Source organism: Pholcus phalangioides, unplaced genomic scaffold (assembly GCF_987345545.1).
Source record: "Pholcus phalangioides strain wild (caught in Gottingen) unplaced genomic scaffold, Ppha-v1.0 ptg000008l_1, whole genome shotgun sequence".
Classification (NCBI taxonomy): Eukaryota; Metazoa; Arthropoda; class Arachnida; order Araneae; family Pholcidae; genus Pholcus; species Pholcus phalangioides.
This window is the reverse complement of record NW_028301601.1, coordinates 14,023,939-14,168,117: the sequence shown is the minus strand read 5'-3', so window position 1 is coordinate 14,168,117 and position 144,179 is coordinate 14,023,939. Positions and strand designations below refer to the sequence as shown.

Below are 144,179 nucleotides of genomic sequence, written 5' to 3'. Positions count from 1 at the left end.
GTTACGTTCTACAGGTCCAGTGACATGACGGACTTGCATCGCGATGATCCGGGTTCGAACCCCACCGTCACCGCAGTGGTGGTCGGCTGTGTGAAGTTGGTTTTCTGTGGTTCTCAACTTCGAGGCGCAAATGCGAGCGGATCTCCCCATTAAAAAGTCGCTACACCGACAGCAACAGGCCTACAACGATCAATTATTCAATCATTACACTTCACTCACAGTTAGAAAAACTGGTGCCAGGTGGCAGCACTACACATAACAAGCATTACACAGAAAAAAAACTTCACGTCAGGTTTCACTACACGTGCACGCACATTCCCGCATGTACCAATTCGTTAGAGGTTCCGCAGAGGAATATGGACGAGATGCAATGTGTGGTTTAGTAAATACTAAGGTCCAGTGACATATTTGATCACCGGGAAGCGATATGCATTGGGGGTTATTGAAGTATTACGTCAGCATCGGGGGGGGGGGTTCGGATTTTCTGACTTTTGATGACAGGGGGGGGGGAGGGGGTTTGAAGGTTGCTTACGTCTTCAACCACCCTTTTTTGAAGATATGAAATATTTTAAGCTGCTGACGAAATTTTGCTGATTGGGGGGGGGGGGTTGAAAATGGCTGAAAATCTGCTTACGTAATACTTGAATGGCCCCATTGCTGTTACAGAATGAAATTGTTCAGGCTCTGCAAGCACGTCGTTGCCTTGCAGACACAATCTTTATGGAAGACGGAGCTCCTCCACACATTCCAGCATGTGTTGAGAATGTTCTTAAAACACATTTTACAGAAGAACGTATCATCAGCCGGCACTTCCCTAATCTATGCCCCCCCCCCCCCCGATCCCCGGACCTTAATCCATGCGAGTTTTGACTTTGGGGCTATCTGAAACGTCTGGTAAGTCGTCATGAATGAATGAATGATGGTAAGTCGTCACAATCCAAGAACTTTACCTGACCTTAAAGGCAGCATTTCACGCCACGTGCTGAACATTTCCCCGCACACACTTCGGTCAGTTGTGGAACATGCCATATTGCGATTTCACATGTTTTCTGAAAACTATGGCCATCATGTGGAACATGTTTTGTTGCAGTAACAATTGTAAATTGTTTAACAATTCTTAAAATTGTAAACATTTGTGCCTAAATGTGTCATTTCTAAATAAAACGTCCCTTTGAGCGACACGTGCAACTAATTTCCACCCCCCCCCCTAAAGAAATCCCCATCACTTCATGAAGGCCTCCACAAAACTTCCACAATTTTCTGATGACTAGTTTCGCCTGTAGGCCACTTTAAAATAGGGCCTTTTTAATTATGGGCGGCCTGTACTTTATTAAATAATGAGGTATAGATTTCAAAGTGATTTCTGATCTTGGTGTATTGAGTTGCAAACATAAAGATAAATTTCTCCTGAATCAGAGCGCTGATATGGTTCATTATACGCTCTTTCAAAAACTGGCAAAATGAACAAGTTTCTGGTAAAGTTGACCCATTGTAGCTAGAAGAGTGTTCGAGAAATTGGCGATTAAAATTTTTGGTGACAATCCAATTTTGAACTTCGCCAACATTTCAGCGGTTATCACTCGCCATCAAATCCAGATATTCTCATGACAATGATGTCACTGAATATCCAATTGCTTTGAAAAGTAGTCTTGCCAATTATTAGCTTGCTATTAATTATAGTTTATTAATTTTGTTCGTTAATTTTTCCATAAAAGATATATATATAATAAAATTAGAAAAAATTCTACTTTTTAACGAATAATCAACGAGTAACACGAGATTAAAGGGGGAAAAGAAATCAACCTGCAATTATTGCAATTTATGTCTTGTGCACGGAAACCTGAAGTAACAGTAAAATACGTGGACCACAAGCACCAAAAAATACAAAAACTAAAAATTTCGGAATTGGGATACCTCGCTCAGTTTTCGCCTTACGCTGATGGAGCTCATTTTGTTTTTGTTATTATTTCAAGGAGTAGCTGCTTCTAAATTTGTTTACAGGGCCTGGAAAACGTATAAAAAAATTATGTCATTTTAAATAAATTAATTGGTTTTTTTTTCCCCTCTCTATGATCAACGGTTGAGAAGAAAAAAAGGCCCGAGTATAACGACTTTTATAATAATCCTTATTAGTAGCGATCGATATCTGAGTATATGTCCTTAATTAAACCGATTTTCAAATAAGAGAAAGTTTGCATCATTACCGATGTATTAAAATACCCAGGAAATATGTGTTCGCGTGCATATAACTATCTGACGAGAGAGAGAGAGAAATGAAGTTGTTATGAAAGAGCTCCCTTGAAAAGGCTGATTCCACTGGTTAATTTCAATGCAAATCCATCGGATCTAATATTCTCTATCACATGGGAGAAAAGGCAACGAAAACCTTTAATTAATCAGCAGCCGTTAAGCGATGTTGTTTTCTCGGTTCATTATACGCGATTACCGCTCGGTATAACACCATACGTACCCATCTTTAACTAAAACAATAACAACAATATAACGTTGTAGGAGAAGCGAATTATAAAGGGTTCGTCTCTTTTCCCCACGAACTCGAGAAATTACGCGAATCTTAATTAAAAGAGGTCATGATATTTTCTCCGTGAAGTTGATCCTGTTTTCATCTGCTCATCTTTTATTCATCCAGGAGCATCTAAATAGCAACCGTGGCCCCCTCCCGTTAAAAAAATGTTTTCATCTACTGGGATGAGTCGTAATGATTAGTCGTGTGTGAGCGGTAGTTCATATAATTGGAAAAGATCTTTCTTCTGTCGCAATGATCCAATTCTTGTTTTTCTGTACTAATTATAAGTTATAATACACTGAAGAGCCAAAAAAACTGGTTAACCTGCCTAATATCGTGTAGCCCCCCCCCCCCCCGAAGCCGCAGAAGTGCCGCAACACGACGTGGCATGGACTCGACTAATGTCTGAAGTAGTGCTGGAGGTAATTGACACCACGAATCCTGCAGGGATGTCCATAAATCCGTAGGAGTAAGAGGGGGTGGAGATCTCTTCTGAACAGCACGTTGCAAGGCATCCCAGATACGTTCAATAATGTTCATGTCTGGGGATTTAGGTGGCCAGCGGAAGTGCCTAAAGTCAGAAGAGTGTTCCTGGAGCCACTTTGGTAGCAATTCTGGACGTGTGGGGTGTCGCATTGTCCTGCTGAAACTGTCCAAGTCCGTCGGAATTCACAATGGACATGAATGGGTGCAGGTGATCAGACTAGATGCTTACGTACCTGTCAGAGTAGTATCTAGACGTATCAGGGGTCCCATATCACGCCAACTGCACACTCCCCATACCATCACAGAGCCTCCATCAGCTTGAACAGTCCCCTGTTGACACGTAGGGTCCATGGATTCATGAGGTTGTCTCCATACCCGTACACGTCCATCAGCTCGAAGCAATTGGAACCGAGACTCGTCAGACCAGGCAACGTGTTTCCAGTCCTCAGCAGTCCAATGTCGTTGTTGTCGGGCCCAGGCGTAAAGCTTTGTGTCGTGCAGTCATCAAGGGTACACGAGTGGGCCTTCGGCTCCGAAAGCCCATATCGATGATGTTTCGTTGAATGGCCCCGCATTGAAATCTGCAGCAATTTGCGGAAGGGTTGCACGTCTGTCACGTTTAATGATTCTCGTCAGTCGTCGTTGGTGTTGAAGGTGTTATTAATGTGCCATCATTATTATTATAACTAGTCGCGGAATGGCAACAGTATGGTTTTCGAATGTCGTTTCGGTGGTTATGGCAACATATGTCTAGGCCGGATGTTTATTATTAAAGTATCAGTTATGTTCTCGTTCGTAATCGATGTAGTCGCATCACTAAACATGGTGGCAGCGGTGTTGTAACTCCATTTCAGAGCAAGGAAGAAACCGAATTGCCGCTCTGAGATTCATCAAGTACCCCCAGAAAACTTCTTCATGGGGGGTCCCCGGAACTCAATTCGCTGAATTTTAGTGGAACACCACACTGGATATATCTTGGGCTACCGATGTGTTGCAAATTTTACAATGTTAAACAACAAAAATGCATCCAGGGGCGCCGAATTAGAACCTGTCAACATTTCCATGGAGCCCTGACCTGGAAGCTTGTCGGACACCACCACCCCCCCCCCCGTGAGGGGCCACGAAAATTTTTCATTTTTATCAATTTTACAACGAATAAAATCCAGGGGCTCCACATCCAGTAGCGGGAACACAATACGCAGATTTTTAGTGGGGCCCCAGACTGGCTTTATCTCGGGCTTCCGCTGTTGCAAATTCTACAACAGAAAAGAATGAGATTCATCCAGGGCCCCCAAAATGAAACCTGTAAACATGGGGCCCCGACTTGAAAAAGCCCCTTTTTCATCCCCCGGTGCGAGTGGTATGAAACATTTTCATTTGTATTCGTTTCGCCAACGAATAAAATCCAGGTCCACCCACGCAACTACCCGTGACCGAATTCCCAAATTTTATGGGGTTCCCAGACTGGATATATCTTTTGCTTCCGCTATCACAAATTTTTCAATGTTAAAGCAGCAAGAAAACAATGAGATCCATCAAGGGCCCCTGGAAATGAAAACTTTTTACTTATACGTGCAATCCCCCCCCCGGGTACCCCGACCCTGTGTGTTGGGAGCACTGCTGTTGTATGTATATTATACATACCTCTCTACATGACCCCCCCCCCAATTGCAGGGGCCACAACGATTCTTATCACTTTTTGATTTTTCACGCTATAAATTAACCACAGAGGGGGCCCCTGAAAAGCTGGTTTGGGTGCTCGCCATCTAAATTCCAGCCTAAAGACTCTGCTGTAGGATGTAGGAGCCTCTCGGTACATGCACGTAACATTGTCCCGATGGGTGAAATGGGTCCCGATATGTGCTACAGTTAAATGAATATTTGACCAAAACCGTAACCGATTTCCGTCACTCAAAAACGTAACATAAAATCGTCACTAATTTCGGTTGCTTAGAAACAGGCCCTTTTCGAGTTTGTGATTTTATATTATAGAGTAGATAATGGTTTGCCACTTTGTCAATCCTCCCAGTAATGAGGCTTTTTGAACATACATCATAATCATCATCAGCATCGCTTTGAGGATCAGGAAAAAGGGGGATCCCCATAGAAATCAGTGTTAAAATTGCCGATTTTGCTGTAGAAATGCGGAAATTTGGTGGGGTTTTGTGCCACATCAATAATTTAAAAAATTTTATTGAATTCTCAAGTTTTGAAGTATTGAGTTCGCTTAGAGATATACGAAGCCCAGGAGATTAAATATGAAGTAATCATTAGCCGGAAATACTCTTGAGTTGGATATCCATGCAATAACATTGATTTCAACTTCTTATTTATATCTTCTCAAGCATGAAAATTAATGTCTCCGTATTGTCTTTTAATATTCAACTGCATAAATTCATTAAGGTTGACATATTTTAAAACGAATTATGGGCCCGTAAAAAAGTACATCGAAAAAATTCCACAGCTTTAATTAAGCATTTTTGGAAGCTGAAACAGGCAGAGATGGATAACTTGAAGTTCAAGTGGGGGGGGGGGGGAAATCGAAATACTTAGCACACCCCCTGTAAAAAAAGAAAAAATATATATTTATTTTTACGTTTCTTTAAATCTAAATTTGTTTCTTTCATGAGTCGCGCAGGAAGTCGCCATATTGGTGAACTTAGACACGGTTTGCATGTCCCTCAAAGAAAGAGGGAGATATCACGTGATCCAAAAAAGCCTCATTGAAGAAAACCCGGGCAACAGCGGGTATTATAGCTAGTATTCAATAAAGGTAAAAATTCGACGCATACATTAGTTGCTGCAGACTATATTGGGATGTTTGGAGTATGCATTATCTCAAAAACTAAAGTGAATTCTTCAAAATCAACACCATCCAGCGACCCCAATATACCTCAAAACCATTAAAATTTCTTTGGAAACGTGAAAAACAACATTTTGCTGAGCAGCGCAATTTAATATGTTAGAAGTTTTGATCAGTTACGAATTATTAAAAAGAAATAAAACATTGATAAATTTGTAACTTCCCAAAAATCCTGCGATAGTTGGTTCTAATGGTAAAAGAGAGAGAGAGAAAAAGAATGTACCTTTACAGCGATTCGTTTTTAAAAAATAGTTTTTAATTAAACCAAACGTTTTGGTGTAAACGATGGCTCGTGAAGACAGAAAGGCAAAATGTCTAAACGGCATTTTTCGCGCCACCTGTTGCGCGTTCATTAATCATGTGCATTACAAGTTAAGAAAGACTTCTTTACCAGAGCAAAAATTATTTCTCCTCCAAGAGACTTCTAATTTTGAGCTGATGTTTTTGAGGATATGACTTTCAATCTCTTCTGATGCTGCTTAAATTTAATCATGAAATTTATATACAACTAAACTATACGGATGATAAACGGGTGATTTTCCGAGAGATATAAATGACCCTAAGGGCCCTTTCACACGGAGCGGATGCGGGTCCGGAAGAAGTTTTAACAATTGGAATATACTGCGCCTTTCAGACGAGCCGAAAAATCTCCGCACCTAGGAAATGTTCATGCGGGTCCGGACGTCGTCCGCATGTGTCAAAACCTAAGTGCGGGCTCCGCATCCGCACATAGAAGTTTTGACAATAGGTTTATTCGGAGCTATTCAGACGATGCGGATGCGGAGCGAATTCGTCCGCATCTTTGGCTATTTTTTGAAGGTGATTTTGCACGGAATTTTTTTAATTATTTGCCATAAATACCCTTAAAAACACCATGTGAGGGTCCCTGTTCATCAAATACGATGTACCCACATACGTGTATCCCTTCGTTTCCTTCTGAGATGGAGATATAGCAACTTTAACTGCCTTTTGTCCATATTTCACAATTTTATACAATAAAACCTGCCAACAAGGGCCACTGACGGGACCAAAATTATAAGCCGTTCTGTTCATTACGAATATTTAATTGACTACATACTTTAATAACTTTTAAATTTAATTTAAAAATATTAATTTTTTTCTTTTTAAATTTTTAAAATTATTTAAAAAATTATAAATATTTGAAATATTATTTTAAATATTTGTTATTTTTTTAAATATTTATTATTTTTTTAAATTTTCAATCTTTTAATTTTTTCAAACTTAAAAAAAAAATACTTTTATTAAACAACGTTGTCCACGTACGGTGTTCACTCAGGGCCGGATTAAGACGTTTGAAGACCCTAGCACTTGAATATTTTTGGTGGTTCCCCCGATACCTACAAGTTTACTTTACTCGATATTCAGTCTATAAACTTAAAAAATGAAATTTTATATTTCAGAAATGACTAATCTAAGGATGGGATTTCACTATAAAAGGTTTATGAAAGTTATTTTATAAAACTTGAAAAAAGCAACTAATAAATTTATCGGTTGCATTTGCTCTAATGCAACCGATAAATTTATTAGTTGCTTTTTTTTAAATAATTGTTATAAAATTTTTATAGTGTAATCCGGCCGGGATTATACTATAAAGTTTTATAAAAGTTGAAAAATTCAACCAATAGGCGCATCGGTTGCATTCAAGAAAATGCAACCGGTGCACACACACATTTTGTATTCAAAAAATTCAACTAATAAGATAATATTGGTTGAATTTTTCACGTTTTATCAAAGAGCTTTTACAAAACTTTTATAGTGTAATCCCGGCCTAAGGCTGGTATTACACTATAAAACTTGAAAAATGTAACCAATAAACATATCTGTTACATTCGAGCGAACTTAACTGATCGGCCTATCGGTTGCATTTTTCAAGTTTTATAAACTAACTTTTATAAAACTTTTATACTGTAATCCCGGCCTAAGACAGAATTGTGATGTGAATATTTCTAAGCACAGACATTTTGAACGTTCCCACCCCTCCCCTTTTTTTGTACTTGCAAATTCTTTGATATCTCCTGAATTTTTTTTTTAGGAACATATTAGTTTTGGATGTTTTTGGAATTTTTCTTTCATATTTTTCCGGAAAGACGGATTTTTTTTTTCAAAATGTTTTGAAAATATTTGAAGACATTTTCTCCCATCGACTACTTGTGAGGATCGGAATTAAGACATCTTTATTCCCATATTCTATGTGGCTCTAGACTAAACCACCAAAGAATGCCTCTAGGCTGCCTATGGCCACTGAATCAGGGGTGAAGGAGAAAAATAATTACAAAAATTGCGAAAAAATAGTTTTTATGCACGAATTTCAACCTAAAGATGCGGGCGAAACACCCGCATCTTCAGTGCTCGTGTGAAAGGGTATGCGGACCCGCTTCCGCATCCGCTCCGTGTGAAAGGGGCCTAAAGTGAATTAGGGCCGACATTGATGTTTTTCTGTCCTGTGACGAAATGAAACCGTTTTACTTTTCTATTTGTTTGTTTTATATTGCTACTTCTTATAGTTTTTTACTGTTTCTACCGTTACGTTTTTCTACTTGTTTCCGTTTTTGTTTGTTTGTTTTCCGATCTCACTTGGTTCTATTTGTATACAATTTTTAGTTTACTTTTCTATTATTTTTACTACTTTTTTCTGTTTTCTTTGTGGTTTTACTTCTTGTTCATACATTTTATCGGTTTAACTACTACTTGGTTCTACTTTTCGTTTGTTTCACTACTACTTGAGGTCCAAAACAACGGAAGGAGTGGGAGCAGCTTACAGCATATTCAGCGACAACGAAGAGATGGATTACTGGATCTCAAAACTTCACGATCGGAATACAGTATTCCAAGCTGAAATGCTGGCCATCAAGAAAGCTGTAGAAGTGGCAACAATATTTTCGGATAATACCATAATAAAAACAGACAGCCTGTCCCCTTTGAAAGCTCTCAAAGACCCACTCACAACAAATCCAATGGCCCGTGAAGTCCGTAAGCTACTTATTCAAAACAACAAAATACATTTGTGCTGGATTAAAGCTCATAACGAAGATCCAGGAAATGAGAGGGCTGACTTCCTCGCAAAGCTGGCCGCCAAGGAAGGAATCCCCTATACCCTACCGATCTCTCGATCAGTATACAAAAGAAAGTGGATGCAAGAATCATTGCGTCACTGGCAAGAAAGATGAGACACTGAATGTACAGGGCGTAAGATTCATGAAATTCTACCCAAAGTCAGTATACACCACTTGCCATGGCCCAGAAACATCATCTTTTCACCGAACACGGGCCGTTCCCGGCCTATCTGGCAAGATTCAAAATAGTAGCCTCTGCGAAAAAGAGGGAAACAATTTTCATTTCATCTCAGAGTGTCCCAAGACCAAACAATTCCATTTTAAATTACCAGGCCGAGACAAGCTGACACTCTAGAAACGACGCATTATCAAAAGTCCGATGAATCCGAATCGCATAATAAAACTTGTGAAACATCTTGAAACATGCAAAACTGAATTCAGACGTCCAATTAACCGGACTGACGATTCCGACGACTCCGAATATACTGTTTCAGAACCAAGACGAAAAATTCCTAGCCAGCATCCCATGATCACAAGACTCAGGAGTAAAGAAACATCAATCCAGGCAGCCCTTCCTCCCTCGAAGATGCCCTCTACATCCCAATTACAGCATTCAGATGTGAATGTGCGTGGTCGATCAGTGTAAATTAGCGTGTGCTTAATCTTTTTTCTTTGGTATATGTATTTTATTTATATTTTTTTCATTTTTCTCTTTTGTAAATCCTGATTGTATCGTTCTCAATGTTCCCTGATTTATTGTTTCCATAGAATGTATATAATAGTGCATAACTATTATATACATTATATAGTATAATATAAACATTATATACACTGCTCAAAACAATTAGGGGAGCACATGGTTTTAACAAAATTACGCAAAGATGTATACCGATACGTAACATAAAATGAATCATCCATAATTTAAAGCCTAGCAGGAAACGGAAGAAATCAAAGTTCATGACGTCAAAAAGTAGATAAGGGCAGAAATCGGGATGTTGCAGAAACGTCTGTTTTACTGCCGTAACTGTGAAATTCGATTGCGCAGTATTTTTTTTTTTTTTGACACAAGGTGACTTGAGGATGTCTCAACAACGTGATTTACCGGAATCCATGGCATGGCGTGTTATATTCAGACTGGAATCCGGGCAAACACAATGTAGTGTCGCGGACGCTGTTGGAGTCGCCAGAAGTGTTGCAAGGCTGTGGAATCGATTCCAAGAAACAGGAAATGTTAGACGTCGACCAGGGCAAGGTCGGCCACGCGCCACTACAGCAACTGATGACCGGTATATACGGTTAACAGCCCGTCGAAACAGAACAGAGAATGCTACGCAGCTGCAAAGACGGTTGCTCTTGGCAACAGGACGAAGGGTGTCCAGCCAAACAGTACGTAATCGGCTTCATAAGGGAGGGCTCTATGCACGTAGGCCAATGGTCTGCATTCCGTTGACCCCACGCCACCGTGTGGCCCGGAGAAGATGGGCTGCTGAACATCGAGATTGGGAGCAACATGATTGGAGCCAAGTGCTGTTTACAGACGAGTCCCGATTCAGTCTGGAGTTGACACCTGACGTGTTCTGGTATGGAGGGACAGGGGCACTCGAAATAACCCCGCATTCGTTCGTGAAAGGTCGTTCGGAATGGCACTTTGACGGCCATAAGGTATGCAGACGAGATGCTGCGACCTCATGTCATCCCTTACGCTGGAGCCATTGGAGATTCCTTTGTTTTCCAGGATGATAATGCCCGACCGCATAGAGCTCGTCTGGTGGAGAACATGCTTGAAGCTGAAACAATACAGCGTATGGAATGGCCAGCGTGTTCTCCTGACCTGAATCCAATCAAGCATGGGACGACGCATTGCTGCGCGACCAAGGCCGCCTGTTACTGTCCGAGACTTGCAGATTGCACTTCTTGAGGAGTGGAACAGTATTCCCCAAATTCTGATCGATAACCTCATCGCATCCATGGCAAACAGGTGTGCAGCAGTCTTAGCTGTTCGAGGAGACCACACGCCCTATTAAAACTCATGCATCATGTCTAAACAGTACTTTTTTTTTTTTTACCGTTTACATGTAACCAAATTGTTGCCCTAAATCATCTTTTCATGTTTTTTCCATATTTTCAAAGAATTAAAGCTTAATTCCAAATTTTTTTTACGTCTTTTTTCTGTATTGCGGATTGATACGCATTGTATGCCAATACGTGGCTGTCTCGCACGGTTTTCTTCAGTTTTTTGCTTGCTCCCCTAATTGTTTTGAGCAGTGTAGTATAATATAAACATTTACTACACATAATAAAGTAAAGCGGGATTATAACAAACGTGCGTACGGTATGACGGCCAAATAGCAACTGACAAATAGTCCACATTACCGCATGAGGGTGCTGAGAGCAATACGGAAATTGCATTCCATAGCATCAACAGAATGCCCCGTATTTTTAGTAATATTGCCGTGTTTTCGGTCGTTCTCACTTTTTTTTAATATACTTTTCCAGTTCTATTTTTTTTTTAACGAAGCATAATTGAATTCGCAATCTCTACTGAAATTATAAATGGAGATAATTTTTATCACTTGTAAATTATATTACGATAATTACGTATAAATATAAATATTCATAAACAATATTTGTTGTGTTCTAAGTTTTTTTTCCTCCCGTGGACTACATTGCGATTTCCAGTAAATTCTTCATTACCCTCTAATTAATAATTTACGAGCAATAAGTGGTAATTCCGCCGTCTTTCGACCAAGTTTTTGGTGAAAATTGCCGATATTCCGTATTTCACTATATTTAAGCTCCAAATTTCCTGTATTTTTCTGAATGAAATGTGTGTTGGGTGTATAATTAAATATACGCCCAAGTCATGTTGAAATATATTCTATTAAAATTATTTAAATGCGATTTGTAGCAGCTCTACTTCTCTGTCCTTCGGGAATTTCAGCAATAATTAATAAATTCGTCGTAAATTGCAGTTTTATTATTACAATTATGCCTTGCATTACTGATCGCGATTTCCCGAATTTTTCTCGTTGACATATGTTTACCCTTATAACGAAAATGTCTAATTTCCCATTTTTAAATCATAAGCGGGCATTACTGTACTCTTATATCGATTACAATAATTTTAGTTTTTCGGTCCGTTAGAGTTAAGTTACCATATCTGCCTGTGGACCACCTGTGCAATAGGTTGAGAAACGTTGCTCTATAGAAGGGGCCATTCAAGTATTACGTCATCATGGATGGGGCGGTTGGATGATGCTTACGTCATCAACCACCCTTTATGAAAATATGAAATATTTTTAATGGCATCTTACTCGGTGCGCCAATAACGTAAAAAACCTTTTCATAGTTTGTGGGCACTAGAAGTAACATTCTCCTTTCCCCCCCCCTATTGATAAGTGTCCTACTTTAGTGATCTCTAAATGTTTCGGGGATCCAAGTGATCTGGAAATCCGGGCTACTTAAGTGCTCTGGAACTGTGCCACGCATCACTCAAGTGATCCGTAAACGGAATTATATTCCGCGTATCACTTAAATAATCTGAGAATGTGCCGGGGATAACTTGAGTGACGTAGAACCGCACTGGGGGGGGGGGGCCACTTAAGTGCTCTAAAACTGCGTCACATGTCACTCAAGGGATCTCTGAATGTGTCACGGATCCCTTAAGTGTTCTGGAACTGCGTCCAGGGTCATTTAAGTGATCTGAAAATGTGCCACGGGTCGCTTAAATGCTCTGGAATTGTACAACGGGACACTTAAGCGATCTGTAAATTTATCGTAGTTCATTTTTACAAAATCAGATTTGAGGAGGGCAGGCCGCATCGGATAACCCCTCGGGCCCATATTTGGTCCGCGGGCCTTTATGCGATTCATCATTATATGGCTTAGAGAGTGGGTCGCAATGAATTTATTAAAGATAAATTTTGCGTTCATAGTCTTCAAATGGCATTGAAATTGATTATAACAACATATAAAGGTATTTTTCTCCCGAAATTTAAATTAAGCAATATATTTTTGCATTAAAAAATAAATTTTTGATCGTCGGGGGAGAGGCACCAGCCCTCCTATGCCCCCGAGATAATTTTGGAATTATCTCATCGATGCTGATATTATTTCTTTCATTTATGCTATAAGGAAATAACGGGGGATTGTGTGTGTTTTAACCGAGTCACGTGAGCAGGGAATTTTTTTTTTCCCTGAATATATTCTGAGGGAAAATGGACTACTTCCTGACGTCCTAGAAGGTGCTGTATAAGCCTGATGATTAGGATACATAGGCGATAAATATTGTAGCCTTGTTCCCACGTTAAAATAAAGAAAGGAAGAAAAAATATATATATATAAATACGCCACTACCAATGAGGTGGCTGACTAAAGAACATCATGGAACCAAACCCCCCTGCGGGAATGTGCGTGTGGACTATCTGTTGCTCTCTGTGGTGAGACTTTTTAACGGGGAGATCGGCTCGCATTTGCGCCTTAAAGTTGGGAACCACAGAAAACCAACTTCAGCCGACCACCACTGTGGGGTTCGAACCCGGATCCTCGCATCGCGAGTCCGTCACTATAACCACCACAGCGGCAGTAAAGTAATTATAATATAAAGGATAGGACGGAAAACAGCACTGACAGCCACAAGTACGAAAGATTACCCAAAAAAAAAAAGGGGGCAATGGATGCTGCCATCTCTTGGGCTCGAAAGAAAGACACGTTTCTCTTCCGTCCGTTTCTGGTCTCACAGATGGCAGCATCACCATCGGAAGATAATCTGTCGTATTGTCGTACCACGGTTTTTTTTTTTTATACGTGTTTTACCAGTCTCTTTCGCGTCGGTACAACTTGTGGGAAAAATTGGCCCACATGAGAAATAAAAATTTGTGTTGAAAAATATATTAATATATATGCAAAACAATGTTTTTCTTGTATAAAATACTTGCCTACATATTTCCACCTTCAGATGACAGCACAATTTCGGAAGGTGTGGGAAAAAATTTAGACAAAAGGGAAATTTTGTTTTACGCGGTTAAATGTTTGAATGAATACATGAGTGATCGAGTGAATTGAAAATTTATCCCCGGGCATTTCACCTGCCCTGACCATATGAGTTACTCAGGGAGTAATCAAGTGAATCGGAAATTGACTCCTGTCATTTTGCCTACCTTGACCGTACACGTGACCGTATGAATGATAAGTGTGAGTGACCACACCGGTGCTAGTCGTAAATTTGGGAAAAATATTTTATGCTTAAACTGAAAATTCTAAATTTTTAGAATCCATTAAAGTGTGAGTCACTTGGTCACTCAGTGCTACGTAACCCCTTATAAAAAGGGAGGGGATGAGGGGGGATCATCTTTGCCAATCACTCAATTGCTCACTTTATCAATCTTTCGGTCACTTATGCAGTCACTCACTTGGTCACACATTCACTTATGTGTTCCATCACTCAGTAACTCCCTTGTTCAATCACTTCAACACTCGTACCGTCACTCACTCGGTCTCTTCCTTGATCACTCATATGCTCAATCACTCACAAATTTATTCAAGCATTCACTCGTAAACTTACACCAGTATTTAATTAGCCACTCACTTATTCACTCAAACGTTCCATCGGTCAATCCCACTATCACTCACTTGATCACTTATACAGTTAATCACTTGGTGGCTCATGCAGCCATTCCGTCAGTCACGTGGTCACTCAGTCAATTGCACACTAGTTGATACAGTCACTCACGTGACGAGTCATTCTGCCACTCGCTCAGTCATTTGTACGGTCACTAACGCACTCCTACAATTCATTTCACACACACTTGGTCACTCATACGTTCAGGGCAGGTGAAATGTCAGGTGCGAATTTTTCGGGGGCCAAATATAATGGGGACGAAAGTTCCTGATCCCATTACGAGTGGGCTACGTAGACAAGTACTCATTTAAGAATAGCTATATTGCCGAAGATGAGAGATTGGTCCTATGATTCCGCAGGAAATGAAGTCGGAAGAAATTCAGAGTTTTTGGAGATTTATGACGATGTTCCAGATGGCATCTATTCAAATAGTCATATCAACTACTTACGTTGTGTTTTTATGGGAAAATAATCCCCATCTCTGGTACATTTTTAAGAGCAAAAAATTAGCTTAGCGTGATTTTTCAGGGTGTTTTTAATACAAGCCCTAGTGCATATTTTGGGGCAAACATTAATGTAAGACGGGGTCTTATTTTCGTTGAAACAGTGGTTTGAAAGGTAGTGAAAATATGGTCCAGATGCATATCTTTCTCAAGGGGGCGGCAAGATGAAAAATGAGCGTGTCAAAATAACCCCGTCAAGGGTTAATGTCATTTTGAACACGATATCATTGTTTTTGTGAGGCAAAAATTTATCATGGCAAACTAATTTCGAAATACTAGAGATTCGAGGCCCCTGAAAAATTTCAATATAGTTTTATTAATTCCGGGAAAATGCATGTGGAACAGTTATGAAGCTATGTGTGTCACGTCTTAAGTTAGGCAATCGTCTACCGCAACAGTTCTCAACCGGTGCGTAGTAAAGCGCAATACGCACGTGTGCAAATTCCACAAATCCGCCCAATAAGAAATAAAGTGCAGACACAATAGTTCTACAATACCCACGCACTATGCGTTACAATACCTAATAAAGCGCATTTCAACAAATTCCACAATATCGCCCAACACACGATACAATTCAGAATACTTAATAAAGAGCAACACCCACCACCCCTCCTCAACACATACCAGTTACAATACGTAATAAACCATATTTATTACGTAGAAAAAAATTCCACAATACCGCCCAAAAATGTCTTACAATAAATAGCATAGAGCAATATGCAAGCACGCGCTGCACAAAACGTTCCTCAATAAGAGTTACAATAAGTTACAAAAAGCTCCATACGCGATGCACAAATTTCACGATATCACCCAACACTCGATAAGAGTTAAAATACATAATATAGCACATTCCCCACCACCACCCAATACAAGTTATAATAAGTAATAAAGCGCAATACGCGATGCCCAACAAATGAAACATAACATCTCACAATAAGCGATGCACAGAAATTCCACAATATCGCCTAATATGTAATAAAGCGCAATACGCAATGCACAACACACGATACCAGTTATACGCAATAAAGTAACGCACAAAAGATTCCACAATACCGCCCAACACGCTCGATACGAGTCACTATTCGTAATATATAAACCATAGTAATTACGTACAAAAAAATTAAACAATGCAGCCTAATACGCGATGCACACAACAAATTCCTCAATATAAGTTACAGTATAAGTAATAAACATTTCACAATATTAATAATACAAGAGCGCGGTAGCCCAGGTCAACAAGATGCTCGCCTCAAGTATCAAAGGATATTTAGAGGTGTCGTGAGTTCGATACTCAGTTCGTCATTGTCAGAAAACTTTCCTGACACAGGGGTACAACAAAAACCGCAGAAAAATTGCTACCGCAGGTAAGTTTCCCCATAGAGGGGTGGGAAGTGACCAAGTCCATTTCGGAGCAGTTTTGAAACACCGAATTCAGGATTTAGAGCAGCGAAATTCGCAAGCATATTTTCGTTAAACCTCACCCCTATAGTTGCAAAACGGGAGAATTTCAGACCAATACGAAATTCAGCGCATTACACAACCAATTCCTCAATATTGCCCAACACTCGATACACAATGAGCCATAACACATATCTCACAATATGTAATAAACCATATGTTTATTACGTACAAAAAATAACAGTACCGTTAAATACGTAAAACATCGCAATGCACAATAATTCCACAATATCACCCAATGTGACTTACCCTAAGTAGTAAAGCACAATATGCATGCACGTAAATTCCACAAAACCACCCAGTAACAATAAGTAATAAAGTGCAGATTCCACAATATCGCCAAACATGCGTTACAATACATAATAAATTGCAATAAGCGATGTATAGAAGTTCAATATCACCCAATACCAGTTACAATACATGAATAGCGCAATATGCGACGCACAGAAATTTCCACAATTCTGTTAAAATGTCTTACGATACAAGTAATAAAACGGGATGCAAAACAAATTCCACAATATCGCCCAACACACTATACAAGTTACAATACATAATAAAGCGCGAGGCACAAAAATTCCACAATACTGCCCAATACAAGTTACAATAAGTAATAAAATGCATTACGCAAAAAAATTCCACACTACCACGTAATAAAGCACACAATATACATTGCACAACCAATTCCTAACAAAGCGCAATAAGTGATACTCAATAGATCCGCAATACTGCCCATTACGTAATAGACTGCAATGCTTGATGCACAACCAATTCCCCAATATCGCAGAAAATTCAATATGGATTACAATATACGTAGTGAACCATAACACCTCACAATACCAAATAAAACATAATGAGCGTTGTATTGGGTCATATTGTGGAATTTCTATTACGCATGTGCCGAAATTCCACAATACCACCCAATAAGTAATTAAGTGCAGACACAATACCCACCCAATATGTAATAAAAGCTCAATACGCGATGAACAACAGATTCTGCAATACTACCCAACACGTTACGAATTACAATATATAATGCACCAAGACTTTGTACAATACGCTATGCACAAAAAAACTTAATACAGCGCACTATATGCGATGCACAACCCAATACGATTTACAATACATTGTAATAAAGCTTATTATGCGATGCACAAAAAGTTCCACAATACAGCCAAATCTGACTCATTATAATAAAGCACATTACGCACGCACACGATGCACAAAACGTCCCACAATACTTACACAGTTGACGGCGTCAAGAAATACAAACACACCCAAAGGAAGGGTACTGTATTGTTCGATCACAAATTTATCCAGTGGTGATAACTGAAATAACGCAATCACACAATGTTCCAAACACAGGGAAGAAAATATGAATTAGATAACAGACACAAAACAGTACCAGTTTAGATCCAAAAAGCAGTTCCCAGAGATGTGACGATCCTCAAAAAATATTCTGTACCCAAGTCTGCGAACAAAAGGTGAGGGTGATGTTTTGTCTTGTCCAACCAGCTCCTGTTCAAGAAATAAAATAAGAAACTATTAATCTACTATAATCAGGGTGATCATATGTCCTGGATTGAACACACAGGAGTCCCCACATACGAGAAAACATACATTTCCAACAGGCTCTCCTCCTCGAAGGGGAGGGGTAAATTTCCACCTGTGCCCTTCTACCAATGCCAACAATTTTTTCACTGGATGAAGAGGCGGGCACAATCGCTCCATTTTCCCCTTCCACCATTTCCGCCTATGCTGTCCCAAAAATTCATAGTAAACAATTCTATATGAGTAAGTCAGCTGATGAGTAATTGAGTAGTAGGCAAGTAAGTGAGCAAATGAGTGGCTGAACGAATAAAGGAGTCATTGAGTGAGCAAATGAGTTTTATTCATTCACTAGGTCATTCAATCATTCACTTGCTCACCCACTAGATTACTCAATCTCTAGGTGGCTCATTCACTCACTTGGTTGTTCACTTGGTCACCCACTCAATGTATCACTTGTATTGAGTGGGCGATAGGGTGATCGCATCCCCCTGTATTCACCCATGCTTCCTATCCATCTTTATTGGAGATAGGCAAGCATTTCAAGGTGTTTGAAAGAATTCTGCATATTTCTAGGGCAGTGGTTCTCAGAGTGTGCGTCACGGCTCCAAGGGGCATCACCAATCTTTAAGAGCATTGTGACAAACTAGCAATATTGATGCTTTAAAATGGTTCTTAGTTAGGCCCCTTTCACACGGAGCGGACGCCGCATACCTTTTCAAACGAGCGCTGAAGATGCGGACGAATCGCCCACATCTTTAGTTCGAAATTCGTGCATAAAAACTTTTTTCGCAATTTTTGTAATTATTTTTCTCCTTCACCCCTGATTCAGTGGCCATAGGCAGTCTAGAGGCATTCTTTGGTGGTTTAATCTAGAGCCACATAGAATATGGGAATAAAGATGTCTTAATTCCGATCCTCACAAGTAGTCGACGGGAGAAAATGTCTTCAAATATTTCCAAAATATTTTGAAAAAAAAAATCCGTCTTTTCGGAAAAATATGGAAGAAAAATTCCAAAAACATCCAATGTTCGAAAAATCAAATCCAAAAACATCCAAAACTTTCGATGTTCCAAAAAAAAGAAAAAAAAAATTCAGGAGATATCAAAGAATTCGCAAGTAGTAAAAAAGTGGAGAGGTAGAGACTTTCAAAATGCCTGTGCTTAGAAATTGTAGAGCCTCAATATATATTCTTATATGTATTATTATTATTATTACTTTACTTTGTACATTGGCTCTCTCTTAACAAGCACGCTCTGGTCACGTGAAAGAATCTCAGTACATTCTGTACTGAAACACGAGATGATCACGTGACCGGATGCCCCTTCAGAGGGTCCGAAGGGCCATGTGTGTGTAAACATCAGTTCAGCTCCAGCTCACACGAGATGCACCAACGTAGTCTTTCTCTCTCTTAATACATGTACCATGTAAATAATATCTTCCATATAGCATCATAATTAAAGATAATGTATCTACAACTACGTCTCATTCATATAGAGTCAGATGCAATTACGCTACCGTCACCACCTAGCATTTAGCATTTCAGCATTGGTGACCACAGACGTTTAAACGCAAATAATGATGCCTTCTGAATATTCTTCAAAAGACGCCATTACGGTGAGAGCAGCAGCAGAGGATTTTTCTCCCAGCAACAGTGGACCACGGAGCATCCTCCCTCGTAAGGTCACTTCCGCTTGACCTCTTGGCTCTCTTCTCTCTCAAGCAACAGGATGATGGCAGCAGAAGGGGACAATACCGTTCCCCAAGTTTCCAGTGTCGCTCTCCGCCTTCCCCCATTTTGGAAGACAAACGTTTCTCTCTGGGTGAAGCAATGCAAGCAAGCTTTCCTCCTCAGCCGCATTACAAGTGATGATACCAAATTCGCCGCTCTCGTCGCTAATATCGACTCAGAAACACTACATGCGGTTGCTGATATTGTCGTCAATCCTCCTGAGACCGGGAAATTCCAGGCTCTTTCGGACCGGCTGATACAGGAGTTTGCCGAAACTGAATCTGCTAAAATCAAGAAGTTGCTCACAGAAATTCAATTCGGAGATGATAAACCATCACAGCTGCTACGAAAAATGCGCCAACTCTCGGGATCTCGACTAACCGATGATTTCTTAAAGACATTGTGGCTGCAACGTCTTCCCACTCAAATCCAAACTGTCCTCTCAATATCGAGTGATGGACTGGATAAACTCGCGGAACTGGCTGACAAAATCGCGGAAATAAGCCAAAATACATCCATTTGTGCTGTTTCTCCACCGCCGGATCAAGATGACTTGCGTGCACAAATCGCAATGCTCACCAAAAAACTGCATGAACTTTCCTCTCAACAACGCGGACGTTCACCACATCACGGGCGAAACAACTTCAAGAGGCATTCGAGTTCCAGAAACAGGAAAAATTCCTCCGAAATGTGCTACTACCATCATCGTTTCGGTAAAAATGCTCGGCGCTGTACTACACCGTGCAACTTCAGCGCACCAAAAAACGAAGGAGCTCCGTCATAGCTGGCATGGCGAACATGAGCTCAGAGACCAGCAGGTTGTTCATCCATGATCGTAAAACGTCTCGTTGACACGGGCAGTGAAATTAGTGTCGTTCCGCCGTCAGCGATTGCTTCCACCACTCCCTGCTCTACATTTCGTCTCAACGCAGCAAACCAGACGTCAATACCGGCCTACGGTACCAAAAATATTGTCCTAGATCTGGGTTTGCGACAAAATTTTCCATGGACATTCGTCGTCGCCAAGGTTTCGTGCCCTATCATCGGAGCAGATTTTCTGCGCAATTACAATCTCATGGTAGATTTGAAAAAGCGTCGTCTCATAAGCTCTAGCACATCACTTCATTCCCTGGGATCAGTGCATCAAACGGCTCATGTCTCAATTTCCACAGTGGGCCCATCTCAGTACGAGAAAATTCTTTCTGAATTCCCAGACATCACAAATCCGTGCTTAATAGGCGAACCTGCTTCGCACGACACAGTTCACCACATAGTGACTAAAGGTCCTCCAATATGTTCTCGACCGAGACGGCTCCACCCTCAACACTTTGAGAAGGTGAAGACGGAATTCAATTTTTTGTTACAACAAGGAATAATTCGTCCTTCAAAAAGTTCATGGTCTTCACCATTGCATATTGTTCCGAAGTCGGAAACATCTATACGACCAGTGGGAGATTATCGAAAATTAAATTCTGTCACAGAATTCGATTCCTATCCCATCCCATACCTAAGTGATTTCAGCAATGCCCTTCATGGTAAGTCAATTTTTTCAAAATTAGATATTTTCAAAGCGTATCATCAGATCCCTATTTTTGAACCTGATATTCCTAAAACAGCGGTGACAACACCATGGGGTCTGTTCGAATATACTAGGCTTTGTTTTGGTTTGGTAAATGCGCCTCAAACATTTATGCGTTTCATGCACGAGGTGTTACGAGTTTTATCTTTCTGTTATGCATATTTAGATGATATCCTCGTATATTCATCATCTGTTGAAGAGCACGAAAATCACCTGAGACAAATATTTGAGCGTTTACACAAGTATGGTTTGAAACTTAATATTTCTAAATGTGTATTAGGTGTAGATAATTTGGAATTTTTAGGTCATTTAATCACTCCTCTTGGCATTAAACCATTACCTAGCAAAGTGCAAGTAATATTATATTTCAAGAGGCCTGACACAATTTCTCAGTTGAGAAAATTTCTTGGTCTCAAATTTTTATAGAAGGTTCATAAAACACGCTGCTGAGTGGCAAATACTCTTACACGATTTTCTAAAGGGCTCACGCCGTAAAAAAGATAATCGTAAAATTGAATGCACTCACAGCATTCAATCAATGCAAAGAGCAGCTAGCTAATGTCACTCTATTAGCTCATCCTTCCACATCTGCAAAACTTGCACTTCATGTTGATGCATCTGATTTTTCAATTGGTGGTGCATTACACCAGGTAGTGGACAATTCTTTGCAACCGCTAGGATTTTTCTCTCGCAGACTCACTCTAGCGGAAACACGCTATAGCGCATATGACAGAGAACTATTGGCTGCATATTCTTCTATCAAATATTTTCGACACATGCTCGAAGCACGTCAGTTCACTCTATTTACAGATCAAAAACCTTTGGTCTATGCTTTTCGGCAGAAGCATGACAAATGCTCGCCTCGCCAAACCAGACATTTGGATTTCATTTCCCAATTCACGAGTGATATTTGTCATATTCCTGGCTCAGAAAACATAGCAGCCGATATAATGTCCCGCATATGTGCTATTTCAATGCCAAGCCCAATTAATTACAATGAAATCGCTGAAGCTCAAGCAACAGATGATGAATTATTAAAATTGATGGGTGATTCAAATTTTGGCTTACAATTGAAAAAAATTAAACTTCCCGAATCTGACATAGATTTAATTTGTGATATCTCTGTCACGGTGGGAAAAGTAGGAGACTTTCCCCCCCTTTGACAAAGAAGCCTGACATATTTTCAACCCAGAATTGTCATGTCAAATAAGTGAAATTTGCTAAATGTAAATATAATTGTGTTTGTCGTGTGGAAAATATTTGAGCTTCTGTCTTTATATTATTGTGGAAAGCTGAACCGAATCTCGTGGTTGTCTAGTTCCTTTCCTCTTGTGTTATCATTCCGTCTGATATTCATAAAATGCCCAAGATCTGAACCACAGATCGTTTGTATAGAGTGGACACACACTCTTTATGCATCACACTGTATGTGTTTGTTGGGAAATCCTAAATATTAAATGCTTTGCTTTGACATCTCAATCTTTTGAACTCAACAACAAATTCCTTGAATTTTTCTGATTCTTCCTGTAAAATTTTGAGAAATTCCGAGTTAAATTGAACAAGAAAATGTGTGTTCTTTTGAATAATATATTCTTTCTTTTGTGAGAGAGACACCTAATGATCCACTGATAATCAAAGATATTATCGCCATCTTGATGAGTCAGTTTTTCTTGTTCCCACACGAACGCGTTCGGTACGTGTAAAAGGAAGATTCCTTTTTCTTTTTTTTTTCTCTCTCACTTGTTCGTAATCCGTTGTATATTTTTTTTTATACTTGAAAAGCCGATTTTTCGCTTTTTGCATATTCTGAGTCGATGTTTTTTTTTAAATAAGGGAAACAAACATTTTTGTTAATCCAGAGTTAAATAATTTTGAGACCGTGTGAGTATTTCAATTTTAAAAATTTATATTTTTTTCCCCTTTTTTTCTCTCTACTGTTTCCGATGCTTTAGAGAGAAAAAAAAAAATTGTGTTGTAAAATATTGTGAGGAAGAGAAACTTTTGAAATAATGTTATATATGCTTGAAATTATTCTCTGTCATCGAGAAAGTGTTGAATTTGAATTTTTTAAAGAATTTCCTTTGTTTGGATTTAAATTTTTCGGCATGTCGCGAAACAAGAATATTTATATATGATGTCGCATATCGTTGGAAAGCTAATTTTTTTCCCCACACAATGATGTTAATGTTTTTTCATTTTGATGAATATTTGTGCATTTAATCCGGAAATCTTATATTGAAAATTATTGTTGTCATTATAAACTTTGCTGAAAGCCGTTCATTTTCTTAAATCGATCCCGTATTGAGAGAAGATGTTTTTCTTTTGGTTTCATGTTTGTGTTCGCGCCTCGTGTTACAATTGGATAAAATTTTGGATGACGCAGTTTGCGCGACGAATTAGAGGGTGCGCTTTCTCAAGCCCCGCCCATCACTCAATTTACATATTATCACTGAAAAACTTTGGAGGCGTGCAGTTCATCGGGACCAGTTGCACGAGAAAGAACGGTCCCGCCGTTGAAGAATCCCCCCCCCCCCCACGTAACTTGAAGATCTCCCGAAACTCATAAGTCCCAAGTCACTCAAACCCTATTTAATTTGGAACTGCCAAAAAGTCGTAACATTGAAGATGTAAGCTCAAGAAAAACGGTATGAAGCATTGTCTCGTCATATCAGTTGCTCCCAACTGATCCAGGAAGGAAGGTTTGCTGTCATGCCAGAAAGATGAAGCCCAGCAGCTGTCTCTTGCAGTCCAGTCCAAGGATGGTACTTCGACCACACTACCCCGAGTGGTAGTACAGATGGAGAACTTTGATGCCCCAACATCGTAAAGCATGTGCACGGACCGTTGCTTCAGCAGATACAGAGGACATTAATCGTTCAAGTGGCCAAGCAGATTCGCCCGTCCAAGGATGACATGAAATAACGAACTGTCTGTACTGAGTGTTCAAGTTAAAGGGAACTGTTCATCGAAATCCGGTTGTCAAGAATGAAGTGACCTTAATATGGGAGATAGTGAGTAAATTTTCTCTTTCAAATTTTGTTGAGTGGTCAGGAAAAACCAAACTGCAGCGATATTTAGTTTTTTGTGTTTTGCACCAAAATAATTTTTAAATTTTCGATAAGTAAAGTAAGGTTTTCAGCATCGTTGTTTTTTTTTTTTTTTGGTATTTTGTTTTTGGCTATATGAATTAAGAATTAAAGAACCTAATGTGCATTTAGACCTCTGTGTGTTGACATTTTTTTTTTTCTTTGTGACTTAATTGTTTCGGTTAAAATGCTCTAGTACATATTTATTCAGGAGAATTACTCACCGACACACAAAGGGTTGTTGCGAACACGGTAACAACTCAAAAATGGTACCCCACTAATATGATCACCAGGCCAAAAGTTTTCTTTCTTGGAGTACTGTCAACTTAAATAGTACTCAACAAATTTTGCACCACAACATCTCCACTGGAAGTGCGCGTCCTTACATTCCTGTGCAGTATAGGAAAACTGTGTTTGATCACGTTCATAACTTAGCGCACCCAGGCATCAGAAGAACGATCCACCAAATCCGTTCTCGCTTTTGTTTGGCCTGGTATCAATAAGGAAATAACAAAATGGGCAAAAACTTGCATGGCTTGTCAAAAAAGTAAAATTCACAGACATGTCAAATCTCCTTTGAAAGAATTTCCTATGCCATCTGCAAGATTTGACCACATTCATCTGGACATAACTCCATCAAATGGTTATTCTTACTGTTTGACCATGATCGATCGTTTTTCCCGCTGGCCAGAAGCACAACCGATAAAAGACATCACAGCTCCAACTGTAGCGGAAGCCTTTTATAACTGTTGGGTATCCCGTTATGGTGCTCCATCAGTTATAACAACTGATTAAGGTCGACAATTTGAGTCCCACCTTTTCCGCTCTCTCCTACAACTTCTAGGCACCGAACGAGCTAGAACTACCGCTTTCCATCCTCAAGCGAATGGTTTGATTGAGGAATTTCATCGACCACTAAAAACGGCCATTAAATGCCATAACACCGAACGTTGGACCGAAGTATTACCAACTATACTTCTGGGCTACCGAGCCGCTCTAAAAGCCGACCTGCAGTGTACGCCAGCCGAACTCGTGTTTGGTGCACCCTTGCGTCTTCCCGGCCAATTTTTCGACTCAACGAATGTCAACATTGACCCTTGTGACTACGTAAATAAGTTACAGGGCCACATGCAGCAGCTCCGTCCAACGCCAACAAAACATCATGGAAAACGTGCTACATTTGTGTATCCAGAACTGATGAATGCTACTCGCGTATTACTACGTCGTGATAGTGTCCGAAGACCCCTCCAGAGACCATATGATGGTCCCTTTCTTGTCATTAACAAAAATGAAAAAATGTTCAAACTTGACATCAATGGCAAAACAGTTTCGGTTTCCATCGACCGCTTAAAACCAGCATTCTCCCTCTCGGAAGATACAACGCAGCTGGTGGCGAAAACTCAAACTAACGACTCTACGTCAGAGAACTCGACCACGAAATCGAAACCACCAGTGACCACACGATCTGGACGTCGAGTCCGGTTCACGGATTTTTATCGTGTCCAACATTGACACTGGGGAGGGGGTACTGTAGAGCCTCAATATATATTCTTATATGTATTATTATTACTTTACTTTGTACATTGGCTCTCTCTTAACAAGCACGCTCTGGTCACGTGAAAGAATCTCAGTACATTCTGTACTGAAACACGAGATGATCACGTGACCGGATGCTCCTTCGGAGGGTCCGAAGGGCCATGTGTGTGTGAACATCAGTTCAGCTCCAGCTCTCACACGAGATGCACCAACGTCATCTTTCTCTCTCTTAATACATGTACCATGTAAATAATATCTTCTATATAGCATCATAATTAAAGATAATGTATCTACAACTACGTCTCATTCATATGGAGTCAGATGCAATTACGCTACCGTCACCACCTAGCATTTAGCATTTCAGCAAAATATTCACATCACAATTCTGTCTTAGGCCGGGATTACACTATAAAAGTTCGTTTATAAAACTTGAAAAATGCAACCAATGGGCGGATCAGTTAAGTTCTCTCGAATGTAACAGATGTGTTTATTGGTTACATTTTTCAAGTTTTATAAAATAACTTTCATAAACCTTTTGTAGTGAAATCCCATCCTTAGATTAGTCTCACTTCTGAAATATAAAATTTCATTTTTTTAAGTTTATAGACTGAATATCGAGTAAATTATACTTGTAGGTATCGGGGAACCACCAAAAATATTGAAGTGCTAGGGTCTTCAAACGTCTTAATCCGGCCCTGAGTGAACACCGCACGTGGACAACGTTGTTTAATAAAAGTATTTAAGTTAAAGAGTATTAAAGTATTACTGAGCTAAGTATTAAAGTTTTAAATAAAAGTATATAAAGTACTTCTATGTGCGGATGCGGAGCCCGCACTTAGGTTTTGACACATGCGGACGACGTCCGGACCCGCATGAACATTTCCTAAGTGCGGAGATTTTTCGGCTCGTCTGAAAGGCGCAGTATATTCCAATTGTTAAAACTTTTTCCGGACCCGCATCCGCTCCGTGTGAAAGGGCCCTTAGACTATTCGGGGAAGCACGGATCATTGTTAACTAGGGCAAGTGACCCGCTGGGTCACAAAACGTTTGAAAACCACTGCTCTGGAGGGGAACAGGTGTTCACTCGCATCAAACACACGTCAATATACTTGGACTGTTTTCCTCCTTTTTTCCCCCTCTATGCACGTGCGGGAACCGGTTGTTACGACGCTATATGCAAATCGGCGGCGGCGTGTTCTCTCCCTCGGGAGCACGGATATATATAGACTGGTTTTTTTCTCTATATGTGAGATGTCTGTTTTCTTCATGTATGTATGTCGGGATTTGATTAGTCTCTCCCTTTTTGATTGCCGGCCGTATTTTCTGATGAACGTAAATGATTTTTTTTTTGCAACTTTTATATAATAAAAGTTAGAGTTCAAAATGAACTTCCGATCGTTGTTTTTCTTTCTTCAGCTCAGTCGACACGCTCTGCCCCCAACAAGGGTTATGGGCCCAGAACCCGTTTTGGACTGAGTTGTTGAAATTAGGGACTTGAAAAATTTTGAAAATGACGTCGGATGGTAGCATCTTTGCTTATTCGAAGTTGAATAAGGACAATTATCGTCATTGGAAATTCAACACAAAGATGTTGCTGATGAACCAAGGACTTTTTGGTTTTGTGGATGGTTCTGCACCCGAGCCTTCATCGGAAGCTACACGGAAAGAAATATTGCAATTCAACGCAAAGAGGGATAAAGCGCTCTCAGTCATATGCCTGAGCATAGAGGATGAATTGAAAAACCTCTTATTAGAAACCACAGATCCGAGAAAGGTTTGGAAAGATATAGAGTAAGCCTATGAACCGAAAACACGAGCAAGAGTGACAGCACTTCGAAGCGAATTCATGGGAATAAAATTCATGCCGTCTGAAACGATGTCTATGTATGTCGGCAGAATTTTCAGAGCTGTCAATGATTTGGAACTAGCCGGACAAAAGGTGCCCGATGATGAAGTGGCGTTTCAACTTCTAGCCCATTTATCGCAGGCGTATGACAACGTGGTGATGCAGTTGTATCAACTTTCAGATGGAGAGTTTACATCAGCGAAAGTACGCGAAGTGCTTTTGTCGGAGTACGATAGAGTTCAACATCGTGAAGATGAGATGACCTCTGAAGATACAGCGTTTGGTTCGACGGAATGTCGAAAATCATCCGAGAAAGTGAAATCAAGATTCAAGGACTCGAGAATGTGCTACAAATGTGGAGTCATCGGATATATCGTGAGAAACTGTAAAGAACGGAAAACTGTTTTTCTTCATTTTGCTGCTAATCAATCTTCAGTGTGTGGACAATCAATCTTCAGTGAAAGTGGTGCATTATATGCGTCCACGATGATATCAACATCAAAAGGTGTGCAGTGGCTAATTGATACAGCCGCGACTGAACATTTTTTGCAACGACAGAACCTTTTTCTCAAATTTCAAGAAATCCCAGATGGCGAAGCCATCGTTGCAAAAGGAACGACAAAGATTCTTGGATCCGGTGATGTTAAAATTAAGATACGTCGGACAAAAGGTAATGTAGAACTTTTTTTGAAAAATGTTTTGTATGCTCCAGGTATGTGCCGAAATTTAATTAGTGGGAGACTAATGGATATTGCGGGTTACAGAGCTTGCCTAGGTGATCGAAAAATTGATGTTTTCAAAGCAAATGGAAAATTATTTTTCAGTGCCCCTTTATCTGGAAAACTTTATGTTAATACAGAGGTAATTAACATGAATACTAAACATGAAGCTCATTTGCTTGATAGAAACGACATGATGTTATGGCACACCAGATTCGGACATTTAAATGCTAAAGCATTAAGTCAATTTTCAAAAAGTGGCTTAGTATACGAGCTTGATAAACTACGCGGGAGAATTGAAAATTGTGATATATGTATGATGTCTAAAGCAAAACGCGCATCATTTGAAGGAGTCGATGAAGTGCAAACTACCGATATATTAGAATTATGTCACATGGACTTATGGGGACCGGCGCCAGTATTATCAAAAGGAGCGTATTTCTATACTACGAGTATATAATTGACGATTTTTCCCGGTATGCAATTGTATATATATTGAAACACAAAAATGAAGTTTTTAACTGTTTCAAATCCTATCACGCTAAAATCGAACGGCAAACGGGGAAAGAAATCAACGGATTAGATCCGATAATGGGTTAGTTTTGTGCTAAATATTTCGAGACATGTTTGAGACAGAATGGAATAAAAAGCGAAAGAACGAATATCTACTCTCCAGAAATGAACGGTATCGCGGAACGATATAATCGAACCCTCATGGAAGGAGTCAGGTCCTTGTTGCTTCAAGGAAAATTACCGAAAGACATGTGGGCTGAACTAGTAAATACACAGAACTATTTACGAAATAGATTCCCACATAAAACTTTGAAAAGGGAAAGCACCCTTGAACGTTTTCAGGGGCAGAAAATTTTCCGTCATAGGAAGTTTGTGTCTATCTTTTAGGAATGAAGATGTAAGCCAAACTAGATACCAAAGCGGAACAGGGAGTGTTGGTTGGCTATGCAATAAAAACAAAAGGATATAGAGTTCGGATTTTGAAAACCAACAAGGTTATTGAGACGAAGCATATAAAATTCAATGAATTTACTATGGGTACAGAAATTCAAAGAGTCTCAAAAATGTCGTGAAAATCCTTTGATTAACTTTTATAATAAATCAGATGTAGAAATGGGAGATTCTGAAGAGGACATAGAAAATCAGAAAATGCAATATGACGAAAAAGTGAAATGGAAAAGGGTTGTAAAAACAAGAAAAAAGGGTGATACAGCGGGCAGAAAAGATGTCTTACTATCCTGAAGAAAATATCCGACTCAGAAGTAAAAACGATGAACAAAAATATTGTGAACGAAAAGGGATCAGCATAAACTTAGACGATTTTGATTTCAAAGGGGATACAAAGCGAGAAAATGACGTTTATGATGACGCATCGAATGAATCGGATACGAACATCGAAGCTCACTGTGTCAACATAAAAATTCCTAATTCTTACTTTGAAGCAAGAAATTCATCACAGAAGGACGAGTGTTAAAACGCGATGAAAGATGAGATCGAAGCACTAAAATCGCGGGATGTATACGGTATAGTCCCAAAACCTGACGATCGAAACATTTTGGGAAACAAATGGGTGTACACAATCAAAAAGGTCGAATTCAGTAACATGAAACGTTATAAAGCATGACTAGTGGCACAAGGTTTTCGACAAGTCGAAGGCGTCGATTATTTCGATGTTTATTCACCGGTAGTCAAGGGCGTAGAGAGGGGGGGGACTAGGGGGTCTGGTCCCCCCCCCCCGAAATGTGAGAAAATGACCGAAAAAAGGGAAAAAGATGGCCAAATCCATTGTTCTGTCACTTTGGTTCCCCCCCCCCCCCGAACGAAATTTCTGGCTACGCTCCTGCCGGTAGTGAATTTCACATTAGTTAGATTATTCATGATCATTTCAATTATTTTGAAGGGTTGGATTCATCGACATTTAGACATAAAAAATGCATATTTGTACGGTAAACACGACAATGTTGTATATATGAATCAACACAGGGTTTTCACAGGGTTTTGTTCACAGGGTTTTGAAATTTCAGGTTTTGAAGATCGTGTTTTGAGACTGAAAAGGGCATTATACGGTCTACATCAGGCCGGAAGACAATGGTTTTTGAGTTGGACAAAACATTTTTAGAACTAGGTTTTGAAAAATTGTTAAATGGAAATTTTATATATGTATATAATTGGAATGTTATTATATTAGTATATGTTGATGACATGGCGGTATTTGCCAAAAATGAGGAAAATATGAATATTGTAATAAGTTTGTTAGAATCAAAGTTTGAAATGAAAAATTTGGGTTCAATTTCATGTTTTTTAGGAGTGCAATTCGAAAATGTGGGAAATAAGTTAATTATGAATCAAAAAGGTTATATTGAGAGAATGCAACGAATTTACAAAAATATTCCCAAATGTAAATCTAATATTCCATTAAGTACAGGTATTACAATTCAGGGGTGTCAAAAAAGTGATTCCGTAATCACTGATGTTCCATATCGGAATTTAATCGGGAGCTTATTTTTTTAGCAAACAGGACGAGACCCGATATAATGTATCCAGTTACTCTATTAACACAATATTGTGAAAAACCATCTGTTATTCATTGGAAATTATTATGTCAAGTATTTAATTATGTTGTTAATACAGCTCATTATTGTATCAATTTAGATCATAGTAAGAATATGGACTTGATTGCATATTCAGATGCAAGTTGGGCGTCTGATAGAGATGATCGTCGTTCCATGAACGGATGTTATTTTACTAAGGGGTGTTCAGATTTCGTGGAAATCATCGAAACAAAAATCTGTAGCGATTTCAACTATGGAAGCAGAGTTTGTAGCATTATCAGGGACAGTCAAAGAAGTTATTTGGTTGTACCGAATTTTGAAAAATCGAATTTACCGTTGCATATTCCTACTATTTATTGTGACAATCAGAGTGAGATACATTTTTCAAAGAACTGTGTTGAAAATCGGCGAAGCCAACACATTGATATTAGATTTTTCTTCGTAAAAGATTTGGTAGAGAAAAATGAATTTGTATTATCACATATATGTGGAAAAAAAATGTCGCCGATATGTTAACGAAACCTATGGGTAATGAAAAATTACGTTTTTATTGCAAATATTTATTTTCAATGTAAAAAAAAAAGGAAAAAGGGGCGTTTTGTTGGACTGTTTCCTCCTTTTTTTCCCCCTCTATGCACGTGCGGAAACCGGTTGTTCCGACGCTATATGCAAATCGGCGGCGGCGTGTTCTCACCCTTGGGAGCACGGATATATAGACTGGTTTTTTCTCTATATGTGAGATGTCTGTTTTCTTCATGTATGTATGTCGGGATTTGATTTGTCACTCTCTTTTTGATTGCCGGCCGTATTTTCTGATGAACGTAAATGATCTTTTTTTTTTTTTGCAACTTTCATAGAATAAAAGTTAAGAGTTCAAAATGAACTTCCGATCATTGTTTTTCTTTCTTCAGCTCAGTCGACACGCTCTGCCCCCAACAATACTGTATGTAACGAGTGCCACTTAAAACATTTCCATGTATGCTTATTCGGTTTCCTTGCAAGGAAATGAGTAAATACACCCAAAACACGCTGGTCTTCTATGCTCCTCTTTTCCACCCACACAAAAACTAGCTGGGATGACAACAAAACAAAAACCATTCAGCTGTAAAAAAATTCAAGAGGCTTAACGCAAGTCTCTCTAATGTACCGACCGTTGCCATTTCCCCTCGAGTATGACTTTCACTGCTCGTATCGCAAGTCATGCAAACTGCCATCCTATTCTAATCAGAGGCAGGGCTGTAGCGTGTTTTCTCCGGGCAGACTTTTTGGGACACCACTGCAAGGAATATTATGTAAAGGAAGTGTAAATTTTCCAGTGCAGCTCCCCCCCCCCTCCCCCATTTTTTGACTGAGACCTAGTGCAGTGTCCCAGCCTTGTTAGACCTGATCTGAGGTGAATTAACAGTTTTACTGCCTGTGTGCTACACAAATTTTGCTGTTTTCTTTTATTCTCGTCTGATTTCCTTGACCACTCATTTCTCGAATTATTACAGACCACCATAGGTTTATAGACCACTAGACCCCACTCCTGGCTTGTGTACTCTCGTAATTTTTTACAATTCCTCTATCGTATCTAGGAATGTAAACTTTGTTTCTACACTCTGCGAGTAGAAAAAGTATAATTCTAAATGCAGAGTCAATCCTGTTTTAAGAAAATCTTGTAATGAGAGCTTTTCTAATCCTCAAATAAAAATTTACATAAGAAAAATATATTAGAAAATTTCCATATTCCTTCCGTTTCAAAATAAGTGATCTTGAAAAGAAACAGTTTTTGATTAAAGAAAAACTTCAGAAATGATCTTAAGTTTATGCTGGAGTAAATAAAAACAATGCAACATTAAAATACTGCATATCTACTCTTCCAAAATTTTTTGAAAAATCACATCTAGTTAAAATTTCAAATTCAAACAGCAGTTATAGGATACCAAGACTAGACTTTCAAATTTTCAAGATGCTGATGTAAACTGTCATTACAGGGAGACATTCCTTCAAGACATTTTCCAGAAACATACATGGCTTCAGTACATTTCATTCCAAAATGTACCGGCTACCAGCGCACTCATATGAGTATAGACTGGGATTTGCATGTGCTTTTAACCGCTTCGCTCACAAGTGGTAGGCGAGAAATTTTGATCTCTGTTTAACGAATCGGCGATAAATATAATACAAGTTTTGATAACCTTGTTCTAAGGTAATGGCATGTTAGAAAAAGGGGGAAAAAACAGATAAAAGGAAAACAGTATATTACAGTCGAATCCCATTATAACCAACTCCAAGAGACTGAATGAGGAGGAAATTTCTCCAAAGATGAAAAGAACTTTTTTTTAAAGGGTTGCAACAAAGTTGTATGGTGATGAGGAAAGAAAACAGATTTCTTTGAATTTAATATGTACAGCCCTCCTCACCCATAAATTCAAAAAATAGTTTATAAATTTAAAAAATTAAAGGAGTTGGTATATTTAAATGTGGTTTGCAAAAAGGTTATCACGAAAGTGTTTTTTTGTTTTGGTACAGAGCAAAAATTAATTCAAATTTTTGTAGATAGATTGTGCTGCTCGAATTCAAATCCCAGAATTCTGGACCTGAACCTTTCTTCAATCTCTTCTGCTCCGAGACATTTGTATAGCTTCAGGTGGCTGAGATAAAACAACTTCATCTATAGTATTTTATTCCCCAATGGTCAATATCACAATTAAAATGCAAACCTCATGCAGGGGCCAGTAATGAGGAAATTCAGAAATGAGCTGTTATAGTGCACCTTACATTTTATAGGACTCAGATTTGTATATTTCCAGTAATTTTCTTTTGTGCAACACCCTTTAAATGAAAATTATTTTGCAAATCCCATGCAAATTACCAAATCCTTCAAATTAAAGAATTTTTTATACCATTTATGAAATGCCCTGTACATGACGTTTTGCAAAAAATTGGGCATTTTGTTTATTTAAAAAAAAGTATGGTACGGACAAGACTAAAAATACGAATACCAAGTGATTCTGAAAATAGATGTCCTACTCAATAATATGCAAAAACTGAAGACTGCTACAATTAGAATTTCAGAATCGTATGGAATATTGTGTTCACTACTTGAAACAGATTGAGGAACACTGGCTCATAACTAGTCTGAATTATATGCACTAAAAAGTTGCAAAATATGTTCTAAATATATGCACTTAAAATAAATACCAAAATACACACTAGAAAATCTTGAAAAAGTTAAAAATTCCGAAATATGTACAAAAAAAAAAAATATGAATAAATGAAAATAAGAGTTAAAAAAAAAAAACACACACACACACACACAATGCAAAAAAAAACGTTTTCAAATAAATTTCTTGGAAAACATTTATCTAAAAAATATATCCCCACATATGCAAATATCATTTCTTATTTAGGCACTCTTAATTTCTAGTTGGTTAAAATATTTCTGCACTATTTCTAAAAACAAAAATTAAACACTTGAGGGTATCTAGTTCTGGCCCTGCTAAAAAGGCCAAAATATTTTCTAAAGGAGGGGTGGGAGCTGCCCCAGGCAGCAAAACTTAGTGGGGGTGGCAATTTTTGGTGGAAACAAAGAATAAAATTCAATTCTATGATTGGTTAAGTTAGGGGGGGGAAGGGAGGAAATCATGTTTACCCGGAGCAGCAAAATTTCTAGTTACGGCCCTGCTTTATAACATGATTGCACATAAATGAATAAAATCAAAAAGAATTTTCAAAATGAGTGCATATTTTTGAAGCTCAATCACACAATTTTTTTATAAACTTTTCAAAATAATATTGCTCATATTTTCATAACATTGTTTCCCCCGCAAAGAGATTTAGTGAATCAATAGATATTTTTACAATATTTTGCAAATAACCATTTTGATCCCACCTGCGGCTGCCGATGTTAAGGAAATATTATGAGCAATATTATTTTGAAAAATTAAAAAAAACTGATTGAGCTTCAATAAACCTTCAAAAATATACACTTATTCTGAAAATTCTTCAATTTCATGCATTTATGTACATTAATGCTAAAAAAAAAATATACAAATACATATAATCCAGGCTTTTCTCATAACTAAGAAAAAGAATCCACAGAATTTCTAGACATTTAAAACTGCAAAGAGCCAGAAAGAGGGGGAGGGGAAAGATTAAACAATGTTATTCAAAAATTTAATTATGATATTAGATTCCACAGACACTTACCCAGTCATTGCAAATATCCTAATAATTGACAAAAGGTGTAGAACCATAGTGATGAAATTAGAATGATATGCTTCCACTTTGTGATCATCAATATTTTCAACTCTCATGAATGACAGATGAGAACTTTCATACCAAAATTTTTCATCGGCAACTCCATAGTATTTGACAAATGGAAAGGAAAAAAAAAAAAAACAATGAGATATGTAACCAGCAAAAAAAACAAAAAGATGAGAAGAAAGCTTCACACAACAAGAGACAACACAAAAATCGCAAGACAAGGACAACACACGCATCCATCCCTTTCATACAACACAAGACATCACAACACAAATCACAAGACAAGGACAACACACGCATCCATCCCTTTCATACAACACAAGACATCACAACACAAATCACAAGACAAGGACAACACACGCATCCATCCCTTTCATACAACACAAGACATCACAACACGACACAAAAACACAAATCACAAGACAAGGACAACACACGCATCCATCCCTTTCATACAACACAAGACATCACAACACAACACAAAAAACACAAATCACAAGACAAGGACAACACACGCATCCATCCCTTTCATACAACACAAGACATCACAACACAACACAAATCACAAGAACAACACACGCATCCATCCCTTTCATACAACACAAGACATCACAACACAACACAAATCACAAGACAAGGACAACACACGCATCCATCCCTTTCATACAACACAAGACATCACAACACAACACAAATCACAAGACAAGGACAACACACGCATCCATCCCTTTCATACAACACAAGACATCACAACACAACACAAAAAAACAAATCACAAGACAAGGACAACACACGCATCCATCCCTTTCATACAACACAAGACATCACAACACAACACAAAAAAACAAATCACAAGACAAGGACAACACACGCATCCATCCCTTTCATACAACACAAGACATCACAACACAACACAAAAAACACAAATCACAAGACAAGGACAACACATGCATCCATCTCTTTCACACATTAACTGCAAAAAAACAACACAAATCACAATTACAAAAAGACCATGCATACATCTATTCTTTTCACGAAACACAAGATCATAAATTCAGTATATAGCACATACATAATTGTAATGAAATATGATCTCTCATCTTTTGGATGACAATTCACAGCTGGTTTGTGGATTTGAAAAACCTGAAAATAAAATATTTATGTTACAGCAAATAACTAAATACACATGCAGTCACATCTCAGTTATGGTCATTTGATACATAGAACAAATAACTATATTGGTCACTATGGTATACAACTGATTTTCTTTGCAGTTCATCTCTTTCCATAACTCGGTTCTAGATTTTGTCAGTAAAGACGCTTCAAAGGATTGAAAAAATTATCAAGCTCATTACACTTCTGACAATCCTTTGTCATAATAGATGAGTGTCTTCTTGGCTAGCCCTCCTGAATGCATGAGTATTGTTTGTTTCAAAAAGAATTTGAAATAATTTCTCTTGAAGTTAATGAGCCCTAGCTCTATTGTTTAGTGCTGTTTCTATATGCAGACTTTTTCTGGATATGCAATATATACTGTATTTTCTTTGGGCCTTATACCAAATGTAGAGGTTAAAAGCAGGGTTGGGTTTTTGATATGAACATGACAAGGTCAAAAACAGGTTTAAACTACCAAAAACCGAAATGAATGCTCTTTGATAATGTTTGGAACAATAGGTATATAACATTATGAAAAACTTTTTTTTTGCATATTATGTTTTATTTTTTCACATTATTACAATAATTAAAACAAAGTATTAATTTACAATTTTTAATTTTTCAACATAAGAGTCTAGAACAGTGTTTCCCAAAGTGGGCGATGGAATGGTCCAGGGGGGAGATAGAACCTACCGATTTAACATAGGATCCTATGGGTTTACTTCAGTTGGGGGGCGATGAGAGGAAAAAATTTCTGATGAAGGGGGCGATGGAACAAAAAGTTTGGGAGACTATGGTCTAGAACATATAAAATATAGTTTTGTGGTTCATTTTATCTAAGCTACTGATTACCTGTGTTCAATTTGCTAAGTGGAATAGAGTTGCTTTCAAAATATGCACGATAGGGGGTTATAAATCTGTATTAAAACAGTAAAAAACTTATTGTCAATGTTACCAAATAGTTTTTTAACCTGATAGATATGCTAAATAAAAAAAACTTTTATGTAGTTTAAAATGTTTTACATTCGAATTATAATTACTGAGAATCTATTTTGATATTTTAAATTTTTTGATCTGCCCAAAATTTTATTCCATGTAAAAATTCTCACACAGAATCCGTTAATACACTAATTAAACTAATTTATTTTCATCTAAAAATTTTAGATGGAAAACCATTGCATTATAATGAAACTTCTTTATTTTGCGTTAGTAGAATCTAGAGATTGAGTTACAGCATTACATGTTGGGGCGAGACATATTTCAACAATCTTTCTTCACTTTTTGTCACATAGAAGTCCTTCATCCGTATCATTGAGTAAATAGACTCACGCATACATTTCCACTTTTCAATCAATTAAAGCTACTCCCTCTGCAACATTTGTACGTTTATAAAAGAAGTGGCCATCTCAATCTGAAATTACATAAGTCTGGATTGCAATTTAGACGTCATACTTACTATACAGGTACCAAGGCCAAATAAAACTAGTTTCCAAATTTTTTTTTTTTATTTAGCTCCCAAAATATTTAATTTACTTCCTCGGTTAATAAAAGAACAACCTTCATGTACATCTTCTTTTATCAATTTAAAATCTTTTATCTTGCATACGCTGCTAAATGTCATGTACAAGCTAGCATTGCCAAATTAAATGCCATTTTAGTTCTACAATTTAGTATTTTGATCGCTATTGCTCACCGTTATGAAAAGTAAACGAATGTGTTTACAGAACGGAAGATAAAAAGTAGATAACTATTATAACAACAAATATAGGGAAACTCTTAAAAATACCACTTGTGCATTATGCAAAAAAGTGGCCAGCTGTGGAGGTGACCGCCAAATAGAGGTTGTATGAAATAAAAAAACACATTTCAGGGAGTGTCAAAATAAAGGCTTTCAATGTTGCAAAAAAATCCTTATGGCATTGTAAATAAATTGAGTATAAAACAGATACATTTGTACAATGAAACATCAATATAATGGAAAATACCTCTACAACAGTATTTTTTCAAATCTTGTTTGGAATAACCTATAGTCTGTAATGTTAAACTTCTCTCAATACAACAATATACTTGAGTATAATAAACCCTCGGATAAAAATATTTTTAAAGCATTTTGAAACCGCTACATTATTTTTATTAATTTTTTGCTCAAAATATATATCCTCTAGTATATATTTTTACTCATTTCGCATATTTCAGTTCTTTTTAACAAATACTTTACGTTATTTCCTCACATTTTTTTCACTCCCCTCATGGTTGTTCTACTTCTTCTCGTGCCTGCTACAAAAGGAAGAAAATATCCGTAAAGCCAAAAATTCCACATCCTTTATCCTATTCAGTAAAGACCATAGGTTATTTGTCAGGTGTACGCTGTCACCCCAGAAGCAAATTTTTAAACTGTCTTATCAGCTAGCAGCAACCATATAGCATTAACTTTTGTCATCTTATTTAAAAATGTTTCCATCCTGATAACGTTATACATGAACAGAAAATCTGATTGATCCGAAAAGGTATTTATGCTGATGTATAAAGATTATGAGCAGGGTCGCAACTGGGGGGGGGGAGCAGGCGGGTCTTGTGCCCTGGGCACTGGACCACAGAGAGGGCGCAAATTTTATTCTCAAACCTCTCCTTCAACATTACAAAAAGGGGCACCAAAATGCACACTTGCCCCGAGTGATGAAGCATCTAGTTGCGGCCCCGATTATAAGGTTATACAAAGAAAACTACCCGCTCTGAATGCATTCGGAAGAAAAAAAAATGTGTTTTTTTAAACTCTCATCTATAAAGTGGTCGCTTACTGCATACAAAAGGTGGCCTGGAATAGGGCAGATTTTTCTATTATGTTTATGGAGCATGTCATCTTTTCAGAGAAAAACTGGCTATGAAAAGAAATTGGCCAGGGAATACAGGTGGCCACCTTATGGAAGTTTCACTGTATAAGGCAAAAACTTGCATTGGGAATTGAGGAAAACTATATATAAAAAAAACTTTATAAAAAAAAATACCAGTTGTAATTACGATGATTATAAAGGTTGTCCTGTAAGTGCTAATGCAGCCTTTAATAACGGTGTTGTGCAAACTTTATGAAGTGTGACCCTTTTTCTACCAAAAAATTTATGGTCATCCTATGTAGAGGTTAGCGATATGTCCCGGTTTTCCGGAACATTCCAATTTTTTTTCCAGTAAACATGCTGTCCTGGAAGCCCTTTTCGGAATGCTTGTTCAGATTTTAATTAGACGCAATATGGAATTCCATAGATATTGTTTTTTATGTCATAAATATTTTTTGTTTTTTTATGTAATTAGTGTCCCTTATGCGAGATGGAAGTGCAGCGAGGCGTGTCCTTGGTTTTTGTGTACAGGGTGATCAAGAATAAAATCATTTTGAAATAGGACGATTCTCACTTGAAATTGACCATTAAAATTGTTTTCATAAAACGTAGACACGTTAACCCCCGTATATTCACTTATCATTTCTATTGTGTTTTTCATTTTTAAGAAATATGCAATTTTGAAATCAAATGATTCTCCCACACTTTTTTTTGCAAGGACACTGCAAATTCACGATTCTGGCATGACGGAGCCGATATATTTATTACTGTACAAATAGAATTTGATAAAATCACATTGTACGATACATGGTAATTAGCTCAGCTGAATAAAAGGCATTCTTTAATTCTAACATTTTAAAATAAAAATGAATATCTTATTTGGAAGTTTTTATTTTGGGGAATCTCTCTTCCCCCCCCCCCAAGTTCATTGACGTGACCTCTTGCAACCCATAGGGCTTTAGCCTATCTTACCGTGATGAACCAGATTTTCTTTTTAGCAAAGCAACACATACCATTATTTACCGAACAAAAAGTCAAAGACCATATGTCCCATTTTATAAGAAACTGTCTTGTACATTTATATAGACGATTATTTTACCATTCTTAATTACGGCAGATAACTTTATCCACATTACAGCCATCATTACCAAGCCAGCCACCCCCCCCCCCCCAACAATCTGCAGCAGGGCTCTTAGGCTAGGAATTTTGACGGTCCCACGTAACCTTTTCAGACCTCGGTGCCACAAATGTAAGGGTTGCTTTTTCTCACAGTATAATTTTTTTTTACCTCAGGGAGTTAAGCCCTGACTTAAAGGATTATGAGAGTTTTGAGTTAGAAATATTGTGAATATGAACTTAGTGGGCTTTCATCAGATGGCAGCACTTGAGCTTTTAGGGGACGTTTCAAGATGGCTTGAAGGAAAAAAAATTTTTTTTTTTTAACTTAAAATTTTTTTTTTAATCATTCAAAAACACAATGCAAAATGATGTAAAATGCGATATATTTAAACATATGCAAGTGAATCGACATATATGAGTTGTCAAGGGATAATTATGCTTGTACTGACAACCAATCAACAAAATTAATGACCATAGTCAAAATAATTTTCAGTCATATATAATGTACATGTTAATAATAGTCATATATATAAAGCGGCAATTTTAATTCAAGTACTGTATTCGCATAGTCCCGTGATATACATTTAAAAATAGTCTTCAATGTTAGTGATAGCAGCAACGTAACAAAATAATTCCTTTTTAAATTTAGAATACGAAGCTATATTTGTTAATTCAAATGGAAAGGCGTAAATTTTAGGAGCTAAGTGTTTTTTAAATATCTCTTTTCTATGTAAAGGTATTTCAAAAATTTCACCAGGTCTTCCAGGGAAATGAATTTTTTAGGAGAGCATAAATTCTTATTTTTATGAAGTGTCAATATCGATTTGTAGACAACCAAGTGTCGTAGACACAAGATGTCTTTGAGAGTAGCACCAGAAATCAAAACCGAATAATTTAAAAAGTTTAATAAAATCTATTTTGAGAGGTTATGATAGGAAGTAGGTTGGTTTTATAATCATATCCCCAAGTTGTTATTCCATATTGTAATGAAGATTGTATCCATGCATAGTATAATGTTCGTAAAAAGGAAGGATGGACAATTTTATGAAGATGATAGATATTTTCTCTACAGGTTCTAAGTTTTTTGGTTAGTATCGTGAGATTTCCCACTTCAAGTTTGAATCTAACTGGATTCCAAGATATTTCCAAGAAAAACCTATTTACATTAGGACAGTTGCAATCATTTCTTGAGCAGTCTGTAAGATGTGATTTGAATGCTATGTTTGAATTGCTACCTCCAATCAAGCTGTAATAAACAAATTTAGTTTTTTGGAGATTCAGTTTCATATCGTTATTAATGAACCAATGATTGATTATTAGAAGAGTTCAACCTGTCTTTTAAGCAAATGTACATCAGTACAAGAATAGAGAATTACAGAATCATCCGCGTATGTTATTATTTTACCGAAGAGTTTCAGCGTACAAAAATCATTAATGAAAATGATGAAAAAGAATAGGACCTAAAATAGAGCCCTGAGGAACTCCTTTTGTTATATTCGTGTATTCACTAAAACAATTATCTTAACCCTGTTTTCTATCGTTTAGATAAGACTTGAACCACTAACATTTCACCATAATATTCAAAAATACCAGGAAAAACATGCATACACCTTTTTGTGGAACGTAAAAACAAAATGATCTATGCAAGTTGAGGTGTTAGCTGTTACTCTGGTCTGGTGATAATTACATAAAATTCATAAAAGTCGATTTATTACATAAAGTTTAACAATAAAATTCTGTAAGTGAATTATTTCTTCACAAAAATGAAAAATAATATCAATAATTTTTTTTCAATTTTTTGTTTAAGGGTTTTAATGCATTTTTTTCAGTATCAAAAACGATTTTGAAAATTCCAAAAAATAAATTCTCGAGTCTGAAAGGGCCACAGCGTATTCATAGCATGAAAAAACAAAAAAATTACCAGAATCGTTCAGGGCTGGAACCCTGCCCTTGTGGAGGTTACGGTCATTACCTTTTTTCCCCGTAAATAAAGACATCGGAAGTATTTCGAACCTGTGGTGTGCCCATCCTAAGCTTTATATAGAAAATTGAGTTCTGAACCATTTCTAAGATGCTCAGACCCTTGCCAAAAATACCTGTCAACCACAGCATCCTCGGCTCTGACTACACGGCCGGTAACGTAGAAGTATAACGAGGTGAGTTTTAATATGAAATTTATTCAAATTAGTTTCTGGTGCTCCAAAGCCACACAAATAAGAAGCAGAGTCTTTCCCTTTGCTTTTCTTTGACTGTTCCAGAAAAATATATAACTGGGTGGGAGTGCCAAAATTTATACATGTTCCACTTGTGACATTCTTGTTTATGATATAACGATCACTGTTCCCCAGAGTTCTCTCAAAATCTTTTCGCCAAGGTATGGCTCAAAAGTGATATATGTAAATTTTCAGTAAAGTTCATTATTTTTAAATTCTTGTCCGACTAAAGCTTGACTTGCTGCTCCTACAACCTGCCGTCAGTGCAGTCTTAATATATGGGTCCAGTTGGGGGACTCAGAAAAATGAGTTGAATTTTTCAAGAACTTACTAGGTAGGGGCCTCAGAAGAATCACTGTCATGCCCCCCCCCCCATGATGCTCTTAAGATGGTCCTGCCTGTCGCCCAGGTGCACTGCACTCCTTGCACTCTTGCTTAAGCCGCCCAGGCTCCAATAGACCAGAAATTTCATTAAATTCGAGAATTTAATGAATATAAATGAAAAATTTGTGACCCTCAAGTAGGGGGATGCAACATAGCTCCAGGCACCAAGGACCCCCATGGGGGAAGTTGAATCATTTTGTGGGGGGGATCTTTGATGAATCTTATTGGTTTTTGTTGCTTTAATATTGTAAAATTCGTCAGTAAGCTGGTACTTTCACATGCAACATTTCGCAGAAATCTGAAGAAATGCGACAAAATAAAAATGTGAAGAGAAAAAGGGGTTTGCCACCGGGTCATTCCATTTCAAATCACCTGGCCGAAATGACACCTATAGTCTTAGATTTCAATGATTTTTTTTTTCATTTGTTGCATTTACCGTCTTTATTAACCGTGTGAAATATTATTTGCCTATCTCTGCAACTTTGAGAAAAAAGTTGAAATTTATCAAAAACTGATGCAGATCACTTTTCCGACACTCAATTTTTAAGCGACATTGTTTGAGAAAATAAATTGTAACTTTTTTAATTTTCAATCTGTAATGATATTTTTCTCATTAAGTATATATTCTTGATTCTGGAATTGATTTCTCTCATTAAATATGCATTTCCCTCATTGAATTGGTCTTGTCTTGTTTTGGGTACATTCTCAGACTATATATATTAAATCAGTGAAAATGCATAAAAAAATAAATAAATTATATATATATCTTTTTCAATTTTCAATATATTCAAGTGAAATTTTCACTAAAGTGTTCACAAAAACATACAGAATATGAATAAAAATAATTCATACACTTACATTTGAAATTTACATGCAAAAAAATTATGTAAACTTTGTTTTTGTGAAATTTTTCATTAGAAAAAATACAATTTTTCAAACATATTTTTAGACCAGAGGCACAGCAGTTACCAAAACAACTTTTATTTTAAATTTCTCCTAAATATATGAAGTAAAATATTGGAGAAAAAAAATAATGGTTTTTTGACCATTAATATGTTTATTCTGGCTCGCAACACAAAATTCATTGAAATAAGACTGGATCGTTCCGATTTCAAATCATTCAACTAGATACCGAAATGCAACCCATCATCCCGGATTCCAATTATCATTTTTTATTTATTGCTTCTACCATGCAAAGTTTCATGGACATATCTCAAACTTTGAGAAAAAAAATGTTTTCTAACCTCACGAATGACGTCTCTTAGGCTAACCCCATTCAAGCAATATTATTTGTGAAAATATATCATAACTTCGCAGATTTTCAATATATTCAAATGAAATTTCCACTAAAATGCTCACAAACAAAAAATGTAAATTATGACTATTAAAGAAAATTTAAATCTTTGCATTAAAAAATTAGACTGCAAAAAAATCGTTGAAATTTAATTTTTGATTTTTTTTATAATAAAAACAATGGCTCACCTTTGCTTTTTCATTTACAAAAGCTCTCTTGCTTTTCACACAGCATATTCAGTGACATTGAACTCTTCAGATTTTTTTCCTTGTTCCCTTTTCTTAATGCAGGGACAAGAGTTAAAATTTGCAGTTTTCCCCTTGTTGTGATGATTAAATTGAGTCTTATTTCTAATTAACTTTATCAAAATAATCATATTTGCTTTCTGTTTAATATCTTCATTAAGTGTGCTTCGAGATTCATTTTCTGGTAATTCTTCAAAAACTTTACAAACATTTGATTTTAATGTGTTACAAGCAGATTCAACTTTTCTTTTGGCATTGTTTGACTTGAACTGTGGAGCTACCCTATGAAGTTTAATTGGTGACTTCTATGTTCTGTAGAGATGAATTTATTTCTTCAAGTGCTTCTTGTTTAATAATTGACATTTTTCCAAGTTACTTGTCTACATTACTATCACCGTTCATCTCTTCACAGTATTCAGTTTCTTCACCTAATTTATTGATGTTTATATTCACTGTCCCTACAGGCAGGGCATATTTTTTGCCCTGGAATTGATTTTGTACAACCATTTATTTCATTTATACATGAAAAATACAAGTTTACTATCCTTAAACCTTTTGTTATTTTTTTCTTATGACATTTTAAAGGATTAAAGCATGCTTTCGGATATATTTCATACTTTGAGAAAAAAGCTCTATGATGCTTAAACACACAGTAGATATAAATGTTCAGAACTTGCCCCACTCCTCAATATTGATGTCTGATGGGTCCAATGATGTAATGGGTAACAGATTTTACACTTTTGCATAACACTTTTTGACAGTCAGATCCAGTTTTTTTTCCAACACTATAAATTTCAAGTGTCTTTTCTGACATTTTACTTTGAATTCCAAAATGATGATATAAAATATTTAGCTCAAATGGAAATTGTGTTATCATAAGAAAAATTTGCTAACCCTGGAGTAGGCTACTTTATGGAGCACATTCTCTGTCTTATAATTAAATAAGACACCAGCTGCCCTCTGAAGGACAAAGACCAGTGTGCCATAGTTTATATTTTCACAGAAGCTATTATTTTTTACAATCATCATCACAACAAGAAACATCACATCTTATATATCGCCACCAGGCATTATATACATTAGGTTTTCAATTCTACTCTCTTCCATCTGCCTCAGCTACAACAATCAGGTTGTAGCTGATAATTATTTCATTCTTTGTGATTTAATGCCTCATATTCTGGCTTTTTATCAGCAATTTTAAATTATTTCTTGGGAAAAATACATAGAGGCTTATGTTAAATATTATAATGTAGATTTTTTTCACACAAGTATAACTATTTCATATTTATCATATACATTAAATATATGCTGTAAAAATCAAAGTAATTAAAAAAAATTTAACACTGTTGTGATAAAATAACTTTATAATTAAGCATGTTAAAAACTTCAGAAATTAATCTATATATATGATTAATATTATCTGGATTTATCAAATACAAAATAATTCTTTATGCAAAAATATATCAGATTGCAAAAGTTTGTCTTTGTTGCATCATAAGAAATATTTATAGATCAATTAAAAGTGAAATTAATTATTTGGAATTTGAACACTTCTAAGAATCTGAACATGAAGGTTTAATTTGAAAAATTATTTTATTTCACCCAAAACCTTTTTTTTTCACCAACTCCCATTTGGCACTTTACATTAACATTTCTAGTTATTTCATGAATTCATTTAATCCTAGAATTTTAAAATTTATTAATTGTTTTGAATTATTGCAGTAACTACTCATGAAACTTAATTTAGTGAATAACTGTAATAAATGTATAAGCGTACATGAAAAATAAAATATAAATTTCTTTTTACTAAGCATGAATCATTATATTAAGTCAAAATGTACAAATATAATTAATGTAGTCATAAGTACAATTGCGTTTTGTTACTCAAAAAGTATTAACTATCAAAATAATGTTTACTTTTAGTCTTAATATATTAATAGGATTAAATTTAAAAAAAAAAAAAAAAAAAAATTGAAAATTCATGCTGTGCATTCGAAAAAAGTGTTTAAAAATTGTGTTAAAAATTAAAAAATTAAATTTTAAATCACCTTTTTCCTGTAAGGTTTACATTTTCTTTCCTATTCATAATCTGCATTTTTTTTGTGAGCATTTTAATGGAAATTTCATTTCAATGTATTGAAAATCTGCAAAGTTACGATATATTTTCACAAATAATATTGCTTGAATGGGGTTAGCCTAAGAGACATCATTCGTGAGGTTAGAAAACATTTTTTTTCTCAAAAAGTTTGAGATATGTCCATGAAACTTTGCATGGTCAACAAGCATGGTAGAAGCAATAAATAAAAAATGATAATTGGAATCCGAGATGATGGGTTGCATTTCGGTATCTAGTTGAATGATTTGAAATCAGAACGATCCGGTCTTATTTCGATGAATTTTGTGTTGCGAGCCAGAATAAACATTAACAGTCAAAAAACCATTATTTTTTTTCCTCCAGTATTTTACTTCATATATTTAGGAGAAATTTAAAATAAAAGTTGTTTTGGTAACTGCTGTGCCTCTGGTCTAAAAATATGTTTGAAAAATTATATTTTTTCTAACAAAAAATTCCACAAAAACAAAGTTTACATAATTTTTTGTATGTAAATTTCAAATGTAAGTATGAATTATTTTTATTCATATTCTGTATGTTTTTGTGAACACTTTAGTGAAAATTTCACTTGAATATATTGAAAATTGAAAAATATATATATAATTTATTTATTTTTTATGCATTTTCACTGATTTAATATGTATAGTCTGAGAACGTACCCAAAACAAGACAAGACCAATTCAATGAGGGAAATGTATATTTAATGAGAGAAATCAATTCCAGAATCAAGAATATATACTTAATGAGAAAAATATCATTACAGATTTAATTCAGATTGATATTTACTGAAATTGATGAAAATTCATATTTAATGAAAAAGATTGAAATTTTTAAATCATTTTTAATTGTGGAACATTGAAAAAATCCTTTTCGAATTGAAGCGAACTCATATTTAATTAAAAATAATTTCAGAATAACTCGTTCAACTGACATCAGGTATATTAGTCTATTACAGAAGGTCTCAAAGTGGGCAATATCATCCTCCTGAGGGCGGTAGAGACTAGACTTCAGTATAGGATAATATGAGCCGAGGGGTGATGTGAACAAAATTTTTTTAAAGGGGTGAAGATGAAAAAAGTTTGGGAGACCGGTGGTGATGGTTGAACATCCCCCGCCGCCCATGCAGGGTTCAAGAAACTTGTCAACAATTATGTTGATTGCTTTCACAAAACCACCATTCAGAAAAAAATTGTAGGTGCTCAGTAAGTATGTTCAATAGTTTTAGGGGGGGGGGGAAGCCCTCCCCCTAAAAGCTCTAAAGTTAGACGCTCTAAAGCTAGTCTAAGCTAGACGCTCTAAAGTTTTAGAGCGTCTTTTGTTTATATGAGAAAAAGACATTGCTATTCTAATTAGAATAACATAGCAGAGACATCGAGAGTATTTAAAACAATAGATATTTCTATTCCATAAGGAATATCCTGAACATGCAAGAGTTAACATCCATTAACTCTAAATACTTTCCTGAATTTTACAATGCATCAATATATATAAAATTGTCTGTGTCTCTGTCCTGTCCTCCCTCCCGCGTGTGTGTGTGTTCTCTATACAAATCTTCAATTTTAAATCGATCGTCATCAAAATTTACATATATACCAAATGGGACCCGACTTGAACGATAGGCTACTTTAAAAGTTCGTCAGAGCAAGGCAAATGCCCCAAATGGGCAAAAAACTGTCGGGGGCAACAATGGTTTTCGGGCCTCAACAATCACTTTCCAAAAACGTTTAACGTTTTACGTAAAACGTTTAACGTAAAAAGTTTACTTCGGTTACATGGTTCCCTAGCAATGCGTAAGACTTGCATATGCCTTTACAATGGTTTGTCATTTCTTCAATGCTGTCAGTATATTTACAATAGTTTATGCCTTTGTAATGGTTTGCCACATTTTCAATACTCCCAGTAATGAGGGTTTTTGAATGACGTCATAATCATCAGCATCACTTTGAGGGTCAGGAAAAGGATGATCCTCATAGAAAGTGTTAAAATTGCCGATTTTAATGTAGAATTGTGGAATTTTCGTGGGGTTTTCTGTCACATCAATAATTTTAAAAATTTTATTGAATTCTAGATTTTTGAAACATTCAGTTCGCTTAGAGATATACGAAGCCCAGGAGATTAAATAGGAAATAATTAGCCCCCGGACCTACTTTTGGTTGAATATCCATGCAATAACATTGATTTCAACTTTTTATTTACATCTTCTCAAGCATGAAAATTAAGTTCTCGTATTGCCTTTTAATATTCAACTGCATGAATTCATGTAGTTTAGGATGTTTAAAAATTAATTATGGGCCCATAAAGTACATAGTTAAAGCTGTGGAATTTCTTCTAAGCATTTTTGAAAGCTGGAATAGGCAGATGAAGTTCAAAAGTGGGGGGGGGGAGAGAAATTGAAATACTTAGCGCCCTTAAAAAAGGAAAAAAAATATATTCATTTCTACATTTCTTTACATCTAGATTTGTTTCTTTCATGAGTTGCGCTGGAAGTCACTATATTGGTTATTAGACACAGTTTGCATGTTCCTCAAAGAAAGAGGGAGATATCATGTGATCCAAAAAGCCTCATTGAAGAAAACCCGGGCAGCACCGGGTATTATAACTAGTACTTAATAAATTAACTAACAAATTATTTGTAAATACTTGAAATTATTACTTATATCTAAATACATTCGTAATTTTAGAATTTAAGGGTCATATTCTCAGAACTGCCCTTAGGGTGGGTGATAGGTGCAGTTGCACCTAGTCCTACATTTTCAGGAGGCCCAGAACTCATTATGATAGAAGTGGAAAAAAAAAAAATTGCCAAATTAATCTTTTTTTCAATTCGAAATAGAGGTCACATAAAAATTGATGTTTGCCCATTGGCGATTAAATTCATTTTGTTTCTAGTTGGGGGTCAGAGGGACCAAAAACCCCGAATCAATTAAGGATGCCCGAAAGCTTTCACAAATTATTCTGGAATTGTTTCTTTCATCAATTTTGAAATTTTTTCTTTCACTAATTGTAAGGTTCAGGATAAAAAGTGTGAAGAAGGCCTGGGAGAAACAGGGGTCACGAGAGAATGAAAGGGGAACGAGCGGAGACATTCGAAAAAGGGAAGGCAGTGTAAAAGTTTGTATCGAAGAGACAGGACGGTTTTGTTGGAGGTGTTGGATAATAAATTAAAGTGTTGTTTTCTTTTTTTGGGAGTCTAGAAATCCAGTCATTTCGTCCTGGAATCATAATGGAGATACAGCCGAGGACCTACGACCGAAGGGAAATCGGGGGAAAAGTTTACTCTAATTCTCAATTTTCTTCATTCATTGTGAATTATATCATTTAATAATTCTGGAATTACTTCTTCCATTATTTCTGGGACTCATTTCTTTCAAATACAAATACAAATACAACGCCACAACAGGCAAAATGCCCAACGAGGTGGCTGATAAAAAGATGCCCATAAAAATATGGTTGTCATATGTTTCAAAAATACAGCAACCCAATTAAAAATGCAATTAACACAAATTACAAACAATATATACCAATTTTGAAAATATTATTCTGCTCATACAATTCCAAATTATATATTTTCCATTAATTTTGGAATTACAGTAAACCTCTCTTTTGCGGACACCAATGGGACAAAAAAAAATTTGTCCACAAAAGAGAGATGACCGTTAATCAGGGGTTTGAAATACATACTTTTATTTTACACTAGGGCATTGGCGTACGGGAAGTGTGGGGAGGGGGGGTTTCGGGGTTGTAATCCCTCCCCAAGCCGAGATTACAATGTTATTTTGCAGGAAAAAACTTAACCCTCCCCCCACCTTAAGAAAAAAAATTAACCTTCCCCTCCTTGAGCACGAGCGTCAAAAGGTTGAGTCGAGCAATCTAGCATATATGAATTGGCATCATCGAGCACCCCCCCCCCCCACAGACGTAAAGTCTATTCCCGCCTGTACCCTTGAAAAAATTCTGCTTACCTCTATGCACTGGGGACAGGGCCGTTTTAAAAGCATCATGGGCACCAGGCCAAGTGATTTTTCTGAGGCCCTACCAGGCAAATTCTTGAAAATTTCAACCAGATCTCATTTTTGCGAGACCCCTTTTTCTCTTGATGCCCCGGGCTGTGCCCATGCCTTAAGATGGCACTGACAGGGGGAAAATTATTATTTGTCCGTAAAATAGAGTGACCACATCTGGGTGGGCGTTTTTACTGCATTTCTTTTACTACTTCGGAACTTACTTAGATGCTGGAACTCTTCCAGTAGGTTCCAATTTTCAAATTTTTATATGATTCCCTGTCCTCAAAATATGTACATAACATTCATAGACAGATGGACTTGGAAGTCTGGGGGGGGGGGGTGTAACGATGATGTCAATTCATATATGCATATATACATTAGATCAGCCGACTTCACCTTTGACGCTGGGGAAGGGGGATCAGGGTCATCTTAAAAGTATCATGGGCCCCCAGGCCAAGTGGTTTTCCGGAGGCCCTACCAGGTAAATCATAGCAAATTTCAACCGGATCTCATGTTTGTGAATCCCCGGGCCATGCCCAGGTGGGCCCATGCGTTAAGATGGCACTGCTGGTTGCAATGTCACCCACCCCCGTATTTCCGCCCATGATAACATGGGATCTGGAACTTTCTTCCCTGTTACATTTGGCCCCCGGAAATTCCGCCCTGACATTTCACCTGCCCTGAACGTATGAGTGACCATATGAGTGATTGACTGTATGAGTGAGTGTAAAATGGACTGTAGGAATGTGTTAGTGACCGTACGAATGATTAAGCGAGTGGCAGAATGACTCACCACGCGAGTCACCGTATCAACTAGTGTGCAATTGACTTTATGAGTGAATGACCGTATGAGTGACTACATGACTGACCGAATGGCCACATGACTGACCAAATGAATGGCCACATGAGTAACCAAGTGATTAACTATGATCTGATCGAGTGATTGACCGTGTGAGCAACCAAGGGAGTTACTGAGCAATGAAACGTTCGAGTGAATGAGTGACCAAAGGAGAGACCGAATAATTAACTGTATAAGTGACCAAGTGAATGACTGCATGAGCAACCAAGTGAATGACTGCATGAGTGGTCAAGTAAGTGATTGAGAGATTGACGGTGTGGGAGACCAAGGGAGTTACTGAGCGATGGAACGTTTGAGTGACTAAGAGTGAGTGACCGATTAAATACTTGTGTAACTTTCCGAGTGACTAATTAAATACTGGTGCAAGTTTCCTAGTGAGTGATTGAGCGTATGAGTGACGGACCGAATGGCCGTATAAATGACCAAGTGAATGACCGCATGAGGCACCTAGTGGTTAACTGCACGAGTGACCAAGTGAGTGACTATATATGACCAGGTGAGTGACGGTACGAGTGTCCAAGTGAGTGATCAAGGGACTGACCGTGTGAGTAACCAAGGGAGTTTGAGTGATGGAACACATAAGTGAATGTGTGACCATTTGTTGAATGACAGTACGAGTAACCGAAAGATTGATAAAGTGAATGACCATATGATTGACCCAGTGAGCGATTGATAAAGTGAGCCATTGAGTGATTGACAAAGTGAGCCTCCTCATCCCCTCCCTTTTTATTAGGTGGCTACACAGCACTGAGTGACTCACCCTTTAATAGATCCTAAGAATTTGGAATTTTCAGTTGAAGCATAAAATATTTTTCCCAAATTTACGTTGCTGCGAAATTTTTCAATATAAGAAGAGGTATTACCATCCTGAAGAAAAACATTAAAATCCCCCAAGGTACCTTTTCCCTCCCCTCACGCTTCCTAGCTATCCAGGTGGGTTTAAATAAAAACCTTCATACTTAGGTTCACCATGTATCATCGAGGAGAATACAGGAAATTGCAATACTGAATACGGCTTATCACTAAATTTTGCCAAAAATTACAATTTATTGCACTTATACGATCACTCACAGGGTCAGGGCAGGTGAAATGTCCGGGGATAAATTTTTATTAAATTTATTTAATTTCATTTCTTAACTCGATCACTCATATATTAACTCACTTGATCACTCATGTGGTCACTTGTACCATCATTCATATGTTCACTCATATGGTCACGCGTACGAGATCAGAGCAGGTGAAATGGCAGGGGGTAAATTCCAGATTCACTTGATTACTGACTGGGTCACTCGTACCATCATTCATATATTCAAGGGCGTAGCGGGGGGGGGGACTTGGGGGGTCTGGTCCCCACCCGAAATGTGAGAAAATGACCGAAAAAAGGGAAAAAGATGGCCAAATCCATTGTTCTGTCACTTTAGTCTCCCCCCCCCCCGAACGAAATTTCTGGCTACGCCCCTGCATATATTCACTCATACAGTCACGCGTACGGTCAGGGCAGGCGAAATATCAGAGATAAATTTCCGATTTACTTAATTACTCACTGGTCACTCATATGGTCAGGGCAGGCGAAATTTCCGGGGGCCAAATGTACTGGGGACGAAACGTGCCTGGGGCGAGACGTCGGAGGCGAAATATCGGGGGCAAAGGTTCCGTGAACCGATAACATTAGGGATAAAACGACGACGCCCCCGAAAATGCCAAGACGCTCCGGTTCCGTTTTATTTTCGCACTGAGCCAAAGCCCCCTAGATACTACTTCTAGGAGGCTTTGACTGAGCCCCGCGTGTGGTAAAAGGTGACTGCATATTCAGAGAGCACTATTTTCTATAGTTTCACTGATTTACCAGCATAGCGGAGATAGACTTGAAAGTCTGGGGGGGGGGGCGGCACGATGATGATGATTTCAATTCATCATCGTGCCGCTGGGGGCATCATGGCCCCACAAGGGGTGGGCTGAAAAGGCTCCAGCCATGGTCCCCACAAGGGGTAGGCTGGCAAGGCTCCAGCCCTGGGGACCGGGATGATTTTCATTATTTTTGGTTTTTCCACGCTATAAATCCACCATAAAGGGGCCCGTGAAAGTCTGGTCGGGGGGGCCATGGCTCCAGCCCTGTGGCCCGGTATGATTTTCGCAATTTTATTGCTTTTTCACGCTATAAATTAATCATAAAGGGGCCCCGTGAAAGACCCCCAGCTCCAGGATGTGGGGGCCATGGCTGGCTGGCCTGCCCCCCGTATCTCCGCCCATGTTTACAAAATAAATAAATTTTGGAGAGAAATTGACTGTAAATAAAACTCACCAGAAATTGAAGAAAAAAATTGATTTCTATAATTACTTCTTTCTGAATAAATTTATACTTGGGAAACAACAAAACACAGGAGGTGCGGGATAAGGAGCCTATTCAAGGTACGGAGCCTTCTTCGTGTATTAAGGAGTTCTAATTTAAGGTGGCTATCGTGCGGGATTCGGCAGTCACTGGTGACGCTTCTGAAATTCAACTGCGCAGTATAATTTCTCGATCGTCTGCTCTCGCTCTGTAATTTGGCGGGAAACTTCAAGCTCTCTCATTGGTCACTGGGGTCATCTTTCGCATCCGGGAGCTCTTACTAATTTGTTTATGCTTAGGCTGACCATATTTTCTCGAGAGAAATACGGGATATTGAGATTCCAAATACGGGAAAATACGGGACATCGCCAAAAAAGACGCCAAAACCGAGCAAAATTGCCAAATAGTGTTAAAACTACGGAAAAATCACAATGGCGGGTTATGAAGCGTTACTGCAAATTGCAATGGATTAAATGACTTCCACAAAAAAACGTTCACCAAGACAAATGTGGGAGATTAATATTTTCATTTATAGTTGTAATTATCATAATATAGTTTATTAGTTGAAAAGTAATTTCAATCTTTGACTTCAATAAAGAATAAAAATTTAAGTAGACTTCGTGTAAAATACGGGAAAAACCGGGACACTTTTGCCAAAAAGTCGGGACGGCCAAAAATACAGAAAATACCGGGACTGTCCCGGGAAATACGGGACGTATGGTCACCCTATTTATGCTGCTGTGAGAGAGACAGAGGGAGCAAAAAAGTCGTCTGCTCTCTTTCTCTCTGACCGAAAAATTTTGAGCCCTATGATTGGTGGATTGTCGTTCATAAGATCCGGGGATTTTGAAAATTTGTTTATATCAAAGAGTGGGAGGAGGAAAAGGGGGAGTGGCGAAGGAAGTCACGGGGGGGGGGGATTCAGCTTAAAATATAGAGACATTTCATGAAACATTAAAAAATCAATTAAGAACATATTTATTTATTATTATATAATAAAGGAAATATTATTTATTTCCTTTTTGGCAAATTAATGAATGAAACATCAATTTATATTGGGGTCGCCTTTACTGTAACCCAGGAGTGTCAACAATGTCGTGGCCCTTTTAGTCAGGACTAAAGGGCTGGCGTCTTATATATTCAGTCACGCAGAGTCACTCTTGCCTTAAGCCGGGTTTTCCTAGGAATAGGTGTTTTGCGCCGCGTGAACCAAAATGTATAATTTCACGTCGGCAGAAACGTGTCACATAATCACGCTGCGCGTTAATGTTTTCCTAGCAGGGCGCATCAGATCAGGTCGGCTATATGTTTATAGTATATGGCCTTGGTATCAGCTACTCTGTCGTCTGCATGGTCCGGTTTGAAGGGAACTTATAGAAAACACACAAGAAGAGTGAAGAGAATATCGGCAAAACCGCGGCGCACGACGCATTTGACTCCTCCAGAAGCAGCCAGTCAAGCACGCCCGACGTAAAACGCTGTCGTGACGAGTATTGCTCTCTATAGGAAAACAGTCATGCTGCTTTTCATATTGGTGAGTGGACGGCGTATCACGCTGGGCGATTCACGTTGCGCGCGCCACAGGAAACCTGCTCCTAGGAAAACCCGGCTTTAGGGATGGTCGACAGGTGTGGTCGCATCGGGCCCCGCAGTTTCCGAAGAACCGCACTTACAGTATCAGGAGGGGCGAAAAATATACATATATATATATACACTCGTGTAGAACCCGCAGAAGTGCCGCAACACGACGTGGCATGGACTCGACTTATGTCTGAAGTAGTGCTGGAGGTAATTGACACCATGAATCCTGCAGGGCTGTGCATAAATCCGTAGGAGTAAAAGGGGGTAGAGATCTCTTCTGAACAGCACGTTGCAAGGCATTCCAGATATGTTCGATAATGTTCATGTCTGGGGATTTAGGTGGCCAGCGGAAGTGTCTAAAGTCAGAAGAGTGTTCCTGAGCCACTTTGTAGCAATTCTGGACTTCTGGACGTAAGGGGTGTCGCATTGTCCTGCTGAAATTGTCCAAGTCCGTCGGAATGCACAATGGACATGAATGGGTGCAGGTGATCAGACAGGATGCGAGGCGTAAAGCTTTGTGTCGTGCAGTCATCGAGGGTACACGAGTGGGCCTTCGGCTCCGAAAGCCCATATCGATGATGTTTCGTTGAATGGTTCGCACGCTGACACTTGTTGATGGCCCCGCATTGAAATCTGCAGCAATTTGCGGAAGGGTTGCACGTCTGTCACGTTTAATGATTCTCGTCAGTCCCGTTCTTGCATGATCTTTTTCCGGCCGCAGCGATGTCGTAGATTTAATTTTTTACCGGATTCCCGATATTCACGGTACACTCGTGAAATGGTCATACGTGAAAATCCAAATTTCATCGCTACCTCGGAGATGCTATGTCCCATCTCTCGTGCGCCGACTATAACATCACGTTCAAACTCACTTAAATCTCGATAACTTGCCATTGTAGCAGCAGTAACCGATCTAACAACTAAAGTACTGTTTAGACATGATGCATGAGTTTTAATAGGGCGTGTGGTCTCCTCGAACAGCAAAGACTGCTGCACACCTGTTTGCCGTGGATGCGATGAGGTTATCGATCAGACTTTGGGGAATACTGTTCCACTCCTCAAGAAGTGCAATCTGCAAGTCTCGGACAGTAACAGGCGGCCTTGGTCGCGCAGCAATGCGTCGTCCGAGCATGTCCCAAACATGCTCGATTGGATTCAGGTCAGGAGAGCACGCTGGCCATTCCATACGCTGTATTGTTTCAGCTTCAAGCATGTTCTCCACCAGACGAGCTCTATGAGGTCGGGCGTTATCATCCTGGAAAACAAAGGAATCTCCAATGGCTCCAGCGTAAGGGATGACATGAGGTCGCAGTATCTCGTCTGCATACCTTCGGGCCGTCAATGTGCCATTCCGAATGATATGCAAGTTCGTACGTCCGCCTATGCTGATTCCACCCCATACCATCCAACCAGCTCGTCTGTATTGTGACCTTTCACGAACGAATGCGGGGTTATTTCGAGTGCCCCTGTCCCTCCATACCAGAACACGTCGGGTGTCACACTCCAGACTGAATCGGGACTCGTCTGTAAATAGCACTTGGTTCCAATCATGTTGCTCCCAACCTCGATGTTCAGCAACAAATCTTCTTCGGGCCGCACGGTGGCGTGGGGTCAACGGAATGCAGACCATTGGCCTACGTGCATAGAGCCCTCCCTCATGAAGCCGATTACGTACTGTTTGGCTGGACACCCTTCGTCCTGTTGCCAAGAGCAACCGTCTTTGCAGCTGCGTAGCATTCTCTGTTCTGTTTCGACGGGCTGTTAACCGTATATACCGGTCATCAGTTGCTGTAGTGGCGCGTGGCCGACCTTGCCCTGGTCGACGTCTAACATTTCCTGTTTCTTGGAATCGATTCCACAGCCTTGCAACAACACTTCTGGTGACTCCAACAGCGTCCGCGACACTACGTTGTGTTTGCCCGGATTCCAGTCTGCCTATAACACGCCATGCCATGGATTCCGGTAAAAAAAATACTGCGTCTCAAAAAAAAATACTGCACAATCGAATTTCACAGTAAAACAGACGTTTCTGCAACAACCCGATTTCTGCCCTTATCTCCTTTTTGACGTCATGAACTTTGATTTGCATATGAAGTTTTCTTCTAGGCTTTAAATTATGGATGATTCATTTTATGTTACTTATCGGTATACATCTTTGCGTAATTTTGTTAAAAATGTGCTCCCCTGATTGTTTTGAGCAGAATATTTGAAGACATTCTGCTCGTTAGAAAAACTGGTGGCAGATGGCAGCACTACACATAACAAGAATTACAGAGAAACAAAAAACTTCACGTCAGGTTTCACTACACGTACACGCACATTCCCGCATGTACCGATTCGTTGGGGGTGTGGGCGGGGTGCATGTGTGGTGTAGCAGTAGTAGGTAAGGCCTCCAAAAAATGGCTCGGGATCCATGATGTTCTTAAGTCAACCACCTGGTTGGGCAATTTGCCTGTTGTGGCGTTGTATTTGTATTATTCGCGTATCTTTTCTTTGACTTGCGTCCGTCAGCGCCACCTATCGGCTGTTTTTGAGGGGTCTCCCCCCCCCCCACTGTCAAAAAAAATTTCCGTGAAATAATGATGCTAACCCTGCAAACCGTTTCTTATTTCGGTTATTTTTCCAGTTTTTATGAATTTTTAAAGTTTCTACAGACTTTTTGCCCACCCTGTAGAATTAACGTGACAGAAATAATCTCAGAATTGGTTTCCAGAAGAGAAGATATAATCAATCATATATATTGCTGTCCCGCCCCTAGAGGCATACAGCGGGAGAAGAGAAGATATAAATCGATAGATTTATTTGTAGCAACACAGACGAATACAGAACACCAGAAATCTATACCTTAAATTCATCATGTTATCATAGGCGGGGATAGACTTGGAAGTCTGGGGGGGGGGGCAAGAGGATGATGTGAATTCATATATACATATATACGTTAGATCAGTCGACTCCACCTTTGACGCTGAAGGGGGGGGGGGGCAATATTAAGATCTGAGACGTACGCGGACGCCCCAACCCGCCCCCCCCCCCACAGATGATCAAGAATGTATTTTTTATGCGAAAAATATTTAAAACATTAAAATATCGGGAGATAATGCCTTTATGTGTTATTATCATGGCCCCACATCCTGGAGCAGGGCCCCTAGGCTGGTATCTTTTGCGGGACCCCACGACCAGACTTTTACGGGGCCTGTTTATGATGAATTTATAGCGTAAAAAAGCAAAAAAATTGTTAAAATTGTTCCGGGCCCCAGGGGTGAAACCTTTTCGGCCCACCCCTTATGGGGTCGTGGTTATTATAATCAGTTTCTGTTAATTTCAATGCTATTTGAAGGCTAAGAACTCACCAGCTATTTAGTTGATTGTTGACGCCGTCCATCTACGGTGCCTTTCAACACCGTGTCCGGAAAATTCACAGCCAGCAATTCACCAACAACAATTCACCGCCGGAAAATTCACCGACTAGCAATTCACCGACAACAGTTCAATGCGAGGGAGTGAGCGATTGAGTTACTGAGTGATTGAGTGACCCAGTGAGTGAGTGACCCAGTGAGTGACTGAGTGACCGAGTGAGTCAGTGATTGAGTGACCGAGTCAGTGATTGAGTGACCGAGTGAGTAAGTGATTGAGTGACCGAGTGAGTAAGTGATTGAGTGACCGAGTGAGTAAGTGATTGAGTGACCGAGTGAGTAAGTGATTGAGTGACGGAGTGATTGATCCAGTGACCGAGTCAGTGATTGATCCAGTGACCGAGTCAGTGATTGAGTGACCGAGTGAGTGAGTGACCAAGTGAGTGACTGAGTGACCGAGTAAGTAAGTGATTGAGTGACCGAGTGAGTGAGTGACTGAGTGACCGAGTAAGTAAGTGATTGAGTGACCGAGTGAGTGAGTGACCGAGTAAGTAAGTGATTGAGTGACCGAGTGAGTGAGTGACCCAGTGAGTGACTGAGTGACCGAGTGATTGAGTGACCGAGTGAGTGAGTGACCCAGTGAGTGACTGAGTGACCGAGTGAGTAAGTGATTGAGCGGGTGAGTGAGTGACCCAGTAGTGACTGAGTGACCGAGTGAGTAAGTGATTGAGCGGGTGAGTGAGTGACCCAGTAGTGACTGAGTGACCGAGTGAGTGACCCAGTGAGTGACTGAGTGACCGAGTAAGTAAGTGATTGAGTGACCGAGTGAGTGAGTGACCCAGTGAGTGACTGAGTGACCGAGTAAGTAAGTGATTGAGTGACCGAGTGAGTAAGTGATTCAGCGGGTGAGTGAGTGATCCAGTAGTGACTGAGTGACCGAGTGAGTAAGTGATTGAGCGAGCGAGTAAATTGGTTAGTGAGTGAGGGAGTGAGTGAATTGGTTTGTTAGTTAGTTTTTAACCTAGTAGTGTCACATATGATTAAAAAATCCGATTGTTCCGAAAACGTATTTATGATGAAGTATAGATTTGAAGACACTTGGATCATCGGGCGTCCTCTTCGTCGTCAGCCGCGCTTTGACATCGACATTTGGAACTGCTTTCAAGGAACGCGTAACGATTTACCAACAATTCTATAGAAGGATGGCATCGAGCGTTGCAACAGCAATTATCTGCTCACCACCCAGATACATGGAAGTTCATCGGTGCCATAAAAAGAGAACAGAGTTTGAATGAAGTTCGGATGGAGCAAATTGTAAGTGGACAAAACCATCACATTGATTAGAAGAAAGAAATACCGGGACTCTGCGCAGAGATTAAAGAATTTACCCTTCACCGAATTCGCAAATTTTATGGGGCCCCAGACTGTATATACCTTGGGCTTCCACTATCGCAAGGACCCCTGGAAATGAAACCTTTTAATTTCCCCATGAAGGTATATGTGCAATACCCCGGGTACCCCGACCCTGTATGTTGGGAGCACTGGTGTTATATGTATATTTTACGTATACATACCTCTCGGCATGACCCCCACGAGGGCAGGGCTGACAGGGGCCGGAACGTTTCTTATCGCTTTTTGATATTTTCACACTATAAATTAAGCACAGAGGGGCCCGTGAAAAAGCTGGTTTGGGGCCCGCCATCCATTTCAGCTTAGGGAACCTGCTGTAGGATGTGGAAAACTCTGGGTACATGCACATTACTTGGTCCCGATGTGTCAAATGGGTCCCGATATATGCAAGAGTTAAATGAAAACTTGACCCCAAAATCGTAACTGACTTCCGTAACACAAAAACGTAACAGATTTCCATCTCTCAAAAAACATCACCGACTCCCGTAATAAAAAAATCGTCACTAATTTCCGTTGCATAGGAAGTATGTATATACGTATATAGTAAATATAGAGTACATATACTAGATACGCACTAAGGCGGGATTCCTGAAAGTTCATCACGTGAAATCGCGGGTAACAGAAATCCATTGGTTACTGATGATCAGCGATGTTTTTTATAACATCAAAGTGATAACAGGAGATGCTTTTAAGCATTTTTAGGAGGTTAATTCATCGCGTATCCACTTACTTTATTATCTTTTAATTCTGTTATTATCCCTTTTAACATTTGATTAGAAGTTTCTGAGTAAAACATGGCATTTTGTTGAATATACTATCTTGTATTGGGCAACAGCAATTTGTAATTTATACAAATACAAGGCCACAACAGGCAAAATGCCCAGCGAGGTGGCTGAGAAAAAGATGCCCATAAAAATATGGATGTCGTATATTTCAAAAATACAGCGACCCGAATCCGTATCATCTGAATTTCTTCTCATAAAGTCATTATTTAAACTTTCCGCCATGTCTTTAGGATATGGCACTTACTCACTCAATAGATCACTCACGGACTCGCTCATTGAATCAGTAACCCACTCGCTCACTGAATCACTTACTCGGTCACTCATTCAATCACTGGGTCACTCACTCACTCAGTAACTCAATCGCTCATTCCCTCGCTAACTGACTCGCATCGAACTGTCGTCGGTGAATTGCATGGCGGTGAATTGTTGGTCGGTGAATTTTCCTAGCGGTGAATTGCATGGCGGTGAATTGTTGTCGGTGAATTTTCCGTAAACCTTTCAACACATATATACGCTCCAAGGTTGAAATATTCCATCTGCTTCCATAGCTTAGATGGTAGAGCACTCGTCCGGCAAGCGAGAGACCGGGGTGCGAGTCCCCGTGGGGGCAGTGATGAATTTTCTTCCTTGTAATCTTCATCTCCACAAATAACCAGTCTTTCGATGAATCTTGTATTGACAAGTGGAGAGGACGTTTCTATATGTATAAGAACTCACAATTTTTCTTTAAGAGACTCACCCTTAACCATATGTGCCGTGGTTCTCGGGATTACCTGATGTGATTTTTTTATAAAGGGTGGTTGATGGACGTATCATTCAAACCCCCCTACCCCTCGATGCTGACGTAATACTTGAATAAATCCCATGCATGTATGTAGGCTACATATATATATATATATATAGCCTACATACATGCATATACACTGCTGGCCACCCAAATTGCAACACCAAGAAAGACAAGAGATATCGCAACAATATTTATTTTGTAGGTAACATGTTGACCAAGCATCAAATGATTAAATTTATAGACTTCTGTGAAGTGTGGTTCCTGCCAAAATCAGTAGCCAGAGTAGCCGCCATTGTTGGAGATCACCGCTGCCACACGCCTCGGCATTGATTCAAAGAGACTTTGGATGTGTTCTTGGGGTACAGCAGACCAAGCAGCTTCCACGCGTTGCCAAAGTTGATCTGGTGTGGCAGCTGGGGATGTAATCTGGTTCAATCGTTGAGCAACCATGGACCACATGTTTTCTGTCGGCGAAAGATCCGGAGAGCGAGCTGGCCAGGGAAACAATTCAATCTGGCGATTGACGAAGAACCTTTGGACAATGCGTGCCACGTGTGGTCGCGCATTATCCTGTTGAAATATGGCTGTGGGCAAGCCCTGAAGGTAAGGAAGGACAACTGGTTCCAACACCTCGGAGATGTAGCGCTGGCTTTTTAAAGTACCGGCAATGCGTACTAGAGGAGTACGAGAGTGATATCCAATACCGCCCCATACCATAACACCCGGTGCAGGACCAGTGTGGCGGTGCATAACGCAGCTGTTCAGCATCCTCTCTCCACGGTGTCTCCAGACTCGAATCCGACCATCGTGGTGTTGCAGACAGAAGCGTGACTCGTCAGTAAAGACAATTTCATTCCATTGTGAGGACCACATCCTTCTTTCATCGCACCATTGGCGGCGGAGACGTCTGTGGTTCTGCGTCAAGGGTAGACGAAGCAATGGACGTCTTGCGGACAAACCACTCTGCTGTAAACGGCGCCGAATGGTACGCGCAGACACTGGATGATGCGGTACAGACTGAATGTGCTGTGCTATGGTTCGTGATGTGGCTGAGCGATCCGTCACTGCCATACGCACAATACGCCTGTCATCACGTGAAGTGGTGCACTGAGGTGGATGCGATCGAACACGTCGGTCCGTCGTACCCTCCTGCAACCAACGATCACATATCCGCATTACAGTTGTTTGTTTGGTTTCGTCCAACACGACTACCGATTTCCCTGAAAGATAATCCACAATCTCGGTAGGCCACTATCCTTCCTCTGTCGAACTCGGATACTTGATCAAAAGATGATCACTGTTTTCTACGAGGCATAATTGATCGTTTTTTTGAAAAAACCACAAGAAAAACACAATTGCCGTACTTCAAATAGTCGAAATCTCCAAGCCTTGAATAGCGCTTTGAAGTGGCGCCACAGGCGCGCGTGATGTGCGTCTGCGCTGAAATTCTAATCATTTGCATATCTCACCTCCGCTAATGCATGTTGTAAATTTCATATTATTTGCATGCTTCCTTCAGGGTGTTGCATTTACGGTGGCCAGCAGTGTATATGAGTATATAAATACAAACACCTATAACATAATTAAGTTTTTTTACGTTTCTGCCGACGGGAAATGGTCCTGTTCGGTTCACGCGGATTTATCAGTGCACATTATATAATGAAAAAACATTCCCTCCCCCAAGTTGAGGGGTGGGGGTTATTTAATGCCTGCTTTGCCCAAGGCCATGGTCCTCACATCCTGGAGCAGAGCTCTCTAGGCTGGAATCTTTCACGGGCCCCTATATGATGAATTTATAACGTGAAAAACACTGAGAAGCGTCCCAGGCCATCTTGTCCATATTCCTGGGCCACAGGGCTGGAGATCTGTCAGCCCCACCCTCGTGGGGGCCATGCCCAGGGTCCTTGCAAAAGTTGGTTCCTGAGGTGTATACCCCGAGCAGGGCCACAGCTAGACACTTTGTCATCCGGGGCAAGCCGGCATTTTGGCGCCCCTTGATGTAAAAGAAACAGTTAAAAGGTGAATTCGGCGCCCCCTTCTGGTTCAGTGCCCGGGGAGCAGACCCACCTGCCCCCCCAGTTGTGGCCATGGCCCCCACATCCTGGAGCAGGGCCCCTAGACAGGGATCTTTTACGGCCCCCCCGGTCAGACTTTCCATGGGTCCTTCTATAGTTAATTTATAGCGAGAAAAAGCAAACAATTATGAGTTGTCTCGGGCCCCAGAGCTAGAGCCCTGTCAGCCCCGCCCATGTGGGGGCCGTGGTTGCGACCCTGAGATCCCAGCCGTAGGCATATATATATAATACTAGGGGGGCTCTGCCCCCCCCACCGCCTTTGGTGGCAAACACCCCCCCCCCACTTCTCTTCCCAACATATCTTGTTTATTTCGTCCCACTTCATCAGCGTGCTATGGAAAGGGGGAAAGGGACGTGTGAAAGCACCAGCTTACTGAAAAAGCGAATTTTAATAAAAATAATAATAAAGCAACAAAAAACAAATGAGATTCATCAAGTACCCCCAGAAAACTTCCCCCATGGGGGTCCCCAGATTCAATTCGCTGAATTTCAGTGGGGCCCCACACTGGATATATCTTGGGCTACCGATGTGTTGCAAATTTTACAATGTTAAACAACAAAAATACATCCAGGGGCACCGAATTACAACCTGCCAACATTTCCATGGAGCCCTGACCTGGAAGCTTGTCGGACCCCCCCTGTGAGAATTTTTCATTTTTATCAATTTTACAACGAATAAAATCCAGGGCCCCACATCCAGTAGCAGGGACACAATACGCAGATTTTTAGTGGGGCCCCAGACTGGCTATATCTCGGGCTTCGGCTGTTGCAAATTCTACAGCAGAAAAAAATGAGATTCATCCAGGGCCCCCAAAATGAAACCTGTAAACATGGGGCCCCCCGACTTGGAAGCTTGTCGGTCATCCCCCGGAGCGAGTGCCATGAAAAATTTTCATTTGTATTCGTTTTACGAACGAATAAAATCCAGGGCACCCAAAATCAAACCTTTAAACATGGGGCCCCGATGTAAGCTTGTCGGTCATCCTCCGGAGCGAGTGCCATGAAAAATTTTCATTTGTATTCGTTTTACCATCGAATAAAATCTAGGGCCCCCCAACCAACTACCCGGGACACCAATTCACATACTTTTGGTGGGGCCCCAGACTGGCTTTATTACTGGCTTCCGCTTTTGCAAATTCTACAATAGAAAAGAATGAGATTCATCCAGGGCCCCCAAAATGAAATCTGTAAACATGGGGCCCCCCGACTTGGGAGATTTTCGGTCATTCCCCCGGAGCGAGTGCCATGAAAAATTTTCATTTGTATTCGTTTTACCAACGAATAAAATCCAGGGCCCCCAACCAATTACCAGGGACACCAATTCGCATACTTTTGGTGGGGCCCCACACTGGCTTTATCTCGGGCTACCGCTGTTGCAAATTCTATAACAGAAAAGAATGAGATTCATCCAGGGCCCCCAAAATGAAACCTGTAAACATGGGGGGCCCCGACTGGGAAGCTTGTCGGTCATCTCCCGGTGTGAGTGCCATGAAAAATTTTCGTTTGTATTCGTTTTACCAACGAATAAAATCCAGGGCCCCCCAACCCGGGACACGAATTCGCATACTTTTGGTGGGGCCCCAGACTGGATATATCTTTTGCTTCCGCTATCGCAAATTTTTCAACGTTAAAGCAGCAAGAAAACAATGAGATCCATCAAGGGCCCCTGGAAATGAAAACTTTTTACTTATACTTGAAATCCCCCCGGGGTACCCCCGACCCTGTGTTGGGAGCACTGCTGTGTTGTGTATATTATACATATGCATAGCTCTCGGCATGGACCCCCCCCCCCTCCCACAAGGGCAGGGCTGACAGGGGCCACAACGATTCTTATCACTTTTTGATTTTTCACACTATAAATTAATCACAGAGGGGCCCCTGAAAAGCTGGTTTGGGGGCTCGAAATCTAAATTCCAGCCTAAGGGCTCTGCTGTAGGATGTAGGAGCCTCTCGGTACGTGCATATAACATGGTCCCCATGTCAAATGGGTCCCGATATGTGCTACAGTTAAATGAATATTTGACCCAAAATTGTAACCGACTTCCGTAACACAAAAACGTAACTTAAAATCGTCGCTAATTTCGGTTGCTTAGAAACAGGCCCTTTTCGAGTTTGTGATTTTATATTATAGAGTAGATATGAATTGACGTCATCGTGTCCCCCCCCCCAGATGGTCAAGTCTATGTACGCCTATGCTGGTGACCCATGTCCACCCACAATTACGGGTCTGACAGAGCTCAGGATGATTCTTTCAACTTTTTTATATTTTTCAGAGAACAAATTTACTGTGGGGGATGGGACGCCAAATATCCCAGCTGAAGGATGTGGGGTAACCTATACATTTTTTGTGTAAGTTACCGTAAATGTAATAAATCCGGTGATTATGGCCCATCAAGGCCCCCCCCCCACAGCCTGAAGCAAGGCCTTTAGGCTGGGATATTTTGTGGGCCCGCAGACCAAACTTTTCACGGGCCCTTCAACAGTGAATTTGTAGCATGAAGGGAAATGATTGTCCCGGGCCCTACCTAACATTGCGAGGCCATGGTGACCATTATATATTGCATATCATTGTGCTCTTCTCCCAGAACTTGACACTGTTTCACCCGTATATATAGAGGATCAAGATGTCTGTTTGCTCTGTGACAAATGTCTGTGAATAATAATGTGATTGACAATTGTTCTCTCGGTAATAATTTTTTTATATTTTGTAATTTTGTAAAATTTTATAATTTCAATAATTTGAATATGAATAATATTTATCAGTAATAACTGTAAAATGATAATTGAACTGATAGAATCGTTATTTAAATGACTTAGGTATTGTGGTAACGACTTTCTGGGAAAGAAAATATGTGTGTTTTGAAGGATGTAATATATGTAAAACATTTTGTGAGCATTGACAATAACTTGTATTTCTTTGGTAAGAAACATGATTGATTGGTAAAAGATTATTACTAAGGTAACAAAGAATGGTAGAACCGCCAGTAGATGAATGTCGGAAGATGGATATTTTTAATGCACACAGATAGAAACTAACGGATGATTGTATTTATAAATTTAATATGTGAACTATATAAGGTAGGTAATATTTGTGCTTTTAACATCTAACAAAAGAATGTTTAGATAGCAATGGTTGTAAAACAACTATTTGAATACTGAATGGATTTGTTGCGACCATGTCATCATTGTCTTTGAGGATTGTGTCTGTATGATCTATGATATAATATGCAAATATGTATAACACAGGATATGTTCATAACATGTAAAGACCTTTAAAAGGATCGCTGGTGAAATGGTATAAATAACCACTAATACCTTGTTGCCCTTTATGGGTAGTCTTTGGGAAAGAAAATGGGTTTTTGCCCTATTCTGACCCTACAAACTGATGCAAAGTCTTTGATAGATCGATCATATATCTGGTATGTGGAGATCCCTAGTATAATTAACCGTCCCGCAACTTGTCTGAGAATGTGTGGTTGTGTTGGATAGTTTGTAACACCTTGTTTTTAATTGTTTGGAGAGACATTCTAATACATGATAATAGAACATTGCCAACCAAGTTAGATTCCAATTGTTGATTATGAATAGTAACGATTTTATGGGTTACATAAGTCTAACCCAGAATTAACAGGGAATTTTATCAACTTGGAACCAATCATAATTTTTGATAGTGAAAATAATTGTATCACTGTTTTAACATAGTCCCACTGATGAGTTGGTTCTCAGGGACGATGTTTATTTGGTTCACGGAACCTTTGCCCCCGATATTTCGCCTCCGACATTTCGTCCCCGACATTTCGTCCCCGACATCTCGCCCCTGGCACGTTTCGTCCCCAGTACATTTGGCCCCCGGAAATTTCGCCCCTGACATCTCACCCCGGTACATTTAGCCCCCGGACATTTCACACCGGGAATTTCACCCTGACCTTTCGCCTGCCCTGACCATATCAGTGACCCAGTGAGTGACCATATGAGTGACTCAGTGAGTGACAATATGAGTGACTCAGTAAGTAATCAAGTAAATCGGAAATTTATCTGTGATATTTCGCCAGCCCTTATCGTACGCGTGACTGTATGAGTGAACGTATGAATGATGGTACAAGTGACCAAGTGAGTGACCACATGAGTGATCAAGTGAGTTGGACATTTACTCGTGACATTTTGCTTCCCATGATCGCATGAGTGACAAAGTGAATGAATACATGAGTGATCGAGTGAATTGAAAATTTATCCCCGGACATTTCACCTGCCCTGACCACATGAGTGACCCAGTGATCATATAAGTTACTCAGTGAGTAATCAAGTGAACCGGAAATTGACCCCCTGTCATTTTGCCTACCTTGACCGTACGCGTGACCGTATGAGTGAATATAGGAATGATAGTGTGAGTGACCACACCGGTGTGAGTCGTAAATTTGGGAAAAATATTTTATGCTTAAACTGAAAATTCCAAATTCTTAGAATCCATTAAAGTGTGAGTCACTTGGTCTTTCAGTGCTACGTAACCACCTATAAAAAGGGAGGGGATGAGGAGGATCATCTTTGCAGACACTCCACCCTCGCACTTTGCCAATCACTCAATCGCTCACTGGGTCAATCATACGGTCATTCCCTTTATCAATCTTTCGGTCACTCATGCAGTCATTCACTTTATCAATCTTTCGATCACTCATGCAGTAACTCCCTTGGTCACTCACACGGTCAGTCCCTTGATCACTCACTTGAACACTCGTACCGTCACTCACCTGGTCACATATACAGTCACTCACTTGGTCACTCATGCAGTTAACCACTCGGTCACTCATGCGGTCAGTCACTCGGACACTCATACGGTTAATCACTCAGTCTCTCCCTTGATCACTCATATGCTCAATCACTCAGTCACTCGCAAATTTATTCAAGCATTCACTGTCTTTCATTCCGTCAGCCACTCGGTCACTCATACGCTCAATCATTCACTAGGAAACTTACAAAAGTATTTAATTAGCCACTCACTTGGTCACTCATTCGGTCAGTCACTTATTCACTCAAACGTGCCATCACTCAATTCCTCCCTTTGTCACTGACACGGTCAATCCCACTATCACTCAATTGATCACTCATACAGTTAATCACTTGGTCGTTCATGCGGTCATTCACTTGGTCACTCATACGTCCATCCGGTCAGTCACTCGGTCACTCATACGGTTAATTACTCAGTCTCTCCTTTGGTCACTCATATGCTCAATCACTCAGTCTCTCCTTTGGTCACTCATATGCTCAATCACTCAGTCTCTCCTTTGGTCACTCATATGCTCAATCACTCAGTCTCTCCTTTGGTCATACATATGCTCAATCACTCAGTCACTCACTTGGAAACTTACACAAGATTTAATCGGTCACTCACTCTTGGGCACTCATTCACTCAAACGTTTCATCACTCAGTCACGAAGTTATTGGTCGACAAGGAGGAAAAAATTTGAAGTTTGGGAAACTGTGGGCTGATCACTTCTCCATGGTGTCAGAAGTGTTTCAATCATGTGGGTGATTGTCTTGAGCTCCACATAGGAAATTTTTTATTTCTGAATCGATTCTGGAATTATTTATTCTAATAATTTAGGATTCTCTCATCAATTTTGGAATTATCTCTATCATTAATTCTGAATTTTCGATTAGTTTGGAATAATTTCTTAACTAAATTTTAGATTTCTTTCATTCATTCCTAGAATTATTTATTTTATAAATTCCGAAATTACAGTATTTATTCCTTCTTGCATAAATTCTGAAATTACTTTTTTCATCGATTTCGAAATTATTTCTTCAATTAAAATTCTCTGGAATAAATCGTTTTGCAATGTTTTAAACTATTTTCAGAAAATTATCAGCGGGCCACACGTTGAAGACCCCTGGTACAACGGAAAGGCTATACAGCACTTACCATAGCGGTTTCTTTGTTTGTCACATCTTTTACTCTAAAAACAACGGTTTTTCTCTCCTCGTCATTTCTGATTACTTTATAACAGTAATTACTAGGAAGATCCTCCATTGCGATCAATGTGATTTGGTCCTGAGAAGCGCCTTTTGTTAAATTAATAAAATTAAGCGTAAGATTAAGAATTTAAAAGATAAAAATCCGAAAGGAGAAAAATAAAGCGAGAAAATTTGCCGAGAGAAATGTGTAAAGATACTAGGGGATTTCAATTACCCAGGTATTGATTGGGAGAACCTTTCATCTAGAGATCAGTATGAAAGAGACTTTCTTAAGTTGGTGCTCGAAAATTTTTTGTATAAGCATGTATCAGAAGCCACTAGGGGTAATGCTATTTTGGATTTAGTTCTTACTAGTTCTGAGGATCTTGTTGAACATGATTCGGTGGGGGAAGAGTTCTATTCCAGTGATCATCGTATCGTCAGATTTCGCTGTAACTTTTCCTCGAGTAAGGTTGATAACAAAAGACTGGTTCCTTGTTTTCGGAGAACTAACTTTGATGTTTTCAGAGGAAGGTTAGCTGAAGTTTTCAAAGATCGGTCGGAATCAGTAGGGATGGTAAGTCAATGGGATGAATTTAGTACGAAGCTGTCCTCTGTTTTGCACGACGTCATACCCTTTGTTCGAAAAAAGCGTGTTTGTACACGCACCCTCTATGGTTCACGGATAGCGTGCGTAACCTTTATCTTGAAAAGAAAAGAGCATTCAGAGAGTAGAAAAGTGGACAAGGTGACCTATCATTGTTTACTGATAAAAGAAGACTGTTGAAGAAAGCGATAAGGGATAGTAAAAAGGAAGTTGAATCTAGGTTGGCAGATAACATTGGCTCTGACCCAAAATCATTTTTTCGATACGTCAATAATGGATGTAAGGGGACAGTTGGCCCCCTCTCGATAGGAAACTTTAGGTTAGAGAGCAATGTAGGCATGTGTAGTGCTTTCAAGGACTTTTTCGCGTCGGTTTTTAATGAAGATAATGATATTCAATATACGGGTGTTGCATGGGGTAATAAACCCCTCAACAATATTCAAGTAGAAGACGTGGAGGTCCTAAATCTTCTAAGAAATGTATGTGCAAACAAAGCACCAGGACCAGATGATATCTATCCAAGGGTCCTCAGGGAATGTGCTAATGAATTGTTGGGACCAGTCACACAGATATACAGGAGTTGTGTTGCTGAGGGTATCGTCCCAAGGGATTGGAAACTTGCTAATATGGTTCCGATATTTAAAAAGGGTAGTAGAGAAGCGGTATCCAATTATCGTCCAGTGAGTTTGACGAGTTCCCTCTCGAAAATTTTGTAAATTATCATCAAAAGGCAGTTTGTGAAGTGGATAGACGACAATAATGTATTGTCGGATAATCAGCATGGGTTCAGGAAGGGGAAGTCATGTGTAACTAACCTCCTTTGCTTCTATGATCACGTAACTAAGGCTTAGGGTAAGAGCAAAAATGTAGATGTTGTTTACCTTGATTTCCAGAAGGCATGCGATCGGGTCCAACACTGTAAACTCTTGAAGCGTTTACACGAGATTGGGGGCAACTTGCTGAATTGGGTAGGATCGTGGTTAAGAGATAGGTTGCAACGAGTTATGGTGAACGGGGAATTCTCTGGTTGGACAGACGCCACAAGTGGAGTTCCTCAAGGAAGTGTCCTTGGCCCCATACTTTTTTTGCTTTTTATCGATAAACTCGATCAAGGTATCGAAGGGATTACTAGCAAATTCGCAGATGATATGAAGCTAATGGGCGTAATCGGGAATGATAACGATAGGGAGTTGCTCCAGACCAACTTAAACAGGATTGCAGCATGGGCAAATGAATGGAGCATGACGTTTAGCGTTGATAAGTGCATGGTCGCTCATTTTGATTCGAACAACCCACGGTTCTCTTACGAGTTGAATGGTGTCACTATCCCGGATGCAACTAGGGTCACCGATTTTGGAATTCTCATTGACGAGCGGCTCAGGTTTTCTGAACATTGTTCAGCGGTGGTCAAAAAATCGAATAGAATGCTTATTCTCATTTTCAAAAAGGTCTCTTCGCGTTCTCCTAAAGTCATTCTTCCGCTTTTTCGAGGCTTAGTTCGTCCTAGACTGGAGTATGCTGTAAGGTTTTGGAGACCATACCTACAGAGGGACATAGACTTGGTTGAAGGGGTGCAGAGAAGAGCTACGCGTGTCCTTATTGGCACACGGGGCTTGAGTTACGAAGAGAGACTTCATTTTTTGAATATGTTTACATTGGATGAACGCAGGTGTCGAGGAGATATGATCGAAGTGTTCAAAATTTTCAATTGGATGGATAGGATGGACCATGAACTTTTAGTACACTGCCAATCGACTGCTTTTACAAGGGGACACCAGCATCGATTGGTGAGGGACAATGCAAGGCTATGTCGCAGGGAATTTTTCTCTAATAAGGTTGTTAATAAATGGAATAGCTTACCCCCGAAGGTAGTAAACTGTCACACAATTGACATGTTCAAAAAGAAATACGATAAACATGTTGGGGTAAATCGAGAAGCTATCCATTCTTAGAATAAGACAACCATAAGTATTCTTTATGGGCATTGTGTAATATTTTATCACGTGTATATATTGATTATAATTTTTGTTAATTGCATTTTTAGTTGGGTTGCAGAATTTTTGAAATATATGACATCCATATTTGCTATGGGCATCTTTTCTCAGCCCCCCTCGTTGGGCATTTTGCCTGTTGTGGCGTTGTATTCGTAATATTTGTGTTTGGTAATTTTAACAGTGTTATATATAGGGGAAAGTGACCTATAATGAGGTACTTTTTCTAAAATAGCTTTGCTGATGAACAATGCAGTAATCCTAAAATTGATTTTGTACACTATAAATATACCTGATTCGAAATATTGATCGAATTTTCAGAAAAAAATATCGCAAGCACACATACTCGAAAAATGATTTTATTAAAATGTTCGAATCAGTTGTTTTTTGGAACATATTGCCCAATATCACTATCACTTTTTTCTTCTCCTGCTGCACCACTGTGATCCCTGTCTCATCCACGTTAAATAAACGATGTGGAGCATGATCTATTGTCTCCCTTTCTGGTTCAAATATGTCGAAGAAGGCTTTAATATCCTCCGTGTTAAACCCCTTGGCCACTTTGAGACACCAAGGGTTCCTAATATGAGACACTATCTCATATTGTGCAGCCACACTGAGAAAGAAACATTTGCATGAAAAAAATTATTTATTAAAGTTATTTAACTAACAGTTAAAATTGAAAAGATAGTATAACAAATTAAATTTTTTTTTTACGAATAACAAATATTGCCCAAAAATACTGTCTCCTCAATTTCTCCACAATCCTAGTGAGACCATCGAGAGCATAGCATACATCTTGCCCACTTCTCTCCATAGGTGTCCTATGAAAATCTGGTTGAACAGAACATGCATTCTGAATCCGATTCATCGTAATTAAAATCTGAATCATTTGCGTCGTGTAGAGGTGGTTCTTCGTCATCGCATGTTTCGTCTTCACTCGAATCTTTTCTTCTTGGTTTTAGCCAACTCTTTCTTGAAGAAAAAGAACAAAAAGGTACAAAGAAAAGTCCCAGTTTTCTTTGTACCTTTTTGTTCTTTTTCTTCAAGCTGCTTCTTGTATGGTGAGTTGGTCAGCAATATTGCTGAACCCGACCGTGAAGAACAAGATGTACTAGGCCTTGAGGGGATAGGGCTTGAAGGGATCTGACGGCTTCACCACCACACCTGAAGGTCCAGGGTTGGCTGCCAAATTAGAAGTTGAAGATGGAGATTTTTTCCGAAGGCGTTCACTGAATTTTTCATTGTCGTGGCTTTTGTGTAAACAGTCTGCAACGGTCTGCAGACTGCAAACAGTCTCATAACGAGACATACTGTAACTACTTGTCCAGAATTGTTTCTAAGGCAAGTTTCTATTTGCGTACGTTTCTATATTCTAGTACGCGCGTTTTCACGGAAACATGAAGCCAACATCCAGTGGCTGCATTTAGTGTGTTGCGTGGGGTGGTAGGCAAACTAGCCATGATTTCTTTCCGCTAATTCAATGACCTTTATGTTTCTTGAATGGCTGTAATGACCATCAAAACCAAAACAACAGGATCGGGTGAAGTGGCTTGGTCATTTTCAGGAAATGCTCGAACCATCTCGTAAACATATCGCTTTGAATCCATCAAGACGAGTAGCAAGTTGAAATTGAGCCAAAGGAGCTCCTTCCATCAGAGAATGGAGCATATTTTTCTAGGAAACACAATTAGTGGATGAATGTACAACCCCTGTTCATTAATGCAGGTCACACAGTTGTAATCAATTTCCCCCCTTTCTAAGGAAGTCAGGGTGCTTATTTGTTTCCTACCTTTCACGGCTATCACTTTGTTCTTCTGCTGCACCACTGTGATCCCTGTCTCATCCACGTTAAATAAACGATGTGGAGCATGATTTATTTTCGCGATTTCTGGTTCAAATATGTCGAAGAAGGCGTTAATATACTCCGTATTAAACCCCTTGGCCCTATCATGTGACAACCCTTCTGGTTTTTTCAGTGACAAAAGGTGCCGTTTCAAAAAAACGCGAAGCCATTTTTGCCCAGCTATTTTTTTCGCTTCGTTAAATGGGTGAGTAATTTCATTCCTCACAGCTAGTTGGAAGTTCATATGTTTGATGTCTGCACAACGTGAACCAAAAAATTGTTCAGACATAATAACGCAATGTTGCGATAATTGTTCCTCCAACTCTGCAGTCAAGGCCATCTTTCTACCCGAATTGACTCCTACGAGTTCCTCGACCGATCTTGCATCTTTAACGTACCTTCCAATTGTGCTTTTGGCACGCCAAATTCTTTTGCGGCCTTGAGGTAACCCTTCCTCTACTCCTTAACAGCGTTAACTGCTTCCACCATTGCTTCTCGGGACCATTTCTTTTGCTTTACAAGAGCCATCATAAAGAGCGCTTTAATTTGCTTTAAGATCACTGGAAATAAATAAGAAAAAGTGGTACTTTAGGCGTTGTCTACGAAATGAGGCCTCAATATGAGGTATCCCATATTAGGGACTTCATTGTATCTCATATTGGGCGCATCCAATGTTTAAGAAATATCATCGAATAAATCAAGAAATAAGCAAAAAGAATTGAGAAATCGATGCATGAATATGAAACTACATGTAATGCTGAGCATGCACTAATAACGAAATGTTTAAAAAAATGACTTACATTGTGCGTTGTAAAACCCGTCGGAAAATAACTTCTAAAACTCTTGTGCAGGCTGCGCAGTTAAATAGGCTCCTGAAGTTGGAGCCGCATGCAAATGAGTAAGGTTATGTTGTTGGCTGCTCCATCTACCGTCGAGCTAATTGTGCATGCCTCTAACAACAGATGTTACCACCGTAAAAAATAGATAAAGGGGTATCTCATATATACGAGTACGCAAGCATCTCACTATACGCCACTTTCCCCTATATAATATGTAATTCAAATAATTTCAATTCATAATATGTGTTAAAACTGCAAGACAATGTTCAGTGAGAAGGAAGTTATTTCAAAGAAACACCATTTATCTTTTTTGTGTTTGGGGTAGATGTGTTTCGTTTCAGTCGATATTGCTCATTATTTCTCTTGATGTTTTTGTTGTCGTTTTCTTGTGTATATATTCTAGAGGCTTTAATGTCTGTTGTTCGTCAGTGTATCAGAGTGTGTGTGGATGCACATCGAAATTAGTCATGGCTTGAAGAGCGCTGCGAGTTTTTCGGTTTTTTATACCTTTTAAAATGAATTAGACTTGCTATGATAATTTTCTCCGCGTGAAGTAAACGTCAATGAATGACTTCCCGAAGAAATACAGACAAGAAACGTTACCATATTAGTGATGAAGTCCATCATCGTCTAAAGCTCCTGTAAAAAATTTACTGAACGTTCCGTTGAACACAGAAAGAAACTGCAACCGTTCCAAGGACAGCAGATGTATCTACGTCACACAAACCTCTAGCAAAAACTTCTGTTCAACGTATGAGAGAATACCGGAAAAGACAGCGGCAGTTGCAAAGAGGACAAGGGTCTTCGAAATCCAAACCACCAGCAAAGACTGCGGAACGCATGAGTGAATACAGGAAAATACAGCGAGAGTTGCAAAACGGACAAATATTTACGACATCCAAATTACCAGCAAAAACTTCCACTGAACGTATGAGTGAATACAGGAGAAGACAGCGACAGTTGCAAAAAAGGACAAAGTTCTTCGACATCCAAACAACCAGCAAAGATGTATACACAGAACACAGGAAAAAACAGCGACAGTTTCAAGAACAGATTCTCTCGACGTCGAAATCGCCGATGAAGACATCTATTGACCGCACGAAAAAACACAAGGACAGCGGCATTCTCTACGAAACCTGTACACGGAAACTAACAACAAAGACATCTACTGAACATTTTATAAAACTTATGAAAAGACAGCGACAACTCTGTCGCAAAGACATACGCTTTGAACATGAGAGAGAACAGAATTCAATTACTAACCTTAATTTAGTAAAAGCTCATGATGCTGGAGAAATGACTGAAAACTGTCAACATTGTGACTCTGTATTTTGGAAAACGAATTCTGTAAAAAAAACAGCTGATTTCTACCAAAAATATTAGCGTTTGAATAAACCCTGTTTCATAATCGGTCGGATCTCATCCCCAAAGATTCAGAAACCGTTGAAAAGTGCATTTCTGAGAAAAAAAAAAAAGTGGAAATGTTCATTTTTGTCACTTCCCTTCCCCGTTTATGCTGAAAAAACAATTTTTTTAAGCACGACGCCACCATTTCTTGATAGGAGGAACAATCATCAGATACCACTAAGCCCTCCACGTGTTGATGATGTTTAATGGGCATTGACGAATTCTTGGTTAAGTCTGCGTTTTCCATCTTCAAAGTCTTCAGCTACTGAAATAACAAAATAATCCGCATCGCATGAAAGATTATACGTGAATTGATAAACTTTTACGTGTATCGTGTATTAAAAATTGCGTGAAAAACATATTTCTTTTTATATTATATATATATAATCTCAGATGAAAAAACTTTGAAATAAAAACCTATCGAATGTTTTCCTTTCTTTCCCAGTTGTCAATAAATAGGACATTTTGGTGGGTTAAGTGTCGAATATTCCACCTGTACATACAGTAGATAAAAAAAACGACCCGTCTCCTTATGTTGAGTTAACGAATTCAGAGAAAGATACGAATCCGAGATACGACCTTCAAACTTATTTCTTCGGACATTGAATCTTGTTTTTTACCAATTCTTTCAGTTTCACGACTAAAAGCAGATCATAGCATTGGAATTTCCTCTTATTTATTATGAGCTAAACTTGGACCAATATAAATGCCAGATAATTCTTGGATTCAGGTATTTTTTTCTTTTTTGCCAAACAAGAAGCTGACTTCAGATCATCATTCGAACATGTCTCATGTAAAAATACTTTCATGGCAGGTGACGACGAGCTTGATCCTTCTCGCTTCTGCTGTTGTCGTTTCAACTCAAGATAATGATGTCGAGTCAAAATTTATCGAGTATAAAATAACACCAAATACGGTTCCAAAAGCACCGACGTCCAAGCTGCAGGTACGTATTGTGTTTTAAGTTTAATCCTGTTTCGATTGGTGTTTCAGGAAAATTCGGTTGTAACGGCACCTTGATTATAACGTCACTAATTGGCCAAACTTTAAACAGGGGCGGCTATGCATTCAATATGCAAACGAGATATCTCGTAATTGCCGACATATCAGACATCGAGTTAGGCAAGATATGGTGAAAGTTGGTGAAAAAAAAATGTGCAGCATGTGCGGTGTAGAGATATATTTTTCTCTTCTTCGTATTTGTACGAATCTCGTGACAGTTAAACCTTGTTAGCGCGTTACCTGCGTAACGCGTCGCTTCGCTTACCAGATCGCTTTTTGGAAATCCCTATTGTCCTCTACGGGAGTTCTAATGTTATTAAACTCCTGACAATGCGTCTCCCAACTCCGCTTAAGGAGTCATATTTGTGTGAATGCACTCTTTCGAAAATTGTCTTTTGAATCGGAAACTCTTTGTACAATATACACGATAAGTTTAACGTTAACTCTTACCACGTCAAAGGTCTACCAATTATAGCATTTCACGCACAAGCCACCGAATCCTCCATTTTCCACCCCCCCCCCCAATCTTTCACTGCTACTAAATCAGACATGCACCTCGTCCATATTCCTCTGCCGAACTTCTAACGAATTGGTACACGTTGGAATGTGTTCCATAGAATTCCATACTTGTCATGTGCAGTGTTGCCCTCTGCAATCAGCTTTTCTAACTGTGAGTGAAGTGTAATGGTGGAAGATATTATCGTTTTAGGCCTGTTGTTCTCTGTGGCGAGACTTTTTTAATGGCGAGATCGGCTCGCATTAGCGTCACGAAGTTGGGAGCCACAGAAAACCAACTTCAGCCGGCCACCACTATGGCGACGGTGGGTTTTGGATAAAAAAGAAAACCGCTCAGTTTGTGTGTGTGTGTGTGTGTGTGTGTGTCGCTCAATATTTTTGTCTGTTTTTTGACGTTTTATATAAATCTTAGCTGGATGATTGCGCAGCATCTGTAACCCCGCGTTCAACCTACTGTGTTAGAATGTTCTCCAAATCAAAAAAAAAAAAACAGTTCATCCATTTTTAAAGACAAAGAAACGTTATAGTGGAAGAATAGGAAAAATCGACCTACATTAAGAAAATTGGTATCGGGACTGGAAATCTCAACATACAGAGACTTCCATTTGCCACAGTTTCCATCTTCTTTGGAAGAAAAGGGACGCTTCTTCAACTGCCCGATTCCTAACAAACAAAACTCGCCAGTGCTTTCTTTTTTTTTCAATAAACAATAAACCAATTTTTTTTTCTCGAATATTTCATTATGAATATTTCATTTTTATTAAATGATGTTGCAAAGGAAGGGGTCATTCGAGTATTACGTCAGCATCGATGGGGAGGGGGGAGGAGGGTCCCTGATTTGGGGACCTTTGATGACAAGTGAGACGGGAGGGTTGAATGATGCTTACGTCCTGATGCTTACGTCCTTTCCCAAAAACGAGGAAAAAACCTTTGCCTAGTTTGTGGGCACCTGAACTGACATTCTTCGTAATGATAAGTCCCCTATAGCAGTGTTTCTCAACCGCCGGGCCCTAACGTCAATCAAATCGGGCCGTGAGTGTCTTACCGTTTCATTTTTTACCCATTTATTTCCCATTAATCGTGTATATGAACGGGCCTTCCACTCGCAAAAAAAATCAACCGGGCCTTAGGCTTCCAAAGGTTGAGAACCACTGCTCTATAGCACCACTTTAGTGATCTCTAAATGTCCCCCTTGATCCTTCAAGTGTTCTAGAATTGTGTAGCGGACCGCTTAAGTGCTCTGGAACTAAGTCGCGCGTCACTGAAATGGTCTGTAAATATGGCGCTAATCACTTACATAATAAGGGAATGTCCCGTGAGTAACTTGAGTGATGTAGAACTGCACTGAGGGCTGCTTAAGTACTCCAAAACTGTGTCACATGCCTCATAAGGGATCTTTAAATGTGACACAGACCGCTTGAGTATTCTGAAACTGGGCCGTGGGTCATCCAAGCGGCCTGTAAATGTGTCTCGGGTCACTGAAGTGATCTATGAATGAGCCATGGGCGTACTTGAATGATCTAAAAATGTGCCACGGGTCTCTTAAATGCTATGGAATTGTGCCACTTACTGGACCACATCAGATATCTCCAAGGGCCACAGTTGGTCCGCGGGTCAAATAGGTTTAGCATATGTCTTAGAGGGTCGGCCGCAATCCGCAATGAATTTTTTGAAAAGAAATTTTCTGCTGTTAGAAATTAACAAAAATTGATTATAGCAGGCGCGTGCCTCCCCACCTCCCTGCATACGTGTCTGATCCCAATATGCGTTAGGAGGTAGGGGGAAGTGCTGACAAGTGCGCTGACAATCTGCTGACGTAATACTTGAACTGCCCAAAGTACATAAACTGCCATACAAGATGACACAACTTTGGTTTCCATAAACATGCGGAGAAAATTTGCGAATTTTGAAAAAATTTACATGTTTATGGAATCATCGGAATGATTAATCGGAAAAGATAATATCGTGTGTTGTTCAAGTGCGTAACTATGTAGCAAAAATAAACATCGATTGATCAGGCTCCGAAGACAGATAAAATTCGTAGTAATAACTGTCGATTCCACCTGTCGTTAGTAACATTTCTAGTGATTATTGACAATGTCCCGAGAATTCACGTGATCCCAATTTCCAATATTTTCCTCGCACAAAATATGGCCACCGTGATCACAATGATAAGGGGTCATTCAAATATTACGTCAGCATCGAGGAGGGCGGGTTTCGGATTTGCTGACTTTTGATGACAAGGGGGAGGGGTGTTTGAAGGTTGCTCACGTCACCAACCACCCTTTTTTGAAGATATGAAATACTCTAAACTGCTAACGAAATTTTGCTGATGGGGGGGGGGGAGAGGGCAGTGTTTTGCTGACAAGGGGGAGAGGGGGTCAAAAATGGCTCAAAATCTGCTTACGTACTATTTGAATGGTCCCTATCCCTAACAACAAATTCACGTATGGTATAGGGCTGGACGAATCTATTGCCCACATGTCCGGGGCATGTAAAGATTATGACCGGGCATGCATTTATGCCTAAACCTCGAACAAATATTTTGCGACGGTCGGTCCCAAAGCGTATTAAAGACGCTTATTATTAATACGCTTTGCGTATCAATAATAAGCGGTCGGTCCCTTATTTCTGGAAGGTGTAGTGCATAAAATCAAAGCCCCGTGAGAGACCCGATATGTTCAATTCAAGTTCAAGGGGGGATTTCTCTAAAGTTCAGAAATGTGGTAATTGAATGTTTGAATTATAAGCCTATCGTTATTAGTATTCGAACAGTGTAAACACGTTTCATGTTTTGTTTGAGATATTGCAATTTTACCTTTCCTTTCTTCCTACTACCTTGATATTGCATGTAGGGCGCATGCGTGTTTCTATTCTTGTCGCGATTTCTCTTTTCTAATTTTCTAGCTGCATCTATATGAATCATTGTTTTGTCTAGAATTCCATATCATGTTATTATCCATTTCTCGTATGTATTATTTCTGTGCATCGTGTTTTAATTTCCACTCGCCATTTGTATATTTGTATTTTATTATGTGTGTGCTATTTTTTTCCTCGTACGTCTTTCTTACATAAATTTGCTGCAACTATGAATCTTTTCTGCCTTGAATTTCCGAAAAATGTCCTTATGTTTTTTCCGGATGTTTTTCCTGCTTTATCGTGTTTTCAATCATCATTCCGGTTTTGTTTACGTATAAAATACATAATAACATGCATTTTTACGTTGAATTCGTAACATGTTATTAAGTATTTAAGTCAAAATACATAAAAACATGTTACGAGTCTATAGAGTATTCTTCTTTTTTTTTTTTTTACTGAATTTATGGTCTCTTGAACATCACTATTATTTTGCCTGCATCTATGAATCCACCTGTGTCGGATTTCCGTATCAGGCTTTTATACGTTTTTTTTGGCATCGCGTTTCTAATCATCATTCCGCTTGTTTATGCATTTGTATTTTATTGCATGCCTATTCTTTTGTCCATCTCCATAATTGGGCAATGTTTGCCTTGAGATGTGTTTGTATGTATGCATGTATGAATAAATAAGTAAATAAACAAATAACCAAGTAAGTAAATAAATAAATATATAAGTAAATACATAAGCAACTTGTACGTATAGATAGTATGGAAAAATAATTGAACACATTTCCGTTTTTTTTTTAATTTTTTCATCAACGATGATGCAAGTGTTCCTACACACATGCGTGAAATTCTACAGAAATGCTTTCTTTGTCAGCCAATGACGCAGCAAATGTGCAGTCAACGTGTTTCGAACTGTTTTCACCGTCCTAATAATAATAGTCCGGTGCAATCATAGGCTCCCATATACTGTGACTAGGCTGTTTTGGAAGATGGAAAAACCTCACTCTCTTCCAGCGAAATAGTATATTCTAATGAAGCGTTTCCTCAACCTTGCTGAACACCGAAAGACCAGTAAAATTGTTGGAACAATTCGACGGAGCACTTGTGTCTCGTATTATGGGACATTGCTGTATTTTTGATTCCGAAATGTTGTACGCATTTGTCCCATTCTTTCAACGCCGTTTACTTGAATTTCTAATCTTGAAACTGCTAAAACATTGAATAAACGGTGTTTTCATAACTTATCATGTTAATTACAGCTATAGATGCAAAGATTTATATTACATATCTGTCAGTTTAAACGTTTTTACCTCAATTTTTCAGTGATTTTAACTATAATAGGGGATTTATGGCGACGTTTTGATGGAAATTGGCGACGTCTCGTATATTCGTATTTCATATATCTAAGTTCCCCTTATTTTTCTCAATAAAACATGATCATCTAGTCATTTGAATGTTTTTTTTCGTCAAATAAATTCTTGTTTACTGCGATTTGTAGCAGCCTTTTATTTCCCCACTCATTTTTGCAGCAATTAGCCAACTTATGACGCGTCACTCTCCGCTACCATACGAGGGATTTTAACAACTGGCTGTTGCGCAGATGAATTTTCGGAAAGAGAAAATTCAACTGAATTAGCCTGAGTCAGGCCCGGCCTTCCATATATGGCCCCGTTCAGTGCACACGAGTTCAAAAGAAAGATTGAAAGATTCGTTGCCTTTGTAGTCTAGTGCAGTGGTTCTCAACCGGGGGCCCTAGGATATTCCAAGGGGACCACGGATGAAAATCTTGCAAAAGGGGAGCCACGGCTACTGATACGGGGGCCACGAAGAAATTTGTGACATTAATTTTTTTTAGTCAGAGTGACTAAAAAAATTTAATTTCAAACAAAATGCATAGAATATCTTTTTCGTAATTTTTCCCCATTCAAGTAACATTAACATGAGGAAGAAGGAAATAAAAAAAGTGATTCATGTAATCTCGGTGGTTTTACGACTTGGGGGTGACAGTAGGCCCTGACACAAACTATAGAAGAGGTTTAAAGCAAAATGGAATAACTGTAAAGACAGAAAATTGTGTGTGTTCAGACTTTTCATTCAAAGAGGGCCGCCATAAAGAAAGCAGACAAAGATTTGTTGACCATTCATTGACATTCTTTTGAGTGCTGGTAGTAAATGCAATCCAAGAAGTAGATGGGTGAAAAATGAAAGCTTGTAAAAAAACCCATCATTTTCATGCAATTACAGATGGATAGCCATTTAGTTTAGCACAAAGCTATCTTCAGCCAGCACTGAGTGGTCTGATGGGGAATATATTTATAAAAATCGAATAGAGAATGATTGCTCTGGGGTATTTTTTATGAATTTTGAAAGGGGTTGCCAATCCATTGCCTCTGCTGAAAAGAAATAAAGCCGAATTCAGTTATAACGAACTCCAAGAGATCAAATCATACATGGGGAAAAATACCCGAGAAATTTAAAATTTTTTAAAACTACATTGCTGTGATAATGTATTGGGACAGGGGCGGCTTAAGCGAGGGTGCAAGAGGTGCGGCGCACCCGGGATGCAGGTTGTAAGGGGCGGTAGCGTAGACTTTACTTAAGACAACAAAATTTAACACAGTAAAAATTCACGACATCACGCTTTTGAGTCCTACTATACCTCGACAACGGAAACGTTGAGAAAATAGACAAGGCCTCTGATCGTAATACCAGAAACAAGAATGTAAGCTATCTGGGCGGCTCGCGACAAAATCTGTACCCGTGTGGGACTTATTTTTTGCCCCTCCTACCTATTGCTCCCTGCATAGCCCCTACCTCCTGCGTCAGGGAATCTTTCGTAGGGCCCATGCCCGATTTTCCACGGGGCCCCTTCTACAGTTAATTTATAGAGTGAAAAAAGTAAAGTTATAAGGATTTTGTCCCGGGCCTCAAGCTGGAGCCCTGTCAGCCCTACCCTTAGAAGGTCATGCCCCTCCCTCACAATTTATCCAAACAATTCCTAACAAAACATTTTTGCGCCCCTCCAGAGCCGACAGTTTGGTTTTTTTTGGCAAATTGAATTTTTTTTTATCCATTCAACCCGGATTCAGCAAGCGGTGCCCCGTGTGGACGCAATAGGTCGTGTGGCCAAGCGCCACCCCTGTACTCTATTACAAGGGCCATTTTGGTACCCTCACCCATGGCCCCCACAAGAGCCCGGGATAATTCTCATAATTTTTTGGCTTTTTCAGGCTATTATAATTTAGGAATTAACTATAGAAGGGGCCGTGAGAAATCTGACTGGGAGGGGGCCTGCGAAAGATCCTAGCCTAGGGGCCCATACCCTCACTCAGAATTTGATCCACAATAGTCAAATGCAATGCAAACACCAAACATGGCCCCCGCTCTGTCCCTTGTGGGATATAAGCAGGCTACCTTGCGGCTGGGCCATGCTGGAAAAAAGAAAATGCCCCGCTAGCCACCAAGACCACTGTCCGACCTCCAACCCACGGAAAGGAATACAGACACCAACACCAAACATGGCCCAGCTCTGAGGCAGATTACCCAGCGGCTGGGACATGCTGGAAAAACTATCTTGATGTTCGGGCCCGGCAGGCATCCCCGGCCCGTAAGCCACAGGACCCAATCCCGCCGAGGCCCCCCATCGCCCCCGACTCCTGGCAATTACACCCCCAAAGTCCCCGGAAACCCCCGCCAAGGAGCCCGGGCGAATCGCCCGCAAGAGGCCAACAAAAACATCTCGAGCCATCCGCCATCATCACTGTACTCTGTCCCCAACCATCAGCCAATCTGCAACACCAACTTCACTCATCTTGTCTTTTGTTGGAAGGGTTTTTTCATAGGTCCGAATCTGCAAATAGAACATGAAAAACAGGATACATGTACAAATTCAGGTCCAATGAACTATAAATATGTAAGTGGGAATTATCGATATTGATCAATTGCTGGTGTTAATAATATCACAAGACTGAAGGAGCCGGGGGGGGACTTTTCATTGCCAGTTAGAGACATGTTTAGATTTGGTTATTATAGTCCTAATGATGAGATCAAGTCCGAAGAAATTACAAAGTTCACTTGAACATACAAAGTTCAGCTGCGCACTAGTGGATTCACCGGTGGTATACATTGGAACACATGAATATATTGATGAATAACAAAAATTATGGCGTTTCATAGCAGTTGAGAAAGTATATAAAATGTGCTTATAAGCAGGTGTCCGGGTACAACGTCAGAGTTTTTATAACAGATGGGCTGTGGGAATGATCTAGACAAACAGCGATGCCACGAAACGTAAGATATATAGCGTACATGATGATATTATGTAAGCATTAAATAGTATATAACATGCATAGTAAATATACATGAAATGAGATAAAATTTAATTATGCTTACAGGACAACATCTGCAAACTACGCATGATTCAATAATAAAAATTTAGTGAACAATTCAATCAAAAAAAAAAAAATTAAAATTCAATCGACAATGCAAGTAATAATAAAATTCAATCAAAATTCAATCACAATCAATAATTCAATCAAAAATAAAATTCAATCAATAATTCAATCAAAAAAAAAAATTCAATCAATAATTCAATCAAAAAAAATTCAATCAATAATTCAATCAACAATTGCGCTCAGCCCATCAAAGCAGAGCAGAAAAATTCAAACAGGATATTATTAAACATTGAATCTGAAGTAGATACTTTGGATACAAAAAATATATATGAACATGGAAAGAATACATATTGGCATCACTGACAATGATAAATTTCATTAAAATATCACTATACATATTTTATAGCACATGGGGTTAGGAAAGACGTCGCAATTATGGTACATAGTCTGAGTCCGAATCAGAGTCCAAGGGATCTTCTCTGTCTTGATATGCCATAGGTCTCGGGAAGATGTATAACTCTTGATTATTTTCCATAAAGTTGATAAGATTTTTAATCTTATTATAACTGCCAGGATTTTGGAAGACCTTCAACTTCCAAGACTGTGTATCAGCAACAGGGATTTGTAAGTGGAAGTCTTTGGTGAACGGGCAGGCTGTAGAGTAGTGGATGACCGTGCCCTCCCCGCCACATTTGCATTTCTCAGTCTGTCGATGAAATCTCGCCAGATATGCTGGGAAAGGACCATGTTCGGAAAAGAATATAACCATTTCCCTGGTCCATTTCCTATATCTGTATCTTGCTGTGGGGAGGAGAGCATATATTTTCCTGCCAACTTTGCGTTCTGTCTGCCATCGATTTTGCCACTTCTGCATCATTTCCTCAGATAAGATGTTCTTTGCCCATGACTTAGGGAAGAGCAGCGAAAAGTCAGACGTCACTCTTGCAGTCGCAGCTTTTGCAAGTTGGTCTGCCTGTTCATTCCCATATGTTCCTGCATGAGCTTTCACCTAATTGAGACTGATTTGAGGATTGGCACACAGAACCTTTCTGATTTGCCTAGCGATGATGTGTTGAGACAGGGGATCCCTGATTGAGTGGAGTGATGAAAGTGAATCTGTGAAGATAGATGTTCTCTTCTGGAGTTCTTCCGCTTTCTTAATAGCCATAAGTAAAGCAAAAAGTTCGGCTTGGAATACTGTGTTATTGGTATTCAATTTACAAGACCATCTGTAGAAGATGTCATCTTTCTGAAGGATAGTAAAAGCTGCTGCAACTCCATTTTCCGTCTTTGAACCATCGGTATAGATGTCGAAATAGGGTTTTTTAAACAGTTCAGTGTCAGTCGGATCTGCAGACATTTGTCTATCATCAGGATATTCTGCCGGGTGTCTCGTCCATCCGGTGATTTTCCTTTGGATTTGAGTGTGACTGATGTGAGTTGCATCTTGTAGTTGGATATTGCGTTTGTTCCGAAGTGCCCCCATTTTAGCTTCGTACTCCACGATATATCTTAGTGGAGGCAGACCAGCCAAGATTTGCAGGGCGTTTGTTGGTGATGTCGAGTAAGCTTTGAGGATGTACAATAAGCAACCACGTTGGATAGAATCAAGACGTCTACCCTGTTCCTCCGTTAATGTGATACCCCAGGCTGGGGCACCATATGCGATGATCCTCTCAGCCACTGTCATATATAGGATTCTTCGCATTGACGTGGTAATGCCCCATTTCTTTCCAGTAGAGCACCATAATCTTGGCATGAGGGCATTAATTTTGGTCGAAATTGTAGCGATATGGCTGTACCAATTCAGTTGGTCATCAAATGTCACCCCGAGAATCTTAATATTAGATCGTTTCTTAATGAAATTGTCGCCAATTTTTACCGATGGTGGTCTTTTGGAAGAGAGCCATAAAAAGTTGGTTTTATCCATTGCGATGCTGAGTCCGTGTTGGTCTAACCAATGATGGATTTCATTTAGCACATATGTGGCTAGTCTACCTGTGCCTTCTACTGTAGGGCCCGAGGCTATTACCGTAATGTCATCTGCGTAGGCCTGAACCCTGACATTCTTCGGCCACCTCTTAAGGAGGAGATCATTAAGGAATAAGTTCCAAAGTAGTGGCCCGGAACACGATCCTTGAGGACATCCCCTTGCCATTCTATGTCGAACTGTTCCTAATGGTGTCCGCATCTGTACCACCCTGTGTTGGAGCATGCTTATCAGAATATTGGCTAGATTAGATGGTATAGGCAGATTAAGCAACTTTTCCCTGATAATATTATGATTGATGTGATCGAAAGCCCCCTGGATGTCCAGGGTAATTATTATGACGTTATGTTTTTTAATTCTTTGATTTTTGATCTCTGTGACAATGTCCATGAGAGCTTGTTCTGCCGAACTCCCATGGCGAAATCCATATTGAAGGGGGCTGATGACATTAGATTTTTCTAAGAAGAAGATAACTCTCTGGCAAATGACTTTTTCGAACAATTTACCCAGTGTTGATAACAAATGTATGGGTCTATATGATTTAGTTGATGTTGGATCTTTGTCTTTTTTGAGGAAGAAGAGGACATTGCTAATCTTGAAATGTCGTGGAAAATGTTCAAGTTGAAAGCATTTATTAAATAATGCGGAGAACACCTCGGGAAAGCTTTGCAGTAGAGCTTGAAGGGTTACATTATTAATTGCGTCTTCGCCAGGAGCTTTTTTCTTATTTAAATGACTTGCAATGTACCACAGTTCTTGGCGTGAGATTTTCTTATTATCCGGCTCGTGAGACACCAAGCTAGCCGTTGAAAAGTTTATTTGATGATTGGTTGGATAGTTAGCCTCAGGGAAAAATTCTTGAAGTTGCTTTTGGGCTTGTTCTAGGACAGTCAAATTCTCGTCTGTATCAGTTTGGAAAAAAAGTTGTGGGGACAGAGAAGATTGTTTCACCGTTGCTTTGTAAAATATACCGTACGGATTTGTAGCTGAGTTACACAATTCCCTCCAGGAGCTTCTTTTTGTCTTCCTGATTAATTTTGAATATAAGGCCCTGTTACGGTGGTAAATGATTCTCAATACCTCCTTATTATCTAGGTTTGCCGCTAGATACCTTCTCTTACTAGTCCTGCATTTCCGTCTAGCGACCTCTAAATCTTTGGTCCACCACCCGTCGAAATATCGTGTCTTTTGCTTTGATATTAGGAGATACTTGTTACCCTGCGTTTTCAAGAGATTGAAGAGATCATTCGTGCATTCTTCCAATTGTTCAGTGGATGTAGCTAAGTTGATATTTTGTACATGGAGAGGTAATTGATCAACCATTGATCTCGTGAACTTCTCAATTCGGCGTCTCGAGTTGGAGAATTTGACCGTCTTAATGATTGATGGTTGAACAGAAATAGAAATTTCTATATGTGAATGCGGGCTATGTGTAACATCGAGATGCCTGACCTTCCAAGTTACATTATCAAGCGGTGGAACAAAATTTGACAATGTAACGTCTGGAGCGCCTGTGGCCCCGAAGTATTCGTATGTGTTCGAGCCATCATTGTGAAATATCAGATGATTGGCATTAGCGAAATCCAGCAGCGACCATCCTCTGTTGTTATTATCCTTATATCCCCAGCTTTGGTGGTGGGCGTTCATATCTGCAGATATTAAAATTGGAGAGTTACCAGCTTTCCCACAAATAAGGTTCAGTTCTTGAATGGTATTTTCAATTTTCTGGTATGGGGATGAATATGCCGAGACTATAATTATTTCTCCAGAAATGGTGCAAATTTTAATTGCCACACAATTTGTCATGATGGAAAAAGTGGCACCGGAGAGATGTTGACTAGCAAGGACTATCGCTGCTTTTTTATTTAGAGAGGTCCATTTCGGCCAAGACGCTGGAAGTTCGAGTAGTTTACCTTTACCAATCAGAGGTTCTTGTAACATCAATATACCCCAAGAGTTTTTGGTGGCTTGCAACGGAAGAAGCGCAGTCGCATTTCTGCATTTGTTGGCATTAAATTGTAATATTTTGATGCCATTTGTGGAAGATGTTGGAACAGACACTGAACGTTGATGATCAGGAGAAGACATAATCCTATATAATGACAAATAAGGTGTTCTCTTAAGGGATGTTACACAAGAATTTAGAACCACGAAAAGAAGAAAAGTCTTTTGATCCAACGATAAGCCTGAGGATTAGATGACGCGTAGGTGAAGTTTGAGTTTAAAATTGTTATTGATCTCTCTCCTGATCGCTGCTTGTCCATACAAGGAGGAGCAATCTATAAAAAGACCATTCGGGCATTGAGAAGTACGCCGAACTAGATGTTGGAATCCGGCATATTTGAGCTGTTCCTCCAGGTTTTTCATTGTGAGAGTTGGATTTCTACTGCTACAGTAGGTCATGTGAATTGGAAATTTCTCCTGTTCCTGATATTGCCTGTTATCGGAGGGGGTCGAAGATTGTGTTTGGTTCCATCGGTCACTCTTTTTACTAGGCATTCGAGATTTGATAAAGGCAATAGCATGATGATTTAGATAGTCATTATTCTCCAGGGAACTCTTAATATTGTAGCAAATTTCCCTGGATTTACATTGAATAGCCAGCCCATTTCTAACTGGACGAGTACAAATAATTTCTGAGTCGAATTCATCAAGAAATTCAATGAGGCTGATTGTTTCTTGACCTGTTGACTCTCTTCTCCTGTAAATTAAAACCGTCCCTGCCTGTGATGTCTTCTCCCGCTCTAAGTAAATATTTGATCGAGATTCAGCATTTTTACTAGATGATAATGTATTCCCAAGAACTCGATTAATTTTTGACGATTGTTGGCTGTTTCTATCCCCCATTTGGGAGTTGTTCGTGGGGATGGCATAGATATTGTCTCTTGTCACTTTTCTAGAGAGGACAGCTGTTTTTATTTCTTGACATGTTTTATTTTGGTAGCAATCAAGTGCATATCCTCTGCTTATTTTTCTGATTCTGCCTATGCCATTATGAAATTGGTTTAAAATTATTCGAAACTCATTAAAAATATATTTTTTTGTAGAGTTATTGTTTTTCAAAAGAAGAATTGTAAAAAATTCATCTGGATTTCTTCGTTCCTGTGAGATTCCTCTTTCCTGTACCTTTCGCTTATTCTTTTTCTTCTTGCGCACCTCTTGAAATTGTTCTTGTATTGTTTTGTCTTCCTGTTCTACGATCAGCTCTTCTACAATCTCAAATTGCCCCAATTCTTCTGACGCCGTTGCTTTTTCAGAAGCAGATTCTATTGGAGGCGGAATGGTTAGATTATCAATCTCGGTCTTCTCTTTATCCTCCGTATTGTTTTCCTGGGTCTGTGAAGAAGAGGGATTTTTGAGACTCACCTTCTTCACCTTTTTCTTCCTCTGCGGAAGGGGGGGAGGAAGCCCGAGAATTTTAGTAGAATTTCCCTTCGTTATCTTTGCACCGTCCTCTACAACTGAAGGATTTTTCAAAATTGTATTTCCTCCAATTGCCTGTTTCTCTTGTGCTGTTTTGGACAATTTCTCATTTTCTCTACAACTTTCTTCTATCCAATCTTCCACGAGTTTGATTAATTTATCTGCTCTTTTGCGGGCGGCTCGAGGGATGTTGTGTCTAATCTTGTTCTCTACAATTGTAGAAGAATGTACAATGTCCGTGATACAGGTCATCATTTGCAGAATATTTGTGCATTTATCAAATCGTCCATATTCCTTGAATTGTATTTTTTTGCGATCAGGCTGAAGTCGGAACGCCAAGTCTTCCGCTTCTCGGACTCTGTTTTCATAGTACTCCTCCAAATTGCTGTTTTCTTCAGTACAATATAGACCTTCTAGTCTCTCCAATAGTTTTTTAGTCGCTAAATCTCTAAAAGATGCCTTACAGTGTCCACAAACTGGTTCAATACTCTTCTCGACGTCCGAGTCTGTAATATTTTGTGGATTACTGTCCAAGAGATTAAATTCTTTCGAAATACAATTTAATTGATTTGTTTCTGTACCTTCTTCATCTCGACGATTGTTGGGTGTATTCTTATCCCTGATATTCCGATCATCATGTTTTTTTCCCTTCTTAGTTGAGGATATACTTTGATGTTTTTTTGTTTTCTTGAAACTTTTTCTTCTTGTATTCACCTCGTCCATCAAAGCAGTATCGTCCTCTTGCGAAGAATCACTTAAGTTAGGGCTCCTGAAGTATAGAGATTTTTTGCTAACCTCTTTTTCCGTTTGCTGGGATGAAGACAAGTCGTTCGATGCATCGTAGGGTTCGTCGTCTCCCTCCTCGAAGGTGGTAGCCATTGAAGAAGAGTCCAAATTGAGGGACTGATTCTCGAAAAAAGACGAGTTCACGATATTTGAAGTGGCAAATCCGAATCTGGCCTGTGTGGCAGGGATAGGTGGTGTTGCTTGTCGTTGAAGATCTCCAGCTTGATGCGCTGAATCCAACGATATAGATGAGACACCTGATGAATTGTGCATCTCCGACATTGAGGTGACAGACAAATTAAAATCCAATGATGTTTGCGTCGGTCCTTTGGCAGTGGAACACATGGATTGCAGTCGTTGGCTTCGTCTGGGCGGATGAGGAGAGGTAAACCGGAAAAAAGATGGGCCTCTATCACACATCATTGGAGAATATACTGTACTGTTCGGAGAAGCCCGTGAATCGTCAGTTAGCGTCTCTTCCTGATTGGTGATTTTACTAACATTTTCAAGATTCTCAAAAACAGTTGCAAGTTTTTCTGTTGATTTCTCGTTTGCTAACACGTTTTTCAGCAATTTATAGTGCCCGGAGTATGTGCGACTCATTTTACACTGTTTTTACACAATAAGGGACAAAAAGCAACAAAAACAGGACAAAGAATGGGAACGTGACGTATGGTTCAGATTTCACCAATTAGCGCTAAATTTAGGAAGAAACATTTGATTCAACAATGCCAAGAATGACGAAAGACTTAATCCCGTATTCAAACATTTAACAAAAAATTCCCATACAAAATATAGTGATACAAACACACAGTGGTATGCAGTTAAGGCTATTCTCAAATATATTGATGATATAATGCAATAAAATGTCTCAATCTCAGAAAATAAACACATTATGTGTAACATAGGGCCATCATACCACAAAATGCATAATGGATATTGTCAAACTAAAACTTTATCATTCTATAATTGAGACAGTCCAGGATCATGTGAGAGGCTATGGTATGATATATAGATGCGTACAATAGACACAGAATGCCAAATAAAACAATGTCTCGCAAAATTTAAAAGCAATATGGTCACCAACCTATTACGGGACTGCGTAATAATCAATAGTTAAATTATCCACGGGGTACACGACGCTATTAATTACATATATCCATACTATCAGCATATGATGCAAATATACAATGTTCAGATTCTCAATTCAAATTATGGTCCGTCTTCAAATACGGGACTATAGAGTCCAGCTTGCGTTCAATTTATAACCTCCGAGTTTTAACCCTGTATAATTTTTTGCACGCTTCTGTCCCTGGCCACGTTGCTTCGATAATGGCGACCAAATGTCAAAACCAATGTTATAATAAGCATTCAAAAACATATATCTTGAATAATAATCATCTCAGAATTTAAATAATGACAGATTCTGAATCAAAAAAAAAAAAAAAAATATATATATATATATATATATAAACGCCCCAGTTGGATTTTTCAAAGTTTCCCGTACTTACAGCTCCCGAACATTACACACGACTGTGTTAGCCCCAACACCTCGCAACGGCGTGGCTTTTCCAATATCCACAGAACTTTCTCTCACTTCACTCGATTGCACAATTTTATAAAAACACTGTTTCTCCTACACTTAATGAATACCTATAACACATATAGTACCCGTCATGTTCTAATATACACATAAAAAATGTAATTTTTATTCGAGCACGAAAATAAACAATCCCACTCCATTATGACTTACAATAGTCAAATGAAGGCAAAGGAAAATTTTGGTTTTTCACTTGTCCCCCCCCCCCCCCGGAATACAAATACAACGCCACAACAGGCAAAATGCCAACGAGGTGGCTGATAAAAAGATGCCCATAAAAATATGGTTGTCATATATTTCAAAAATACAGCAACCCAATTAAAAATGCAATTACAAACAATATATACACATGATAAAATATTATACAATGCCCATAAAGAATACTTATGGTTGTCTTATTCTAAGAATGGATAGCTTCTCGATTTACCCCAACATGTTTATCGTATTTCTTTTTAAACGTGTCAATTGTGTTACAATTTACTACCTCCGGGAGTAAGCTATTCCATTTATTAACAACCCTATTGGAGAAAAATTCCCTGCGACACCATAACCTTGCATTGCCCCTCACCAATCGATACTGGTGTCCCCTTGTAAAAGTAGTCGATTGGCGGTGTACTAAAAGTTCATGGTCCATCCTATCCATCCCATTGAAAATTTTGAACACTTCGATCATATCTCTTCGACACCTGTCTTCATCCAATTTAAAAATGTTCAAAAAATAAAGTCTCTCTTCATAACTCAATCCCTGTGTGCCAACAAGGACACGCGTAGCTCTTCACTGCACCCCTTCAACCAATTCTATGTCCCTGTGTAGGAAAGATAAGGATACCAGAACCACCTTTGAAAAATTTTCTTAATAAAAATTACCCCGTTAAATACCATCTTCACAGGATAAGTGATGATGGCTCGCAAAAATAAGGGCTCTTTCATGGATTAAGTTATCTGGCATTTATTAAGAATGGTAAAATAATTTTAGAACAAAAATTTTTCTACTTTGAAAGCGGGACGTATGGTCACGCCCATTTTGCACGGTAAACAATTATGTGCGGCTTTCTTCTGAAAAAAAATCAGGTTTATTTCCAGGTGCCCTTCACCGAATCCCTATCAGCCTCCTGGCAGGGTCGCCAGTAGGGGCGGCACATGAGGCTTCGCACCCGGGCGGCAGGTAAGCTCGAGCCGCCCCTGTATCGGGACTTCCTCTAAGATAGACACCACATCTTTAAAGTTTTTTTAATCGATACTGTAATGCTTCGTTTTAACTGCCCTACTACTGGCCTGCAGCATCCTAAATAATTTCAATGCAATTTTCCTATCCTGCAAGAACAATGTTGTGGGCATTAGAAAAAAAATTCTAAAAAGGCGTATGACTACATTTAAAGCGATTTAAATCCGTTTATTAGAGACTCACTGCATCTGCTGATTTCTAAAAAAAGTGCAATACATTCTCACGTAAGTCTTCACTTTGAAATGTCCACAACCCCCTCAATGCGTCTCTTTGTATCTGTCAATCTAAAATTTATGGTTTTTAGTGTTGATAACACGCATGCAAAACCAATTCAGCGACGCGTTTTCACAATCTGCAAAAACTGCTTGGATTTGATAGTTGGAAATGATGTCTAAATGCCAAAGATTTGGAGAGTTCGAATCAAAATGAAAATGTCAAATAATTGAAATTGTGCTTCGTATAAATGAAATATTTTAATATTGAAAGAGCTATATATATATAGAGATTAATCTCGTGCCCGTAGTCATACGTCTCATAAATGTGAAATTTTGTCATAAAACTGAGAGTGAGGAACGAATCCCCTTGTCCACAAGTGGAATTTCGAGGCATTTACGCGCAACCGAGCCCGTCTCTTGGCCATTTTTATTTTTCCTCCCCACTCTTTCTTCCTTTTGTTTCCTTCCTAAATTTATGAAAGTAAAAAGGACATGATCATTATAAAAAGGACTGTTTTCAGATCAAATTGCCGAAGTTCAATTACTTTACTGCAAAAATGTCAGATTTTTTTGGGGGAAATACGGTCAAACCCAAAGCGTATTAAAGACCCTTTATTAATACGCTTTGGTCAAACCCCATTAGACCGGAACTCCAAGAGACCCGAGAAATCACTTCGTAATAACGAAATTTCGTTACAAAGGAATTCCAGATTTTTTTTATTGTTCCTATGTAAACCTATCCGAGGGATTAGAAAAGTTTTCGTTAAAATGATATTTTTCCCGTTGTAATGGTATTTGTCACAATGAGAGTTGACTGTATTTCGTCTCAAACTATTTTTTTACGTGTATTTGAAGGCTGCATGGGTAACAGGGCTTATGGCACTTTACTGGTGAACCATTAGTCCTAGAGACATACCCAACTAGAAAAAGTATCCAAATCACATGTCCAACTCAGATATGTCATTCATGTTGTAAGGGGTTGTATAGCTATAAAATAAAAAAAAACAACTTTTTATACCGTCCCCGTGTGCCAAAGAACCCAATTAAGAAGTTGTTGCTCTGTCTTTCTCGATGCCAACTAAAATAATTTCACGTTTCTAAGTGCAATATTCACCGAGATATGCTAATTCGAAAAATTGAGGAAATTTGGGAAAAAACAGCATTTTATGCGGGTAAAATGGTTTCCCCTCATTTAATGCTGTTTTTTTCAACTTTCTTCGAATATATCAGTAAAAATTTGAACTTAGACACGTTGAATTTTTTTGTCGGAGACGAAGAAACAACTTCCCAATTGGGTTTTGGGGCACAGGGTGTCCGCATAAAAAGTTAACATTTTTATTTTAATAACTATGTAACCTCTGGCAACATGAATCAAATATCTGAGTACTACACATTATTCGGGTACTTTTTCCAACTGGAAGTATGCCTCTAGGACCAATGGTTCGCCAGTAAAATGCTATATGCCCCGTTACCTATGCGCCCTGTATATTACATATAGTACGGACTGTTATGTGAAATATTGTGTTGTGTTTAAGCCAACACGCACGTTGCTTCGTTCGCCTGCGAGAGAGCGGTCACATTATGAACCAAAAAGCCACTTGAAGGTAGCTTGTCATCCAATGAAATATCAGATTTTCACCGTCAACAAACTGATAATTTTCGTATTTGAAAATCTGATTATTTGTATTTTCCGATGGGCTTGAAATCCTGATAATGAATCATTATTATGTTCACACGAACAGTTTTGTCACTGCGTACATGATTTCTCTGGAATGAATGGTTCAAACAAATATTTAAAAAAATGTTCACACGCATTTTAGTTTTTTTTTTTTTTTAAATTCATAGTAGGGCTACAACATGAACCTATATCATTGATACATGTATTATTGTTGAAAACGATGTGGAAGGTTGAACTTTACAATTGTGATTCATTTGTGTGGCTACGCTCTCAAATGAGCACATATATCCGCATGAAGAGAAGAAAATTAATAAAACTGTTTGCTACCACTTTTTGCGATTTTTATCATTATGAGAATGCATATTTTGGAAGCTACAACTGACATTTCTCAATGAAACCATAATCTTTTACACACAAAAAACTAATTTGGAAATAATAAAAATTTCATCCAGTAAGAGTAACTTGATGACATTGTGCCGTATTCAAGCGCAGAGTTTACACATTGATTAAAAAAATTTTTTTTTTTTAATTGGACTGACACAACACATAAAACATACAAATCAAACAGAGAAAAACACAAAACACAATAAACTTCACAAAAAGTAACATTATGATGATACAGACCCTTTGTGACCACAAGGGATTTATTCTATTTTTACTGTATTCTATTATGTTTATTTTGCTTTTTCGTTATTTTCATAAATTAAAAATTAATCAAATTAAATTCAAAAATATTTATACTTTAGACAATTTTTGAATAACTATCTTCTAATGGGGAAACGGGGGGGGGGGGGAAGGAAGGGGGAGTAGAAAATTATTCATGTTCGCAAGGGGGCCACAGGAATGAGAAATGGTTGAAAGGGGGCCATGGACAAAAAAAGGTTGAGAACCACTTGTCTAGTGTGTTCACTTGCAAAGTGAAAGAACGTGGGTTCAATTCCCCGCAAAAAGGCAACTGAATTTTCACTCTTTCCAGAAATTTAACTTCGCAACCGTCAGTTGTTAAAATCCTTCGTATTAGCAACTTGTCGTAAGTTGCATCTTTTAGTAATTAGCGTTATCCCATATTTAGGATCGCTATTCCTACGTTTTCCATGATGATGTATCGTGAACTCAAATATGAAGGTACAACTTTTATTTGAACCCATACGATATTGGCATATCGAACCATACGATGGCATATATATAGCCATCTGGTGGCTCGTCGTCCATGAGCTATTAGCTGATCGGTTCACCGTCCATTGCACGGTTCCGTTCGGCACATATACGCTCTAGCGAAGGAACATCTCTATCTCCTCTGTAGCTTAGTGGTCAGAGCACTCGTCCGGCAATCGAGGGACCCGGGTTCGACTCCCGGTAGAGGCAGAGATGAGTTTTTTCCTTCCTTGAAAAAAAAAATTAACATCTAAAATAATAAATATCTTCACAACATACGATATTATTAGTACAAAGTACAACGAATGAATAATTTTCATTCAATTAGAATCGAATTATCAAGTCTGCTACCTGCGGACCTCCTATACAAATACAAATACAACACCACAACAGGCAAAATGCCCAACGAGGTGGCTGATAAAAAGATGCCCATAAAAATATGGTTGTCATATGTTTCAAAAATACAGCAACCCAATTAAAAATGCAATTAACACAAATTACAAACAATATATGCACATGATAAAATATTATACAATGCCCATAAAGAATACTTATGGTTGTCTTATTCTAAGAATGGATAGCTTCTCGATTTACCCCAACATGTTTATCGTATTTCTTTTTAAACGTGTCAATTGTGTTGCAATTTACTACCTCCGGGGGTAAGCTATTCCATTTATTAACAACCCTATTGGAGAAAAATTCCCTGCGACACCATAACCTTGCATTGTCCCTCACCAATCGATACTGGTGTCCCCTTGTAAAAGCAGTCGATTGGAGGTGTACTAAAAGTTCATGGTCCATCCTATCCATCCCATTGAAAATTTTGAACACTTCGATCATATCTCCTCGACACCTGCGTTCATCCAATGTTCAAAAAATGAAGTCTCTCTTCATAACTCAAGCCCTGTGGGCCAATAAGGACACGCGTAGCTCTTCTCTGCACCCCTTCAACCAAGTCTATGTCCCTCTGTAGGTATGGTCTCCAAAACCTTACAGCATACTCCAGTCCAGGACGAACTAAGCCTCGAAAAAGCGGAAGAATGACTTTAGGAGAACGCGAAGAGACCTTTTTGAAAATGAGACCAAGCATTCTATTCGATTTTTTGACAACCGCTGAACAATGTTCAGAAAACTTAAGTCGCTCGTCAATGAGAATTCCCAAATCGGTGACTCTAGTTGCATCCGGGATAGTGACACCATTCAACTCGTAAGAGAACCGTGGGTTGTTCGAACCAAAATGAGCGACCATGCACTTATCTACGCTAAACGTCATGCTCCATTCATTTGCCCATGCTGCAATCTTGTTTAAGTTGGTCTGGAGCAACTCCCTATCGCTTTCATTCCCGATTACCCCCATTAGCTTCACATCATCTGCGAATTTGCTAGTAATTCCATCGATACCCTGATCGAGTTTATCGATAAAAAGTGAAAAAAGTATGGGGCCAAGGACACTTCCCTGAGGAACTCCACTTGTGACGTCTGTCCAACCAGAGAATTCCCCGTTCACCATAACTCGTTGCGACCTATCTCTTAACCACGATTCTATCCAATTCAGCAAGTTGCCCCCTATTCCAATCTCGTGTAAACGCTTCAAGAGTTTGCCATGTTGGACCCGATCGAATGCCTTCTGGAAATCAAGGTAAACCACGTCGACATTTTTGCTCTTACCCAAAGCCTTAGTCACGTAATCATCGTCGGGGACCAGAGGTGGTCCGTGGACCACAGGTTGGGAAACACTGTTCTAATGTTATTCAATAGTTAGCCATCCAGTTGACTCCAGCCACTTTCCTGATCTCGTCAATCCATCTTGCGTGGGGATGCCTTCTCGGACGTTTAACACCACGGGGGTACCAATCTAGAATACTTGTTGTCCTGTCTTCTTGCAATATGTCCAGCCCATTTCCATTTTAAACATTTCATTATTTAGATGATATCATATACATTTGAACAGTTCCTTATCCAAGTGATTCGTTTTCTGTCTCTCCTTGTGATGCCTAACATACATCTTTCCATGCTCCTTTGTGTTGTCTGTAGCCTTTGTATCGTCCTGCTTGCGAGTGTCCATGTTTTAGCTCCGTGAGTCAGTGCTGGTAGCATACACTGGTTAAACACTTTTCTTTTCAGGCATAATGGCATGTGGCTCTTCAGAATTAGTTTTTTGCCAAAAGTGTTCCATCCAATCCTGATCCTTCTGCTTATTTCATTAATGATTCCGTTGTCCATGGTAATTTCTTGTCCCGGATGCACATAGCTTTCCACTTCTTCTATCTCTGTGTTGTTGAGCAAGATTGTCCTCTTCAACGCAAAGGGGTTGGATATAACTTTAGTCTTTTGCAGATTCATTTTCAAGGCCTCATGAATACTTGCCTTCGCCAATTCTTGTGTGTATCATTTCTTCCAATTCGTCTGGATTATTGCTGATAACAACAATGTCGTCTGCAAAACTCAAAGAGATTGAGAAATTCTCCATTTATTTTAATTCCTTTCTTATCCCAATCCAGTTTTCTGAATACTTCTTCTAACACAGCGGTAAACAGTTTTGGTGTGATAGTATCACCCTGTCTGACTCCTTTTCCGAGTTTAATCTTTGCTTTTCCTTTATCCAAACGAATCGTTGCAGTTGTTTGTCATATATTTTCTTGATGATATTGATATGTCTTCTCTACCCCAATTACATCTAGAGCTTTAACAACAGCAGATGTGAAGACAGAGTCAAACGCTTTCTCAAAATCAATGAAGGCCATACACAATGGTAATTCGTATTCCTTATGTTTCTCTATAAGTTCCCTGATTGCTTGGATGCGATCCATTGTACTGAATCCACTTCGACATCCTGCTGGTTATTTTGGTTGAGCTTCGTCCAATTTGGATTCAAGCCTATATGTCAACACTTTGGTGAAGATTTTATAATTTACTGATAGGAGACTGATTGGTCGATACTTCTTGGTCGTTATTCCAATCTTCAGGCACATCCGATTTTGTGAGACAATTTGTGAACAAGGCAGCTAGCATACTGGCAAATTCTTCTCCTGTTTCTTTAATAATGTCTATTGAACTTCCGTCTTCACCTGGGCATTTGCCTTCTTTCATACATCTTATAGCCTTGTAGACTTCCTCTTTCAGCGTAGGTGCTACTCTTGTGTCAAATTCTGCTCCATTTTCTTTTCTTCCTGCTCCCTTTCCTCTGTCCCGATCCTGTTCTTTATGTTTGTGTAGAGTATTATAAAATTTCTCAACAATACTAATGATTTCATTTCCATCTTTTGTGATGATTCCATTTTCCCTTTTTAGTGCAAAAATTTCATTTCTCCCAACACACAGTTTTCATTTTGCTGATTTTAAGCTCCTATTATCTTCCAATGCTTTCTTTACAATATCGCAATTAAACTTCCTGACATCTTCTGTGATTCACTTTCGTACCGTCTTACAAAGTTCTGCATATTCCACTTCTGATTTAGGGTTATTCTTCTTAATCTGAAATTCTCTCCGGTCTTTCATCAGTTTCTTTGTTTCTTTTGTTATTTTCTTCACTGGTTTGATTTATTTTGCTACTTCTTTTAGGGTAGTGGTTAAAGTTTTGTTCATCGTGGTGACATCTTTTTCATCCTCAGTGGTGTTATATAGCAAATTAAATCGGTTCTTCAGCTCTAACTGGAATTTATATCGATGTTCTTGAAACTTTGCCATATCGATGACAGTTTTTCTATTTTTGATAAGTTTCGCTCTTTCCATTCCAGTGTTAAGCCTTATTCTGCGTCTAACCAGTCGATGATCACTTCCTGTATTGAATTTGTTGAGAACACTGCAATCTTGGATCATATGCTTCTTATTAGATAGGATGTAGTCTATCTCACTAGTTGTTCCAGTTGGGCTTTTCCAGGTCTACTTTCTTTGGGGTTTCTTCTTAAAGAATGAATTCATGATGAATTCTGTTCGCTCTCTGCAAATTCGACGAGTCGGTTTCCTCTGTCGTTTCGTACACCTTAAGCCGGGTTTTCCTAGGAATTGGTTTTTTGCGATAGCAGAAACGTGTTACATAATGACGCTACGCGTTTGTGTTTTCCTAGCTTGGAGCATCAGATCTATTTTATAGATCAGCTACCCTGCTTGCATGTTCCTGTTCGAAGGGAAGGGAAAGAAAACACAAGATTGAAGAGAACATCGGCAAAACGCGTGGCGTTTTTGACTCATCCAGAAGAAGTCGGCCAATAACTCCCGACGTAAAGCGCTGTCGTGAGCCGTATTGCGCTCTGTAGGAAAACAGTCATGCTGCTTTTCTTATTGGTGAGTGGACGGCGTGTCGCGCTGGGCGAATCACGTTGCGCGCGGCACAGGAAACCTGCTCCTAGGAAAACCCGGCTTTAATCGTAACTTCCAACTGAGCTTTCACCATTTCTTCTCTCTCCAATTCTGGCATTGAAGTCACCCGTTACTATTTTGATATGGTGGTTTCCTTTACTATGCAGCTCGTCTAATTCTTCATAAAGATCTTCTACTTCTTCCTCAGAATAGCTTGTTGTTGGTGCATAGATTTTTTATAATCTGTATCCGGTATCTGCTTGATATTTGCATAACCAGCTTTGAAACTCTATCAGATGTACTACTCAACGATGTGATTTTTCCACTTTTTATGAATGAGAAATCCTACTCTCTCTCCGCTGGTTCTTCCATTATCTGTTTCTCCGTATTAAAATACATGTCGACTGGCAAGTTAGATTTTCTCCTCTTCTTTTCTTCTTACTTCACTGATGCTTGAGATGTCCCAATTTATTCTTTCTAGTTCTTCTTCCAACTCCTGCAAACGATTTTCTGTAGAAAGAGAAACATGGCTACTTACAGTCTGCACCACGAGAAAATGCGGATTGGACTTTAAGCCTCTACTCCTAGTCGATCCCTTCAAGTTCTCATAATGCAATTAAAGCGTAAGCAACAAAAGGTAAGCAATTAAAGGGTCTTCTAGTTAACAAGTAAAGACTATTCAATAGCTCTTTATGTGTATATATATAAATTAACTTTCTAAAAACATAGTTTTCCTCAAAAAAAGAAAAAATTACATGTTATACGGCCCTATTATACATTGCCCGAAAGGGATGGAAATTCTGCGAGTGATTCTAAAACTGTAGAAAATAATTACGCACATTTTTCTTCTACACAAAAATATCGGAAAACATATCCAAGTAACGAAACATAGGACCACCGCTATTGCCTGTCAAATAAAAGCTAAACTATCTGCTATCATTTCTCATGCGAAGTTAGTTGCTGGTTTCAAACCGGTATGCTGCATCGAAATAAACAAAATGTGTTATAATACTATATTATTTGCTTAAGAAGGAATAATTTGCGGACAGTCAAAAATACAAAAATATAAGAAAAAATTCGCGAACCGGCAAAAAATATATAAACAGGAGAAGCAATTTGAGAGCCTGTAAAAAAATACACAAACAAGATAAATAATTTGCGGACTACAAAAAATACACAGAGAACCAATTCGCGGAAATATAAACAAACCAGAGGGATAATTTGTGGACAACTTCAGAAATGCGTGAATGAAAGAGATACCTTGTGAAATGGTGAAGAAACCACAAACCAAGAGGAAATAATTTTGTGTCCCCGAAAAAATAGGAAAAATAATTTACGATCCGTGAAAAAAAATAATAAATAATAACAATAATAGAGGAAATAATTTGAGGAAGGACATAATAAAATACAGGATAAAATACATAACAGTATAAATAATTTGCTGTCCAGAAAAAATAAACAGGGAAAATAATTTGAGGACCAGCAAAAAATGTATAAATAGGAAGAAAAATTTGCAGACCGGCAAAAAAAAAAAAAACACGTAAACAAAAGAATCAAAGAAACAACGAGATAATTGGATATATACAGAGAATGCATAAATGGGAGAAATATTTTGCGGACCGGCGCGAAATTCCATTAAAAGGTGAAATAATTCGCAGACCAGCAGAAAAATACACAAACAGCACAGTAAAAATATTTTGCAGACCGGAAAAAATACCTAAACAAAACATAGACCATATTTCATTTATTAAATTTAAAATTATGTGGTGACTGCATGAATAAATGTCCAGCGGACCGGCACCAATCTGCGGACCAGCGGTTGAATATCCGCCGATTTAGATTATGGAAAGGTCTTGAGAACATCAACCTCGAAAATCTTCGATGTTACAACTGAGTTTCAACTGAATGTCCTTGTTTTTGGAGATTTTTCATTATTTTAATGGAGTTTTTTTTTTGTTTTCCATTGAGTTGTTTTTTATTGATTCTGTTTTGAACAGGTTGTGTACAATGGTAATGATGAAGTGAATTTGGGAAATGAGATCACTTTACTTCAGTCCTCGACTAAACCTGATGTATCTTTCCCCGGTGCTGACAGTAGCAAGAAGTATACCCTGACGATGTTTGGAGCGGGTAAGTTTATGAATTAGGGGTAAGTCCGATTGATCGGGTCGATTATTCGATCGATTGTTGATCGCAGCTGAAAATTTTACACGAGTTAATCGATTCGATGGATTCGATTAAACTTCGATTAAAGTTTACAGAAAAGGTTTATAATTTAACTTGATTTATTTGACGAAACCGATGTTTTTTGAATTATATGTTTCTACACATTACGTTTTAGGTGAGTGACCAAATTAAAAATATTTGAATTAATATATTAATGAATTTTTTCGGCATTTGAAATGCATGTCGATTCAATGAAAATTGGTGATACAGAAACTTCAGTTTCAAATTGAGTTTGATGATAGTGATAGGAACCGAGAGACACACAGGCTCTGTCACACTCGGTGATATAAGCACATTGTCCCTGGGAACTCAACCATTTATTGAGCTTGAGAAAGATACATTACGTACATGGGCTGGTGCCATTACGCACATCGCCAGTAAACAAGTATAAAATTTGTGATCGAAAAATGGTGATTCATGAAAAGAAATCACAATTATAAATCACAGAATCGAATATAAATCACGAAATCGTCATAATAATCGCCATAATCGAGAATAGTTCTTGATAAAATCTGATCTGCAGGGATTTCCATTGAATTAGTTACTATCACATTAATGAAAACTGTCAATGTGCTACTGGGTTGATCTAATCGCTGTACCGTGTGGTTTGATTGGTCCAAAGACATTTAAAATATGAAAATAGTGACGAACTCGTGAGGTCTTCTTATTTTTAGTACGGACTGTGGTGGAGAGTGTCGACGCGTCTAACAGTTTTGTGTGATTTTTGAAACAGATCGGAGGATAGTGATTGATTTCGCTCATCGGCCGACCACATGGTCTTGTCGTGCTTTATACAGCTAAAGGTACGGTACAAGATCAGGCTGGAACTAAATATGAATTCCGGCCCATCAATTGGAGCGCATGCTGGTACAACGTCTCACTTTTCACCTCGATAAAGTGAGCTTTTTCCACCAGCACCAGTATGGCTTTCTCACAGAAGAAGCACTGTGTGACCTGCTCGACGCCACCGAAGCGGCAAAAAAAGAAGCAACCGCTATGTGGCACTGATATCCCTGACCATAAAAGAAGCATTTAATTCTCTGAGATTCCCCATTCTCCGAAAGCTCCTCAAGTCAATTCCGGTGCCACGCGAAATAACGGCAACATTAGAAAATCTCCTGTTGGACAGAGTTGTATGCATTGAGACACAAGGGCAGTTCATCTCCCATCACCAGACCAGAGGCTTCCCGCAGGAGTCATGCTTGGGTCCCATGCTATGGAACTTGGTGGCAGACCAACCACTCCAACGCAGTTGGCCGGAACGAGTGATAATACAAGCATACGCAGATGACATCCCCTTTCTTATATCGGCCCCGAAAATTAACGTAGTGACGGCTCCAGGGACGACTGCGATGCAGGTAGTCATTCAATGGTTAACGACCTGGAAATTGCTGCTGACAAGTGCCAGTACATATGGTTTAGTGAGAAATCCCGTCCGACCATCAAACTGAATGGCGACCCAATTCGATAATATAGCTTCCCTCCAATGCCTAGGCTTAATCATAGATGGCAAACTAAATTTTATAGCACACATGAAGCAGCAAAAGCCAAAGGCAATGAGGACCCTATAACGAGTGCGAAATGCAGCGGGACCGCAGTTTTGGGGCCTCAAAACGAAGTACCGAAGGATCCTCTACAACAGCCAAGTTGCGGTTAAGATATAGCATATGGAGCAGCCGCATGGGGGGTCCTCTATGGCGGTTAGAACTCAGCGCATGCTGAACTCTGTACAAAGAGGATTTCTCTTGTACATCACTAGCTGTTACTGCACGACGTCTACCATGGCGATGTAAGTGATTGCTGGTACTCCACCGTTGGCCTTGCTCAGGCAATTCCTAGCAAAATCAGCCAGACTCACTCACCAGGCTGGGAAGAAACGTCACGTCCGCAGGAATAACTCTTAACTCAATCAATTACGAAAGAAATGTGATAGGGTGGACCCAGTACCCTGCCAGTGAACTCTGCGATGCCCACGGATGAACAACTTGTGGACCCTGAAGGCAAAGCAATTTTCACAGCCGGCTCCCAAATAGAGGACGACACAGCAGCAGCCCTGATATGCCAGATTGATAGAATCGCCGCCGATCAATGGGCCGCGAGGTGGCAGGACGGCTGTAGTATCTTCCAAGCAGAGCTCTGGGCCCTCAAAATGGCGACGGAGCAAGCGAACAAAAACAAACGACAGAGTAAGGATCTACACGGACAGCAGAGCTAGCCTAGAAGCGATAAGAGTTCTGCTCACCCGACATGACAATGCCAGACAGATCCGCAACTGCCTGACCTCCAACAGGAAAGTCAGCCTGCACTGGGTGCGAGGTCATTCAGGTATCCATGGCCTGTAGTTCCCAACTTCGAGGTGCGAATGCAAGCCGATCTCCCCATTAAAAAGTCTTGCCGCAAAGATCAACAGGCCTACAACGGTAAAATCCAAACATTTCACTTCACTCACCGTTCGAAAAATATGTTGTAGATGGCAGCACACTGTAACAAGCATTACACAGAAACAAGCTTCACATTAGGTTCACAACGTGGACACGCACATTCCAACATGTACCAGTTCATTAAAAGTTCCGCAGAGGAATATGGACGAGGTACATGTATAGTTTAGTAGTAGTAGGTATAACGAGGTGGCAACGAGGTGGCGGATAAGCTCGCCAAGAAAACCACCAAATCTGATTAGAGCACGAGATCAATAAAACTTCCCCCTCATGCCAAAAGGCTCCTCTTATTACAAATGTGGCAGGACGACTAAGATGACGCTGAACACCCAGGTAGATTAATCCATGATATTCTGTCTCGAGTTGTCTGGAGAGCAGTGGGATGGTCACGAGGGAAAGCCATTTCCTTCACTGGTCATGGGCCATTCCCCAGCTATCTCGAGAGGTTTAAAATATCAAACAGCGACAAATGCATATGAGCAGAAGTCGGCACACCACTCCACTATGCCACCAGCTGCTCCTACACAAAAGACTTCCATCTAATCAAATCAAGGCAAGAGCTGGTGAAGGAGTGGTTTAGGAGGATGAGCCTGCTTTTGAGTATGAATCGAGAACACTGGAGAGTCTCACACGCTACCTTGAAAAAGAGGGCATCGAGAGACTGCACAGAAGAAGGATAGATACGGACGACCAGATCTCAGCAGTATACCAGGAGATCCAGTTTAGACTGGCGGTAAGAAGACACATTAACAGGGGATCGACCACGACACGGTCCCAGAGACCCTCGGGACAAACAGTGATACGGGCTTTAAATTATGAGTATAAATACCGTTTGTTTACATAGCTGCATCGTGTCTTTTTGTATGTAATGTATATGTCATGTATATATTTAGTTTTGTATTTCTCTGTAAATGTTCTTTATATATAATAAAAACCCCGCGTTAGCCCCCCCCCCCTCCCCGAAAGGGATTCGGCAGTAAATTATCGTTAGACGATTTGCCGGGCTATTGTCGGCGAATTGGAAAAAAAAGAAAAAATTGGTCCAAAGACATTCGTCAGCAATTGCTGCCTGTATCCTGCTCCTCTATGTCAGGATGGCAGAGCGGTCTAAGCGCCAGACTCAAGGTTGTATCCTGCTACTCGGTAAGCCCGCGTGGATCATACTATTCTCGACTCTATTCTGGCTCCGGTTCTTCTTCCTCTTCTCTAAACAGATGTATGAGATCGCTGTCTGGGCGTAGTTGACGTCGTATTCTAGTACATCTCTTACAGGCATAGGTGTCTCTCTATCTGGTTCTGGTTCCGGGAGTGTAGCTCTGATATATATATAAAATTAAGTTTAAGGGGTGTTTCAGAAGACAAGACCAAAAATTCATTGTCTTCACCGTGAAAACAGCAGTCTTCGTGTATTACGTGTAAATTTTTATCATCCGTATTTTGATAAGCATTTTTTTTTCAGCCACTTCATTGGGCAGTTTCCCTGTTGGTGGCCTTTGTATTTGTAAAGCATGAGTTTCCTCTCCTAGCAAGTACTATCTAGCATGAGTTTCCTCTCCTAGCAAGTACTATCTAGCATGAGTTTCCTCTCCTAGCAAGTACTATCTAGCATGAGTTTCCTCTCCTAGCAAGTACTATCTAGCATGAGTTTCTAGGAAAACATGCAACAGTATGAAGATTGGAAGCAGTTTCGAGAAATCAGTGATTAAACTAAAAATAACTAAATGACAAGATCCAAGTGAAGAAACTCCAAGATTTGACAAATACCTTCAGCATCTTGGATTCCTTAATTTGTATTCTTATACTTGTTTTCATCTAACAAATAGGTGTATGAAATGAAGAAAAAATATTTTACCAGTTAATATATTATATAGTTACGAAAAATATTCGACTAAAATTCGGTCGATTAATCGATCAAAATTTTATTTTGATTATAACCAGTTGAAAATTTCAATCGATTCCCAGCCCTATTATGAATACGACCTAGAACAGGGGTGGCCAACGTCTGTCCGTCCGAGGGCAGCTGCAGCGTCGCGGGCAGCACCAGGGGCACAGGTATATAAGCCGCACACGAAAAACTTGCAGATTTGTGCACACCCATAAGCAATACGGGCAGTTTTGTCGTTTTACTTTTACCCGGGGTTTTGAATTCCTTCCCTTCTCCGTAAAATTTCCACTTATCTGAGATTGCGTTCTGAGCTAGATGCAATGCATCAAGAGAATTGCAGTTTCTTCCGCAAGTTATTTTCCATTCAATACGCTCGTAGTTTCAATTTTACAGACAAAACAAGACGTGTGATACATTCTTGTCACGATAGCGGGGGCATCGGAAATGTTCCGAAAGCTCGACTTGAGCTTCGCGTAGGAAATTTTGAGTCGTGAGTCAATTCTGGGGGGTTGTTCGGAACCCGTGCCGCAAATTACCGTGGGTGCTCGAGCACGCACCCACAGAAACCATGGTTGTGATGCCACTGTACGTGGGGCTCTACCTCCCTTCCTTAACTACAATATCTATGATTCAGATAAAGGGGAGTTGATACCTTTAACATATGGTGAAAAACTATGACCTAATAGAGATATCATTAAAAATACTATTTAACCATTCATTTGTTTCAAACTTTTTGCTGGATAATATATACGGGAACTACTGAATATATACTGAATGTAATATATACTGAATTACTGGATAATATATACGGGAATGTCCCATAAAATACGGGTCATATGGACCGGAAGTGAGTTTTCAGTCGAATAATTTCAATTTTATTGGTCCTTGGGTTCAGGAAAGGTAACGGACTAGGTGACTATTGAAAATATCAGCGAAACTATCACGAGATAATTTTTTTTATTGTTATAAAAATAATAATTATTATTTGTGTGTTTCCAGATATCGATGCACTTTTTAATACTCTGCAACTTCCGAAGCAGTTTTTGCATTGGATTGTTGCGGATATTCCAGGAGATAATGTGGACCAAGGAAGGACCCTCGTCCATTACTTACCGCCTCTTTCCCTAGATATTCCAGGTAATAATACAGTGGAAACCTATCTACCCTATTTGTTTGTTTTGCGGTCCGAATTTATTCCCCCCATTAATTTTTGTCTGTCCGCAAATTGATGTTTCCATTAATGTGTGTTTTACCCGTGCGCCAACTTATTGTTCTTACGAAAGAGGGTAGGCAAACTCTTCACCTAATAATACTCAGAAAAATCACAAACGAAAAAGGCAAATACAAGGAAGGCATAAAATTCCAAATGCATTTCGACACGCTATGGGCGTTGTCTTCAGAGGATAAAATATCACGCTGACTGAGGGTCCCACTTGGATCGGCTACCAAATCTTGACTCTCGGTTGCTCAGAGGGAAGAAAAATTATATATATTTTATGATTCTATTTCTATTCTTTCTTAGGACCTTCTGTCTATAAGTCAAACGTCGCGACCAAAATGAAGCTGAGTGCCTGCGTGTAAAGTCTTCTATAACACCTCGATTAGCCGCTTGCGAAATGGAGCTACCTGATTGGTCTATTCGAATAAGCACTGAAATGGCAATCGCAAAAGTAAATGAATACCTAAATCAAAGTTTCAACGACAACAATAGTTACTCTATGTCAGTTTTTATTGATTTGAAAAAAAGCCTCCGATAATTTAACTCCACTATTGAACAAATTAGAAACTCATTAACATCTCAAATACTAAATATCTTCACAACATCCAGTCTTCTGTATATCTTGTATTAAATTAGAGAAAATTGGAATTCGTGGTGAGTTCTGCCGATGGTTCGAGATTTATTGCTATGCTATTTTATAACAGTTATAAAATAGCAATTATCTTGAAATACCTCAGAGAACAGTACTCGGGCCCCACTCATTTTCTAAACTACATTCATGATTTATGCTGTTTAAAATTGCATGGTAAGATAGTGTCTTTTGCGGATGATACTGTTTTGTATGTCGGACATCTATATATATAAAATTGATTTTCTGTATGTCTGTGTGTGTGTATGTTCTCTACACACACACACAAATCTACAATTTTAGATCGATCGTCGCCAAATTTTGTATATATATACCAAATGGGACCAGACTTGAACGACAGGCTACTTTAAAATTTCGTCAGAGCAGGGAAAATGCCCGAAATGGGCAAAAAAACTGTCGGGCAACAATGGTTTTTGGGCTCCAACAATCACTTTCGGAACGTTTACTTTGGTTGTCGTGGTTCCCTAGCAATGCGTTTCAGACGTGTATATGCCTTTGCAATGGTTTGTCGCTTCTTTAACGCTGCCAGTGTGTATGTAAAATAATACTTTATGCCTTTATAATGGTTTGTCACTTTTTCAATCCTCCCAGTAAAGAGAGCTTTTTGAATAGACTCCATAATCATCATCAGCATCACTTTGAGGGTAAGGCAAAGGATGATCCCCATAGAAATCAGTGTTAAAATTGCCGATTTTTATTGTAGAAATGCGGAAATTTAGTGGGGTTTTCTGCCACTTCAATAACTTTAAAAATTCTGTATTTTTGAAATATTGAGTTCACTCAGAGATGTATACGAAGCCCAGGAGATTAAATATGAAGTAATCAGCCGGACCTACTTTTGAATTGGATATACATGCAATGACACTGATTTCAACGTTTTATTTATATTTTCTGAAGGATGAAAATTAAGTTCTCCGTATTGTCTTTTGATATTCAACTGCATAAATTCACATAGGGTTTAGGTTGCTTTAAAATTAATTACGGGCCCATAAAGTACATCGAAGATATTCCGCAGCTCTAACTAAGCATTTTTGGAAGCAGAAACAGGCAGATACATAACTTGAAGTTCGGGGGGGGGGGGATTCAAAATACCTAGAGCGCCTCTTAAAAAAGAAAAAAAAAACTATTCATTTATACGTTTCTTTAATCTAGATTTGTTTCTTTCATGAGTCGTGCAGGAAGTCGCCATATTGGTCAACTTGGACACAGTTCGCATGTCCCTCAAAGAAAGAGGGAGATGTCACGTGATCCAAAAAGCCTCATTGAAGACAACCCGGGCAGAGCGCCGGGTATTATAGCTAGTGTTCGACAGAGAAAAAAAATGTTTTTTAGAATACAGTGTTGGTAGAAAAATAGCATTGAACGGAATATTGTTGGAAGATCATCATCAGAAAAGCGTATAATAAAGTTACACTGAATGCGATATTTTTTTGTAGAATAAGGTAAAAAAGCACATGAAAGAGGAAAACCTTTTTAGAATCATTTCAGGAAAAAATAACAAGAAAACTTAACAGCCCTAGCGTATCATTTGGAGGATTTTTCTTAGGAACATTTAATGCATATTATACCACAATATGTATATATGTATAAATTATTCATCAATAACGACAGATTATAGAGACCAGGGTGTCCCATATGTTCGTGAATAGTGTAAAAATGCATAAAATTTGTAGAAATTGGGTTCTTTGAATGGATTTTGCGGAAAACTTATTCTTACGAAAGTAAATTATTATTATTTTTTGGTACAGAGAAAAAAGTAGTTTAAATTTCCATCGATAGAGAGAGTGCTGCATGAAAGTCTGGAAGGAGTGATCGGACTTATACCAATCTTTTTCACGTCCGAAACGCTCGCAAAGCTTCATCCGGCGATTCGTGGCGGAGGTAAAAAAAACTTCACCAATGCCAACATCACAATGCAAAACTTATGTAAGTGTCAGAATAGGAAATTTCAAGAATGCGATTTTAATGGTACACCCTGCATTTTATACTACTCTAATTTGCATATTTCCAGTGACTCGCTTTCGTGCAGCTTCCTCTATTGACGAAAGTTTGAACTAACTTTTATTTCTGCACCAACAGAAATCTTCAGTCGTGAGAATAACTTTTTCACAAACCAATTATTTCTAATTTTTTCATGAATTTTTAAACCATTTACGAATCTTTGGGACACCCTGTATATTCATGATGGGTGAAAATGAAATTGAATCTAGATGTACATTGCTTTTTTTAGGCGTAATTGTACATTGCTTCCGAGACTGATACAAAGTTGAAGTTATTACGGAACAAAATCATTGGCGCATTTTCGGAATTCAACGGAAGGGGTTTTGTATGTGATACACGCACGTATGAGAAATGCCAAATATGCAAGTATCTGCGGACGGTGAGGAATACACACCGACTCCTCGGTCGTCTTCGTTGACACGGTATATTAAAGACTTAAGGAGTATAGCAAGCGTAATAAGGTGCAACCAGAGCGTATGCGGTTGCGCAGCAGCAAGCTCATCCTCAATATACGTGCAAAATACATACTACTCTTTATAACTAGTAAAAAATATTCCCCATTTGATTATACTAAAGTTGAAGATGGCCTCAAACAGATTATTAACATGTGGCTATCAAAAAACAAATTGCTCCCAAACATTGAAAAAACAAAATTCGTTTGTCTAAAAACTAGGGCCATAAAACCTGAAACCCCAATATATCAATAAATTTACACGCTCGTGAATATTCTCCCCCAAAGCAGTTCTTGCAATTATATAGAAAATCTCTTATTGAGTCCGAAATCCAACAATTCTCTCCGTTTTTATAGATACGACGAAAATTCTAGAATTCTTCTATAGTTCGGGTTTTGTGGCAACACCGTCTGGAGACCTTCTACATAAATTTAGGAGCTTACGAGCCGTTAATTCTCAAAAGACACAGTGATACGATTGGCTGGTGAGGGAGTGACGTAAGCATTAACTGACAGTTTATCATATTTGGCAAGAAATCATACTTTTTAATCATTAATGTTTCCGACTACTAGTTTTATTAGTAAATGCATCTGTACGACGAACTCCGTTCGGCGCGGGCCGTCTGGTTGCCAGGCTCCTCCGGCCGTTGAAGGGGGCCCCCCCCCCCTGCCCCCGGACTGAAATTATCAACTATGTTTTCACCACAACCAAAAACATGGCAAAACTGATAAGTTCAAACAGAATGTTCCAAAAACCGGCCACGGGCAATACTATACGCTGCCGGAAATGTTCCGAAGTTCCAATTTGAAAGATCAGAACCAGAACAATTAAAATGAATTTCAGAGATCAAGAAATGAAGATGGAAAAAACAAACAACAGCTGATCTGAATGAGATTCAAACCCCCCACAACCTTTGATGCTAGAGTCTCTTACGTTGGCCACTACACCAATTGCAGTTGCGAGTCCTATGTAAAATTAAGTAATATATATCGTTAAACGTAGCCAGGTAATATGTTGGCGCCAACCAAAAAATCGCCAAGCCGGCAACCCATTCAATTTTCGTTGCATCATCACCACCAGTCAATCGTATCACTGTGCCTTTTTGAGAATTAACGGCTTCTTAGAAGCTTCGAGCACATCTTGACATTTCCGGTTTGGCAACAGGAGATTATTGTCTCGAGGGGGGGGAGTGGTTCTTCAAAATATTTTTCGTAGTAATATAGATTGAGAAACATCATAAGTCCGGAACTCCTTAAGACAGTCTTCCATGCATGAATCCAGTTACGCAATAACAGTATGGGGAGGTGCTTGCCACGACAGTATAAAACATTTAAATAACATTTACAATACTAGCTTAAAACGCAATATTTTAACATTTAATAATTCAAACCTACTTAATTCAGATGTTTTAACACTTGAACTGAGGCAAGTCTATGAGGTATAATTTAATAATTTTCATGGTGAAAGAATCATAAATTTTTTCTTACAAATCTCAAATTTCAATTTTCTCGTTGAAAGCATAAACAAAGTGCTCAAAAGACAATCTTTGAATGAAACTAAAAAATAATTATAAGTAAAAACGGGGAAAAAACATGTATTTTGAAAATGTATTTAACGTTACACGTAATATAATTGTTATTGCTTATAGAAACAATTTATTAAGCTCCGGGACGGACCGATTGGACCCCTAAGGCCTGCAGATGGAGTTTGTTTTGTTGTATTGTCTTTATTTTGTATAAATTATTTGTATTTGTGTGTGTTATTTTGCACAATTAAATTAAATTTAATTTAAAAAAAATGCTTATAATTCCTGCTCGTTGTGAACTTAAGCCATGGCGTTGCGATCGGTGATAAATAATTTTGGGGTAGAATCTTCCTGGTTGGCTCTCGAATACCGCATGGTGATTGGATATGGGCCATAGAAATCATCCAATTCTGGGCCCGATTATTTCTTTTCCGTAGAACGATGATTTTCCTTGAATATTCTGAGGGGAAATGGACTACTTGCTGACGTCACGAGCAACGTGCGGAGGCCTTGTATCTCTAGGAGGTGCTGTGTGGACCCAGAGTTTTACGAACTACGACTTATTTATTCAGCATTTTGCCAAATGCCATCTCAAAATAGTTAAATGGCTCTTTTTTTCAATAAGAAATAGATTAATTAATGTTAACCTTTATTATTTTTTTCCAGCGCCATACCTGTACAAATTCATTCTTTACGAACAGACTGACGGCGTCAACGTTACCATAAACCCGCTGCAGGCTATTCTTAGGACAAGATTTGACATCCGAAAATTCACAGCGAAGAACAGTCTCGGAAACCCGGTCGCTGGTAATTTCTTGAGTTCAGTTACCGGTCTGCTTCCACATTGACCGTCTGCTCATATCTCTTCGTCGAGACAGAGCGTCGGGCCGTGCTTGGATCGCTCACTTCATGTGGAGAGTGACAGTACGATACGAAAAAGTGATCACGGCGATTCAATGTCCATTTAAATACATGGTATCTGAGCGGGATTGTGTACGACAAATAAAGAATAATATTTCGTTGCTTTGTGCCATTCATTTCTTCTTCGAAATTATCAGAAAAGCTACACACGTATAATAATACAAAATAGTGTAGCTCATTGAGCCCTTCCAGGGTATCTCAAGCGCTCATGGGAAATCCCACTCACAAAAATTAGTTACACCAATAAGAGTCTACTTTTTGTGCACCATTTCTTTGGTGTCATTAACAACGTATAATGAATGGCCAATCCGTTCTCTCGTTCCACCCGTTGTGATATCTCTTGCACTATTTCGTCCACTCCGGGTACATGCCATGGGCGGACATACGCCCCCCCCCCCCAAGAGTCAAAGGTGGAGTCCACTGATCTAATGTATATATGTATATGAGAGAGAGAATTGACATCATCATTGTGCCCCCCCCCCCAGACTTCCAAGTCTATTCCGCCTATGGTACATGCCCCAATAAGGTCCGTACATGGCTACACATACGACATTCTCTAAGATCAAAGATTTGGTGGATTTCACCAACTTATTCAGGTAGGAGCTTGCATTAAACGACGAACAAAATTCAAGTAATTCTCGTGTTGGGATAACAATTATAAGTGACATGATAATTAACATGCAATGATGTCACTTTCTAATACAGTGTCCCATAATCGAGTGACGGTTTCCAAAATAGCGAGAAAACGGTGACAGATGTTAAAGTCATTCTTGCGGAATATAAATGTGCAAAGTCGGGAATTTCAGCTACGTCATTCTTATTGCAAGGGGGATGTATAGTTATTAAAATTTAAAAAAAAAAACACGTTTTTATACGTTCACCCTGTGCACAAAATCCCAATTAGAAAATTGTTGAACTTTCTGTCCCGATGCCAAAAATCACTAAAAATCCACGTTTCCAAGTTGAGATATTTGAAATCAGAAATCGGAATAAAGTTGGCAAAGAACAACAAAAACTATCGGAGAGCGCTTCTTTCGCAACTTTTCTCTGATTTTTTTAATTCAAGTATCTCTGCGAATATATTGTTCCTTAATTAATTAACCATAAATTCCTCCATTTTTTTTTCTAAAGTTCATTTTTATGAGTACAAATACAAATACAACGCCACAACAGGCAAATTGCCCAACGAGGTGGCTGACTTAAAAACATCATGGATCCCCGAGCCATTTTTTGGAGGCCCTACCTACTACTGCTACGCCACACATGCACCCCGCGGAACCCCCAACGAATCGGTACATGCGGGAATGTACGTGTAGTGAAACCTGACGTGAAGTTTTTTGTTTCTCTGTAATGCTTGTCATGTGTAGTGCTGCCATCTGCCACCAGTTTTTCTAACTATGAGTGAAGTGTTATGATTGAATGATTCATCGTTGTAGGACTGTCGCTCTCTGTGGCGAGACTTTTTAACGGGGAGATCGGCTCGCATTTGCGCCTTGAAGTTGGGAACCACAGAAAACCAACTTCAGCCGACCACCACTGTGGGGTTCAAACCCGGATCCTCGCATCGCGAGTCCGGCACTATAACCTCTCGACCACCACAGCGGCCAGTGTTAGAAGAAGAAAAAAAGTGTTCCCGATGTGGGTCACATTGAAATCCATTTCTTCACATACTTCATCATGTTCAATATTACGATCCTTTCTTTTCTAGTTTCATATTCGGAAAAAATTAAAAAAGCCCGCAGATGACAACAAGTCTATGATTTAGGGGCCGTTCAAGTATTACGAAAGCTAATTATTTTTAGCCATTTCTGACCCCCTTTCCCCCCCCCCTTGTCAGCAAAACTCTGACCCCCCCCCCCCGACTTTGTCAACAAAATTTCGTCATCAGCTCTGCCCCTCTGAATCCTACTAACGCATATTGTTGGAATCAGAGACTTACATGGGGGAGGGGGGCATAGGGTCTCCCCCCCCCCGACGATCAAAAATTTACTTTTTTAATGCAAAAAAATATTTTTTTGAATTGAAATTTCGGAAGAAAATACCTTTATATGTTATTACAATCAATTTCTGCTCATTTCAATGTCATTTGAATTCTAAGAACTCAAAATGTATCTTTAATAAATTCATCGCGACCCACCTTCTAAGCCGTACAATGATAAATCGCATAAAGGCCCTTGGCCCGCGGACCAATTATGGCCTTGAAGTTTATCTGATGCGGCCTGCACCCCTCAAACCTAATTTTGTAAAAAGGAACTAAGCGGCACATTTACAGATCGCTTTAGTGTCCCGTGGCACAATTCCAGAGCATTTAAGCGGCCCGTGGCACATTTTCAGTTCACTTAAATGACCTGGGACACAGTTCCAGAATACTTAAGCGATCCGTGATACATTTAGAGATCCGTTGAGTGACATGTGACGTAGTTTTAGAGCACTTAATTGGCCCCCAGTGCGGTTCTACATCACTCAAGTTACGCGCGGCACATTCTCAGATTATTTAAGTGGTGATCCGCGGCACATAATTACGTATCACTTGAGTGATGCGTGGCAAAATTCCAGAGCACTTAAGCGGCCCGGACACATTTCCAGATCACTTGGAATGCGCGAAACATTTAGAGATCACTAAAGTGGTTCTGCAGGGCACTGATCAATGTTACTTCAAGTGCCCACAAACTATCGAAAGTGTTTTCTCGTTTTTGGCGCACCGAGTAAGATGCCATTAAAAATATTTCATATTTTCATAAAGGCTGGCTGATGACGTAAGCATTATCCAAACACCCCCCCCCCCCTTGTCATCAAAAGTCAGCAAATCGGAAACCCCCATCGTTGATGACGTAATACTTGAATGGCCCCTAAAGAGTTGAGCATTAGGGTGGAACGAAAAAAAAAAATTTCGAAATTGCCCTCGCAATAGAATTTAAAATATGCCTTTACGTGAAGAAATGTCATTCCTAATTTTTTCCCCCAAAATTCAAATTTCTTGAGGTTCCTCATCGCCCCTAAAGTTTTACGCACGTGTGGAATTCTATAGCATGACACCGCGGAGGAGGCTTTCCTATTCCCATGAACACGTGATTCGTTAAGTGAACTGGATGTTTTTCCCTTGTTTCCAGTATTCATCTGCAATCTTACTCCTTAACTGAGAGGGTGTATGGCAGTCAAAATGACGACCAGAAGCTTTTATTGTGACATTTTAGTCTTGCCCACCTATGGCTATGTTATGCTTTGTTATTTGCTGACTCAACGCAATATGAAGCCACAACAATCAAGAAAATATCAAGCTATTGCAGACATTCTTGAAATCATCGTGCCAAAGATAGAAAATATTTCGAAAACTGCTTCAATTCCTACGTTTTCTCACCAACGGATTTGCAAAATTTTCAAAGACTTTTACTGTAAATACAAGAGTCTTCAGAGAAATATGAAAGCAAGGAAAGATTCTCAAACTATCAAGTTGAACTTGGAATCTTTTCAGTGCGAAACACGGAAATTGTTCGACATTGCAGCATGCAGATGTCATGTTTGAAGACTAAGTGTGACAAGTTGAGAAAGCTCCGAAATTTAGAGCGAGATTTCTTGCAAGATCAAAGAAGTACACGCAAGATGGCCGGCCATTGGTCGAGTAGATGTCCTAACAACAAAGAAATTGAAAAACAATGAACAAAGGAAAGTGAAAAACAATGAACAAAGGAAAGTGAAAAACAATGAACAAAGGAAAGTGAAAAACAATGAACAAAGGAAAGTGAAAAACAATGAACAAAGGAAAGTGAAAAACAATGAACAAAGGAAAGTGAAAAACAATGAACAAAGGAAAGTGAAAAACAATGAACAAAGGAAAGTGAAAAACAATGAACAAAGGAAAGTGAAAAACAATGAACAAAGGAAAGTGAAAAACAATGAACAAAGGAAAGTGAAAAACAATGAAAAAAGAAAAATGAAAATGGTATCCCATTTGAAGTCCGTCTCAAGAAGAAACGGCGGAAACTAGTACATCAACCACTGAAAACTCATCTATATCCAACGATTCTGAGAAAAGTGATCTATATGAGCTAAAACACAGTTTGCCGTTGAAGTTAGCATTTCCATCTACCAGTACCTGAAGCTGGTCCATCAATTTGTGCTGAAGCAAGTACTTCATTTGCTTTTGAAGTTCAATCCTCCCAGTAATGAGAGCTTTTTGCATAGACGCCATAATCCCCATCAGCATCACTTTGAGGGTAAGGCAAAGGATGATCCCCCATAGAAATCAGTGTTAAAATTGCCGATTTTTATTGTAGAAATGCGGAAATTTAGTGGGGTTTTCGGTCACATCGATAGCTTTAAAAACTCTCGATTTTTGAAACATTGAGTTCGCTTAGAGATGTATACGAAGCCTAGAAAATTAAATATGAAGTAATTAGCCGGACCTACTTTTGAATTGGATATCCATGCAATGACATTGATTTCAACGTTTTATTTTAGCTTCTGAAGCATGAAAATTAAGTTCTCCGCATTGTCTTTTAATATTCAACTGCATAAATTCATATAGGGTTTAGGTTGTTTTAAAATTAATTATGGGCCAATAAAGTACATCGAAGAAATTCCGCAAATTTAATAAGCATTTTTGAAGAACAACTTGAAGTTCAAGGGGGGATCGAAATACCCAGCACCTCTTAAAAAAGAAAAAAAAAACTATTCATTTCTATGTTCTTTTAAATCTAGATTTGTTTCTTTCATGTGTCGTGCAGGAAGTCACCATATTGGTTAACTTAAACATGGTTTGCATGTCCCTCACAGAAAGGGGGAGATATCACGTGATCCAAAAAGCCTCATTGAAGAAAACCCGGGCAGGGCCGGGTGTTATAGCTAGTGTTAATATCGACAGAGAAAAAAATGTTTTAGAATACAGTGTTGGTAGAAAAATAGTATTGAACAGAATATTGTTGGAAGATCATCATCAGAAAAGCGTATAATAAAGTTTTACTGAATGTGATATTCTTAGATAAGCGTAATTAAATAAGGCAAAAGCACATGAAAGAGAAAACCTTTTTAGAATCATTTCAGGAAAAAATAACAAGAAAACTTAACAGCCCTAGCGCATCATTTGGAGGATTTTTCTTAGAGACACTCAATGCATATTATACCAAAATATATGTATATATATATATAAATTATTCATCGATAACGACGAATTATTTGAAGTTCTACCATCATCCTCACAAATGAGAACTAAATTACCAAATATTGCTCTTGCTTGTGCTAGAATTGCCTGATCGATCAGCTGCAATTATTGCGAATGCTGTGCTGGAAGATACAGGAAGATAATAGGTTATTGACGAAAGAGAAGCCAAATATGACAATAGACCTGATGAAAATAAGGTTTGAAAGGAGCACCACAGAGAGTTCTTTTGCAAGATAAACTTCCTAGAACAAAGTGTGCGAGGAATATATTTTGATGGTCGAAAAAGACAAAACCCTAGCTAATGTCAAAGAAGGTGATTCTTTCCATAGAAGAACCATATCTGAAGAACACATAACCATATTGCAGGAACCCGGGTCAATTTATCTCGGTCACACAACTCCAAGAAGCAGTAGAGCGAGGGATATAAAGTCATCAATCCTAGACTTTTTGAAGCAAGATTTTGATAAGAAGGAATTGATGGCGATCGGATGCGACGTGACTGTTACCAACACTGGTTATAAAAATGGTGTTATCAAATTAATAGAGAAAGAAATAGGCCATCCCTTGCAATGGCTCATTTGTCTTTTTCACTTCAATGAGTTACCTCTACGGCATCTTGTGAAGCATCTAGATGGATGTTCGATCAGTCCACACGGAAACCTGACGAACATGGAAAATTCCTCTATTCTACGTTGATACAGAACACCTCTACGTTAACGTGCGAAACTTACATCCCTTCGTCATGAAGGTTCAAATCGAACTCTTCGAGAATGTCTTCGTCTCTCGATACAAACTTAAACCCCACGTGTCTCGTGAATAAAAGCATTACTGTACATCCTTGTCAATAGCTTGCCTGTCACATACTCCACCTTCTGGTTTCGCGGACGTCCCGGAAAGGAATCAGCAAAAAAGCAATGTTAGGGGGGGGGGGGGGACTGTTCAGAGTTCCCACCAGTTCCGGCTTTGGGAGGTCGTCCCTTCTTCCGTAATGGCACTAAAGAAATACTGTAGTATCCGGTTTCCTACATGGTGTGAAAGCAGAAGTATGGTATACTATGGTTTAATGAGTTTATCGAAGAATGAGAGTACATCCGTGTACACACTGAGTTTCTGCTAAGCAGAAAGAAAGAATGCTCTATGTATTAGCGTTTCTCAATTCTCAACCTATGGTCCACGAGGATGGCACAGGTCTCCGCAGGCAGACTAAGTAATTTCAATTCTAACTGTCCGAAAAATGATGTTATTGATGTAAGTAGGCCTACAGTAATTAAAAATAATCTTCGTTCTTAGGGTATTCATATCTCAACCGGGAAAAAATTACGGGAAATGGCGATATTTAATACGCGGGATATAATTGTCGACGAATTCGAAAATTATTGCTGAAATCGCCGAAGGGCGGAGAAATAAAGAGCTGTTGTAAATCGCAGTAAAAATAATAATTTATGTCAAATTAGAATTTATTTCATCATGACCTGGGTGACCATATTTCATTCAGAAAAATGTGGGAAATTGGGATCTTTAAATTCGGTAAAATAATAAACATCAGCAATTTCCTACGTTGCCATAATTGTTGCCATAAGTCGGCAAAGTGATCAATTATTGCCCAAAAATGATCAGTTGGGGGGGGGGGAGATAATGAATAATCATTGGATATCGTAATGTATTAAATTACAGTTGGCGGAAAATTTTAGATCATGACAAATCCGCTCAGATGTGAGAATATTTATGGTCTATGTCTATATTTATACATATAATATGTCTATGTGTCACTGTCTTTCGGTCGTTAACATGCTTTCGCACCAGCTTTGATAACATCAGAAACAAGAAAGTTTTCTTCTCTGAAATCTCTCTGGGATTTGTAAGGGTTTCATGTGGCGTTTGATCATGCGGAACAACTCCCCCCCCCAAAAAAAAAACTGTCACGGGAACCCCAGTTGAGAACCCGTGCTCTAGGTCACCCTTTTCGTCCCCCGCTCACTAGGCCATTCTTTTGATTACTCTCACACTTGCACACAGCTTTGATCACTCACATGATTGCACACACTCTCTAGGTCAGGGTTTTCTATCGTGAAACTTCTCGCGGAACCCTTGATGATAACGTGGCTGTTCTATGGAACTCAAATAAATTTCTGTGAATATTTATCAAAAAAAGAAAAGCAAAATGGGTTCCTACTGTCGTCTCATAGCCACAGGGAAAACTTCGTAATTTTCATAGGTAATTGTCATAAATCATTACGTCGTGGAAGCGCCTATGACCGGGTGGGACTCATTGCTCAATATCATAGTTTCCCAACCTTTTTTTGTCCCATCGTCCCCTTCTTCAGAAATTTTCCTCCCACCCCTACCCCCCTCCACGCAATCTAACCCATAGGATCCTATGTTATACTTGTAGCTTCTACCGCCCCGCTGGAACATTCCATCGCCTCCCGGGGGCGTTAACGCCCACGTTGAGAATCACTGCTCTATATGGACTTTGAAAAGGACTTCTGAATCGGCATTCGAGGGGGTTCCACTGAATTGGCTTCAAACCAATACCTTTTGGACTTCAAAGCATTGTGCAGGGGCATCATCGTATTGAAACAAAAACTGTTCAAAACTTTTGAGAAGTGCCTTAGAAAATAGAAAATCTGCCAAAAACTGTCTCTGTATGCCTACGTTTCCAAGATATAAGCTCTGTCATTTCATAGAGAATTGGCTATTTAAAACCGTCGAGTCCATCTAAATTGCTTTTAATCAAAGAAGTTGTTTTTGAAAGACTTGTTGTCACATCAAAGACTTGTTTGCACGTCTTGCTTGAGTATCTGCAGAAGATGGACTGTGCTTTCCACTTTCGATCGCAATGAATGCCTAACAAGAATATCCAACAGCTAGAGGGTTTTAATAGCAGTGTTGGGAAAAGGGGAGGGGCCTAATCTAATACTAGACCTAAAGGGATTGTGAAATACAGCGGAACTTCCCTTAAAACGAGCGATGCTTCGCATTTTAGGAGCAAAAATTGAACTTTGTTTATTTATTTTCCCGTTGTCGCAACTGAGCTGATGGTTTTTCGCTTTCGTCCACACACTTACTGTGAAATCGTGGGCAATATTCTCCCCTACAGTGTCCGGCCAGCGTGCCTAACTCGAAAAAATGAACTCCCGTACGAATGTAACTGTTTACGAAATCGACATGAATCTAGATGTACCATCGTAACCACGCGTATGTGCACTTAAAGCATTTTTTTTAATTGTGCTTGGAGAAAACTGGGGGCTGATTGCATTATTGAACTTGATTTTGAGGGGCTAGAGCAAGAATAAGGAGAGATTGTGTCCTTGGGAAAGACCATGGGACTGGAGGTTCATGAGCCCCTCATTCAAGAAACAGTGGAAGAATATGGTCATATCCACAGGCGAACTGACGAATCTCCATTGCGCGCCTCAGCAAGAGCTTATGCACGGGATCTCGTATGAGGAAGACGAAGAGAGAGATGAGGAGTCCCTCACTTCAAATGAGATTAAGAGATGCATCGAACGTGGAATTCTGTGCAAAATTTGGTAGAAGAGAACCACCCCGAATAAAGCTGTAGCAATAAATCTGTCCAACGGTAGTGCGATTTCTCATTTCCGGAATTACCAAAAAAAAAAAAAAAGACGAGGCAAAAGCAAGTGTCATAGATTGGGTTCCTTTTTTAAAGTCACACAAGAAGAATACAGAAAAAGGAAGTCCTTATAAGTCACCCTAAACGATAGTCCTTCTCTCGCTGGTCGTTTAGAGTAAGTTAATTTGCAAACATTAATGCAAATACAAATACAACGCCACAACAGGCAAAATGCCCAACCAACGAGGTGGCCGAGGAAAAAGATGCCCATAAAAATACGGGTGTCGTTATCGTATGTTTATTTATGGCATTATCGTATTTATTTCATTGTATTATTTATTATATTATTTTGTATTATTGGATAAAAGACGTTTTTATAAGTAATTTTCATGTGAATGAATGATTGTGGAACGAATTTTCCAAGTTTCCATTATAAAGAAGTTTGATTCGAATAACGAGCACGTTTGCGGAACGGATTAAGATCGTTAACCGAAGTTCCAATGTACCCAGCGTCGTCTTCCATTTTAATGTGGTGAAATCGGTTTTTTTTTTTCATGTTTTCCTTTCCCTCTCAGCTGTTCAAACATGCATTTCATCAATAAGACATTACGCGCGTAATCGTAGAATAATCCACTTGTACTAAAACAACCCCAACCCGTTATGTAACGAATTCCAAGAAGGACGCAAATCCGTTAGACAACATTGGAAGTTATTTCTTTTGGACATTGAATCCAGTTTTTTCCCTACGTTTTCCAGTTGTGCGACCAAAAGTGGATCATCACGTTGGAATTTCTCTTCTTCAGTTAGGGTCAATCTTGGAACCTATATAAACGTCATCTTTATTCGTGAATCCTGGTAACTTACCCTGATGCAGAACAAGAAGCCAAGTTCGGATCATTCGGACATGCCTCATGTAAAAATACTTTCATGGCAGCTGACGACGAGCTTGATCCTTGTCGCTTCGGCTGTTGCCGTTTCAACTCAAGCTAATGATGTCGAGCAAAAATTTATCGAGTATAAAATAACACCGAATACAATTCCAAAAGCACCGTCGTCAAAGCTCCGAGTACGTATTGGGTTTTCAGTTTTATCCTGTTTCGATTGGTATTTCAGTTAAATTCCGCCGTAACGGCTTTGAGTATAACGTTACTGATTCGCCGTCCCAGCTTCATCAGCAAGAGGAACTGATACCTTGCTTAATCCGGCGTTTCTCGACCTATGGCCCGCGGCGATGGAATAGGAAGACTTGATAATTTAATTCTAATTGAATGGAAAATCAAATCTCGTGATTGTTACGATGTATAATATATTCTCTTTTCTTTTTTTTCGAGCAATACGTTTTAATCCAGTGCAAAATTGCTGTAGTATTTCACTCCCTCCAATGGCTATTTATGCGCAATAACTGGCAATTTCGCGTGAGACTAGTAATGTTTTTGGCCATTATTGGCAACGTCTCGAATTCATAATACCTAGGCATACGTAAATTTCGTATTTACGAAATAACCGCGATAAATGCGAAATTTACGAAATAAATGCGATAAATGCGAAATTTACGAAATAAATGCGATAAATGCGAAATTGGTCAACTTTGACGAATAAATGCTGAGATTTGATTTTTTTACTACTTTTTTGCGAAATCTACATAATTTACAATTTTTGAATTGGAAGAGTCGTAATTTTGCTCAATACTTGTGAGCCTGCTTGAAAGGGGGACCTCCAAGCATCACTTCTTCCCTCTTTGACATTGTGTTAGATGTAAATACAGTCGAGTTCGGTTATAACATAGCCCCTACGTGATTCGAGAAGGGTATGTAATAACCGACGTGTATGTTATGAGGAAGGTGTTGAAATTAGCTTACATAGCAATAACATATATGTATATATATATATATATATATATTGATTTTTGAGTTTAGGGTTTTCCCCTTTGAAGTTGACAGTTCAATTCAAAAAATTCAGAAAAAATAATCCCACTGATGTTTATGAATTCACCAATCACTAATGCACTCGAATTAGCATAGCTTTTCAACAGTGACTGAGTTGATTTGCAACAATTGTTCTTTCATCACCGACACCAATAAAAAGATCACAAAGTAATAAAAATAAATAGAAATTCCGTAATTTGAAAAGCATAGACGATACAGTTCTGCAAAGACAGGATTTTATTAAATGTCAAAAATTTTATTGCCGAAATAGTTACATTTATCAGCGACAGGTAGCGCTAAAGTTTGTCAATTATAATATTCAGTGTTATCTGTTGATTAGTAAGTGCAACTATTCTAGCCATGTAAGTCCGCGTTGATTAGAAAAATTTAGGGCTAAGAGTGTACCCCATAACTGTACCGTTGTAAGACCTGATTGCTCTCTGCGGTGAGACTTTTTAACGGAGAGATCGGTTCGCATTCTCACCTCTAATTTTGGAACCACAGAAAACCAACTTCAGCGTACCACTAACGTGGACCGGCAAAAATTGGAAAAAATAGTTTGTGGACGGCAGAAAGTATATATATATAAAAAAGGAGGAAAAATTCGAGGACCGTTGAAAAAATGCATGAATAGCAGAAAAAATTTGAGGTCTTGCAAAAATACCTAAATAGGATAAATAATTTGTGAAACGGTAAAATATGCACAAAAAAAGAAAAACACTTTGCGGACCGGCAAAAATGAGAAATAATTTGTGGACTGGAAAAAAGCAACAACAACAAATAAACAAATGATTTGCGGACAGGCAAAGAAAGACACAGACAGGAGTAATAATTTGCTGTCTAGCAAAAAATACACGCATGAGAATTCATAAATGGGAGACACCATTTGCGGACCAGAAAAAATTCATAGATAGGAGGCGCAATTTGCGCACCGGCTGGAAAAAAAATGAATACGAGGAATAATTTGTGAACCGGCTAAAAACCCAAAAAGGAAAAATAATTTGCGGACCAAACAGAATGTAGAAACTATCCACGTGTTATACATGGCTACTTACAGTCTGCACCACGAGAAGGTGCGGATTGGATTTTAAGCCTCTACTCCTGAACGATTCCTTCAAGTCCTCATAATGAAGCAATTAAAGGGTCTTCTACTAGTTAACAAGTAAAGACTATTCAACAGCCTTGTATTTTGTATATTATTTAAATATAAAATTATGTAGTAGAGCTGCACATGAGTTGATGCCAAATGTTTCCGTGGACCGGTAGAAATTCCCACGGACTGGCCCCAGTTTGCGGACCAGCGCTTAAAGAGCACTGATCTAGAGATTATATTGCCCATACTTCAAAAGTTATTTAGAACGTAAACCTCGAATTTTTTCGATGTTCTTACAATCGAGTTTTGACTGTATACGCGGGAATTTTATTGGATATTTCTATCAATTTTTCGTTGTTTCTTTTTCGAACAGGTTGTGTACAATGGCAAAGATGAAGTGAACTTGGGAAACAGGATCACTTTACACCAATCCTGGTTCAAACCTGCCGTATCCTTCGACGGGGCTGACAGTAGCAAGAACTATACTCTGACGATGTTTGGACCGGGTAATTCTTCTGAATATTTATATACCCCCCGAAACAGCGTTTCTCATCCTATGGTCCACAGTCGGGCATGATAATGTATTTATAATTAAATAATGAATTAATCAATTGTAATATGGGATCAGATAAAAAATTAGACGTTCACAGCTTAGAGTGACTACTACTAAACCATACATGCACCTCGTTCATACTCCTCTGTGGAACTTCTAACGAATTGGTACGTGTTGGAAAGTGCGTGTCCGTGTTGTAAATCCATCGTAGTTTGTTTCTTTGTATTGCTTTTTTTTGTTATAGTGCTACCATCTGCCGTAAATTTTTCGAACTGTGAGTTAAGTGTAATGATTAACTTATTGTATCGTTGTAGACCTGTTGCTCTCTGCGGCGAAGCTTAGCGCGACTGTATTTCATGGGAAATTACGACCCTAAATACTACGGTGACTAAATGGCCCTTAGAGGAGATATAAGGGTATAAGGAGGTATAGTATATCTCCTGTAAGAAATGACCCGCATTTCCCAGGGCATTCCCGCATTTTCACGTAATTTTGGCCATTTCCGACTTTTTCATTGAAATGCCCAGTTTTTTTTTTTCTTTCAACAAAGTGTATTCGAATTTTTATTCTTTATTAGAATCAAGAATAAAAATTATTTTCCCAACGTGAGAAATAATTAATTATGATTATAAATTTTATTTTCTTATGTTTGTGTCATTGTGCTGATCGTTTTTTATCTTTACAAAGGTGGAATTCATTTTAATTCACTACAATTTGCCTTGGTGCTTCATTTTCCCTCATTGGCGATTTTTTCCCCATGATTAAGCAATAATTGGCAGGCTTGGTCGACTTCGGCATTAATTTTTAACGGTAACTGGTAATTTGTCTGAATTTGGCATCAGTTTCGGCGTTAACTAGCATCATTTTAGCGTAATAGGAATTTAGTATTTCAGTTTTCTCCCCCGTGGAAATATTGTTAGCCAATCAAATACGTAATATCGCAGTCACCAAAAAAATAGAATTGCCAATAATTGCCAATTATTTTGCAGAAGTTTTTGAGTGGTGCTGAAATAAAGAGGCTGCAACAAATTCCAATCAACAAATCTGTACATAAGGGAAAATAAAAATTTCCATTATGTGACTTTGTTTACCACATTTCATTTAGAAAACTACAAAAAAAATACGAAACATTTCAAAATAAATGTACACGGCCATGAATTATTGCTAAAACTGATGAAAATTCAAAAATGAGTGTGAAAATTTCATCCATTCAATGAAAAATTAATGAATTGTCTGTATCTCTAAGTAACATTAGTATCCACGAAAATTGGTCACGCTATGCGGGAAAAAAAAAAATTTTGAACGGGAACGCTATTATCGGGATCCACTGTAATTGGCAACTTCGCTCACTTTTAGTATCATTACCATCCCGTATTTTATTTTATATTTTCGCGGAAATATGGTTAACCTATTATGTAAATACGTAATAATGAAATTTTCGGGAAAAAAAATTCATTTTATTGCCGAAATTCCTGTATGGTATGGAAAATGAAGGGGCTAGTGCAGATCTCAGTAAACAAAAATCACGGGAATCGTCATAACTTTGATAATAGTACAGTAAAACCGCTCCTAACGGATACAGATGCGGCCACCTCTCTTTTGTGATTTGATAATAACTTCCATCTATATACTAAAAAACCCCTGATTAACGGTCATCCTTTACGGGGAGATTTCCCCCCCCCCCCCCCACGGGCGACCGCAAAAGAGAGGTTTTACTGTATTTCATTTAGAAAATTATGAGTAAATACGGCACAACTGAAAAAAAAAGTTGCCATAAATAGGAAAGATCAAGAATTATTGCTAAAAAATAGCCCAATAGTGGGAAAATGAAAAATTTCATTGTATTGATAAAAAAAAGGGACAATTCATGGGCGGAGATGGTGGAGTCTAATGTATATATAAGTGTATATATGAAATATAACATCAACATCATTGTGCCCCCACCCAGCAATAATGACCCTGCCGCCCCCCCCCCCCCAGACTTCCAAGTCTATTTATGCCTATGGGGAGGGCAATTGTATAAAAATAGTCAATACGGTAATGTCCCGTAAAATACGGGTCATATGGTCAACACCTGAAAATGAGTGCTCGGTCGAATTGTTTCAGATATCCTTACTGGGGCCGCTAGGGTTCACAAAGGTTGAAGAAACTCTTGTGTCCTCTTGAGAAATATCTACGAAAAATTATCATCATAATTTTTCTTTAATTATAAAAATAATTATACGTGAATTTCCAGATATGAATGGACTTTTTAATACTCTTCAACTTCCGGAGCAGTTTTTGCATTGGATTGTTGCGGATATTCCAGGAGATAATGTGGACCAAGGAAGGACAATCGTCTCTCACCTACCGCCGCTTTCCCCAGATATGCCAGGTAATATTACCGTATTATTAGTGGAAATCTCCTGCGTGCATCTTTCTTTTGGCCTCCTGCGTGAGGCAAAAAGATCCCTAAAAAAAATCTCTATCAGTGCGGGACATATTTTAGACACTCTCCGACCAAGGTTTTTTTGGTCGTCAAAGCTTTTTTAGCCCTCTCAACTTGAATTTGGTTCTCCTTTTAGAGCGGCACCCAGTATGGCCTGCTGAGCCATGACCTGCCATGACCTCATGAGCTGCACCTGTTTTAAAGGGGTATTTAGTAATTTCGACCTTGTCACTGAAATAGTTAAATTAGAAATAGACCGGTGGGTCACGCATTTGATCATGTTGTGGATATTGGATCACGACTGACAGAGGTTAAGTACCCCTGTGTTGAGGGGAAAATTTAATTTCTTTGAATATATTTTCTATCGACAACGTATGAAAGAGACATAACCCAATATTATTGAAGGAATATATGTGAAGCAGGTTCTCCACAAATTCCGTAGCGCAAAAACCACTTTTGGGGCGTGGCTGCTCAAAATACACGACGTAAATCCCCCGCGCTGTTCTAGTCACACCTGAAAACGGGTTTTTCCGTTACGAGTTCCGCTTGTGTGGATCCAGCTTCCAATGAAGCACGACTTATTTACCCAGCATTTTGGCAAAATCTATCTCAAAATAGTTAGATGTCTTTTTTCAGTATGAAGTAGATTGATTAGCGTGAAAACATTTTTTTCTTTCCTTCACCTCCCCCCCCCCCCTCCTTAGGGCCACACCTGTACAAATACCTTCTTTACGAACAGACTGACGGCGTCGACGTATCCATCGACAGGTTACGAGGCATTATCAGGACAGGATTCTACATCAAAGAATTCACGAAGCAAAACGGTCTAGGAGACCCGGTCGCTGGTAATTTCTTGAGCTCGGTTACCTGCTTGCAATGATTCGACCGATCACTCTGTGTCACATGAACAGCAAAATACAACGAAGCAATTACGGCGGTTCAATATATATTTCAATAGAGTGTATTCGCTGTAAGAAAATACTATGAAATGTAATTATTGCGTTCAAGTAATTATCACATGCTGCTGGAATTCATGTTCATGATATTAGAGATTTTTTAATTGTTTATATTCTTAGGGGCAAAGTTAAAAGTCATTTGTTATTTGTGAACGGGTGATGGTACTGTTTAAATAAAGAACATTTTTTTGTGTCTATCTACGCTATTCTTTTCTTTTTTCGAAATGATCAAAATAGGCACACTGTAAGGTTTTCCCCCATTGGGAAGGAGCATGATGGGAGTGGAAAGCGTGGGTGGGGGAGAAAGGCCCTCGACGAAGAGAAAAGAAGCTTGGTGTGTTTTCGGTTAGTTAGAGAGTGGCTCCTGTGGACTCAGGAGGTAATTTCAAAGGCTCGCTGTAAGCGAGGAGGACGTGTTAATAGTATAACGTTTATTGTGATAAAGTATGATTAAACCAAATATTATATATAAAAGTGGCAGAGAGTGCTCATGATTGTGTGTGGCAATTATTCATTGAAGACGAACCCTACATAGTGGTGTCAGGAGTGCGGTCAGTAGAACTATACTGAATGGAAACTGACTATTTTGTGCGAAGGTGATCGCAGGAATAAATCATCGTTAAGCGGTTGACAAAATAGAAGGATCAGGACTAATCACTTGGCGTAGCTGATCACACATTGGGTGGTCACCAGTGTCTCAAGACATCGGAATATTTATGTGAAAGCTCGACCATCGGCAGAAACGAACGAGCATCAAGACTTTCGCCTATACTGAGGTGAGCGGTCACATTTTTTTTTTTTTTGTTTGTTAGGCGAAACCGAACTATTTTCGTACCGTAATATCATTCGATACTGATTTCAAAAAGAAAAAAAAAAATTAAAAATGGCCGTCTTTGCCAGGGGACGAAAAGAGGACCTGCTGGTTTTAGCAGACGAGTTACGGGTGGAAGTCCCCAAAGACGCAAAGGTTGTGGATTTGAAAGAGCTAATTGTGAAAAGCCCTCATTATGAACCAGAATTTGTGAAAGAATTAGTAAATAGTATTATCGATGAAAGAACAGAGCGAGAAGCAAGAAACCACGAATTAGAGGTAGAGAGAATAAAACATAATGAAAGACGGGGAACACGTGGCAATAATGATTTTATTGGGTATTTGAATTTAATGAAAGGTGTAATACCAGAGGTGACGGAAAACATAGAGGATTGGCCTTTTTTCTTTCATCAAGCAGAGACTATATTCAAGTTGTATGAGGTCCCGGAGGAATACCATGGGAAAATTATACTATGCATTTTGAAGGGGAAGGCTGGATGCATAAGTATGAGGCAGGCAGAACCCGATTTTGATGATTACAACAGAATCAAAGAGATGATTTTGAAGGAATTTCAAATCACTCCCATTGAACATAAAAAGAATCTAGATACGATGAAAAGGAAAGCGGAAGAAACGTGTTGTCAATATGCGGTCAGGGTGGAAACAACTGTAGATTTATACCTCAAGTCGAGGGAAGTTAGCACATTTGAGGATTTGAAACAATTGGTCATCGTTGATAAAATTAAAGAAAGCCTGTCCCCAAACATCAGAACCTATATACAGTTGAAAGAAACAGACGGTTGGTTAGATGCAGTCAAACTCGCGAAAGAAGTAGATAATTACACGAGTGCGACAAATAATAGCGGTTCACGTTCAGAAAATTTTTCTGACATGGGATCTTATGATAACCAACAGAATAGATATTTTCGTGACCATGGAAAGAAATATTCTGATCAGAAGCCACTTCGAGAGGAAGGTTGTTTCATTTGTTCGTCAAGATTCCATGTAAAAAGGAACTGTCCTGAAAATAAGAACAGAGTCAGCATGAGTAATAGAAGAGCAGGTAATTTGGATACTAGAGTCAACCAGATAGAAACGGAAAGTGTACCACAAGATACAGAAGCGTTTTCAGTAACAGGAATCGGTATCAGTGACGATATCAGACAGGATTCCGGATATATCCAATCTATCACCGCATTGAAGAGAATGAAAGTTAGCATTGAGGGAAAAATTGTGAATGCATTGATTGATTCAGGTTGCCAAATTTCTGTCTTAAGAGAAGATTTGGTCCCTCGCCACAAGACAGAGTCTAAAGCAAAGACATATTTGAAACCTGCATTCGGAAAGCCTATTTTGGCAGGTTTGAGACACATCAATCTGGCCATTCCCGTAAAGGCCCCTTTACACGTACGCTCTTGCGCGCGCGATAGCTGTAAACAAGTTCAGAACCGCCTTCAAGAGTGCGCGTGTAAAGACGAAAAAAGTGTGGGGGTAGAAACGCGCGCAGGAACGAGACATTTCAACGTTCAATCGCGAACTCAAAATCGTACGTCTAAACGCAAAGCAGCTTACAGGCAAAAACGTGGCGAATCCCTCGCTCCCGTGACATCTTCTTTCGTTATCGCTCTTTTAAAAGAAGAGAGAGAAAACAATATTACTAATGTTTTTTTAGCGATATATTCGCTGAAAATATTCACTTCCATTTTTCTTTTTCAGAGTATGTGACGATGTTTTTTTTTCTTTTTTGTACGTAATACCTTCTTTTACAGATGATAAATTTATTGAAAGTTACGCTTTAGATTATCGTAATAATTAATTTTTAAAGTTTGATTTGGCCCTTTTATACTCACCTTACGTTATTATTATTATATTTAATAGAGAAGACGTTTGTTAAATTAAAAGTAATTTTACTCGAACGCGGATTGTTTACACAAACATCTTTCTTTTAGTTTTTCTTCAACATCTCAGTCAGTAACTCATTAAAAACGAATGTATTTATAAAAAAATTTGCTTTTATTTATTAATATATAAATAATTATATAAGTAATTATTTTAAATTATAGTACAGAATTGATATATTAAGTAGCAGAACTTTCTTTGACAGGAAAAGTTTCAATACGGAAAATAAATATTTTTAAACAAGAGAGAGCATCTTAAACAGGAGCCTATTAGTAATTTTTAACTCTTCATCAACTGACAGAACTTTGTAAAGTACTAGGTTTGATAATTTATTATGAACTACCGATATGATAATTTTAACGTGTACAAGGATTTCCTTTTTGCCAAAAGTTGGGTCTCGAAAACAAGGATTTCTAATGCGTGGATAGTATTATAGATACATTTTTCTTTTTTCAAATTTTAAACCTAAAAAAAAAATCAAGGTGTTTCCTTACAAACGTTAAAATATAACAATTGTATCAAAAACAGTGTTTCCTTTTTTAAATCTTTATTTAGAACTAAAATGACAATAATTGTTATAAACAATGATGTTCCATAAGCGCCAAGGATCTGAAGGCTGGGCCCCCAATAAATTTTCTTCAATAATTAATGAGCATGCAATGCACCGATCATTCCCCATCCTGCGGGCGGGCTTGAGTCCCGTATGTATGGGGCGAACAGCGCTTATCAGCTCCCTGAATGTTTTCATCATGTCAGCGCCTGGTCATTTTCTTTTTTCTTTCATAATGTGGTAGATAAAGGGTTAAGCGTATGTATTGTGATATTGAAATTATTCATGAATTAAAAAAATAGGGGGCGGTCTCTTCATATTAAATCATTTGTATGCGTAATGTGGATCGTAGATTCATAGTTGTTGATCCTCCGATAAACACGATGTGAGGTTGGTAATGGGCGCATAAGATGACTTTATTCTGTTTTATCTCTTTTGCATAATGCGATATCCATATACAGTGGATCCGGCTCAGTACAACTAATTTTCGTGTTACCAACGCTTGGAGATTTTCTTGCTCATTACGTTTTGTTCATGATGGTTTTCTGAATAACCTTTTAAGCGGAATCAACTCACTTTGTTACTTTTTGTTAAATTTTATATGATCAACGAAAAAAAGAAACCCCTCCATTAGGACTTTAAAAACTAACCCGTTTTTTTTTCTGGAGGAGTTCATAAAGCACGCTTCAAGTGATGTCGGTATTCTGCACAGGGATTTAGTAAGTCCAGTGAAAGGTCGTCCTTTTGTCGGCAGATACTGTTGTACTTCACAATACGTGTTTGGGTTTTTTCCGTCGGTTATTCATTTCTCTACCTTTTTCTTTCCCTCAGCCTCTTTGGTGCTTCAAAGAACACTACCTGTCTAGGCGACTCAGAACTTTAACACCCCCCGTCTAGGCGACTGAAAAATTGTAACACCCTCTGTCTGGTGCCACAAAAATGTAACACCATCGTTTTTGCATACCCCCCCCCCCCCCCAGTATCCAGAATGCAGATTGCCAGCTTCATATATGTAAAAGTTCTTGTCTGTTAAGCACACACTTTTTGGTGAGGAAAGAGGTATGGCTGATTCGCGTTGCTGGAGCAAAGAATTTTTAACGGACTTCATTAATCTGTATAAGGAGTTTCCATGTTTGTGGAAAATAAAAAGTAAAGAGTACAGCAATAAATACATCAAAAATGAAGCTTACGATAAGTTAGTATGCTTTTACAAGCAATCGTTCCCGGAAGCTGATCGGGACTTCGTTACAAAAAAAATTCAAAGTTTAAGGGGATCCTTCAGAAAGGAACTGAAAAAAATTTCTGACAGCCAGCGGAGTGGGTCAGCGGCTGACCAAGTATATGTGCCAATGTTGTGGTACTTCGAGCTTCTGCTGTTTACGACAGACCAGGAAATACCGACTGCTAGTGTGTCGAATATGGATATTATCATTCCTGGTGGAGAGATTGACGGCAACAGCAGTGAACTGGAAGATAGTCAAATCCATTCTTCATGGACCAGTACACCTATCGAAGGCCAGCAGAATGACCATGAGGAGGAAATTCAACATGAGCAGGTTAGAATATATTTTCAGTACATGACAATTATGTTTAATGTGCAATATTCCAAACGCATAAGTTTAATCTTCACACAGGAAGATTTTGAAGATATATTTTCATGCATTTTGAATGAAACATTGTATGTACTGAATAATTGAAATGCACAGTATTTTCAGTGGCATTCTGCAAGTGCATAATTTGAATGCAAAATATTTTTGAAGTGATATCTTCAAGTTCATAATTTGAATGCAAAATATTCTCAAAGTAATATTCTACAGATGTATAATTTGAATGCAAAATGTTTTCAAAGTAACATTCTGCAAGTGCATAATTTGAATGCAAACTATTTTTAAAGTGGCATTCTGCAAGTGCATAATTTGAATGCAAAATATTTTTAAAGTGGCATTCTGCAAGTGCATAATTTGAATGCAAAATATTTTTAAAGTGGCATTCTGCAAGTGCATAATTTGACTGCAAAATATTTTTGAAGTCATATTCTTCAAGTTCATAATTTGAATGCAAAATATTCTCAAAGTAATATTCTACAGATGTATAATTTGAATGCAAAATGTTTTCAAAGTAACATTCTGCAAGTGCATAATTGGAATGCAAAATATTTTTAAAGTGACATTCTGCAGGTGCATAATTTACATGCAAAATATTTTTAAAGTGACATTCTGCAAGTGCATAATTTGACTGCAAAATATTTTTGAAATGATATTCTGCAAGTTCATAATTTGAATGCAAAATATTTTTGAAGTGATATCTTCAAGTTCATAATTTGAATGCAAAATATTCTCAAAGTAATATTCTACAGATGTATAATTTGAATGCAAAATGTTTTCAAAGTAACATTCTGCAAGTGCATAATTTGAATGCAAACTATTTTTAAAGTGGCATTCTGCAAGTGCATAATTTGAATGCAAAATATTTTCAAAGTAATATTCTGCAAGTGCATAATTTGTATGTAAAATATTTTCAAAGTAATATTCTGCAAGTGCATAATTTGTATGTAAAATATTTTCAATGTAATATTCTGCAGGTGCATAATTTGAATGCAAACTATTTTTAAAGTGGCATTCTGCAAGTGCATAATTTGAATGCAAAATATTTTCAAAGTAATATTCTGCAGGTGCATAATTTACACGCAAAACTATTTCAGAGTAATAATCTCAAGGTGCATAATTTAATTGTACAGCATTTTCAAGGTAATTATAGTTTGTTGGTTCAAAATAAACGGTATGTTCAAGGCGTCAAAGAGAAATACACATGTTTCAGGTTTAATATTTAAATACATGGCTTTTATTAAGTCGTAATATTTATAATAAATGGAAATTTTATGCTTTCCCTGCTTTCACCATAGCATCCTGCCATGACACTTTTCCTTTTGTCATGAAATAATTTTTGTACGCCTCTCTATTCTGTTTTGCTTTGAGAGTTGTATTTCTCAGTACGACTGGTTGCAAATCAGTTAGTGGTGAAGTGTCTTTGCGCCAGTCTCCTTGATGCATTGTTTGATTTTCCACATCCTCTCTGTCATAAGTTGTTGCACAAATGTAGTCAGTGTTTCTTTTCCTTAAGAAATTGTGCAACGTACAAATGGCAAGTATTACGTAATTTATATTATCAGCCTTCATATTTATAGGTGATTGGAGAATTCTAAATCGTGATGAAATTATGCCAAAAGCATTTTCAACCACATTTCTAGCACGTGACAGCCTATAGTTGAAAACTCTTTTGGCAGGATCCAACTCTCGCTGGGAATACGGTTTCAAAAAATTTTCCCCCAAAGAAAAGGCTTCATCCCCCAAAAACACGAAATTTAAATTTTCGACGTTTTTGTCACATGGTGGTAATTGCAATTGCCCTGCTTTCAGTGATCGGCTGAACTCAGTGTAATCAAACACTCCTCCATCAGATACTCTTCCATTTTTGCCGACATCACCGAATATGAATTCATAATTTGCATTCACCAGTGCCATCAAGATAATACTATGGAAGTTTTTGTAATTAAAATACAATGATCCTGAATGTGGTGGTGGTACGATTCGTATATGTTTTCCATCTAAGGCACCGCCACAGTTTATAAAGTTCCACTTGCTTCGAAAACCATCAGCTATCTCTGACCATTCTTTTTCACTGGTAGGCATCTGAAGAAAAATGACAAAACAATCAAATATAATAAACACCTAAACTTCAATTAAAAAAACACCATTTCTCTAAATAGGTCTAATTAATAATTTTTTATCCTGTGTAATCACTTTTTTCTTAAAATAACAACAGTAGAGATACCTTATTTTTTTCACTATCAAGTGATTTAAATTCTCAATACCATCTTATTTTAAGGGGAGAAACAATTAATTTTTTCAGGTCCAGCAAATACAAAAACGAAAAAAAAAGAATGAAGTTGGGGATGCTGCCATAGATTTCATGAAGTTGTGCACAAATGTGTTGTCCGATGAGGCTAAAGACAAAATTGACATTGATGAACACGAAGCTTTTGGCATAATGGTTGCCAAAAAGTTGAGACGGATGGATCCTCTTCAAGCTATATACGCAGAATCCGTAATAAATTCGGCACTGAGGAGAGGACTATTAAATACTTTGGACCAAACCAGTGATGTTTGCAGTCACAAATGCAATCTCTATATCACTCCTGCACATTTTGCATCTGCCTCTGCTGAACCTCAAGATGATAATACATTTTTATAAATATTTGATTTTTTTTCTTTGCATTGTTATTTTTTTAAACTACGCCAAAAAATTTTTTCTCTAATAACATACCCAATACATTTAAATAAACCAAGAATATTTTTCCAGTTTTCTTTATTTTTATTTATGCTGTAACAAAAATTGTGTTCATGGCTATGTATTATGATTGGATTTTAATTTCTTTTTTCTTCACATTAGGATTTCTTTTTTTTACCATTTAGTCTGTTAATAATATGAAACAAGAGAAATTATATAATCTTGTGTGACTAAAGTTTATTATCATAAAGGGCATTATGACAGTACACTATATTTTACGATCACTTTATTATATCACTATATGTTATTGTTTACATGCGTTAAGCCAAATGCTTGTCTCATATAGGATGGTCATATACAGAAAAAATCACTATCGGTTCTGGCACAAGGTAGTGGAACATATAAAAGTAGATATAATGAGAACTTTTTTTTAATCGTAATTAAATTTTTTTACATTTTAAAAAAGAAATTACCATATTTAAAAAAAAATTCTGAATGCACTTGACCAAAATTTTATGAATTCAAATTCATTTACTTAAAAATTTCCTCATTAAAATTATTAAATGCACAAACATTTTAGAGACTTACCTTCATGTACTCCGTTCGCAGAACATCAAAAATCGCTTTGCACACCTCGGGTATGATGATACTCAGCGATGGAGCAGAAATGCCGGTGCAAAATTTTAAATTTTCGTAGGAACGGCCCGTTGCAAGAAACGTTAATGTAGCTGCTAAACGTTGTTCAGCCGAGATGCTGCTTCGCATCACTGTGTCCAATTTGGTAATTTTTTCTCTGATTAAACCCAACAACTCATCAAAAGATGCACTACTCATCCGTAAATAATTCCGGAAATCCTCAGGATAGCTCAGCTTGAGTTCATTGAGCAGTTCCATGTGATTGTACTTTTTCCGGTATTCTTTCATCCACATTCGGCGTTCCGATTTTATATTTATATAATTACTATTTGAAATAGCTGCCATGCTTAATCCTGCAGAAGCGACAACGCATTTTTTAAATCTATTTTTTTCTCGAGCTCTAAACATGTCGACTTCTTCGTTTTCAAACAAGGGAAAAACTTTGGTCAGGAACGTGGAACGTTGTGCTTCCCCGAAAGTCCACACGCCACGCAAAAGCGTATGAATTTCGCCACACGCTTCCCTTTACACACACAATTCTGAACGGGGCCTTCTTTCGTGCAGGAGAGAGCGCGCGCAAGAATGTGTCCGTTTTTAACAACACGCTCTTGAACGCCGCGTTCCTGACCGCCCTCCAATCCTTCGCGCAAGAACGTCCCGCTCCGGGCGTGCGGGGAAGATTGTACGTGTAAAGGGGCCTTATCGGACAAAACAAGTGTAGTCCACCACAGAGCCATCTTGTGCGCTATTACACCCCACATAAGTGAGGAGGCCATATTACATCCACAAATTATCAACTTACTCAAAGGGGAAGTGAAGGATCAAAAGATCGCAGCTGTGAACAAGAAGGATATAACGAACAACGAAATGCAGGCAAAGCAGGGTGGGAGAGATGGAGTGGATGAGAGAAAAAAACATAAACAGAGCACACCCTCACCCCACAAGAAGAATTTCGAAGAAGCGACCCACTGGTTGCTGAATGGGAGTCAGCAGCGAAGGGTAAGTGAGGATACGGCGGGCTGTGCCCTTCAACAAAGGGGTTGGTTTTACCAAAGAAAAAAAAAGTTTTTTTTTGCGAAGGGCCCGCTCCTTTTGAGGGACATGTACAAGAGTGCTAAGAAACAAATGACAGAATCTAGTACTCATTTTATTGGGAGGGGATTGTCAAGGATACGAAGGAATTTTGTGTGTGCATGTGAGGCTTGCCAGTTGGGAGGAAAGAACGAAGTCTCAGGCAGAGCTTCAATTACTCCATCAGTAGGGGCAGAACAAAAACTCATACTGTCCGACCATCATCACAACACCTGGAAGCGGACACGCCAGGGACAGACAACGTAAGCGCAGACGTGATAGCACGTTTACGAACAGAATGAATTGTGTGAACTGAAACAATGAACATTAATGTTTACTTGCGTTTTATTGCAAATTATGTAAATATTTATTGTTATCAGTATCGTGTTATTTGATCATATCCTTGTTTCTATTATCAGTATCAATGCATGTAATCAGATTGTCTTGTAAAATATGTTATGCATATTTCACGCTTAGGAAGGGGGTAATGTAAGGTTTTCCCCCATTGGGAAGGAGCATGATGGGAGTGGAAAGCGTGGGTGGGGGAGAAAGGCCCTCGACGAAGAGAAAAGAAGCTTGGTGTGTTTTCGGTTAGTTAGAGAGTGGCTCCTGTGGACTCAGGAGGTAATTTCAAAGGCTCGCTGTAAGCGAGGAGGACGTGTTAATAGTATAACGTTTATTGTGATAAAGTATGATTAAACCAAATATTATATATAAAAGTGGCAGAGAGTGCTCATGATTGTGTGTGGCAATTATTCATTGAAGACGAACCCTACACACACCGAGGCAAGTGGTGCCTCGGTCACTGAGCTGGGCCGTCATTTCAACTTTTTCCGGGGGGGGGGGGGGGCAAACAGCATGTACTAAAGGTACGCATATATATATATTTGTGTATGTATATATATATATATATATATATATATATATATACCATTTGTAGTGTATTTTCAAAAGCCAGGGGGCCTAAATGACGGGCCTGTCACTGAGCCATTATGTGGTAGCTCATAGGCAATGCTGCGTGCAACAAACATTTACACCAATAATTAAGTCGTTACTTTACAGTCTATTTCCCGTGAACCTTATCTTTCATGTCATAAACAAAACGAATGTGTTATTACACTTTGATAGCTGGGTGCTCTTTTTTCGTTCGACCTTCCCGAAGTATGACCACGAACATAACATTCTATTTACTGATGACTGGTGGACTCGGCCTACTTATTTATTTGAAGTAACGCTTTTGGTCACTGCCATGCTCCCACTCTCTCGAAGTCATTCACATGCTTGTACACTGTTTTGGTCACTCACATGCTTGTACACTGTTTTGGTCACTCACATGCTTGTACACTGTTTTGATCACTCACATGCTTGTACACTGTTTTGATCACTCACATGCTTGTACACTGTTTTGATCACACACAAGCTTGTACACTGGTTTGGTCACTCACAAGCTTGTACACTGTTTTGGTCACTCACATGCTTGTACACTGTTTTGATCACTCACAAGCTTGCACACTGTCTGGTCACTCACAAGCTTGCACACTGTCTGGTCACTCCCATGTGTTCACACACTCTCTAACTCACATTCTCGCACATTGTTTTGGTCATTCCGTTCAGCAAAAACCCGTGAAAAAGATGAAGGGAGCGAGAACAAAATGCGTGTCTAAACATGATTTTGCAAAAATTTGGAATTTTTGTGCGCCCGCACGTTGTATTTTGTGGAAGAGCCACACTCAAGGGGCCAAAGAGCCGCACGTGACTCGCGAGCCGCGGCTTGCCGACCACTGCCCTAGGCGATATTACGAACACTTTCGAAGTAGGTTTTTTTTTCCAGATGTCACACAGAAAGACGTGGAACAAGATTAAAATGCGAGAGATGTAAAACAGCGGTAAAAAAAATAAATAAATAAAGAGATGGGGGACTATTGAAAGCATCGGAAGCTTTTCAAGTACCTGGATCTACATTAAAAGACTACGTAAAGAAACCTGAAAAAAAGAATTTCAAAAATTACTTGATGTGCCACTAGGACGAAGGCCTTTTTTACCTCCTCATGTATAGGGTGACCATACGTCCCGTATTAAATTGGAATAAGTTATGTTTTCATCTTTTTCTTATAACTCGGCCTTACATTCGGAGCCGCAACTAGGGGGGAGAGCAGGCGGTTTTGGTCTGGGGGGGGGGGCAAATTTCACCCTTTCACCTCTCCTTCAATCAACATTACAAGCAGGGCCGCAACTAGATGCTTGGTCACCCGGGGCAAGTGCGCATTTTAGCGCCCCCTTGTAATGTTGAAGGAGAGGTTTGGGAATAAAATTTGCGCCCCCTCTGGTCCAGCGCCCTGGGCACGAGACCCACCTGCCCCCCCCCCCCAGTTTCTACCCTGATTAATTACAAGGGAACGCCAGAATATTTACTTGCTTGGCTGACCAAGTATCGGTTGCGGCCCTGCCCTCATTACTTGTTGAACATAGAACAGGGCCTGATTTCCGCATGGGGAAGTGAAACATTTGCTCTGGGACAGGACCGCAAATAGATGCTTGGTCAGTCGGAGCAAGCAACTATTTTGGCTTCTCCTTGTAATGTCGAAAGAAAGGTTAGAGGATAAAATTTAGCCCTGGATCCGGAGCACCAGACCCACCCGTTCCCCTCCGTTTTACGGCCCTGCCCGGGAGCTCCAACATTTAAACAACATGCGTTCACTGATTAACAAAACGTCCTTGATCCAGGTCACGGATACCCCCCCATGTTTGATTTGGGCCCCCGACATGGATGTTCAAACTCTTCGGTTTGCAGGCCATATGACAATGAAAACAGGGATAAAATTAATTTCAAAATGTTTAATTGATGCTTGAATAATTTCTGCATAGTTACTACTGCATCACAATCAATAGTGCATTATATAATATAATTTGATCTCGCATATGTGTTACCCAGGCGTGTACTTTTTAGCTGCGGGCCACAAACTCTCTCTGATACAATTATCGTGTTGTAAGCACTAGGTACTTTCTTAACAACACTTTTTCGTGAGCCGTATGGAATCTCTTGTCATCCCACTACTATGGGTGGGGGCTGGTTGTCCCGTATATATGGGACTTTAGCCCTTATGCGAGAGGGGCAGTGGTTGTTGCATTGTATATTTATTAATTATGGGGAGGGGGCTCAGCCCCCTCGCAAAATTTATTAGGGAGGGGCTCGAACAGCCTCAACCCCAGGTTCCAGTGCCTATGGCCTGGGGGCAGGACCGGGTTTAGTCATTCAGCGGCCTGGTGGTCAAGCGGTCTGGTTTTGCGGTCCTGGTGATAGGGGTTAGGCCCAGAGGTTAACTAATTTTTGCTCTATAAATCCACCGGAATTTCTTTTGGGGCGGGGGAGGGTCTTCGAATTTGAATCCATAAAAAATCTTTCCCAGGAGGAGGCCCCAGTAAGTAGGGCCGTTCTAGCGCATGGGCAGACTGGTTATGGGCAGTGCAGGTGGTTACAAAGATTCACGTTTACGAGAAATATGTAAAACAATATAATGTCTAACAGGGCTGCAATTAGGGGGTGAAGGCGGGTCTGGTGGCCCGGGCGCTGTGCTAGAGGGGGTGCAAATTTTACTCTTTAATCTCTCCTTCAACATTATGAAAGGGCGCCAAAATGCATGCTTGCCGCGGCCTGGGCCGTCTTACAAGTATCAAGGGCCCCCGGGCCAAGTGGTTTTTCGGAGGCCCTACCTGGTAAATCCTAGAAAATTTCAACCGGATCTCATTTTTGTGAGGCCCCCCTATTCTCTCACATTCCGGGCCATGCCCGGGTGGGCCCATGCGTTAAGACGGCACTGGCCCAGGCTGATCAAACATCTAGTTGCGGTCCTGATGTCTAATACTGTGAAATAAGATTTTGAATCGGGATGACTGGCGTTTTAGGTCTGATAGGGTGAGTCCCTTGCACCGAGGGCTCATCACAGTGTTAAGGATCAGCAGAATATCAGAATATTTGCGGTACAAATAGCAATGACATCTCAAGATGATGTGGCTCACCATTCGGGAACCACTGTCTTCAATATAATCCCTAACATATCTCGCGGCACTGCCGTACTCAGCGAGAAGAGCAGAGTCGTCCTCAAGAGCAATCTTGGGGTCCCCGGAAAAATTGACTTTTTTAAGACCTCCCTACCTAACTAGAAATTGTTACACAGTGCCGCAACTAGATGATTGGTCAGTCGGGACAAGC

The 144,179-nt window shown here is 39.0% G+C and overlaps 3 protein-coding genes and 1 long non-coding RNA gene across 4 annotated transcripts; 3 read left to right on the top strand and 1 right to left on the bottom strand.

Moving 5' to 3' along the window:
• Positions 1 to 16,673: 16,673 nt before the first annotated feature.
• LOC149083869 (uncharacterized) lies at positions 16,674 to 54,134 on the bottom strand. The gene is made up of 3 exons (XR_016193021.1): positions 53,906 to 54,134; positions 35,330 to 36,529; positions 16,674 to 18,043 (listed from the first exon to the last, which is right to left on the bottom strand). It is a non-coding gene; the product is annotated as an uncharacterized LOC149083869 (long non-coding RNA).
• A 23,139-nt stretch (positions 54,135 to 77,273) lies between these two features.
• On the top strand, positions 77,274 to 115,128 carry LOC149083868 (protein D1-like). Its single transcript, XM_089235419.1, has 4 exons — positions 77,274 to 77,508; positions 103,707 to 103,839; positions 109,258 to 109,395; positions 114,771 to 115,128. Exons 1-4 carry the CDS (start codon positions 77,347 to 77,349, stop codon positions 114,950 to 114,952), a joined length of 615 nt encoding a protein of 204 aa, XP_089091545.1. The 5' UTR covers positions 77,274 to 77,346; the 3' UTR covers positions 114,953 to 115,128.
• Positions 115,129 to 124,393: 9,265 nt separating this feature from the next.
• On the top strand, positions 124,394 to 130,893 carry LOC149083867 (protein D3-like). Its single transcript, XM_089234247.1, has 4 exons — positions 124,394 to 124,826; positions 127,152 to 127,284; positions 129,568 to 129,705; positions 130,464 to 130,893. Exons 1-4 carry the CDS (start codon positions 124,629 to 124,631, stop codon positions 130,637 to 130,639), a joined length of 645 nt encoding a protein of 214 aa, XP_089090373.1. The 5' UTR covers positions 124,394 to 124,628; the 3' UTR covers positions 130,640 to 130,893.
• Positions 130,894 to 134,964: 4,071 nt separating this feature from the next.
• On the top strand, positions 134,965 to 138,283 carry LOC149083866 (uncharacterized). The gene is made up of 2 exons (XM_089235417.1): positions 134,965 to 135,531; positions 137,885 to 138,283. Exons 1-2 carry the CDS (start codon positions 135,037 to 135,039, stop codon positions 138,224 to 138,226), a joined length of 837 nt encoding a protein of 278 aa, XP_089091543.1. The 5' UTR covers positions 134,965 to 135,036; the 3' UTR covers positions 138,227 to 138,283.
• The last annotated feature ends 5,896 nt before the right edge of the window (positions 138,284 to 144,179 follow it).

Excerpts from the sequence above, each read along its gene's own strand:
- LOC149083866 (XM_089235417.1), top strand. The coding sequence starts at position 135,037 with ATGGCTGATTCGCGTTGCTGGAGCAAAGAATTTTTAACGGACTTCATT. Across the intron at positions 135,532-137,884 it reads AGGAAATTCAACATGAGCAG|GTCCAGCAAATACAAAAACG; the intron begins GTTAGAATATAT and ends TAATTTTTTCAG.
- LOC149083868 (XM_089235419.1), top strand. The coding sequence starts at position 77,347 with ATGTCTCATGTAAAAATACTTTCATGGCAGGTGACGACGAGCTTGATC. Across the intron at positions 103,840-109,257 it reads CCTGACGATGTTTGGAGCGG|ATATCGATGCACTTTTTAAT; the intron begins GTAAGTTTATGA and ends GTGTGTTTCCAG. Across the intron at positions 109,396-114,770 it reads TCTTTCCCTAGATATTCCAG|CGCCATACCTGTACAAATTC; the intron begins GTAATAATACAG and ends ATTTTTTTCCAG.
- LOC149083867 (XM_089234247.1), top strand. The coding sequence starts at position 124,629 with ATGCAGAACAAGAAGCCAAGTTCGGATCATTCGGACATGCCTCATGTA. Across the intron at positions 124,827-127,151 it reads CACCGTCGTCAAAGCTCCGA|GTTGTGTACAATGGCAAAGA; the intron begins GTACGTATTGGG and ends TTTTTCGAACAG. Across the intron at positions 127,285-129,567 it reads TCTGACGATGTTTGGACCGG|ATATGAATGGACTTTTTAAT; the intron begins GTAATTCTTCTG and ends GTGAATTTCCAG.